The following is a 138,629-nucleotide window of genomic DNA, read 5'->3' as shown; positions in this document are numbered from 1 at the left end:
GGAATGGGAAAGTCAGGGCGTGTCCCAGGCTGCCCTGTGGCAGTGCAGCTGTAGGTTTAAGGACTCTCAACACCTTGGGCATTCCAGGGCTGTGGGAGGACTCTCGAGGGAGGAGTCTACAGGCCAGACCTGCAAGACCAGCCAGTGGGGAAAGGACATTCCAAATGTAGGGAAGGTGGCACCTGTAGGGCAGCCTGTGGAAGATAAGCAGGCCAGCCTGGCTGCTCAGAGAAAGGAAGACAAGTGGGAGAGGAAGACAGACGGCAGGTGACCTAGCCTCAGTCCCATCTGTTGTCCCTTCTGGAATCCCCAGCTTCCTACTTCCCCACCCCCCCGCCACCCCCAACCAGTCCTGGTCATACTCTGGCCTCTAACTACAGGGCTTTCCCTCTTAACAAATGAAGGGCTTGCCATCATGGTAGTGCACTGAAGAGGCTGAGGCAGGAGGATTGCTTTGAGTTTGATAATAGTCTGGGCTTTATACTGTGACCCTGTCTCAAAAAAGAAAAAAGCAAATAAAGGGTTCAAACACTGCAGTGCCCCAGGTTAGAAACAGTTCTGATTTTTTACAGTTCTCTGAAATGACTAATTTTTTTTCTTGTTTTTGTGTTTTGTTTTTTGAGACAGGGTTTCTCTGTGTAGCCTTGGCTGTTCTGGACTCACTTTGTAGACCAGGCTGGCCTTGAACTCACAGCAGTCCACCCGCTTCTACCTCCCGCGTGCTGGGATTAAAGGAGTGTGCCACCACCACCCGCCCTGAAATCACTCTTTGAGGTGGGGGTTCATGTAGACCAGGCTAGCCTTGAACCTCCTTTGTAGTTGGGGATGGCCTGCAAGTTCTGATCTTGCCTCTGCACTTGGTCTATTTGGTCTGAGTACGGAATCTCCAGCTTGTAGCGTGCCAGCCGTGCTCTCCACCCACTGTGCTCCGTCTCCAACCCTTGAAATCACCTCATCTTAGCACACTGTCAAGGCCCCTTGTGAGCCCTCATCCACCCTTCCAACCCTGTCCCATCCAGAGAGAAAACAGTCCAGACCTTTCCTGAACGCAGGTGCCATTTATTGTAGAAAATAATAATTATTACAGCTGTGACTAGACCTTAAATTACAAAACAAGAAACCACAGAGACGGTAGGGGAGATCAGGAGACTGCCTGAATGCAGCGCCATCTCCCCCCATAGCTTTGGCAGACTGGCCAGCGTCCTTGAAATTGACAAGGGTAGGGAATTTAGGGTCCTTCTGAGGAGGGAGTGGGTGCACAAAGAACAGGGCATTTAGCAAGACACTACCGGAAAAGGGTGGGGACAGCCTGGGCTGTGTCTAGGTTCCCAGCCCCAGCACTCCCCAAACCAGTTTAATCCTCCTCCACCCTTCCCTCAAACCTGTCCATCCACTCCACAGAACTCCAGGACGAGGGAGGTGGGTGGGTGAGGCTCCAGTCATTGTCAGTCACTGGGGTTCCGAGGCAGGACCCATCCGCCTCACAGTGGCCCCTTCAGTCACAAGGCATTGGTCACACCAGGTAGGAGGCTCCTGGGTGCGCTCGGAAACATGAGGCATAATGGCAAGAGTAGATGTGTGCAGAGAGCGTGAGGAGAATAGAAAGGGGCAGTGGAGTTGCTAGCAGGTGCAGGACATCCACTCTTGAGCCCAAAGTCACAGCCCAGCTATCCCGGCCAGCAGGACCCAACTCCCCGGTCCACAGCGGTACCCAGCCGCTTCTGCCTTCAGCCCGGTCTCCATGAGCAACTTGGATGTAGGCAGCAAGGAAATATTCTTTTACATCCATCCTTGCCGGAGTAAGGAGCCTTGAGATGTGTCCAAGTGGGGGCAGGTGGCCCTCACTACTTCAAGAGCTACCGGCCAAATAGCACAATCCGGGTTTGCCCGTCCCCAGCAGTCAGTGGCCCATAGGAGGGCAGGTCCTGACGGGAAGTGAGGGGGGGGGCCCCACAGGCTGTTGTGAGCTCAACCCAGGGAAAGTAAACAAAGGCAGTGAGTGGGGACAGAGCAAGAGTGGCCCACCTTACACGTAGTTGCTGGCGGGGGCAGAGCGGGCGGCGGAGTACTTGGCTGAGTAGGGCTTGTCGCTGCTGCGCGGTGGGCAATTGCAGCACAGGAGGCCTCCTCCCAGGAGCAGGAGCCCAGAGGCTGCCCAGCCGACGTAAAGCGAGGCTCCCATCTCCCTTTTCTGCCCGGCCACCACCAGAGGGTTGTAGAAGTCGCGGATCACGTTGTGTGCGGTCCAGGACACAGGCACCAGAAGCAGCAAGCCTGCCACGATGAACACGGCGCCGGCTGTGATCATGATCTTGGCCTTGGCGGTCTCGTCCTCCACGCAGTTGGTGCACTTGCCTCCTACTACGGAGAGCAGCATCCCAAACGCGGTCACGATGATGCTGATGACTATGAGGGCTCGGGCGGCCTGCAGGTCCTGAGGTAGGGCCAGCAGGGAGTCGTACATCTTGCACTGCATCTGCCCGGTGCTCTGGACCACGCAGGTCATCCACAGGCCCTCCCAGCTGGTTTGGGCCGTGACGATGTTACTGCCGATGAAGGCGGTCACCCGCCACATGGGGAGCGAACAACTCAGGATGGCTCCCAGCCAGCCCAGGACCGCCAAGGCGATTCCCAGCATCTGTAGTCCCATGGACGCCATCGTTCAAGCCTCTGCAGGGGTCAAGGTTGGAGACCACTTTTTGTTTGGATGTCGGAGTCGGAAGGGCTGAGAAAGCCTTTTCTGTTTCAGCCTCAGGGACACGAAGGCAGCCGGAGGTGCTGCTGGGTCGGGTACACCAGCTCCGGAGCACAACCACCACAGCTCCTTCCTGCGCGCACCTGTAGCCAGTACCGGAGGCCACAGGTGCTGCAGTTAAAGCACCCTGGAGGAGGGGCGAAGGGAGAGGGAGGGGTTTCAGTCCCCAAGGCCTCCCTCCTGACCAGTTTCTCTGGATTCCTGAGCCTGGGCCAACAAAGGCGTTCTAAGGCCCCAGTCCTGGGCCCCTGAGTCACCCGCCCAGTATCACAGGAAACTACCATCTCCCCCAGCGCCCGCCCCCCCCCCCCCCCCCCCCCCGCACATGCTGAGGTCAGCCGGGAGACAGACACTGAGTCACCAGCCCAGAACACCTGGATGCTCACCAGGTGGGGACACTAGGAGGGACAGGCCGCCAAGCCCAGCCAGGGTTCAGAGCCTAAGGTGAGGAGGGTCCCCAAGACTTATTCTGGGGCTCCAGTGAAACAAGAGAGCCTTCACAGGGGAAACCTAAGGCTAATGCCTCAGGATGTCCAAGAGAGACCCTGCCTTAATGAGTCTTGCTTTTACCCTGTCATTTTTATCACCGCCATCATGGCTATTATTGTCATTAATATGCCAGCATCTGTACTTTGCCTCAGCAGCAACTTTCCTATCATTGGCCAGAGGAAGTTGGTGTGGGGAAGTGAGGGCCTGGGGCTGTGCCGGTTAGGGCCAGATCACCTGCTGTCCATATTTTCTCTCAGGTGATTTCCCCACCCAGCCTTAGAGTGCCTGAGGGGGTTAGAGGTGAGGCACTTTTGGGCCAGAACCAGAGACAGAGAAGGGCTGTTAAGAGAGCTCAGTGGGTAAAGCGGCTTGCTACCAAGCCCCCAAAGACCTGGGTTTGATCCCTGGGGCTTACATGATAGGAGACACACACACATGTCCTCTGATGCACAGATGCAATGCATAAATAAATGTAATTTTACATTGGGAGAGGTAGTGACAGAATCCTGTCCTCTCTTCTTTCCTGAGGCTGAAGGTGAAGTGGATGAAGAAGAATTAAAAACTCAGCCAGGCCCCAGAGATAGGATTTACCCTGTAAATTGGTGTTTACACTTTGCAGACACAGGAGCCATTCCCATAAAGCCATCCCATAAAGTCCCTGGAGACTTCAAAGAGAAAGGGGACTTCCAGCAGTGTGCAGACAGGGAGTTCCGTAGAGGAGGTGTGTTTCCTGGCACAATTTAAGGGGTTTCTATGACCGCTGTATTTTTGAGATTCTGTCAGAGGCACCAGTACGGAGAAACACACACCCTCGGAGGGGAATTGTGCAAGGCAGTGAGGACTGGGTCAAAGAGGACCCGGGAGGTGACTGCTTGGAGGTGACGGTCAGAGAGATGGTTTGTGAGACAAGGAGTCTAGTTTGACCAGAGACTGGCCTGGGGTGGGGGTCGGTTGGGGAGTACAGAGAGAAAAGGTAGTCTTAGACACTCCCTCACCATCCCCCATCCCCACCCCACCTGATACATTGGACAAAGATAAACAAGTCCATCTGAGGGCAGGCTGAGAGAGAATCACGTGGATTGCAAAGGCTTCTGGGAAACGTAGGAAAGGAGAAAGGCAGGGTTCACAGTAGGGACAGAGTGGGCCTAAAGGAAGGGCCATTAAGCCTGGCAGTGGTGGCACATGCCTTTAATCCTAGCACTCAGGAGGCAGAAGAGGCAGATCGCTGTGAGTTTGAGGCCAGCCTGATCTACATAGCGAGTCCAGGACTACACAAAGAAAACCCTGTCTCAAAAAGAAGAGGAGGAAGAGGAAGAGGAGGAGGGCTATAGATGTAGCTTCCTATAACCATAGCTCTACCTCTATCATTGGCCTCCCTCTATCTACCCTGGGCTAGTGTGTGTGTGTGTGTGTGTGTGTGCTTTATTATTTTTTCATTACATATATATTTAAATTTTTTAGGGCTGAGCTGTGGTGGTACACGCCTTTAATCTCAGCACTTGGGAGGCAGAGGCAGGTGGGTCTCTGTGAGTTCGAACACCAGAAAGGGTGTTGGATCTACTGGAACAGAAGGTTGTGAGCCATCATGTGGATGCTGGGAACTGGGTCCTCTGGAAGAGCAGCCAGTGTCCTTAACCACTGAGCCACCTCTCTGAGTCTCAATATGAGTTTGAAATCTGTCCTTAGGTTCTCCTTGCCTCTTCCTTATCCTCCTGGGAGCTGGGACTACAGGTGTGTGCCTTACCGTATACAACTGGTGCATAATCCTTGAGTTTAGGGAGGGTGAGCTTCCATTGTGTCACGTGGTCTATGAGGGCTCAGCACTCAGAGTCTGTTGGAGATTGAGTCTGGGCCACGTCTTGAGCCCAGGGTTAGAAGTATCAATAGAGCATTGGTCCCCTTTGTGCCACAAGAGGGAGGTTAAGGCCTTAAGAGACACACACACTTCCATGTCTCTTTCTGGGCTAGGGGCTCACGGAGCCTGGAGCAATGTTTTATTCAAATTAAGTGCTCAAGCTAGGTGTGTCAACAACTGTAATCTCATCCCTTGGGGGGTGGGGAGGCAGGACTATCATAAGTTCAAGACCAACCTGGACTATCTGGTTAAACTCAGTTCCAAAAAATAAAGTTATCTGGGCATGAGGGTAATTCCAGCACTGGGTGGGCTGAAGCAAGATGAGACCAGCTGTTGGGCATAATGCCACCACCAGTGGGCAACAGACACGGTTCCACAGTCTCCGCACTTTACCTCTGTGTCCACGCCACCTATAAAGCCTGTCATCACGGCTTGGCCCCTTATCAGAGATATACTCTTTAGACACAGAACCCTTTCAGTAGCTACAAGTCTGACGCCAGCTGGGGCTTACATGAAGACTCTGTATCAGGAAAGGGGTGGGGGAATATGCCTCAGTTGGAGGAATCCTGCTTATATGAAGCTGCTGTTCAAACAACAAAAAGGCTATGCAGGATGGCACATCCCTTTAATCCTAGCACTGGGGAAGCGGAGGCAGAAGCAAGAAGAAGGGAGAAAAAAAGAAGGGAGGGAAAGAGAGAGAAGAAAATGAGATGAGAGAAGAGGAAGGAAAAGAAAAAGATGGGTGAGGCAGTGCACACCTGTAATCCCAGCAGTCAGGAGGCAGAGGGCAGGCAGGTAGGTCTCCCATTAGGGAGTCCAGGGCCAGCCAGAGGTAAGACCCTGTCTCAAAAGCAAACATAACAGCCAAGCGGTGGTGGCTTATGCCTTTAATCACAGCACTCAGGAGGCAGAGGCAGGCGGATCACTGTGAGTTCGAGGCCAGCCTGGTCCACAAAGCTAGCCCAGGACAGCCAAGGCTACACAGAGAAACCCTGTCTCGAAAAACAGAAAACAAGCAAAAGCAAGTTCAGCGCGCATGCTTGGGGCACATAGTAGGTGTGTTAGGGTGTGTGAATTCGGTACACACGGGGCATCTTCAGTTTTCTAGCCGCCTTCCGGCACCTCCCCCAGGCGGGAACACCCCAGCAACACAAACAGGGACAGTTTCTGCCTGGACCACGCCTCCTCCGGGTTTTCCATACAAGGCTCTGAAGATTCTCGGGAAGGCTGCGGGCTCAGTAATAACAGAGATAAGCATCTGTCCTAACCAGAAGTGCTTTCCTGGCCATCAATGATGACCTCATGCGGGACTCGCAATCACTCTGCAAGCCTTCAGGGGCTCTGGCACTAATGAGTAAACTGAGGCGCCGGAGAAGCAAGCGCTTGCCTTGTATGGGCAGCCTTAGCTAGTTTTGCCTTCCCTGTTGTCCCTACCCAGGTTACCTTATAGGAAGCAGATGGCCAGATGGCTGAAACCCCTAACCGCTTCCATCCTGCCCTCCCCACTTCCGGCTCTCACCAAACGGCACTGAGAGAAGCAGGGGGTGGAAGAGGGGAAGCACAAAAGCGCTAAAACTTTCCACCTGTGTCCTAAGTGACTAAGAAGTTCAGCCAAGCACACAGGAAGTAGGAAGGGCTGCGGCACAGGGAAGAACAGGTGTTCATGGGTCCCAGAGGCAGAGGTAGTCAGCCTGGGGAGGGTGAGGCTATGGAGCCAGCTGGGTAAGACAAAAGCCGTATCCTGGGAGAACATCTAGATCCGGACGTGGGTGGCTGGGAGAGACTGGAGGACATTTGATGGATAGGAGAGGCAAGTGGATCTGTTTCCTCACCCCCCCACCCCTCCCCCCAGCCATAAAGCAAAATACCTGCAAGCCCAGGAAAGCTCTCTGTGGCCTCCCTAGCTCCCTGAGCAGTAAAGTAGAGAAGACAAGGAAATTCACCTCCAGCCCCATGCCTGGCCCTGGCGTGTGCGATGGTAGAGATGCTTGTTGCAAGCTTCCAGCATGTGTCTACAATTTGCGGCCCATGGGATACAAATAGGTGTGTGTGTGGTGTGTATTGTGGGTGTGTGGTACACATGGTGTATGTGTGTATATGTGCATGTGGTATGTGAGGGGTGTGTGTGTGTGTGTGTTATGGTGTGGTGTATGTGGTATGTATGGTGTGTGTGTGTGTCTGTGAAACTCTTGCTGATCCTTAAACTCACCAGTTGGTCAGAATCCTCCGGTCTCCACCTCCCCAGTCCTGGAATTACAGGTACCCCAAACTCAGCTCCTCTTGTTTGTGCAGCAAGCACTTTACCCACTAAGCCATCTCCTCAGCCCAAGACCAACCCTCTGGATACCAGCCTGGGCACTGGCAGCCCTAACTAGCTAAGCACAGCCCCAAAACACCAAGGAAAGGGACAATAGTGGATCACAGAGAAAGGAGATGCCATTGATGTAGCCATATGTGAAGAGAAACAGAGATCCAGTGACCCTTGACCCCCACACACACACACCAGAAAGTTCCCCCTTAGAGACCAGACAAGAGGTTTAGCTTGGAATATGGGGCAAGAGGTAAGCAGAGCCAAGCAGTCCTAGTCAAGGCATGGTCCCACCCGTCACTGACCCAGCATCATCTCAAATCCACGTGTCTCCTACAAGGTATCAGAATGGTGTGAAGTCTCTTTCCGGGGAAGCCAAACTCCTGCTCTGGCTAGCACCGGGCTTCAGCCTTTCTCTTGCCCCTATGTGAAACTTATGAGGAATTCCATTTTTTTCCCCCTTCTGAGACAGGGTTTCTCTGGGTAGCCTTGGCTGTCCTGGACTCAATTTGTAGACCAGGCTGGCCTCGAATTCACAGCGATCCGCCTGCCTCTGCCTCCCCAGTGCTATGATTAAAGGTGTGCAGCACCAGCACCCGGTGGCATTCCAATTTCTTAGGAGCTATTGTCTCAATAAAGTGATGGGCAAAGGGTAGGACACAGCATCTCTCTAGAAAGCACTCATTCCTTTCAGGTGTGTTACTCAAACCTTTTTCCACATCAGACACTGTAATGTCTGTGCTAGTGGACACATATCACCCAAGCTGGCTTTTCTCAGGGGTGACACCCTCCTCCAGCCCACCAATAAAGCCACCACGGAAGCTCGGTGTGGTGGCGCATGCCTTTAATTCCAGCCCTTGGGAGGCAGAGGCAGGCAGATGTCTGTGAGTTCAAGGCCAGCCTGGTCTACAAAGTGAGCCCAGGACAGTCAAGGGTACACAGAGAAACCCTGTCTCGAAACACCACCCCCCCCCCAAAAAAAAACACCACAGAGCATAGAATGAAGCACCAAGCTATCTCACTAGTCCTGTTGCGCCATCAGAAGCTACCAAAATATAGATGTGAGCCTGGAAAACTTAAAATGAAGAGGAGGAGGAGGGAGGGAGAGAGTGTTAACATCGTCTCAGGCTGGTCTCAGCCACACGCCCAATGAGCCATGTAGCCAGGTGGGTAAGGGTGTAAAAGCAGGAAAAAAGAGCTGGTTGGTTGGTTTTTTGGGACAGGGTTTCTCTGTGTAGCCTTGGCTGTCCTGGACTCCCTTTGTACACCAGGCTGGCTTCGAACTCGCAGCGATCCGCCTGCCTCTGCCTCCTGAGTGCTGGGATTAAAGGCGTGGGCCACCATGCCTGGCCACTACTCCATACTTTATGCAGGATATTGGATCTGTGACCCCCCCAAAGGGACCACTACCCAAAGATTGAGAACTACTATCTACAAGACAGTCCTGAGAAACACTTCTTGCCTGAGGGGCCAAGCTTCTAGATACTCTTGTGTTTATGTATTTGTTTAGTGTGGGAGGGGTGAGTGTGTGTGTGTGTGTGTGTGTGTTTTGTGTGTGTGTGAGAGAGAGAGAGAGAGAAGAGAGAGAGAGAGAGAAAGAGAGAGAGAGAGAGAGTGAGTGAGTAGCAGTCAAAGAACACTGGTTTTGTTTTGTTTTTTTTAGACAGGGTTTCTCTATGTAGCCTTAGTGGGTCTGGACTTGCTCTGTAGACCAGGCTGGCTTTGAACTCACAGAGATCTGCCTGCCTCTGCCTCCTGAGAGCTAGAATTTTAAAGGCCTGTGCCACCACCACCCACCCACTCCACCACAGTACAATTTGTTCCAGTAAGTTCTCTCCTTTCACCATGTGGATTTCAGGGATCAATTGAACTCGAGTCCTCAGGCTGGGCCGCAAGCACCTTTGTCCACCAAGCCTCATGCAAGGCCCACCAGCTGCTTAGGAGTAGATAAAATCACTCTGCTCCAGGGTCTAGTCCCGACCGGTATACACTTGCCTTCACTAGGGGAGGGGACCTGCCCAGACAGGTTCTGTGGTTTTTGAAGTCCAAAATGACTGCAGGTTTGGGACAATGACTGGACACTGTCAGGTGCTCTGGGGGAACCTGGAACCAAATACTGTAAAAGCCTACGGCAGGAGCCTGCTGTTCTTATCTCTGGGCCTTCTGCCTTGGAGGTTGATTAGATAGCTTAGGTGGTATCATTGGACTGCTGAAAGGCGTTCCTTGAATCACTGACATGCCTACAAACAGAGGTAGCAGCTGATCCAAAACCTAGGAGACCCAACCAAAATGGAGGTAGAGATGCCAGGCTTTTCTCTGCCTTCAGTCACCTTGTGGGTCCAGGTGGAGGTTGGGGTATTGGGGGGGTTGGACAAAGAAAAGCCTTTTTTTTGTTGTTGTTGTTTTTTTTTTTTTTTTTTTTTTTTTTTTTTTTTTTTTTTGGTTTTTTCAAGACAGGGTCTCTCTATGTCAGCCTTGGCTGTCCTAGACTCACTTTGTAGACCAGGCTGGCCTCGAACTCACAGTGATCCACCTGCCTCTGCCTCCCAAGTGCTGGGATTGAAGGCGTGCACCACCATGCCCGGCTGAAAAGCCTTTTTTTTTTTTTTCTCTGTTTTTTTGTTTGAGATAGAGTCTCTTTTTTTGTTTTGTTTTGTTTTTGTTTTTGTTTTTTTGAGACAGGGTTTCTCTGTGTAGCCTTGACTGTCCTGGACTCGCTTTGTAGACCAGGCTAGCCTAGCACTCAAAGCAATCCACCTGCCTCTGCCTCCCGAGTGAATGCTGGGATTAAAGGCATGCGCCACCACCGCCCAGCGAAAGAGTCTCTTGTAGCTCAGGTTAGACTCTACTAACCTTCCTGGCCCAGGAACCAACTCCTCTCCTGATTGGTGGAAAATGTAACAATAACTTGGCACGGACATTTGTCATTTGTAAACTTAAATATTCTGTGATATTCTGACTCGGGGTTGCAATTCAGCTCCTGAGTCTGTTCTGCGGCCCTCATCAATCAATAGTGGCATTGATCTGGTGTTTGAGTTATGTTGGATCTCAACAGACCCCATAACACCCTCTCTTCCTCTCTTGGGGGGGGGGTGGAAGGGGCAGCACAGCCAGGAATGGTGGTGCACGCCTGTAATCCCAGCACTCAAGAGGCAGAGGCAGGTGGATCTCTTTGAATTTGAGGCCAGCCTGGTCTACAAAGAGAGTCCAGGGCAGCCAAGGCTACACAGAGAAACCCTGTCTCAAAAAACAAAACAAAGAAAGTTTTATTTATGTGTGTGAATGTTTTGTATGTATGTATGTATGTATGTATGTATGGGCACATACATGCCTGATGCCTGTGGAGACCGTAAGAAGGTATCAGGTTCCCTGGAACTGGAGCTACAAATGGTTGCGAGTGCTCCGTGCTAGGTGAGTACATGTGGGTGTTGTGGGTGCTGTTATCTGAACTGGGGGTTCTCTGCAAAGAGCAGCAAATGCTCTTAACCACTAAGCCATCTCTCCAACCCCCAGTTACTTTTTTTTTTTTTTTTTTCCCCCAGTTACTTTTGTTTTTATTTTTATTTTTTGAGACAGGATCTGCCTATCTCTGCCTCCCAAGTGCTGGGATTAAAGACATGGGCCACCACCTCCCAGTGGCTGTTACACTCTTGAACTAACCAGCACAAGATCAGGCCTTCAAACCCTCCATCATGGGCTTGGAGAAATTTTCTTCAGTGATGTAACCACTTTTCTTCTTCTTCTTCTTCTTCTTCTTCTTCTTCTTCTTCTTCTTCTTCTTCTTCTTCTTCTTCTTCTTCTTCTTCTTCTTCTCCTTCTCCTTCTCCTTCTCTTCCTTCTTCTTAATTAACTAGTCCATTAAAGGTTATATTAAGCCTAAAATGCAGGCTGGAGAGATGGCTCAGAGGTTAAGAGCACTGTCTGTTCTTCCAAAGGTCCTGAGTTCAATTCCCAGCAACTCCATGGTGGCTCACAACCATCTATAATGAATCTGGTGCCCTCTTCTGGCCTGCAGGCCTACATGTGGGCAGAATATTATATAAAAAATAAATAAAACCTAAAATGCATTTCCTCTATAGGTGTAAACCTCGCAGGCTCACCTCGGAGTCATCTGCATGGAATGATCTCGAAGGAGGGTCAGGTGGGTAGTTACAGGAAACAGGTCACTCCTTCCAACCACAGGCCAGTATAGACTGGCCACTTTCTACACTGTGGGCCTGGACTGGGGACTTTCAGAACATGGTGTCTTCCCCGGTGAAAGGATGTTGGGTAACAGAAATTAACTCTCCTCTAATTTCCTCCTAGACAGTTCCTGTCTGTCTCCATGAGTCAAAGCCAGACCTGGGCAGCAGTGGTTCTCAGCCTGGGGGGTCACAACCCCTCTGAGAGGTGGACAACCCTTTCACGGGGTTTGGATATCACATATCCTGCATATCAAATGTTTACATTATGGTTCATAAGAATAGCAGAATTGGCCTGGCTTGTTGGTGCAGGCCTTTAATCTCAGTACTCAGGAGGCAGAGGTAGGCGGATCTCTGTGAGTTCAAGGCCAGCCTGGTCTATAAAGTGAGTCCAGAGAAACCCTGTCTGGGGGGGGATCAGAATTACAGTTGTGAAGTAGCAATGAAACTAGTTTTATGGGGGGCGGTCAACACAACAGGAGGGACTGTATTAAGGGTCACAGCCTTAGGAAGGTTGAAAACAGTTATCTTTTTTGGTTTGTTTCTCTTCCGCCCCACCCCCTGCCGCCCCCAGACAGGGTTTCTCTGTGTAGCCTTGGCTGCCTTGGACTCTTTGTAGAACAGACTGGCCTCGAATTCACAGCGTTCTGCCTGTCTCTGCCTCCTGAGTGCTGGGATTAAAGGCGAGCACCACTTCGCCTGGCTGAGAACAACTATCTTAAATCTTTCTGACTACTGGGCTGGCTCGTTTGGGGCTTGCCAAGCTGCTAGAAAGCCAAGGTCCTGGAATTCAAAAGTAAGAGGCTGAGGCAGGATCATCTCCGGTTCCAGGGCAGCTAGGGCTACAGAGTGAATCCCAAGCCCGTGAAGCCATGTCTCTGAATAAGAAGGATTAATTTGTATGGCCTGTGCCAGAAGCCAGGTTCAGCCATTGGTCTTCAATTAGCCAATTCAAAGAGTCAAATTAATAGTGGGAAGTAGAAGGGGTGGGGGGTGGGGGGCGAACAGGTGCGATTCGATGCAACTACATTGGGAAGAGGGTCAGAGATCCAGGGGAACCCTCCTCCCATGACAAGGCTGTCTTTAGGGTCCTAAAATAAAGTTAAAGTTTAAACAGATGACCAGGATAGACAGACGCCTCTGAGCAGTCATGGACAGGGTGTGGTCCCACCCACAGTGGCCCCATCATTGTCTGGCCTTCATTCTCATCCTGGAAGGCCGTCAGACACGCGGTAGGAGCGGTGTGAAGTGTCTTCCGGGAAGGCAGCTTCCTCCTTTGGCTGGGACCTCTTTGTGCCCTCCCCGACACCACCATGAAATTCCCATTTCTTTGGGGTCCATCACTTCAGTAGTCTAATGGCCAGATTAAGAGACACGGGTGTCTCTTCGTTTTTCTTTCTTTCTTTTTTAAAATTTTTAAAAATTTTTTGGTATTTTCGAGACAGGGTTTCTCTATGTAGCCTTGGCTGTCCTGGACTCGCTTTGTAGACCAGGCTGGCCTCGAACTCACAGCGTGACCCGCCTGCCTCTGCCTCCTGAGTGCTGGGATTAAAGGTGCGCACCACCACGCCGGCCTCATAGGTATCTCTTTGGAACATCTTTATTTCTGCTGAGCCTGTAACAGAAGTTAAAAGGAGAACTTACATTAAAAAGCCAAGCGTGAGCCAGGCATGGTGGTGCACACCTTTAATCCCAGCATTTGAGAAGCAGACGCAGGCGGATCTCTGTGAGTTCAAGGCTAGTCTGGTCTACAAAGTGAGTCCAGGACAGCCAAGGCTACACAGAGAAACCCTGTCTCAAAAATACAAAAAAAAAAAAAAAAAAAAAGTCAAGCATGCAGGCTGGATAGATGGCTCAGAGGTTAAGAGCACTGGCTGCTTTTCCAAAGGTCCAAAAACCACATGGTGGCTCACAACCATCTAGAGTGAGATCTCGTGCCCTCTTCTGGCATGCAGGTGTACATGCAGACAGAACACTGTATACAAAATAAATAAATAAATCTTTTTTTTTTTTTTATAAATAAACCTTAAAAAAAGGGGGGGGGGGCTGGAGAGATGGCTCAGTGGTTAAGAGCACTGTCTGCTCTTCCAGAGGTCCTGAGTTCAATTCCCAACAACCACATGGTGGCTCATAACCATCTATACTGGGATCTGATGACCTCTTCTGGCCTGAAGGTATACATGTAGATAGAGTACTCATATACATAAAATAAATAAATAAATATTTTTTTAAAAAAGTACTACCACACCTGGCTAAAACTGTATTCAAATCAACAACAACTAAAAAAGTCAAGCATGCTCTAATCCCAGCACTCGGGGAGGCCGAGGCAGGCGGATCTCTGTGAGTTCCAGGCCAGCCTGGTCTACAGAGCGAGTTCCAGGACAGCCAGGCCTACGCAGAGAAACCCTGTCTTGGGAAAAAGAAAAAAAAAAGTCACTGGCTTCTGAGGAATGAGGCCAACCAGAGGTTGACTTCTAACCTCTCTACACATGCTTACTCAAGCATACACACACACACACACACACACACACACACACACACACACACACACACACACACACACACACACACACACACACACACACACACACACACACACAGAACCAAGGCTTCAGCTGTACCTAATGATAGAGTACTTACCCAGCTGGGGATCCCCAGCCCTCTCTTGTCCAGGCAGCCTGAATGGGTGGGCCATCCACCCCCTAAGGCCTGAGGTCAGGTAATGACAGGCCTGGCTGCCCTGCCTGGCAAGATTAGCCAGGTGTCTTGCCAGGCAAGTGTTCAGCCCTACCTACATGGGCTGGGATGGAGGTGGCCATGTTTTCAAGGAGTAGAAAAGACACTTTGCTGTGTCCTGGCTGGAATCCCAGGGGGCCAAGGCAGGATGCTACAGAGGAGACTTAGTCACTCAAAGGACAGCTGTTGAGTTACTTTCCCTAATTAGCGTGTGATTTTAGCTTCTAATCTGCCATATTAGGTGCTGGGGGTGTGGCTCAGTGGTAGAGCACCAGCCTGGAATCCCTCCATGGGGAGCTAGGGCATGGGTAAGCAACTGCAAGACTCTTGTCTCCTTCCCTAACTTGGCACTGTATTTGCATGCGACCTTGGCCATTATCCCATTACCACCATTTCTATCACCAGTGGCTGTCAGGCCACTCTCTCGCAGGACACGGAGAGGCCCACCAGGTCAGGTCTCCCCCTCTCATCCACATCTCTCCTTCCGGGACTTCCTTTCATGCGCCTGGTCTCTGAAGGCTGTGCATCTGCTTTGGCTCTGAGAGAGCCTTTCAGCCCCACACAGCCACAGGATGTGAGAAGGGCCTCTAATCTGAAGCACTAGCTCTGTTTGCCTAGCCCTGCAGCCTCCCCAGGGTAAGAAACCTCAGCGTCAGCAAGCCTTCCTAAGAATCAGTGGGTAAAGGCTGGGCACTGGGCTGGTAGCCTTCCTAAAATAGGAGGAGGCCTTGTCTCGCCCCATTCAAGCACCAATCAGAATGCAAACAAACAAACAAAAAACCAAGGTTCTGGGAGCCGATATGGTACCTCTGGCTGCTTCTTCGGTAAAGACCAGACCACGCCACACTCTCAGCCTGCTGGGGATGCTCTCTGGTTTTCTGTTCCCTGTTTGTCTCCCACCTGCTAAAGGTTTCTAGGAAGCTATACCACGAAGCACAGTGCCAGCCCTTTCTTTCTGGCTTCTTCTTCTTTTTTTTTTTTTTTTTTTTTTTTTTTTGGTTTTTGGAGACAGGGTTTCTCTGTGTAGCCTTGGCCATCCTGGACTCACTTTGTAGACCAGGCTGGCCTCGAACTCACAGCGATCCGCCTGCCTCTGCCTCCCGAGTGCTGGGATTAAAGGCATGTGCCACCACGCCCGGCTTCTGGCTTCTTTTTGAGACAGTGTTTCTCTCCTGGTAGCCTTGGCTGCCCTGAAAGTTGATCTGTAGACAGGCTGGCCTCTAACTAAGAAATCCTCCTTTTCTTTCTTTTTCTTTCTTTCTTTTTTTTTTTAAAGATTTCCTTTTGGGATGGAAAAATGATTCAACAGTTAAGAGCACTCGCATCACACAGCTCACAACTCCATGTAACTTTGTGTGTGCAAGTGCAGCACATGAGCGCGTGCGCGCGCGCACACACACACACATATTTAAAAAAAATTAAACTCAGGCCCTCTTAAAGAGCAGTACATTTGCTTACCACTGAGCAATCCTCCAGCCCTGTTTATATTTTGAGACAAGAGTCCCCCCTAAACTACCCAGGCTGACCTTAAATTCACCCTTTACCCTAGGTGAGCCTTGAACTTTCGGTTCTGCCTCAGCTCCCGGTAGCTGGGTTGGCAGGGCCCCCACCACTAGGTCCAGTGTGGGTGCCTTTTGAACAGATGCATGCCTTGACCGGCTGTGATCAGGTTAATTGAAGAGCTGTGGGAGGTTGGCGGTTGTGGCGCACACCTCTAATCCCAGCACTTGGGAGGCAGAGGCAGGTGGATGGCTGTGAGTTCGAGGACAGCCTTGGTCTACAAAGTGAGTCCAGGACAGCTAAGTCTACACAGAGAAACCCTGTCTGGAAAAAAAAAAAAGTGAAGAGCTGTGGGAAGATACTAGGCCATCAAAACAAAAGGAGGTGGCCTTTGCCAGTGAGAGGGAGAGTCTTTGTCCCTCCGAGCCACGACCAGCCCGGACCTCCTGAATCAAGGCGGGCCTGTCTCCAGTGGGTGGGGAGGGCATGTTTGGGGTCCTCCACACTGCTTCCTCCTGCAACGTGGAGGGTGATAGGACTGGCACCCTGTCCAGGTCATACAGCTGATGACGTGAGCTTACACAGAAGCTGTGTGTCTCTGTGACACACCGGCAGGCTGAGAGAAACTAGCAGGCCGACCACGAGACTCCCTGGTAGACAGCCAGTGAGTCAGCTGTGACAAGGACAGAACCCAGGGATCATAAAACTCTCTATGGCCCCTGACCCGAGTGACTCAGACGTCACATTACTCCTCCCTGCTCACAGGTGCAGAGGCCCAGCCTGGCCTCCCTAGTGCTCCGCACTTCAACTCACGGCATTGCCCTCAGCACTGATAACACACTCTCTCTCTCTCTCTTTCCACCCAGATTCTTCCTTAATCCAGGAAGTCCAGCTGCCAGCTTTTGGCCCTTTAGCTTTGTGTGTTTATATTGGCAAATGTGTGGCCCTGTGTGTGTTAGTGTACATGCATGTATTCGTATGTGTGTCAGTGTACATGTATGTGCTTATGTGCCCGTATACATGTATGTGTTCGTGTGTGTGTTAGCATACACGCATGTGCTCAGGTGTTCCAGTATACATGTATGTACTCATATATGTGTGCCAGTGTATAAGTATGTACTCATGTGTGCCAGTGTACATGTGTGTACTCATGGGGGGGACACGCCCGTGCGTGCGTGCGTGCGTGCGTGCGTGCATGTGTGTGTGTGAATCTCAGCTGTCTTCCTCAATTGGCCCCAGGGGCCAAACTCAGGCCTTGAGGCTTACAGGCAAGCTTCTTTACTTGCTAAGACATCTTACTGGCCTCTTTTTTGTTTCCACATGGGTGCTGGATCGGTACGTGGGTCCCCAAGCTTAAGAAGGAAGGCTTCTTACCTAAGGAGACATTTTACCAGCCCGCCTTGGTTTTTGAGGCAGGGTCTCTCCCTTCCACCTGGGACTCCCTGATTCAGCAAGGGTAGATGCTTAGGGAACCCCGTGGATCTGCCTGTCCTGCCTCCCAGCAGAGGATTATAAGCAGGAGATGTCAAGTCTGGGGTTCTGGGGATCCCAGCTCGGGTCCTCACATTTGTGCGACAAGTACGTTCTCAGCTGAGCCATCTCCCCAGCCCATCTTGGTCCTTGTGCCACATGTACCTCACACTGCCCAGCCTAGAAGCCAGATGTTCCAGTTTCCTGCTGGCTCCCAGGTCTGGCTCAAACCAGGACTGAGAAACGGCACAACCCACTGTGATCCGCCGCGTGTCCTGGGGACAGGGGGTGGGGCAGGCAAGCGTGTGGTTAGTTTTGAACTCTTTAATTAGTCAACGTTCTTTTTATAGCAGGGCTTAACCAACAGGGCTGAGGTGCTGGAAGGTTTCCTAAATGCTTCTCCCAGAACTCAGTTCCACCTGCTTGCCTTTCCCCTCATCCTCCCTCTGTTCGCACACGCCCTTGCTTCTTTCAAGTTGGAGAAGCACGCTGAGACCCAGGGAGATGGCTAGCTGCCTCGGTATCTCTGCTTCTCTGGATCCCACTTTATCATTCTCCGCACACCGGGGTGTACAGCACATACATTTGTTTGTTTCTTTCTGTCTTTTTTTCCTTCCTTCCCTTCTTGCCTGCCTTCCTTTCTGCAGTGCCTAGACCCAGAGCTTTCTATATGCATAGCCAGGTGCTCCACCACTGAGCCATACCCTCAGCACCTCACTGGGGGATTCTAGGCAGGTGCTCTACCACTGAGCCACACCCCCAGCCCCTCACTGGGGGATTCTAGGCAGGTGCTCTACCACTGAGCCACACCCCCAGCCCCTCACTGGGAGATTCTAGGCAGGTGCTCTACCACTGAGCCACACCCCCAGCCCCTCACTGGGGGATTCTAGGAAGGTGTTCTACCACTGAAGCACACCCCAGCCCCTCACTGGGGGATTCTCACCATTGAGGCATACCTCCAACTCCTTGTTGTTGGGGTATTGTTGTTGTTGCTGTTGCTAGGGTTTTTGACTGTGTAACTCTGGCTGGTCTTAAAAACACAGAGATCTGCCTGCCTCTGCCTCCCAGTAGCTGGGATGAAAGGCATGTGCCACCATACCTGGCGCTGGGTTTTTGTGTTTGTTTGGTTTGAGTCAAGCTCTCACACTAGCCTGGACCAACATCCCAGTAATTCTGCCTCAAACTCCTTCCTGTTGGTACCGCTCTGACAGGGTTAATTCTGTTCCCAGGACATCAGGAAGCCCTTTTTCAACCCCACCAGCCATTGCCAAGGCCTGGTTGCCATAGAAATCTCCCGAGTGTTCTGGTATGGCAGTGCACAAGCCTTTAATCCCAGCACTTGGGAGGAAGAAGCAGGCATATCTCTGTGAGCTCCAGGCCAGCCTGGTCTACAAAGCGAGTCCAGGACAGCCAGAGCTACACAGAGAAACCCTGTCACAAAAAAAGCAAAATAAATAAATGAAAAGAAAATGAAACAAAAGAGACGGGCAAGCATGGCCCTGAATAGAAGCCACAGGGCATCAATGAAAATGTATCATCAATGTAAAGCCACTCCCTCATTCATTTATTAGTCAGCTGTCTGCCCTGGCCAACGTGTAAGTTCCAGGAGGGTGGAGGCCTGTGTTTAGTTCCTGTAAATAGTGCTCCATAATTGGATCTGATAACGCACACATGGAATTCTACCTACTTTGTAGACTGAGGCACAAGGGCCAACAAATCTAAGCTACCTGGGACAACACAGTGCTTTCAAAGCCAACCTGGGCAACTTAGACCTATCCCAAGATGTAGAGCAGGACAAGAAATGTAGCTCAGTGGTAGAGCACCTGCCTAGAATCCCCCAGTGAGGGGCTGGGGGTGTGGCTCAGTGGTAGAGCACCTGCCTAGAATCTCCCAGTGAGGGGCTGGGGTGTGGCTCAGTGGTAGAGCACCTGCCTAGAATCCCCCAGTAAGGGGCTAGGGGTGTGGCTCAGTGGTAGAGCACCTGCCTAGAATCCCTCAGTGAGGGGCTGGGAGCATGGCTCAATGGTAGAGCACCTGCTTAGTTCTTGCAAAACCCTTTTCTCCTTACTATTGAAAAGGAGAATGAGAAAGGCACCAAAACATAATAGGAGCTTTTCTGATGCCCTATATTCTCAGGTGACCACAGCCTTTTGCTTGTTTCCTTCCTAATTAAAACAAAACAAAACAATTCCCCCTCATCTTTTGTGTTGCTACTCTACCTCTCAAATGCTGGGAGGATTGCTGGGCTGGCCACCATGCTCTAGCTCATTTGGTGTTTTGTTTATTCTGCAATGCTAGGAATTAAACTCAGAGCAACAGGGCCGGGCGTGGGTGCACACCTTTCATCCCAGCACTCAGGAGGCAGAGGCAGGCAGATCACTATGAGTTGGAGGCCAGCCTGGTCTACAAAGTGAGCCCAGGACAGCCAAGGCTACACAGAGAGATTCTGTCTCAAAAAACAAACAAACAACAAAAAAAGAAAGTAAACAACAGTGTTACTAGTGAGCAGTATAAAAGCACCTACAGTGAGAGAGGGAGGGAGAAAGAGAGAGAGAGAGCATGTGCTCAAATTCAGAGAAGGGAAGTCACCCCAGGGTGAAAGCCCAATGGGGAATTCCTGCTGTCTGCCTCAGTCCCCCCCCCCCAACTTCAGTTTCTGCTGGAAGCTGTGAGCTCCTGGTTTGATGACATCACCTCTATGGACTGCTAATTTCTTTTTACTTGGAAGTGTCTGTCCCTCCCCACCCCATCCCATCCACCCAGGGAAATGTTCCGCTCCACCCCATCCCGTCCACGCAGGGAAATGCTCCACTCCACTGGAGCCCCTATCTTCTCAGGAACTTCAGTTGGCTGACTCAGTGTGACCTCCCTGGTGGCTTTCAGCTGGATGTTTGTAAGCCCTAGATTTGATTTTGTTCTGCTGTCATACATCCTGCTAACATACCGAATTCCAATGTTTACAGCGTTCTTTATATATATATGGTTTTGTTTTTTGAGACAGGGTTTCTCTGTGTAGCCTTGGCTGTCCTGGACTTGCTTTGGAGACCAGACTGGCCTCGAACTCACATCAATCCAATTGCCTCTGCCTCCCGAGTGCTGGGATCAAAGGCTTGCGCTACCACGCCTGGCTCTTATTTTGGTTTTTTGAAACAGGATTTCTCTGTGTAGCCTTGGCTGTCCTGGACTCACTTTGTAAACCAGGCTGGCCTTGAACTCACAGGGATCCACCTGCCTCTGCCTTCCGAGGGCCAGGATTAAAGACATGCACCAACCAGGAAAAGATGTATCTATTATGTAAACAGTGTTCTGGCTACACGCACACTAGAGAGCGCCAGATCTCACTACAGATGGTTGTGAGCCACCATGTGGTTGCTGGGAATTGAACTTATGACCTCTGAAAGAACATCTAGTGCTATTAACCTCTTGAGCCATCTCTCCAGCACCAGGTTATGTACTTTCCAATAAAGTAGAAATGCAAGACCCCAAAGAAAGGCTTCAGGGAGCTGAAGATGGGGCTCGGCAGCTAAGAGCACACAGGTCCTCTTGCAGGGGACCTGAGGCTGTTTTCAGCACTCAGATGAGACAGCTCACAACCACTTGTAACTTGAGCTGTAGGGAATCCCAGGCTGGTCTCTGAAGGTACTGCACTCCCATACACAAACCCACACTCCGACACACAAACATAACACAGGTTAAAAATTGAGTGAGGGAGGCTTGGTGGCACATGCCTTTAATCCCCGTGCACGGGAGGCAGAGGCAGGAGAATCTCTGAGTTCGAGGCCAGCCTGGTGTAAAAAGCAAGTGCAGGACAGCCAGGGTTACACAGAGAAACTCTGTCTCATAGGTAGGTAGATAGATAGATAGATAGATAGATAGATAGATAGATAGATAAAGGGGCTGCAGAGAAGGCTTAGTGCTTAAGAGCACTGGATGCTCTTTCAGAAAACTTGGGTCCAAGTGTCAGTACCCACATGGAGGCTCACAACTGTCTGTAACTCCAGTTCCAGGGAATCTGTTGCCTTCTTCTGTCCTCCAAGGGCCCTAGGCACACAATGTCTGGTGCAAGACATAACTGCAAGCAAAACATCCATACCCATAGAATGGAAAAATACAATAAAACTAAATTTAAATTTGGGTTATATCTTTTAAAAATAGGGATGGAGGCAGGGCGGTGGTGGCGCACGCCTTTGATCCCAGCACTGGGCAGGTAGAGGCAGGTGGATCTCTGTTCAAGGCCAGCCAGGTCTACAAAGTGACTTCAGGGACAGCCAGGGCTACACAGAGAAACTTTGTCTCAAAATGGGGGGAGAGGGGTAGTGATATGTCTTAGCCTTAGAATGCCTACCTAGCATTCATGAGGCCCCAGTACCAATAAATAAATAAATAAATTGGAATTGTTTATTTACATTTATTTATTTATTTATTTTTGGTTTTATGAGACAGGGTTTCTTTGTGTAATAGTCTTGGCTGTCCTGGAATTCTCTTTGAAGACCAGGCTGGCCTAGAACTCACAGAGATACTCCGGCCTCTGCCTCCCAAGAGCTGGAATTAAAGGCGTGTGCCACCATGCCCGGCACATACATGAGAATTTTTGAGGCAGGACCCCTCACTATGTAGGCCTAGCTGAGCTGGAACTCACTACATAGACCAAGCTAAACTGGAACTCATAGAGACCAGCTTTCTTCTGCCTCTGGAGTGCTGGGCTCAAAGGTGTGCACCACTACTCTAGGCAAAAATAAAACCTTAAATCAGAAACAAAACAACTCCAGTCGGAGCGTGAATAGCTCCTATCCCAGGCAGCACATTAGCCTCAGCTGTGTCTCCTGCAGGAATCTCTCTCCAAGGACAGATTAGCCCTAGGCCTACGATAGAGCTTGCTAGAGTCGCCCTCTCCTGTTTGTTCGTGGAAACAACAGCCGCAAAAGTGTCGCGCATCATAATGGGTGGATCAGAGCCCATGGGGGGTCTGTTCAAACTATTGCACTAACCAAGGACATTACAAGTAGTAAACATTGAACCCCTACTCATATGTAGGCAATGGACAGGACATTGTCCACAGTTGGGTGGAAAGCAGGGACTAACTCTGACATGAACTCTGGTGCTTCCCTTGGTGGGCGTTCAAAGAAAGAATAAGCAAGCTACCACGATGACACTTGATAGCCTATGACCATATAGTGGGGGAGGAGTGGGTGAAAGTGGGAGGGAGGGAGGAATGGGGGAAAACAAGTGATGGGACAACAATTGAGTTGTAATCTGAACAAATTAATTTTTAAAAAAGTGTCGCACAAAGGTTGCTAGAGATTTTGAAAATCTCACACAACGCGGGAGGAGAGGCAGTTGGAACAGGTGGCTAAGGCACCGCCAAACTGGCAGCGTATATGAAGAACTAGAGGTGAGATTCTTTTTACCTTTGCAAAAAAAAAAAAAAAAAGGTGGCAGTTGTGGAATACTCTGAGGCTGTCCTCCCCAGGGTCGGCTCTGGCTTGGCAGGGTGACTAGGCTAGGTCCAGTGCACCTTAGGTGCCTGCGGAGGGAGTAGCAAGTGTGGCCGAGGTTGTGATACAGTTGAGAAGGCCATTCTGGGACAGGAATGTGAGTTCCCAGAAGACTGAACGGCAAGAGGCCGGTCCATCCCAGGTGGGAGCTGTGGTCCCAGGGAGGCAGAGGCAGGAGGATCGCTGTGAGTTCAAGGCCAGCCTGGTCTACAGAGTGAGTCCTGGACAGCCAGGGCTATCCAAAGAAACCCTATCTTGAAAAATAAAAAGTGTGTGTGTGTGTGTGTGTGTGTGTGTGTGTGCGCGCACGCGCGTGTGTATTTGGTATGTGCATGTTGTGGCACATAGGAGGTCAGGAAAAAAACCTACTGCAATTTTCTTCCTCAACCTTGTGAATTCTGGGTACCAAACTCCGGCTTGGCGGCAAGCACCTTCACCCGCCGAGCCATCTCACTGTTCCTCACCCCCCGACTCACTGCCCCCACTGTGTAGCCCAAGCTGGACCACAGAACTTCTGCTTGCTTTGGTAGAATACTGCCCTCTGAGGAGGTAGCTTGGAAGAGTCCTCCTAGGCCGGTCCTGATGTGGCATGTCGGAGAAGGAGTGTGCCCCTGTGTGAAGGAGAAGAAAGAGGGAGGAGCTGTTCCAGCCACTAGGATGACTGTAAAATGACACGGCTTGCCATCAGCCTCCACCTCTTAAAAGTCGGAGACCTATCTCACATGCTCGAGATGGGTGAAGAGCCTCAGGTATAGATTCACCACCTGAAGCTCCGCCCACACTCTCACCTATGACTCGTCTAGTCACTACAGGGTCCAGCCAACATCCTCCTGATGGATTTGATAGGCCCGCCTGCAATAAGGTCAAAAAAACCCGCCCACATGGTTCACTGATATACTGGGAAACTCCACCCACACGGGTACTATGGAATGGATAGCCCCGCCCACATACTTACCTAGGGAGGAGCCGCTGAGCTCAAACCCGGCCAGCTAACTCTCAGAAACACCCAGAAAGATGGCCAGCCCCCAAAACCATAAGTGACTGGGCGCCCCCGCCCCCCAATGCCCTCTTCTGACCTCCGCCAGCACGTGGTGCACATATATACATACAAAAACATATACAAAGGCAAAACACTCACATAACCTAAACGAAATAAATGTAATTGTAAAAAAAAAAAGAAAGAAAGAAAGGAAACTCTGGCCTGGCACGAAGTCCTTTCACCAAGCCCACCCCCCCACCCTCACCCCTCTTCATACCCAGACACCTTCCCATAACTCCCCAGGGAGAATGAAAGTTCCGACAGGGAAGGGGACTCGGCTTTCAGTAGGGGCAGAGGGGACCTACGGGGGTGAGAAAGAGGGTTCCAGTAAGCCAAGGACTTCAGGGTCTGGTCTGAGACCAGGAAGTGCCCTTGGCCAGGTTACCAGGCAGCCCCAGGCTGGGTTCCTTTGGATCTGGCAGAAAACGGAAGAAAGTGAGCATGGGCGGGGCCTGTTTATGACTTGGTGAAACCTAGCCCTGGGGAAGAGAGAAGTTTCTCCCCAAGGGGGAGGGGTAGGCAGGTGTGACTCACCCCTTCCCCCACCTGCTCTGTGACACCCAGGAGCCTGGGAATTACCCTAGAGCGGCGAGCAGCCAACCAGGTCAGACCGAGAGAAAACAGTTCCACCCTAGCCTAGCCACTCTCTCCTCACACCTTCCCAATGTCACCCCACCCCACCCCTCAGCCCCCAATGGGAGGGATAGGTCGCGCACAAAGAACTACGGACTCTCTGGATGAGAATACAACACGCTGTCACGCAAGAACAAACCAAAACCCATCTGTCCTTAGACTGAGTATGCAGTAGGCGCACGCGGAAGGCAGGCAGTACGCAGTAGGCAGTTCTGTGTGTAGGAGGCCTAGGCGCTCTTGACCCTGCTGCAGAGGACAGACACCAGGAAACCTAAAAAGACCAGATCCTACACGAGGCCCACTCCCACCTGTCTGCCCCAACCAGCTTTACTTCTCAAATGGCCCTTAGGGGGCCCGCGAAGTTAGACCGAGAAGCCAGAGAGGCCTGGGGAGGCAGAGAGACAGAGACACAGAGAGAGAGAGACACGGAGGGGGGGGCCCGCGGGGCTTAAACTACCTCTTCCCTGATCTAGAGTCAAGCAGGCCTTCACCAAAAACCCCAAGAGGAAGGAGATTGAACCCAGAGCTTTGCCACTGTTAGGCAAGAGCTCTACCTCTGAACTGTATCCCAGCACTGTGTCCAACTTTTTTTTTTTTTCCCGAGACAGAGTTTCTCTGTACAGCCTTGGCTGTCCTAGACTCGCTTTGTAGACCAGGCTGGCCTCGAACTCACAGAGATCTACCTGCCTCTGCCTCCCAAGTGCTGGGATTAAAGGTGTGCGCCACCACGGCCGGCTCAACTTTTTTTTTTAAATGTCAATTTAAAAAGTAATAATAAACCGGGCTCAGTGGCACAAGTCTGTAATCCCAGCACTCAGGGAGGCAAAGCCAAGTGGATCCCAGAGTTCGAGCCCAGCCTGGTCTACAGAGTGAGTTCCAGGACACCCAGGGCTACACAGAGAACCCCCGTCCCAAAAAAAATAACAACAAAAAGAAGTTCAAAGTCATCCTCAGCTACATAGCTCGTTTGAGACAGGGTGTGAGTGCTGCCCAGGCTGGCCTCGAACTCACTATATAGCAGAGGATGACCTTGATACCCGCATGTCTGACCCCATCTCCTGAGCGCTGGGATTACAAGCTTGCTTCATGCTACCACAGGTCATTTTCTTTGAGTGTCTGGCCTGCCAGCTGTAAATTAAGTCTGTCTTTGTAGTCTTTATTGGTTTATTCATCTCCGTCTCCTGAAGCCGGCCATCCTTCTCAGAAAGACAATAACAGTGGTTAGTAGCTTTTGATAAAGATATTACACAGGGCCAGGTGTGGTGGCTCACATGTGTAATCACCAGCTCCGAGGAAAGATGAGGCAGGAAGATAAAAAGTTTAAGGCCTGTCTGGGAGACTGACGTGCTGTCTCCAAAGTCAAAAAAAAAAAAAAAGTAAAGGGCTGGAAATACAGCTCAGTGGTAGAGCTCTTGTTTAGCATGCAAGGGACCTAGATTCAGTATGGCAAAAAGCAAAATAGACAAATGAAAAAGGGTTGGAGAGATAAAGCCTTGTTAGGCTGTGTCAGTGTCAGCCCAATGCCCAGACACAAGTGTAGAGGGAGAAAACTGACTCTCCAAAGCTATCCTCTGAGCTGGGCGTGGTGGCGCACGCCTTTAAACCCAGCACATGGAAGGCAGAGGCTGGGGGGGTGATCACTGTGAGTTCCAGGCCAGCCTGGTCTACAAAGCAAGTCCAGGACAACAAGGCTAACACAGAGAGACCCTGTCACACACACACACACACAAAGAGAAAAAGCAAAACAAAAAACAACAAACAAAAAACATCCCACACACTGAACCTATTTCAATTTTGGTTTTGTTTTGTTTTATTTTTGTTTTTGTTTTTTGAGACAGGGTCTCTCTGTGTAGCCCTGGCTGTCCTGGACTCACTTTGTAGACCAGGCTGGCCTCAAACTCACAGTGATCTGCCTGCCTCTGCCTCCCGAGTGCTGGGATTAAAGGCATGTGCCACCACGCCTGGCCTTGGTTTTGATTTTTGTTTGTTTTGATACAGGGTCTCACATAGTTCAGGCTGACCCCAAACCTTGAACTTTATTTAGACGTTTGTTTGTTTGCTTGCTTTTTGAGACAGGGTTTCTCTGTGTAGCCTTGGCTGTCCTGGACTCATTTTGTAGACCAGGCTCTGGCCTCGAACTCTCAGATCCGCCTTGCTCTGCCTCCTGAGTATTGGGATCAAAGGCGTGTGCCTCCACACCTGGCTTCATTCAGATTTTTAAATTTTATTTTATGTGTGTGAATGTTTTTGCCTGCCTTGCATGTTTGTGCACCAAGTGCATGCCTGTTAGGTCACCTGAAACTGGGGTTATAGATGGCTGGAAACAAACCCAGGGCCTCATGCCTGCTACATGAGCACCTGACAAAAGGGAGGCACACGTCCAGCCCCACCCTTGGGTCTCAATAAAGGCATCATTTTAGAGGTGGGGCTGAACCGCTGTGCAAGGCCATAACTAGACAAAGAGTACATTCTGAGGCTTGTGGATGGGACAGGAGGCAGCAGGCAAGGCCAGTCCGCTCACATTCCTCTCAGCCTCTGAGTACTCCTTCTTTCAAGTGGTGAGTGGCACAGGGGCCTGAAAGGAGGGGGTTATGGCGAATTTCCAGACAAGGGAGATAAGAGAACTGCTTTTGCTTTCCAGTATTCCTGTTTCTTGCTTTTGAGACAGGGTCTCTGGTAACTCAACCTAGCCTTGAACTCTTAGCAATTCTCCTGTCTCACCTTCCCTAGTGTGGGGATTACAGGTTTATATCACCACATTTGGCTTACTTTTTTTTTTTTTTTAATCTTGTTTTGGTTTGTTTGAGACAGGGTTTTTCTGTACCTTTCTTGCAGTCCTGGAACGCACACTGTAAACCAGGCTGGCTTCAAACTTGTGATCCTCCTGCCTCAGGTTCCACATTGCTGAAGTTACAGGTATAAGTAACTAAGCATGGCTGTTTCTCTGTCAGTCTGTCCATCCATCTGTCTGTCTGTCTTGGCTTTCATTTCTTGTAGTTTTTTTTTTTTCTGAGACAGGGTTTCTCTGTGTAGCCCTGGCTGTCCTGGACTCACTTTGTAGACCAGGCTGGCCTCGGACTCACAGTGATCTGCCTGCCTCTGCCTCCCAAGCGCTGCTGGGATTAAAGACACATTTCATCTATCTTATTCAGTAGCACTCTTCCCGAGGCAGGCCACATAAACCAGAAGTTCAGTTCTCCAAGGCAAGTGATTGACACTCAGCTTCCTTCTACTTTCAGTCTAGGCACCAATAACAAAATTCTCTAGCTAAGTATGGTGACACAAGCCTGTCCCCACAGCAGTCAGGGGGCTGAGGCAGGAGGATCCTGAGTTTGAGGCCAGCCTGGGCTACATAGTGAGTCTAGGAGAGCCAAGGCTACACAGAGAAACCCTGTCTTGAGAAATAAAAATTTTAAAAAATGTAGGCTTCACAGAGTAAGCTTATCTCAAAATAAGTAAGTAAATAAATGGAAAGCCAAACTCTCTCATGGTGGCTCAGAGGCACATTTGGCACTAAACCTGAGTACATACATTTCATGCCTGGAACTAACATAATGAAAGAATTAACTCCTAAAAGTCGTCCTCCAACCCCTGTCCTCTGACCTACACACACTATGGTGTACATGTGACAAATGCGTGCATACATACTCCCTCACACAAATAAATAAATCAATGTAATAAAATTAGCAAAACCTGACCCAGATATAGTGGCTTAAATCTATAATTCCAGCACTCGGGACTGTGGGAAAATGAGGCAGGAAAGTTGCTTTGGGCTTGAGGTCAGCCTGAATTGAAGATGACCTTTATAAATCAGATCAAATAATAAAATAAACTAGCCTGAGGCAAGGTGGTGCATGTCTTTAATTGTAGCATTTAGGAGGCGGAGCCAGGTAGATGTCTGGGAGTTCTAGGCCAGCCTGATCTACAAACAGAGAGGTTAAAAGGGACTTGGTATGCAGTTAAATGGGAGAACACCTGCCTGGAATACCCCAGTGAGGTGCTGAACAAAACAAAACAGTGTGTGTGTGTGTGTGTGTGTGTGTGTGTGTGTGTGTGTGTGTGTGTGTGTGCGCGCGCGCACGCCCATGGGTGCATGTATGTGTATTCCTCTGTGTGTGTGTGTGTGTGTTTTCATGCATGTGTGTGTGTATGTGTCTCTCTCTCTGTGTGTACACTCATGGGTGCATGTGTGTGTATTCCTCTGTGTGTGTGTGTGTGTGTTTTCATGCACGTGTGTGTGTGTGTCTCTCTCTCTGTGTGTACACTCATGGGTGCATGTGTGTGTATTCCTCTGTGTGTGTGTGTGTTTTCATGCATGTGCGTGTGTATGTGTCTCTCTCTCTGTGTGTACACGCATGGGTGCATGTGTGTGTATTCCTCTGTGTGTGTGTGTGTTTTCATGCATGTGTGTGTGTATGTGTCTCTCTCTCTGTGTGTACACTCATGGGTGCATGTGTGTGTATTCCTCTGTGTGTGTGTGTGTTTTCATGCATGTGCGTGTGTATGTGTCTCTCTCTCTGTGTGTACACGCATGGGTGCATGTGTGTGTATTCCTCTGTGTGTGTGTGTTCATAAGTGTGTGTGTGTATGTGTGTCTCTCTCTTTCTCTATGTGTGTGTGTGTATACGCGCATGGGTGCATGTGTCTGTATTCCTGTGTGTGTGTGTGTGTGTGTGTGTCCCGCATGTGCCACAGGAGGTAAATCCAAGGACAGCTAGCAGGAGTGGCTTTTCGGCCTCAGCCATGAGAGTTCAAGTACTCAAACTCAGGTCATCCGGCTTAACTTCAATCACCTTTACCCAGGGAACCACCTTGCTGGCCCCACCCAACACACTTTAATAGGAGACCTGGTACATCAGTAGCAGTGTTGCCAAATGTATCTCCTCAGCCAGCGAGGCTTGGGTGGATTTGTAGATGGCAGAGTGAGCTGAGGAGACAGACAAGAAGTGAACAATCCACAGGAGTCTAGACATATTATTGTCTGCGCCACCTCCCCCAAGCAAGGAGGATGGTCCACATTTAATTTGGTTTGCTTGGAGACTGGTTGGGTCCTCACTGAAGAATTCTAGAATTTGTGTGTGTTTGTTTTTCTTTTCTTTCCCTTCACGATGTAGCCCAGGCTAGCCTAGAACTCACAGAGATCTACCTTACTCTGTTTTCCAAGAGCTAGCTTGCTGGGTTGAAGGTGTGTGCCACCAAGCCCTGCCTTGTCTTTTTTTTTTTTTTTTTTATGTATGTATGTATGTATGTACAAAAAGGTGGCTTGGAGCCTGACATGGTAGCACACACCTTTAATCCCAACACTTGGGAGGCAGAGACAAGTGGATCACTGCGAGTTTGAGGACAGCCAAACAAAGCAAGTCCAGGACAGCCAAGGCTACACAGAGAAACCCTGTCTCAAAAAACAAAAAACAAAAACAAAACAAAACAAAAACAAAGGTAGGAGGCTTGGAACTCAGATCAGTTGGTAGACTGCTTGTCTAGTATGCAGGAAGCTCTTGGTTTCATCTTCAGAACCATACAAACTGAGCATGGTGGTGCACACCTGTCATCCTAGCACTCGTGGGGGGTGAGGGTGGCGGGAGGATACAGGAGGATTAGGAGTTCCGGGTTTTTCTTGGCAGCATAGTAAGTCTGAGGCCAACATGGCATATATGAGACGTTGTCTCAAAACAAAGGAAGGGGAGGAGACAAAAATGAGAGGGCTAGGTAGTGGTGGCACACGCCTTTAATCCCAGCACTTGGGAGGCAGAAGCAGGTGGATCACTGTGAGGTCGAGGTCAGCCTGGTCTACAAAGTGAGTCCAGGACAGCCAGGGCTACACAGAGAAACCCTGTCTTGAAAAACCGAGAGAGAGAGAGAGAGAGAGAGAGAGAGAGAGAGAGAGAGAGATGTGGAGGTGGGAGGGAGGAGGGAAAAACAAAGAGGGAGAGAGGGAAGAAGAGGTGGAGGTGAAGGAGGAAAAAAGGAGGAGGAGAAGAAGGAAAAAGGAGAGGAAGATGGGGAGGAAGAAGAACAGAAGGAGGAGACGGAGGAGAAAAAAGAGGAAGAAAAAAAGGAAGAAGTGGGGGGAGTCAGAGAGGAAGCCTGTTTGGATATTTGGGTGGAGGCTGGGATGGGCAAGTGGGCAGGAAGGAGGAGGCAGCAGTTGGGAAGGTCTTGAGAGGTACCCTGGCCTCTGCAGGGCCAGCTGAGCTGCAGTCTATAAGCCGCATTCCCAGCAGAGTGCAGAACAGTACACTCTGTTGATTTCTAAGTTTATTTAAACTCGGGGGCCCTTATCATATCTTCATCCAAATAGCATGAAGTTAAACAAAGCAGGTTTCAAGACCTGTGATGAGAAGTTGATTTAAGATACGGCTCTATCGTGGTTACTCAAGTGTCGGTAAGGTCCCACCTTATCACTGGGAAAGGCACGCTCCAGGTCAGGCCAGCACCTCTGCTCTACCAGCTGGCTCTGGGCTAAGGTCTGAAAGGAAGTCTTGCTGCTGACGCTCACAAGCAGTTCTCTGGGTGTCAAAGAATTGCTTCACCAGCACTTGTTCTAGGGGCTTGGAGCCACAGTGATCAAGGAGAAGATCATTAAAGAAAAATTATTCAAGCTGGGCGTGGTGGCACACGCCTTTAATCCCAGCACTCGGAAGGCAAAGGCAGGTGGATCACTGTGAGCCAAGACTACACAGAGAAACCCTGTCTTGAAAAAACAAACAAACAAACCAAAGAAAAATTCTTCAGGCCTGGGCTGTAGCCCAGCAGTAAAGCCCCTGCCTAGAAGCTCCCCCAGTGAGAGGCTGGGGGCGTGGCTCAGTGGTAGAGCATTTGCCTAGCATGCATGATTCCCTAGCCCTACTCTCAGTGCTGCAAAATAAACTCAATGACACGTCAAAGCACAGCTACGGGGCTGGAGAGATGGCTCAGCGGTTAAGAGCACTGGCTGCTCTTCCAGAGGCCCCGAGTTCAATTCCTGGCACCCACGTGGCAGCTCACGACTGTCTGAACTCCAGCTCCAGGAGATCTGACACCCTCTCACTGACATACACGCAGGCATCACACCAACGCAAATAAAACAAATACGTCATTTTTAAAAAGCATGGCAAGGTAAAGCCCATTCACTGCCGTCCGAGTTGGTAACAGACCATTGTGGTAATGTCTCAGAGTAGGAAAGAGATGGGATTCAGTTACAGCACAAACCGCGTGAGGTGGGGCACATCTGTAATCGCATTGCTTAAGAGAAAGAAGCAGGAGGATTGAGAGGTCGTGGCCAGCCCGGGCTAGGCAGTGAGAGCCTCTTTCAAGAGAACAATATCAGGACGGGCTGGATGATTCCGTGGTTAGCACTTACTGCTCTTGCAGATAACTGAGATTCAGTTCCCAGCACTGATATCAGGTGACGCATATTACTCATAACTCCAGTTCTGGGGAACTACTCTCTGGCCTCCAAGGGGAGTTGCATACAAATGATGTGCATAAAACACACCCCAAACAGAGCCTGGTTTTAGTCTGGGCAGCAGGAAAGAAATGGTGACCCAGACAGGAATTGATTCTAACTGCCATAGTTAATTCTCATTGCCATCGTGAGTGGTGTTCAAATCGACTAGGAAATGATCCTGTGGATGGATGTGTTTACAAGGATGTTTCCAGGAGGTTTTGCTGAGAAGGGAAGACCTACCCTGAATGTGGCCAGTACCATCCCACCAGCTAAGAGCTTGCCATAAATCTTGCAAAGTTAAAAGAAGAGGAGGAGGAGGAGGAAAAGAAAGAGGAGAAGGAGGAGGAGGGAGAGGAGGAGGGGGAGGAAGAGGAGGAGGGGGAAAGAGAGGAGGAGGGAGAGGAGGAGGAGGGAGAGGAGGGGGAGGGAGAGGAGGAGGGAGAGGGAGAGGAGGAGGAGGAGGAGGAGAAGAAGAAGAAGAAATGCACTCTAGAGTTATTCTCTCTGCTTCCTGGCTGTGGATGCCATGTGACCAGCTGCCTCACGCTCCTGTCTCCATGTCTTCCTCACCGTGATGGACTGTGTGCCCTCAAACTGTGAGCCAAAATAAACCCTTCCTCCCTTGAGCTGCTTTTGTTACCGCAGTGATAAAAAACAATTGAGACACCTTAGGAAAATCATGGGCAAATCCACACCAGCTCCCCCAAAGGACAAGCAGGGATGTAGATTACTTTCTACTTTCACAAGGTGGAACATAGCATCTCAGCACATCCAACGAGATAGTGTGTTGACCCCTGCCCTCCTACTTATGCCAAGCATGACCAGCAAGTCTTCTCTGCTAAGAAGGTATTGATAAGACACCCCTGCCCTACTAACCACTGGGTCAATATCCCAGGAAGTCACACTTACCCAACTATCAATAGAAACCTCCCAAGGGGGCTGGCACTTCCACCCCTACCCAGCAGTCATGAAAAGCTACTTTCTTCCCCTATCACATCACTACAGGCTGAATAGGGACCTGGACTTCTGCTTCTGAAAGTCAGTGATAAGGAAGTGCCCTGCCCTCCTCTTATTAGCATGAATAAAACTAAGACAGAAGGCTAAAGTAATATCCAGAGTTCCAGGTCATAAAACAAAAAAAAAAAATCATAATTCAGTTGAAAATCATCTCTTGAAGACTGGAATCCTCCACTGAAAGGCTGGTGAAATAGCTCAGTAGTAGAGCACCTGCCTAGAATCCCCCAGTGAGGGGCTGGGGTGTGGCTCAGTGGTAGAGCACCTGCCTAGAATCCCCCAGTGAGGGGCTGGGGTGTGCTCAGTGGTAGAGCACCTGCCTAGAATCCCCCAGTGAGGGGCTGGGGTGTGGCTCAGTGGTAGAGCACCTGCCTAGAATCCCCCAGTGAGGGGCTGGGGCATAGCTCAGTGGTAGAGCTCCTGCCTAGAATCCCCCAGTTGGGGCAGGGTGTAAGGGGCTGGGACCATGGTTCTACAGTAAAGATTAAGTTTCAAAGCATCTTGGCCTACAGATTGAAATCCTGACTTATAAAAACAAAACAGCCTTGGAGGTATAGCTCAGCTGGGAGAGTGCTGACCTCGTGTGCACAAAACCCTGGGTTCAGTTCCCAGGACTGCATAAAACTGGGTGTGATGGTGCACATTCATTCTCCTGGCACTCTGGAGTTGGAGAAGGGAGAATGAGAAGTTCGTAGTCATCCTTAGCTGGTTAGGGAGTTGAGAAGTAGAGGCCAGGCTTGACTACATGAGATGCTATCTTTTAGAGGCGTGGGCTCCAGAAGGGAGGTTGGACAAACTCTCCATCACCTTGCCAGCACTTGTTACTGTAAAGGTATTACATTTCAACCATCCTTGTCGTTGGTGCATGGTGGGACCACTTTGGGTTTTTCCTGTTTCTTTCCCTCATGACTAATGGTAATAAGTATCTTTTCAGGTAATTAATGTTGCCCTCTTCTGAATGGTTGCTCATAGCCTCTCTCTCTCTCTCTTTCTCTCTCTCTGTCTCTGTCTCTCTCTCTGTCTCTCTCTCTCTCTCTCTCTGTCTCTCTGTCTCCCTGTCCCTGTCCCCCTCTCTGTCTCTCTGTGTGTCTCTTTCTCTCTGTCTTTCTCTTCTCTCTCTCTGTCTCTCTCTCTTCTCTCTTCTCTCTCTCTCTCTCTCTCCCTCTCTCTCTCTCTCAGGGGGAGAGGGGAGTGTAGCCTTGGCTGTCCTAAACTCACTTTGTAGACCAGGCTGGCCTCAAACTCACAGCTATCTACGTACCTCTGCCTCCCGAGTGCTGGGATTAAAGGCATGCGCCACCACACCCGGCTTGGTTGTTTTTCCGAGACAGGGTTTCTCTGTGTAGCTCTGGCTGTCCTGGACTCACTTTGTAGACCAGGCTGGCCTCGAACTCACAGCGATCCACCTGCCTCTGCCTCCCGAGTGCCACCACCACCCAGTTCTTTGTCTGAGTGTTTAGGAGGCTTGTACCTCCATGTCTGTTTCCCTGTTTGTTTATTGTTTGAGACGAGGTTTTATGTAGCTTAAGCTGGCCTTAAACTACCGATATAGTAAGGATGACTGCCCTTGGGTTTGATTCTCCTGCTCCATCTTCTGAGTGCTGGGATAACAGGCCCCACCATGGCCAGTTTATGCGTTACTAGAGATAGAACTCTGGGCTTCATGTGTGCTAGGCAAGCTTCCTACCACCACCATCTTCACTCCTGACCACATCCCAGCCCCTCGGGTCCTGCTAACCCATGTCTCCCCATCCTCCCCTCCATCTTTGATATGGACTGTCCTTTTGTTTGCTTTTGTTTTTCTTTTTCAAGACATGGTTTTCTCTGTGCAGCTCTTGGCTGTCCTGGAACTCACTCTGTAGACCAGGTTGGCCTGGAACTCCCAGAGATCCGCTTGCCTCTGCCTCCCGAGTGCTGGGATCAAAGGTGTGCGCCACCATCACCCAGCGTAGCTACTAGTCTAACTTTTATGGCACCAGCATTTTTCGGATTCCAGATGTGAGTGTGATTGCTCATCTTCCACAGAACTGCTGTCCTCCAGGGCCATCAAAGTTGTTGAAATTGACAAGATTTTATCTGACTGACACTCCATGGTATTTTTCCCCTCTTCCTCTTTTTGGCCTGGGGCTCACTGTGTAGCCAAGGCTAGCCTGGCCCTGGTCTCCTGGTCTTCTTCCTGCCTCTACTACTGCCTCCCAGGGCTGTGATCACCTCCATGCCCAGAGAAGCTTTATCTTGTTATAGCCAAATTTCGAGAGACTCTCCTCCCCAAACAGACCACCCAAGAGTCCAAATGCAATGGCAAGGAAGTCTTTTGTTTGTTTGTTTGTTTTTGTTGTTTTTCGAGACAGGGTTTCTCTGTGTAGCCTTGGGTATCCTGGACTCTCTCTATAGACCAAGCTGGCCTTGAACTCACTCACAAAGATCCACCTGCCTCTGCCTCCTGAGTGCTGAGATTGAAGGCGTGCGCCACCACTGCCAGGCCAACAAGGAAGTCTTTATTGCACAGCAGATGCAGGGAAGTTGCCCCAAGTCTCGATTGAGAGGGTGTTTTTTTTTTTATAAGTTTTCGACAAAGAAATGAGTTTTACAGTATATGATTGGATGGCAGTAAGTTACAAGCCTTGGCGTTTCATGGTTGGGTAATAGGTGTAGGGGTTGATCAGCTTGATCAGCAGAAAGTATATTTGGACTTTCCCAAGGTGAGCTGATTGTGTTGCTAGGGACTATTTTTCTGTTTAGACTAGTTTGTGGTTTTCCTGGAATCTGGGTTTAGCCTTTGGCTAGGTTTAACACCAAATGGAGTTTCTTTTTCAAAATGGAGGTTGGTCCTTTCAATCTGTTTGCTTGCAGTCTCTGTAGCCCAGCTGTTATGTACAGCCACAAAGAGCATGAAGCTTAGATGGCTCTTCTATGTACTGACTTTATTTCCTGTGTACATGTACCTGAGGCAGGATGAAAGATGGAAAGGTATCAGGACATAAAAAAGGAAAAGGGAAGCTGTGCGTGATGGCGCAAGACTTCAATCGCAGCACTCGGAAGGCAGAGGCAGGCGGATCGAGGTGAGTTTGAGGCCAGCCTGGCCTACAGAGACACCCTGTCTTGGAAAAACAAAAAACAAAAGACAAAACAAAACAAAAAAGTGAGTCCAGGACAGTCAAGGCTACAGAGAGAAACCCTGTCTCAAAAAAACAAAAAAACAAAAACAAAACAAAAAAAATTATGTATCTTATTCATTTGCTTATTTATTTATTTATTTATTATTGGAGACAGGGTCTCTTTGCCAGTGGTTTTGTTTACCAATTTCTTGGTTTGGTTTGGTCTATTAAGACAAGTCTTATTTTATAGGTCAGGCCGACCTTAAACTCTAAGCAATTCTCTTGCCTCTGTCTCGAAAAAGAAAAAAAAAAAAAAAACCAACCAATTTTTTTCTTTACATTTTTTTATTTATTCGTGTGTGTATGTGTGTGCCACAGCAAGCATGTGGAGGTCAGAGAACAGCTTTCGTGAGTTGATTCTCTCTTTCCACTCTGTGGGTCCAGGAGATTGAACTCAGGTTGTTCCAGGCTTGGAGGCAAGCCCTGTAAACCGCCAAGCCATGTTGCCAGCAATTCTTCTGAATTATTTCCCATGACCAGTGTAAATAATTGCACACATTGCTACAACACACGATTTCTCTCTTCTCCACTTTCTCCACGCACCCAGTATCTCCTGCCTTTTTGATAACAATCCTTCTATCTGGAATGAGGCAATAGCTCATGGTCTCCATTTCCTTCCCCCGTTTTTCAATTGGGCTGTTTGTCTTTCATTTACTGAGTTATAAGACCCGTGGTAGATACTGAGCTCAGGGCTGATTGGAGGTGTTTACTAGGAGCCAAAGTCTTATTTGTGGAGTCCCTGAAGTTTGGCCCCTGGGCACGAAAACTATCCTGCGTGCCTCTGATCAGCCCTGCCCAGCAGGTCCACCTCAAAAACAAGCCAATTCTTCCTGCCCATCCCCCTCCACACCCTGTCCAGAGTCTTGGAGGAAGCCTGGCATCAAGGCGGGCGCAGGACTCACTCAAGGTCTCCAGGGTTGGTTAGCACGGATCAGAATACACATCCTTTCTCTGTGCGATTTTTGTGCCCTGCCCTGGCTGTTTCTATTTTTACGGGAAAGATACGTGGCTGTCCATCTCTCCACAGTCCTAAGCCGTGAGTCATGGGAACATAGTCCCCCCCCCCCCCCTCCTGTTTTACAAGGGTAGAAACTGAGGTTGGAAAAGTCATCGAAAGTTTTCCTCGGCCTCTAAGACAAACAGAAATCAAAGTTCATGGTGTCACACTGCAGTACAGCCAGCCATGGTGGCCCACCCTGTCTCTAAATCAGTGTGCCCTCCAACACACTGCTGGGATGATTGATCCTCATCCATGCTTATTTTCCTCTTCTTTCTTAATTTTTTTTTTAATCTTTTCTTTCTTTCTGTCTTTCTTTTTTTTTTTTTTTTTTTTTTTTTTTGGTTTTTTGAGACAGGGTTTCTCTGTGTATCCTTGGCTGTCCTGAACTCGCTTAGTAGACCAGGTTGGCTTTGAACTCACAGCGATCCATCTGCCTTTGCCTCCTGAGTGCTGGGATTAAAGGCATGCGCCACCACTGCCCGGCCTTTAATTTTTTTTTTTTTTTAATGGGAGAAAGAGTTTATGACAACAGGCATAGATGGTCTTGACAGGAGACAAGAATAAGAAACAGAATTCACATTGGTTTAGTTTGTTTAAGAAAGCGTCTCACGAGCTGGGCGTGGTGGCGCACGCCTTTAATCCCAGCACTCGGGAGGCAGAGGCAGGCGGGAGTTCAAGGCAAGCCTAGTCTACAAAGTGAGTCTAGGACAGCCAAGGCTACACAGAGAAACCCTGCCTCAAAAAAAAAAAAAAAGAAAAAAGAAAGAAAGAAAGAAAGGAAAGAAAAAAAAGAAAGCATCTCACCCTGTAGCACTGACTGGCCTCGAACTCACAAATATCTCCTGTTTCTACCACCCAATTGCAGTGATTAAAGGCAAAACCCACCAATCCAGGTTTACCCCACCCTGATATATTTGTTGTATGTTCGTGTATGCCCATGGGTGTAAGTCTGTGTACACATGTGTGTGTTTGGGACTATATGGAAGCCAGAGGCACTTCAGGTGTCTTCCTCAACCACTTCCCCATCTTTTTGGGGGAGTCGGGGGGGTTCAAGACAGGGTTTCCCTGAGTAGCACTGGCTGCCCTGGACTTTGTACACCAGGCTGGCCTTGAACTCACAGAGATCCACTTGCCTCTGCTCCCAGAGTTCTGGGATTATAGGCGTGAGCCACCGTACCCAGCTCCCTCATTTTATTTTTGGATGCAGGATCTCTCACTAAATCTGGAACTCATCTATTTGACTGGCCACCCAACCCCAAGGATCTTCCTGCCTCTGCCACCTGGGGCTTGGGACAACATGTGGGAGCCATTGTATTCAGTTTTGGTCATTGGTGATGGTGGTTGGTTGGTTTTTTGGTTTTTCGAGACAGTTTCTCTGTGTAGCCCTCACTGTCCAGGAACTCATGCTGTTGAGCAGGCTGACCCGGAACTCACAGAGCTCTGCTTGCCTCTGCCTCTTGAGTGCTGGGCTTCCGCCCATCTGCGCCCCCCTCCCCATCCAAGATGTCACCACACCAACCATCCATTAAAGAGGACCTGGGCTTAAACTCCTTCCAGAACTGCCCTGTCCCAACACCAGCGGGGCCTTCTGGCCTGGCACTCCCAGCCGTGCCCATCAGGACCAGCCCAAGACCTTTGCACCTGGAAGAAACAGAGCCCTGGTTTCCATGTGCCTCTGGGACTGTTTATTTGAATCTTCTGGGCTCTGGGGGAAGAGGTCTGAATGCTTGTAATTTGAGACGTGTGTGGAGGGTTACCAGGAAAACAAAAAAACCTAGAGCCAACTCAATAAACGCTTGCACCTTTATTTTGTTTAATTAGATTTTCAGTGTGTGTGTGAATGTATGAATGTGTATATGTGTGTGTGAGTATATGTGTGAGTGTGTATGAAAGTATGTGTGTGAGAGTGTATGGGTGTATGTATGAGTGTGTATGACAGTATGTGTGTGTGAGTGTGTCAGTATGTGTGTGAGTGTGCGTGCATGTGAGAGTATGTGTGTGAGTATGAGAGTGTGTGTGTGAGTGTGTGTATATATGCGTTATATGAAAATATGTATGTGTGTGTCAGTATGTGTGAGTGTGTGTGTGTGTATATGTATGAGCCTGTGTGGATGTAAGTGAGAGTATTGTGTGAGTATGTATATGTGAGTGAGAGAGAGGGGGGGAGAGAGAGAGACAGAGACAGAGTGTGTGTGTGTGTGTGTGTGTGTGTGTGCGCGAGCGCAAGCATGTGGAGATCAGAGAACAACTTTGGGAAATGGGCTTTTTTCATCTTTGGACAAACTCAGGCTATCAAGTTTGGCAACAAGGACTTTTGTTGTTGTTGTTGTTGTTGTTTTTTGAGACAGGGCTTCTCTGTGTAGCCTTGGCTGTCCTGGACTAGTTTTGTAGACCAGGCTGGCCTTGAACTCACAGAGATCCACTTGCCTCTGCCTCGGGAGTGCTGGGATTAGAGGCCTGTGCCACCACAGCCCAGCTGGCAACAAGGATTTTTATCCTCCCCAAGCTTATCTAGCTGGATGAGTCTTAGGTTCTTAGCTAATTGCAGAGCCCCCGGGCCCTCACAATGCAACAACATCCTCTTCCTGAGCCCCGCCAGGACAGGTTGCAAAAACAAGAGAAAATGCTAAGTCAATGACTTCCCTGACTGCCCAACCCTGTTCTAAGTGGTGGGAGCGCCATACAATAAAACTGACAAAAATGCTTGCCGGTCTTGGAACATTCTGAATGTCCCAGTAGTGGTAACAGACCGGAGCAGAGACAAAGAAACAGAAAATAAATGAGAAACGAAGCGTGGCCTCTCACAAAGCTCACCAATCTTGAGTTTAAGGGCACCCTAGGCTACATAGTGAAGTCCTATGAGGTGGGGGAAGAAGGAGGAGGAAAAAGGAAGAAAACAGAAGGCAGGGAGAAAAGAAGGAAGAAGAGGGTGCTGGAGAGATGGCTCAGTGTTTAAGAGAGCACTGGCTGCTCTACCAGAGGACCCAGGTTCAATTCCCAGCACCCACATGGCAGCTCACAACTATCTGTAACTCCAGTTCCAGGGGATCAGAAACCCTCACGAAGACATACATGCAGACAAAATACCATGGCACGTGAAATTAAAATTTAAATAATTTTTTTTTTTTAAAGAAGGAGGAAGAGAGGGAAACAGAAAGGAAAGAAAGTACCCTTTGGATGGTGTCAAATATGAAAGAAAACACAGATATAAAAGAGGACTGGGCATTGTGGGTAAGAAGCTAAGATGGTTTTGTTGCTTTCTTTTGTTTCTGTTTGAGGACAGGGTTCCAAGCCACCCACGCTGACCTCCAGTTCAGCTGGGGTGGATCTTGCTGTGGTGAATATAAGCAGACATACCGTCTCTGAGGATTTATTCCGTGCCAAGGAAAGCCCAAGGCTTTGTGTATGCTGGCCAAGCACTCTACCCACTAAGCTGTATCCCAAACCCCTGAAACTACAAAAGGCTTGTGGGGAGGGGGGCGCTAGCCATCTGGGCAGCTGCAGGAGTGCCTCACAAAAAAAAGAACCCCAATCACAGGTCCTTGGAGTGACTATGTAGGAACAAAACCCAAAAAAGCTATACCCTAGCAGAGGTGAAGGGAGGCATCAGAGCTTATGCTGTCCCACGGTGACAACAGTTCTTGTTGTGAAGCAGGGGAAGCAGGGTTCAGAAGCAAAAGAAATTGGTGGTTTGGGCTTTTTCTACTCCCTCTTCCCCCCCCCCCCCCCCCCCGCCCCAGGATAGAGTGTTTCTCTGTAGTGCTAGCTGTCTGTCCTAGACTTGCTTTGTAGACCAGGCTGGCCTCGAACTTATAGCCACACAGCTGCCTCTGTCTCCTGAGTGATGGGATTAAAGAAGTGTGCCATCATGCCTGGATTTTTTTTTTTTAATTGTAGTTTTTGTTTGTTTGTTTGAGCCATGTAGCCAAGATGGTCTCAAACACTTTCCTCTCTCCACTTTTCCAGGCGAGGAGATTACAGGCATGACACACTGCATAGGGCTTTTGTATGTGTGTTGTGTTTTATTTTGAGACACAATTTCACTGTAGAGCCCACTCTGGCCTTGAATTCACAGCCACCTTCTTGCCTCAGCCTCAGGCATGAGCCAACACACCTGGCCTTATAGTTTTTTCTTTTCTTTTCTCATCTGTATCAAATCTCTTTCTGACTTTACTCACTCTGTCTCCCACCACCACTCCCGAAAGAAGAGAAAACACGGTTCCATGCAAAGAACTTCAAAGGGAAAGGCAGCTTCGGGGTGGGACAGCAAACGAGTTAAGCCACATAGGCCTGCCACCAGTCCGGGTCACATGAGGGGGCTGGACAAGAATTTGAACTCGGGCTGGGCGTGGTGGCGCACGACTTTAATCCAAGCACTCGGGAAGCAGAGGCAGGTGGATTGCTGTGAGTTCGAGGCCAGCCTGGTTTATAGAGTGAGTCCAGGACAGCCAAGGGTACACAGAGAAACCCTGTCTCAAAAAAAAGAGGAAAAAAAAGAAAAGAAAAGAAAAACCAAAAACAAACAAGCCAAAGAACAAAACAAAAAAATAAAATAAAATAAAAAGAATTTGAACTCAACACCTGTCCCTGGGGTGGGTGGTGGGCTTTTCAGATGGGCAGTATATCTGTATATAGACAACACCACCAGCCTGCATCGGGCTTGCCTCAAAGCTGGAGGGACCCGGAGCAGGTGATAACAATTCCTTCCACCTACAGTGACAAACAGCCTCGGCCTCGCCCACACCTGGGTCCTCCCAGTCCCGGCTGTCCAGAGGAATTAGCCGCGCCCCCATCCTACGCCACCCGCGCTGGAGAGGACGGAGGTTGGGGGCAAGAGAGCCAAGCAGTTTACAATTGGTGATTTGAACTTCAAATCCCCGAAGCGCCCCTCCCACTTTGTACGTCTCCAGAGAATTCGTTAAGGAGCTAGGGGAGGTTGAGAAGGGAGGGATCTCAGAGGATCCCGCCCTCCCTCGGCCCCCACCAGCATTCGGATTCTGGCTAGGTCTGTCCTCTCAGGGTGAAGGGGTTGGAGGAGGACGGACCGGACTGGACGGGACACACGTCACTATCCCTTGGGCCGGGAGAGCGAGCTCCACCCTCCTCCTCTGGGCATCAAGCTAAATCCAACCCACCCCCATTCTAGAGCCAACCCAATCTCAGAAGCCAGCCTCCAAAGCTACAAGCAGGTGCAAGGGCAGCCTCCGTGCGAGCCCCAGCAGAGGAGCCGTTAGCGCGTTCCTTCCTTTGCCATTCACCCGTCGGACTCGGCGACAGTCGTCCGTCCATCTTCTCAGGGCAGTTGGTTCTCAGGTCACCGGCCGCGATCCCTCGTCTCCCAACTCCCGGAGCTGCCAGGCCGAGCCGGTTTAAGTCCAGCAACCATGTCCATGGGCCTGGAGATCACCGGCACGTCGCTGGCCGGGCTGGGCTGCCTGTGCACTATCGTGTGCTGCGCCCTTCCCATGTGGCGCGTTTCTGCATTCATCGGCAGCAGCATCATCACAGCGCAGATCACCTGGGAGGGCCTGTGGATGAACTGTGTGGTGCAGAGCACCGGCCAGATGCAATGCAAGGTGTACGACTCGCTGCTGGCCCTGCCGCAGGACCTGCAGGCCGCCCGAGCCCTCCTCGTGGTGTCCATCCTGCTGGCCGTCTTCGGGCTCCTCGTGGCGCTCGTGGGCGCCCAGTGTACCAACTGCGTACAAGACGAGACGGCCAAGGCCAAGATCACTATCGTGGCGGGAGTGCTTTTCTTGTTGGCGGCTCTGCTCACCTTAGTGCCGGTGTCCTGGTCGGCTAACACCATCATCAGGGATTTCTATAACCCGCTGGTCCCCGAAGCCCAGAAGCGGGAGATGGGAGCTGGGCTGTACGTGGGCTGGGCTGCCTCCGCGCTGCAGCTACTAGGGGGCGCCTTGCTGTGCTGCTCCTGCCCACCGCGCGAGAAGTACGCTGCCACCAAGATCCTCTATTCTGCGCCCCGATCCACCGGGCCTGGCACCGCTACCGGCACCGCCTATGACCGCAAGGACTACGTCTGAGGGGCCGGTTGCATTCAGACAGCACCATCACCACTACCAGCAATCGAAGCACCCCACAAGTCCAGCGTGCTGCCTCGCGTCGGAGACCACCCCACCTTCCAGATGGTTACAGACGCCCCGCAGTCGGCTTGCTAGACTGGAAGAGGACAGACAGCCTGGCGTCCCCCGCCCCCCACTCCCTTCTCTGGCTGCCACCTGACTAACCGGGCCTAGGAACCGTCCAAGCCGTCTGGACAAAGAAACCTCGCCCTTCCCAAGTACAGGGCTTGGGTGGCCATCGCAGCTACTCGCCAGCCCCGCAGCCGGAAGGCTCACAGTGGGCAGAGACAGGCAACCATAAAACGGGCCGTTTCATGTTTTTCAATAAAAAAAACCTTTCGTTTTTGCAGTTGCTGGAGCCTCCTTATCCTGACCGCCCCACAGGCTACCACATTCCCTATTGGGCACCTGCTGGGGAGTGTTCCTAGGATAGCCCTCACCGTGGGCAGTGAGCCTCAAACAGCATACAGGTTCAGTAAGGAGAAAGTGTTGGGTACACAGTGAGTTTGGAGCTCAGTGGGTGGGAAACACTTGGGAGGTATTCCGGGACGGAACTCCAGAGAGCCTATAAGGAGATAGCCAGGCTTATCTAGCAATCCGGCCAGAGGGCTTCCGAGGGACGTGGCTGGAGAAGGCAAGGGGAAGACGACAGGGACTCTTTTCCGGAAATGTCCTATTCGGTTTGCGCTTGGAGCTTGGATTCAGAGACTTGCTCTGGGCATTTTTGGGTGGCTGATGTTCAGGTTAAAGAACTACATTCTGTACCGGGATTTCGTAGTTGGAGACGTCAAACAAAAAGACCTATTGTTTGGATCAAATGTCTCTCTCTCACCAAAAGGACGTCTGAGCGACGGGGGTGTGGTTCACTGGTAGAGCACTTGAGCGGCTTGGGTTCCCTTTCACAGCAGGGGAGGGGGCACGGCTAAAAGGAACGATTAAGGACCTCTTCTGACCCGGAGGGGGAGAGGTGAAGGGGAAAAGGTACGCCACCGCCACCGTCTTCCCGGTGCCCTCAAGGGAGGAAGGGAACTAGTTTTACCGAAGCCGAGAAGCGAGGCACTTGCTCTTGGAATAAAGGAAAAGGAGCTGACGCAGGGCCCTCGATGGGAAAACAGGTTCCCAGGTTCTTATGTTTTAAAAGGGTGGGAGCGCTTGGAAAGAGCACACAGAAATATTACGCGTTCTCTCCACCGCGTATCAATTTCTTTTCTCTCTTTCTTTTCTTTTCTTTCTTTCTTTCTTTTTTTTTTTTTTGTGTGTGTGTGTGTTGTTTTTGTATGTTTGTTTGTTTTTGTTTTGTTCGTTTGAGACAGATTCTCTCTACATAGAGAGCCTGGCTATCCTGGCACTCAGGATGAAGACCAGGCTGACTACAACGCCTGGCTCACATATCAGTTTCAAAGCCAGCCTGGGTTTGTGCATGACTTGTCTAAAGAAAGCCAAAATGGGTGTGTTGGAGCATGTCTTTAATCCCAGCACTCTGAGGCAGGAGGATCCCTGTGAGTTCGAGGCCAGTGTGGTCTATAGAATTCCAGACTAGCCCGGGCTGCGTAAGGAGACTCTGTCTCAAACAAACAAACAAACAAACAAAATGCAAAAAAAAAAAAAAAAAAAAAAAAAAGTGAAAGAAACTTGAGGAACACAGTCAAAAACGCTAAAGGGACCCCATCTAGGGTGAGACAGTGATGTCCAGGAGTGAGTGGATGAGTGATGAGTTAAGGAAGCCAGACTATTTTTTAAATTTTATTTATTTATTTATTTTGTTTTTCGAGACAGGGTTTCTCTGTGTAGCCTTGGCCATTCTGGACTCACTTTGTAGACCAGGCTGGCCTCGAACTCACATCAATCCGCCTGCCTCTGCCTCCCGAGTGCTGGGATTAAAGGCGTGCGCCACCACGCCCGGCTTTATTTTATTTTTTATTTTTTGGTTTTTCAAGACAGGATTTCTCTATGTAGCTCTGGCTGTCCTGGAACTCGCTCTGTAGACCAGGTTGGCCTCGAAATCACAAAGATTCACCTGCCTCTGCCTCCCAAGTGCTGGGATTAAAGGCATGTACCACCATTCCCGGCCCAGGAAGGCCAGATTATTATTATTATTATTTTTTTTTTTTTTTTAAGGAAGCCAGATTCTTAAAACTCCAGAGCCACTAGGGTGTTAGAGTGAGGGGGAGAAGACAGCTTCAACTTGAGCCAGGAGGTGGTGGCGCACACCTTTAACCTCAGAGCAGGCAGAGGTAGGCAGATCTTTGAGTTCAAGGATAGCCTGGTCTACAAGAGGGAGTTCCAGGACATCCAAGATTCCACAGAGAAACTCTTGTCCGGAAAAGACAAAATAAGATAAAACAAAATAGCCTAAACTTTCGGCCTTAGGTTATTGGTAATGGAACAGGTACAAATAGCAGCTCAGGTTCCTGGTGGGGCCTGAGGAGGTTCGCTGAGGACTGTAAGAGTTGATCAGGCTAAGACTGTCCAGGTAAGACGATCCAGGAAACAGGAAGAAGAATGAATGTACCAGAGACATTGTAAACCCAGGAGTCATTAACATACAGATGGCAGCCGAAACCAGAGAATGAAGAGCTCAGCCTAGAAACCAAAAGGAAAAAAAAAGAAAAAGTTTAAGGAACTAGGGATGAACAGCAGTGTTTGCACACGGAAAGGGCCAGGGAAGATGAGGGCTGGGGAAGAGACTGGGTTTTGGACAGCAAGATGCCTGTGAGTGGCCTTTGCAAGAATGTTGAATGCTGGGGACAGAGGTGGAGGGGAAAGTGAGTGGGAGGCTGGGCACTTTGACAATGAGTGCAAGTGACGTGCCTTAAGAAAGGACTTCTGGGGCCGGGTGTGGTGGTGCATGCCTTTAATCCCAGCACTTGGGAGGCAGAGGCTGGTGGATCGCTGTGAGTTCGAGGCCAGCCTGGTCTACAAATTGAGTCTAGGACAGCCAAGGCTAACCAGAAAGACCCTGTCTCCAAAAAAAAAAAAAAAGAAAAAAAAAGAAAAGAAAGAAAGGACGGACTTCTGGGCTAGAGAGATGGCTCAGTGGTTAAGAGCGCTGCCTGCTTCTCCAGAGGTCCTGAGTTCAATTCCCAGCAACCATGTGGTGGCTCACGACCATCTGTAATGTGATCTGATGCCCTCTTCGGCAGATAAAGCACTCATATACAATAAATAAATTAATTAATTAAAAAAAAATTTTTTTTAAAAAGGACTCCTGGAGAGGCTGGAGAAGGCTGCTGAGCTATGGTGACTTGGGAGGGAAAGAGAGTCACAGCAACATTGGATCAAACGAACTTGATATTGGGTTTGGTTTGAGACAAGGTAGCCTGGGGCTCACCTGCTGCTCATTCTTACCTCAGCATCTGGTATTAGAGGCAGGTTCCAGTGTGCCCAGTGCCAAAAGATTGCCTAAAGCCCCTCCTCCTCCCTAAGGAATGCCAGCATGCTGACATCAGGGTGACCTAAGGAAGAGGAAACGGGGGTTGCTATTAATAGTGTTTAGTTCATTCCTCATAAGGTCCTAGGAGAGGAGTGTGCTAATGACCAACCGTGAGCATCATCCCCTAGGAAACTAGTCTTCTATCCCGGAGGGGAGGAAGGCCAGGGAAGAGCAAGGGGCGGATGAGAAGAGCTTCGGAGAGAGGAGTGTTGGGACCAAGTGTGTGCCCTGACTGTAATCTCATCTCAGAGGTGGCTGAAGCAGGATGATCATGAGTTCAAAGCCAGCCTGGACTACACAGTGAGTTGGAGGGCAGCCGAGGCTATACGAGGCTCTGTCTCAAAAAAAAAGAAAAGAAAGAAAGAAAGCAGGTGATGCAGGGTGTGGTGGCCCACGTCTTTAATCCCAGCACGGGAGGCAGAGGCAGGTGGATTGCTGTGAGTTCGAGGCCAGCCTGGTCTACAAAGCGAGTCCAGGACAGCCAAAGCTACACAGAGAAACCTTGTCTCAGGGAGAAAAGAAAGAAAGAAAGAAAGAAAGAAAGATCAACAGAATAGTCAGATGGTGGTGGTGCATGCCTTTAACCCCAGCACTCAGGAGGGAGAGGCAAGCTGATCTCTCAGCTGGAGGCCAGCCTGGTCTAAGTAGTTAGCAGAGCTCATTGTTAGAGGGACTGGGGCTGGGGTTTAGCAGGAGAACACTTGCCTAGCATGACTGAAGCCTTTGGTTCAGTTCCTAACGAGAGAAAGAGAGAGAGAATCAGTCTAACGACACACATCTTGATAGGCAGAGGCAGCAGAAGGATCTTCACAAGTTCTAGACCAGCCTATTCTACAAAGGGACGACCATTCTCAAATTAAAGGGGGGACAAGAAGCACCTTTAATCCTAGGACTCTAGAGAAAGAGGCAGGTGAATCTTAGTGAGTTTAAGGCCTGTCTACTTCTGCAGAGTGAGTTCCAGGCCTGTCTAGGCTACTTAGTGAGACCCTGTCTCAAAACCAACAAAGAAAACACAACAAAAGAGTACCAGGTACCATGCTGGGTTTAGTGGGGATTAATTAATTTGCATCTTTGTTATGCATGTTTTAGTACATCTAGCCACCCAGGAGCTTAGAGATACAAATCTGGTGACTGCCTTTGGGAAAAAAAATCACTGAGTTTCTTTAGAATACCCAGTTCCAAGCCCTGCAGTCAAATTGTTGCCTTGGGCCACCCCGGTCTTGCCACACCAGTTTGAGCTCTTCCTGCTGCAGGGACCCAAAAGCAAAGGCTTCATCAGACTCAATTGCAGTGTTTACTGTGGCTCTCAAGGTCTTCAGTAAGCTTTAAACAGCCGCCTTTTTTTTTTTTTTCCTCCATGCCCTGCCAGCAATCCAGGAAAGGTCACCCAAGCCAACATGCTTGGGTTTTGCCAAGCTGGTAAAGAAGCAAGCCAGAAATGAGGCTCCTGATGCTGGCTGAGAGACCTCTGCAGAACCTGTGTACCTTTAGCTCAGATCTGTAAAACAGATGATGTTGTCCCACTGTCCCAGCTGTACGTTATTTGTTTGCTTGCTTTTTCTTTTCTTTTTTTTTTTTTTGGTGGGTTTTTTGTTGTTGTTGTTGTTGTTTTGTTTTGTTTTGTTTGTTTTTCAAGACAGGGTTTCTCTCTGTAACAGTCCTGGCTGTCCTGGCCTCACTTTTGTAGGCCAGGCTGGCCTCGAACCCATAGCAATCTGCCTGCCTCTGCCTCCCCAGTGCTGGGATTAAAGGCGTGTGCCACCATGCCCGGCTGTTTGCTTTTGTCTTTGGCAGATCTCTGTGAGTTCCAGGCCAGTCTGGTCTACAGACTGAGTTCCACAACAGCCAGGGGTACACAGAGAAATCCTGTCAAAAATTATATGCATATTTTGCCTGCATGTATGTAGGTGCACCACCGCATGCCTAGTGCTCTTAGAGTCCAGAAGAACACTGTGTCTCCTGGAAATAGTGGTGAGCTACCATGTGAGTGTTGCAAAAGGGACCTGGGTCTTGGCAAGAGCAGCAAGTGCTCTTAATTGCTCAGCAGTTAAGCCCTTTTGTTTGTTTGTTCTTGCTCTGTTCAGTTTTTCGAGATAGGGTTTCTCTGTGTAGCCTTGGCAGTCCTGGACTCACTTTGTAGACCAGGCTGGCCTCAAACTCACAGGGATCTGCCTGCTTCTGCCTCCCAAGTGCTGGGATTAAAAGTGTATGCCACCACACCTGGGGGGTATGTTGGAATGTGTACAGATGCCAGCAAAGGCCATACGAGGGTGTCACATCCCTTGAGGCTAAAGTTACAAGTAGTTGTGAGATACCCAGTGAGGTTACAGCAATGAACTCAGACCCCCTGCAAGAGCAGTACAGGCTGTTAACTGCTGAGTCCTGTCCCCAGCCTCATGGAGGGGTTTTTAATCACAGCAAAAGTGATGCTGGAAGGCCCTGAGCTTCATGAAGTGATGATGATGAGAAGGTGCTTCCCACCCTCCCCTAACCTCAGTTTCCCCACAAATCCAACAAAGTAGACCAGATATCATTCCTTCTAGTATAACTTCCCCATTATTTGTCAATTATGAGCCCCTCACCATTTCACCTTCTTGTTTTGAAGTGCCAGGATCCACAATAGGGCCTTGCACATCCAATGGGGGATTCTAGGCAGGTGTTCTACCACTGAGCCACACCCCAGCCCCTCACTGGGGGATTCTAGGGAGATGTTTTACCACTGAGCCACACCTCCAGCCCCTCACTGGGGGATTCTAGGCAGGTGCTCTACCACTGAGCCACACCCCAGCCCCTCACTGGGGGATTCTAGGCAGGTGCTCTACCACTGAGCCACACCTCCAGCCCCTCACTGGGGTATTCTAGGGAGATGTTGTACCACTGAGCCACACCTCCAGCCCCTCACTGGGGGATTCTAGGCAGGTGCTCTACCACTGAGCCACACCCCAGGCCCTCAGTGGGGGATTCTAGGCAGGTGCTCTACCACTGAGCCACACCTCCAGCCCCTTGCTGGGGAATTCTATGCAAAAGCTCTACCACTGAACCAAGTCCCTAAACATTCACTGGGGATTCTAGGCAACTCAAATCATATTTCTTTTTTTTTAAATATATTATTTATTTATTTATTATGTATACAGTGCTCTGCCTGCATGTACACCTTCAGGGCAGACAAGGGCATCAGGTCACATTATAGATGGTTGTGAGCCACCATGTGGTTGCTGGGAATTGAACTCAGGACCTCTGGAGGAGCAGTCGGTGCCCTTAACCTCTGAGCCATCTCTCCAGCCTCAAATCATATTTCTTTAATGATTTCCTCATGACCACCATGGCTATTGTCTTCCAAGGCCTTTTGTTTGTTTTTCTTTCTTTCTTTCTTTCTTTCTTTCTTTCTTTCTTTTTTTTTTTTTTTTCGAGACAGGGTTTTTCTGTGTAGCCTTGGCCATCCTGGACTCACTTTGTAGACCAGTCTGGCCTTGAACTCACATCGATCCGCCTGCCTCTGCCTCCCGAGTGCTGGGATTAAAGGTGTGCGCCACCACGCCCGGCTGTTTGTTTGCTTTTCAAAACAGGGTTTCTCTGTGTAACCTTGGCTGCCCTGGACTCGCTTTGTAGACCAGGCTGGCCTCGAACTCATAGAGATCCATCTGCCTCTGCCTCCGGAATGCTGGGATTAAAGGCTTATATCACCACACCTGGCTCCTGGACTCTCTTTGTAGACCAGGCTGGCCTGGAACTCACAGAGATCAACCTGCCTCTGACTCCCTGAGTGCTGGGATCACAGGTGTGCGCCACCGTGCCCAGCTGGTCCCAAGTCTTTAGAACAAATGCTGGTGAATTAAGGAAGTAGTGACTGCCTGAAACCCAGAGGGTCATAGCAGTCAGAGGACAACTTAGCAAGACAGTTCTCTCCTTTCACCATGTGGGTCCTTGGAATCAAACTCAGGTCCTCAGGCTTGGCAGCAAGCACTTTTATTATCCAGATATCTATCTATCTATCTATCTATCTATCTATCTATCTATCTATCTATCCATCCAGATATCTATCTATCCAGATATCTAGATATATTTATTTTTATGTATATGATGAGTTTGCCTACACATATGCCTGTACACCACATGAGTACCTAGTGCCATCAGAAGGTCAGAAGTCCCCGTTGAACTGGAGTTGCATACAGATGGTTGTGAGCTGCCATCTAGGTACTGGGAATCGAACTCAAGTCCTCTGGGAGAGCAGCCAGTGCTCTTGTTTTGTTTTTGTTTTTTTCGAGACAAGGTTTCTCTGTGTAGCAGCCCTGGCTGTCCTGGACTCACTTTGTAGACCAGGCTGTCCTCAGACTCAGAGAGATCCACCTGCCTCTGCCTCCCAAGTGCTGGGATTAAAGATGTGTGCGACCACACCTGGCCATAGCCAATGCTCTTAACCACTGATCCATCTCCTGTTAGTTTTTGTACTAAGCCATCTTAAAAGTCCTCATAAATAAGATCTTTTTTTTTCGAGACAGGGTCTCTCTGTGTAGCCTTGGCTGGCCTCGAACTCACAGAGATTCACCTGCTGGGATTAAAGGCGTACGCCACCACACCTGGCCATTTTGGGTTTTGAAGACAGGCTTTCTCTGTTCTGGAACTCGCTCTGTAGACCAGGCTGGCTTCAACTCAGAGATCCACCTGCCTCTGCCTCTCGAGTGCTGGGATTAAAAGCACCTGAGAGGCAGAGGTAGGCAGATTGCTGTGAGTTTGAGGCCAGTCTGGTTTACAAAGCGAGTCCAGGACAGCCAAGATAACATAGGGAAAAACCTTGTCTCGAAAAACCAAAACAAAAAAACACAAAACACAAAATGATGATGATGATGATGATGTCACCATTCAGTGGTATAGCAGGCTGGTTTATAATTCCCCAGTGAGGGACCAGGATTGGGGCTCAGCAGCTAGAGTGTTTACCTGGCATGCTTGAGCCCCAAATTCAATCCCCAGTCCTGCAAAACCTAATGATATAAAAATGAAGGTCATCCTTGTCCTTAGCAGGCACTTAGTAAATATTTGTCCAGCAAAGGAACAGTGGCTTGTTGATTTAAAAGAAGTCAGCGAATGGGACAATATGTGCTTAGGGCATTGCAGCATTTACAAATGACTGTCACCAGACTTAGATGGGTAGTGACATTTTCTGTAATTCTTTGTGCGGTGACCCTTGATGCTTCATCTTGCAGAGACAGCTACAAACAGTATAACTTCAGACCTCCCAAGTGGACCTAAAATCCAACAAAGTTGAGAGGACTCAACAACATTATTCCAACGCTCCTAGCACATAGGAAACAGAGGCAGGAGGAGCCCTGAAAGTACAAGGCTAGCCTGATGTGTCATCCATCTACCATTCTCTCTCTCTCTCTCTCTCTCTCTCCATACACACACACACACACACACACACACACACACACACACACACACAATCTTATCTGTCATCTATTTACCTATCTATACATATACACACGTATGTATGTATGTATGCGTATATGTATCACTATATATAGTGAGTCTCAGGCTAGCCAGGGTTGTGTAGCAAGACACTGTCTCCAAAAACTAAAAACAAAACAACACAACAAAAAATAGCAGTTAGGCATGGTGCTGCAAGCCATAACCCCAGCACTTAGGAAGCAGAACAAGAGGATCTGGGGTTTAAGGTCATCCTTGGCTACATAGTAAGTTCGAAGGCAGCTTAGGCTCCGTGAGATCTCATCTCAAAACCCAACAGCAGAAGACAGGTGCGATGTCTCAGTGGCTAAGGGCATTTACCATACAAGCCTGAACACACACACACACACACACACACACACACACACACACACACACACACACACGTACCCACTCACGAAGGCAGGGCAGGGGGAGAAACATTAATAAAAACTTTTTTATTAAATAAACCCTTTCCAGCCGGGCGTGGTGGCGCACGCCTTTAATCCCAGCACTCGGGAGGCAGAGGCAGGCGGATCGCTGTGAGTTCGAGGCCAGCCTGGTCTACAAAGGGAGTCCAGGATGGCCAAGGCTACACAGAGAAACCCTGCCTCGAAAAAACCAAAAAAAAAAAAAAAAAAAAAAAAAAAAAAAAAAAAAAAAAAAACCCTTTCCTTCTTTTTTTTTAAAAATAAGATTAATCTATTTATTTATTATGTATACAGTGTTCTGCCTGCATGTACACCTGTAGGCCAGATTAGGACATCAGATCACATTATAGATGGTTGTGAGCCACCATGTGGTTGCTGGGAATTGAACTCAGGACCTCTGGAAGAACAGTCAGTGCTCTTAACCTTTGAGCCATCTCTCCAGCCCCCCCAATAATAAAAACTTAAAAAACAGCATCAGAAAGGAAAAGGGGGGCGGGGGAGAGGCTAGTTTGGGAGCAGCTAAGGGTTGGGAAAGTTTAACAAATCTCAGAGGTCCCTTGAGTTTTCTCTGTCTGTCTGTCTTTCCCCAAAGGGCTTCAGCTTTGGAAACACAAGGCCAATTTTCTGCTCCTGTAACAGCCACATGTGCTCTGAGGCCATGAGCACAGACTCAATGGGGGGGGGGGGGTACAGTTGAATGTGGGAAGGAGCAAAAGAGATCAACAGGGTAATGTGTTCTGGGTTTGGGACAGATGGTGCGGATTTCTGCAGAGAAGTGACTCCAGATGGGGGGGGGGGGTGCGGGGGGGCGGGTGACACGACAGGACAACCAGAGCCATCGAGAAATAAAAACCAACAGAGCTAGGAAGGAGTAGGCTGGAGAAGGAGACTTAGGGAGGAAATGGCTGTAATGGCCTCTGTGTGCGTGTGTCTGTGCATGTGTATCTGTGTGCATGTGTCTGTGTGATTGTGTCTGTGGATGTGTGTGCATCTCTGTATATGAGACTGAGGATCTGTAAATGCTGTGTGTGTGGAGGCCAGAGGTCACCTTATGTTTAGTTTTTAGTTTTTTAGTTTTTTTGGGTTTTCCAGTCAGGGTTTCTCTGTGTATCCTTGGCTATCCTGGACTTGTGTGGAGGCCAGAGGTCACCTTATGTTTAGCTTCTTGGTGTTTTTGTTTTGTTTTGTTTTTGTTTTTGTTTTTGTTTTCTGAGACAGAGTTTCTCTGTGTATCCTTGGCTGTCGCTGGCCTCGAACTCACAGCGATCCACCTGCCTCTGCCTCCAGAGTACTGGGATTAAAGGCATGTGCCACCATGCACGGCCTTATTTTTAGTTTTTAATTTCTCTCTCTCTCTCTCTCTCTCTCTCTCCCCCCGTGTGTGTGTGCACGTGCACGCGCTTATGTGTGTGTGTGTGTGTGTGTGTGTGTGTGTGTGTGTGTGCGTGCAAGGAATCCAGGGAGTGTCAGATCCCCCGGAGCTGGAGTTACAGGCCACTGTGAGACACTTGTTAGAGGTGCTGTGCTGGGAGACAAACTTAGGTCCTCTAGAAAAGCAACATGTACCCTGAGTCACATTTTTGTTGTTGTTGTTTGTTTGTTTTTTGAGCCAGGGTTTCAGCCTGGCAGTGGTGGCACAGGCCTTTAATCCCAGCACTCGAGAGGCAGAGATAGGTGGATTGCTGTAAGTTCAAGGCCAGCCTGGTCTACAAAGCGAGTCCAGGACAGCCAAGGCTAACACAGAGAGGCCCTGTCTTGGAAAAAAAAAAAAGTTCCAGATCACATACCTGTAATCCCAGCATTAGAGAGGTTGAGGATCCAGAGTCTAAAACCATCCTAGGCTGCATATTGAGTTCAACATCAACCTTGGCTATTTGAGAGCCTGTCTTTTTTTGTTGTTTGTTTTTTGTTTTTTGTTTTTCGAGACAGGTTTTCTCTGTGTAGCTCTGGCTGTCCTGGAACTTGTTCTGTATGTTGACTAGGCTGCCCTCAAATTCAGAGATCTGCCTGACTTTGCTTCCCGAGTGCTGGGGATTACGTCTTAAACAAAAAGAGTCTGAGGTCAGAGGGGAGTTAAACATGTTTTATAGAGGGAGGAGGAAGGTATAAACTATTAAGGGCCAAGGGCTGAAATGTTACTGATTAATCTGATGCGTTGGGGGTTGTCAAGTAGAATCATCTTGGTGACACACCTCTGTAAATACGTTCCCAGAGAGATTTAACCCAGTTGGCCATATCCACCCTGAACATGGGTGTTAGTATCCCAAGGGCTCAGATGCTGGACTGAATCAGTGGAGGAAGCAAGCAGTACCCATTACTCTTTGCTTCCTGTGTTTTCAGCATGAGCAGCTCCTGGAGCCCGGTCTTTCCTCTCAAGATGGGCTCCATGCCCTCAAACCATGCATCCAAACACACTGTACCTGCCTAAGGCGCATATGGAGACCCCCATCTCAAAAGCTAGTAAGGGTTGGATGTTCTGCCTGAGAGAGATAGTTACATGGCGTTCTGACTTCTAGAACATTCTCTTCCACTGTAGCCCCATTCACCTAGTTCACACCGCCTCAGCCTCCGGGGCTTTTACTCAACAGTCTCTTTCGATGTAGCTTAGGTGATCCAGGGTCAGGGCCAGATTTCTTGGGTTTGTTGTTGTTCTTGTTGTTGTTTTGGGGGTTTGTTTTTGTTTTTTTCAAGACAGGGTTTCTCTGTGTGACTTTGGCTGTCCTGGACTCACTTTGTAGACCAGGCTGGCCTCAAACTCACATCTATCTGCCTGGCTCTGCCTCCTGAGTGCTGGCAGCTTTCTTGTTTTTGAAGTTCTGTTTTAAAAAAATTTTTTTATTGTGAGTCTAGCCTTTAAGGGCTGAGCCATCTCTCCAGCCCTAAATATGTGTGTGTGTGTGTGTGTGTGTGTGTGTAGATGTATTAGCATCTGTTTCATCTAAGCTGATCTGGGCTCCTTCTTACATCCCAGATCTCTGCATATAGCAGATCTTCAATAAACAAAGGCTCCGGCAGGCAGAGAAGATTTTTTTTGTTTTTTTGTTTTTTTCTTTTTCCCGAGACAAGGTCTCTCTGTGTAGCCTTGCTTGTCCTGGACTTGCTTTGTAGACCAGGCTGGCCTCGAACTCACAGTGATCCACCTGCCTCTGTCTCCCGAGTGCTGGGATTAAAGGTGTACGACCACTATACCCAGTTAAAATGGGATTATAACCTTTAGGAAGGCATTTCTCAAGAGGAACAGGCTGCTAGATTTGTGAGCATGCTTGTGCCTAGTGTGGTTACCCCCATGATTCTTCTAGTGTGTAGTTGTACATGCAGACACAACATTGTATACATAATAAATAAATAAATAAATAAATGTTTTTTAAAAAAAGGATTTGCTCAGGCCAGGCGTGGTGGTGCATGCCTTTAATCCCAGCACTCAAGAGGCAGAGGCAGGCAGATCGCTGTGAGTTCAAGGCCAGCCTGGTCTACAAAGGGAGTCCAGGACAACCAAGGCTACCCAGAGAGACCCTGTCTCGAAAAACCAAAAATAAATAAATAAATAATTTTAAAAGATTTATTATGTACCTGCATACCAGAAGAGGGCACTAGATCTCATTATGGATGGTGTTAAGTCACCATGTGGTTGCTGGGAATTAAACTCAGGACCTTTGGAAGAATAGCCAGGGCTCTTAACCTCTGAGCCATCTCTCCAGCCCTATCATCCTATCATTAATTTTTAACCTGCCAGGATCTACAATCATCTAGCAGACAAATCTCTAGTCTTTGTTTGTTTGTTTGTTTGTTTTGTTTTCTTTTTTTGAGACAGGGTTTCTCTGTGTAGCCTTGACTGTCCTGGATTCCCCACCTGCCTCTGGCCCCCAAGTGCTAGGATTAAAGGTGTCTGCCACCACTGTCCAGCTAAATCTTTGCGAATCTTTGGACTGAGATCCTGGACGGGATAAAAAGGAGAAAGCGAGCTAAGCACCAGGTTTCACCTTTCTCTGCTTCCTGTCTGTGGATACACTGTGACCAGAGCCTCAAGCCCCTACTGCTGTGACGTCCCCACTGTGACCAACTGAACACTAGACTTGTGACCTGCAACAAACCCTGCCTTCCTTGAATTGCCCTGGCCACAGCAACAGGAAGAGAAACATCGGGACAGCTCACTTTAAAAAAAAAAAAAAAAAAAAAAAAAGCCTGCCTCTGGAGTAGAGTCCTTATCTATTCAAAGCCAGCCTTCTTTCCCAGAACCACAAAATGAATAAGGAGGTGGAGAGACAGCTCAGCAGTTTAAGAGTGCTGGCTGCCCTTCCCTAGCACTGGAGCTATTTTGTTTGTTCACTCGTTTGTTTGGTTTTTCAAAACAGGGTTTCTCTCTGGAGCTTTGGCTGTCCTGAACTCACTTTGTAGACCAGGCTGGATTCGAACTCTAACTCATAGAGATCCACCAGTTTCTGCCTCCCAAGTGCTGGGATTACAGCTACTATCTGTAACTCTTGCTTCAGAGGATCTGATGCCCTTTTCTAGCCTCCGAGGACACTTGCACGTTGTGGCACACAGTCACACAGGCACATATACATAAATAGAAACAAACACTTAAAAATAAATAAATAGGGCTAGAGAGATGGCTCAGGGCGTTAAGAGTACTGACTGCTCTTCCATTCTGACCTGGGTTCAGTTCTCAGCGTCCTAAACTACACGAGGCCCTGCCTCAACATAAATAAATATTCAATTTAATTATAATTGTGTTCAGGAGCTGAAGGGATGACTCAGTGGTTAAGAGCATTTTTTTTTTTTTTTTTTTTTTTTTTTTTTGCTCTTGCAGAGGACCCCTGCCACCACACACAAGGTGGTTCACAACTGTCCATAACTCCTGTTCCACGGGGAAGCTGCCACCTTCATCTGACCTCTCCTGCCATTAGGCGTGCATATGGTATGCAGGCATACATGCAGGCAAAAACAGAAAACAAACCAACCACCACCATACACACTGAATAAAATAAACTAGCCGGGCGTAGTAGCGCACGCCTTTAATCCCAGCACTCGGGAGGCAGAGGCAAGGGGATCTCTGTGAATTCGAAGGCAGCCTGGTCTACAAAGCGAGTCGACGACAAAACAAAAATTCCAAATAAATAAACAAGCAAAAACCGTTGTGGGTCATGCAACGTTCCTAACTCTTGGGCGGTTTAACCTAGAGAACGTACAGGAAAACATCAACAGATTTCTCAATCTCGTTTCAAACGCTGGGGAGAAGCCAGGTTGATGGAGAAACAAGACCTCAGGTGGCGAGGTGGGAAAACAGACGGGGTGGGGGGTGGGGCCCGGGGCCCTTGGGGGGGGGATGAGCCCAACCTGTAACCTCCAGGGGCCCTTAGGGAACCCCTAAACAAGCTGCAATACAGCTGACATCCCTGCCACGCCCCGGCCAGCAGGCAGGAATTTGCCCCCAGTGACCTCCCCAGGCACACTCCTGTCACCATGGCGACAGGCTTAGGGAACAAGCAGCCTGATTGTCCCTGCCCAGCAGGGCAGGTGAAACCCTGGCCACGTGACCGATACTGAGCCAGGTGCGGTTAACAGGACGCTTGCGGGCCTCCAGCTTTAACCCGTTCGTCGCCCGCTCGCCGCCGGTTTGCCGCTGGTTCGCCGCCAGGGTGCAGTGTCTCGGCCTTCCAGCCAGCCACATACATATATCTCTTAGGTCCTGGTTTTGCAGCCTGAAGGGCAATGACGAAATTATGAGGGCCCTAGACTAGGTGGAAGATGGAGGCTGGGAAGGAATCCAGTTTGAACCACGTTAGTGACTCGAGCTGGGTAACTATGTTCTTTCTTTCCTTCGGGATAAAATAAGGATGGACTGAGCGAGATGGCTCAGTGGTGATGACTTGACTTCAGTCCTTGGGAGCTACATGGAAGGAGAGAACTGATCACCACTTGTCCTCTGACTCCACATGTTGGCAACACTTAGAGACACACGATAAATGTTATAAAAGGGGGTGGGGGGCGGGGCCGGGCGGTGGTGGCTCACGCCTTTAATCCCAGCACTCGGGAGGCAGAGGCAGGTGGATCGCTGTGAGTTCGAGGACAGCCTGGTCTACAAAGCAAGTCCAGGACAGGCAAGGCGACATAGAGAAACCCTGTCTCGAAAAACCACAAAAAAGAGCCGGGCGTGGTGGCGCATGCCTTTAATCCCAGCACTTGGGAGGCAGAGGCAGGAGGATCGCTGTGAGTTCGAGGCCAGCCTGGTCTACAAGGCGAGTCCAGGACAGCCAAGGCTACACAGAAAAACCTTGTCTCGAAAAACCAAAAAAAAAAAAAAAAAAAAAAAAAGTATAATATCGGGGTGGGGGCCAGGAGCTATGGCCCAGGAGTACACAGCCCTTGTCCAACACGCACAAGACCCTGTGCTTAACCCCTCACAGGGTGGGAGAACGTACTCTAAGCATTCTTAGAGTTGCTGGAAGCCAACCAACGGATATTCCCAGGCTTGGCCAACAAGCTGGAAAAGGTTGGGCAGCTCTGGGATGACCCTCCCCCAACAGGCCATCCCCAGACTGTGCCCAGAGAGTTTTTACCAGATTCTCCAATTCTCCGTCCCTCCCACTACTATTCTCTCTGGAATGTTCACCTGGGACCTTCACTCCAACTGGTTTTTCTGCTTGCCAGGTTCGGCCTTGAGCAAGCCAGGTGACCACAAGGCTGTAGGAGGGAAGCACTCCATCACAGAAATATATTCTTTGTTTGTCTTATTTTGTTTTGTTTGAGACAGAGTCTCTCTATGTAGCCCTGGCTATCATGAAATTCACTGTGCAAACCAGGCCATGCACCACATGCTTGAAGTGCCCATGGAGGCCAGAAGATAGCACTGGATCCCCTGGAACTGGAGTTACAGTTGTCAGCTGCTATGTGGGTGCTTAGAAACAAAGCCAGGGGCTGGAGAGATGGCTCACAGGTTAAGAGCACTGGCTGCTCTTCCAAAGGTCATGAGTTCAGTTCCCAGCAACCACATGGTGGCTCACAACCATCTATAATGAGATCTGGCCTGCAGGCAGAATACTGTATACATAATGAATAAATAAATCTTAAAAAAAAAAAAAAAAAGTAAAAGAAAGAAATGAAGCCAGTTCCTCTGGAAGAACAGTCATAGCTCTTAACTGCTGGGCCATCTCTCTAGTCACTTGGTAATCCAAAGGCATGCTGGGCTGCACTTGGGAGGCAGAGGCAAGCAGATCTCTGTGAGTTCGAGGCCAGCCCTATCTAAAAAGCCAGTCTAGGACAGCCAAGGCTACATGGAGAAACCCTGCGTCAAAAAAACAAAACAAAACAAAAGATCCAAAGATATGGTGCTTGGCTGTGGACTCTGGGGTGGATTTGACTGAGGCCTTTAAGTGCTACTGGAATCTCAGTCGAATGCCACAGGTATAGTGGCAAGGAGTCCTGAAGGCTCTCCAGCAGGTGTGTTTGCTATGACAAAAACAGCTCCGAACTGTGAAAGGGTACACCGCAGCAGAAGGGGCCTGGAACCAAAAATGGACTCTCACTAGACTTCCTGTAGGAAGTGATTTCCCTGCTGGTAAATGGCATGTTGCTAGTCTTGGCTTGTGCGCGCTCTCTTCCTTTTTTTTTTTTTTTTTTTTTTCCCCCTTTCTTTTTCAAGGTAAGGTTTCTTTGTGTAGTCCTGGCTGTCCTGGAACTCACTGTATAGACCAGGCTGGCCTTAAATTCAGAGATCCGCCTGCCTTGGTGTCCTGGCATTACAAGTGTGTGCCACCACATCTGGGGCCATATCTATTCAAGGCTTTTGTAACTACACACAAATCCCTGGCCCGGGGTTGATCCTGGGTCTTCCATAATGACCTACATCAAGGTGAAGATGACCTCGAAAGCCTCTTCCTCTTAGTTTTAACGTGCATTGGGTTTTTGCTGTATTTCTATGTTAGGGTGTCAGATCTTGAAGTTACACACAGTTGAGATCTGACATGAGGGTTATAGGAACTGAACTCTGGTGCTCTGGAAGACCATTCAGGTCTCTTAACTGTTGGGCCATTTCTCCAGCTCCCTCCTAGCTGTTTCTTGAGAGGACTTCGAGAAACAAAGCATTCATGCTCTAGGGAGCCTGACGTTGCCCCCAGCTGCGGAGCATGGCGCCACTGAGCTGGCAGGCTCTGGAACAAGAGCCACTCCTGGCGCCTCCTGTCCTTGCTGGCGGCACAGAGAGCATGGCATCCACCCAGGGCTGTGCCTGAGGACAGAAGAGCCGGCCAGGTAGGGTCTGCTCGCCAGCCAAGAAAGGATGCCTTCAGCTTGCCAGGGACGCGCCCCATGCTCTTTGGCCTGAGGACCTCTGGTCAAAGCGGGGGAACTCTAGAAGGCTACCGTCTACCTAAAGACAGGGGCTTGGCCTAAGGCATTACCAAAGCGCTCTGGGAGGTGCGCACGGAATCAGAAAGGATTACGTAATGACGCAAGGGGTAGGGCCAGAATCTTAGGTGGCTTCGTCCAGGGCGGGGCCAAGGGGTGAAGTTCCGGAGCTGCAGCCTCTTGAGGGATTGCGAAATGACGCAAGGGACCACCCAAGTTCTCTTGTGGCTCCGCCCATAGTAGGGCGTGGCCAAGGAGTTTGAAAGTGAAAATTAAGGAATGATGCAAGGGGCGGTCCTCAAGTCTCCGATGGTTCCGCCCAGAGCGTGGCCAAGAAGCCCATATCCAATTGTCCTTCAGTGGCTATGGCGATTGATGGTGCAAAGAACATAGTAGTGGAGTGAGGGGCGTGGCACGCCCAGGGCGTGACAGGGGTTCACAGGCCTGAAGGTGATAGTGTAATGCCCAAGAGGCGGGGCCAGTTCCATATGGCACCTCCCTGGTCCTGGTCAGGAGCTAGGCTCTAAGCGGTTCGCAGTGTCTGCAGGAATTGCGTAATGGTGTAAGGGGCAGGGCCAGCGTTGTATGGCTACGCCCAGCGCGTAACCAAGACAGTTAGTCCTACAGACTAGACTCTAAGTGGCTGCAGGAAAAACGTAATGTGCGAGGGTTGGAGCCAGCATTGACAGCTCCGCCCAAGAAGCGTCTGCATTGGGTAATGGTGCAAAGAGTGGGCTGAACTGAGCTCCTAGTTTATGTTAGGCCACGTGACCTGGATTGGTGACTCGATGGGGGCAGGGAGGTAGGCGGAGCCCTAGTTAGAAACCTACAGGGTTCTGGGAGGCGGAGCGTGCGCAGGACATCTCTAGGAAGTACACTTTGTGGGCTGTTTGGGCATGCTCCGCTGGGCCCGAGCATGGGGAGTCCCCCGTGGGACACTTGGTGCCTCCTCTCCCAGGTGCTCAGCGGTGTCTGTCGCGTTCAGTAGTGGCCAAGGAAACGCCGATCCCAGGTCAGTCAAGGACACCGGGAGGGTAGCACACCACTGGTCCTCTTCCCACGCGGCCAGGCTGGCCCCGCCCCTCCTTTGGCCTCGCCCCTTCTCTCCTTCACTCTCCCTTCCTCCATGGTGGACCCCACTTTCCAGGCCGCTGCCGCTGTCCTATACGCTTCTAGATGGAGAGACAACACTCCCAGCCATCGTCTTTTTGCATGGACTCTTCGGCAGCAAAACCAATTTCAACTCCATTGCCAAGGCGATGGTTCAGAGGACCGGCAGGAGGGTGAGCTTCCGGGTGGGGCGGTGCATGGGTGGGCGGTGGCTAAAGGGGAAGTAGGAGGGCAGTGGACTCTTGCTGGTAAATGGAAAGTTGCAGTGCACAGTAACCCAGAAAACACCTAAGAGGAAGCCTGGTCCTGCAAGGTGCCTTCCAGTTAGTTCATTTATGGTAACGACCTCCACCGTTCCCTCCGTCAGATCCTAATCCTTTATGGTGCCTGTTAGCATACCAAACACACGCTGTTCTCTTGACTTACTCTACCAGGCACGCCTCTCTGCTCTTGTCACCCCCACTCCTTACCATAAGCCTTTACAGCCCAGCGGCTTCGCTGCCTTCCCACAGCTTCTCTTTCCTATATAACCCAGCCATTTTGGCCATGTGCTCTCTTGGTACTTGGCTCCTCTTTTGGTCTGTATGTCCTCTCTCCTTGGCACCTCAAATTGTCATTTGACCTCCATGTGTACACCATGGCATGTGTGTCCACACACATACTTGCACACACACACACACACATAATAAAATCAAGGAATAAGTGGATATCTACTAAAGAAGACACTCAAGACTGACCTCTGGGAGCTGGGCATGGTGGCGCAGACCTTTAATCCCAGCACTTGGGAGGCAGAGGCAGGCGGATCGCTGTGAGTTTGAGGCCAGCCTGGTCTACAAAGAGGGTTCCACAACACCCAGGACTATATATACATGGACACCCTGTCTCAAAAAAAAAATTTTTTTTTTAAATGTGACCTTTGGCCCGCACATAATCCCCCATAGCTTCTACAAGACTTTCTATTCTCCAGAATCAGAGTAACACCACTCCTCCTATTTCACCCCACTCCTCAGGTGCTGACAGTGGATGCCCGGAACCATGGCAGCAGCCCCCACAGTACAGACGCAAGCTATGAGGCCATGAGTCAGGACCTCCAGGGCCTCTTGCCACAGCTGGGCCTGATGCCCTGCGTCCTCATTGGCCACAGCATGGGAGGAAAGACAGCCATGCTCCTGGCACTGCAGAAGGTGAGCTGCACTCCCCCCGGGGCCCCCTCTTAATGCACTGTGAACCTTAAGTGCCCAGCTAATAATGTGAGACCCAGCCCCACCTTTGGCAGTCAGCTTCCAGAATCTACTCTGGAGTGAGGTACAGTGAGTTTGTTTGGGACCTGTTGTGCTCTGATTCTCAACAGCCAGATGTTGTGGAGCGACTGGTCGTCGTAGACATTAGCCCAGTAGGAACCACACCTGGATCCTACCTGGGAGACTTCATAACAGCCATGAAGGCCGTTGATATCCCAGAGAAGGTGCCCCATTCCCAGGCCCGAAAACTGGTGGATAAACAGCTCAGCTCCGTTGTCAAGGTGATAACACACTCCCCTTGCCCCCCCTCTCCCCCCCCACCGTGGTGTTGTAGACTAAGACATGTCAGAGGAAAAAATGGTGCGTGGGCCTCACAGAGAGCCCTTCATGGCTGCCGGATCCCCCCTTCCTCCCTGCAACAGGACCCGAGTGTTCGGCAGTTCCTCCTCACTAACCTGGTGGAGGTAGACGGACGCTTCTCCTGGAGAGTGAACCTGGATATTTTAGCGCAGCACTTGGACAAGATTTTGACCTTCCCACAGCAGCTTGGATCCTACCCGGGGCCTACTCTCTTTCTGTGTGGTGGAAATTCTAAATATGTACAGTAAGCCAGTGTGGGACCACAGGGAGGGGCATGTTTTACTGGCTCCCAACTGTGGGAGCCTGTGTGGATCAGGGGCGGTCTTGGGTATGGCCATGGGGTATCTGGGAGCCTGGAAAGGCCACTGGGCATGTAGGCTCATGTAACTCTAATTCTCACCTGTGTTCTCTCTCTCTCTCTCTCTCTCTCTCTCTCTCTCTCTCTCTCTCTCTCTCTCTCACTTATCACCATCTGGATTGGCTTCACTATGGCGGCCAGACCCAGCCACCACTCGGAGATTAGGCGGCTCTTTCCTCAAGCCCAGATCCAGACCGTGTCTAATGCTGGCCACTGGGTCCACAGCGACAAACCCCAAGACTTCATGGATGCTGTCAACAGCTTCTTGGCTTAAGAAGTAGCTCTTTAGCCGGGTGTGGTGGCGCATGCCTTTAATCCCCAGCACTTGGGAGGCAGAGGCAGGAGGATCTCTGTGAGTTCGAGGTCAGCCTGGTTTACAGAGTGAGTCCCAGGACAGCCAGGACTACAAGAGAAACCATGTCTTGAAAAACCAAAAAGAGAAAAAAACAAAAAAACAAACAAAAGCAGTGGTTCTTTAAAAGAGCAGGCAACTTGTTCCTTTGCTTCCCCACAGAAAAGCTCAGGTGGGCACAGAGAGGGCTAAGGGGCACAGAGGGGGTCCAACACTTTAATGATTAAAGACAGTCCCCTTAGAGTTGTGGGATCCGTTTTTACCACCATCGTCCCCTCTGGCTCTGTGAGAGCTGGATCCAGGAGCTCCTGCCAGCACTTGCGTTCCCTTGTGGGCCCGGAGCAGCCCTGGACTCTCGCTGCAGTTGACTCTGCACCCGTTCTCGAACCATCTGCTGCATGTCCTCCTGGGCCCAGGAGAAGACAGCAGGTTCAAGGCGATCCCAGGGGACTGAGGGGTGCCTTCCGAGCCTCCCGAGCCAGAGGCCCCACCCTACCTCCCAGGACTCCACCTCCTGCTTCAGCCTCAGTTTCTCCTGCAGGACCTCCAGCAGCTGAGCCTCCACTGTGCGCAACCTGGCTCTACAGGAGTCCAGCTCAGCTTCCACAGCTTGTTTCCTGCAGGCAGCAGGCGGGGATGGGATGGGATGGGGTGGTGTGTGGTGTGTGTGTGTGTGTGTGTGTGTGTGTGTGTGTGTGTGTGTGTGTGTGTGTGTGTGTTCTAGTGCCTATCTTCCAGAGATGTCTGGAGTCCCCTTCCTCTCCTCTAGGAGGAGAGGTTCTTCCCCCACCCACCTCCGACCCTCTCCTGCAGTTTCTCTCACTTAGCAATGGCTTCATCCCGCTCCTGCAGGACTTGCTCCAGGGAGGGCTCTGGCCTGATGTCCCCCAGTGCTTCAGCCGCTCGGGATTCTGGGTTCTGTTGGAGGGTGATGGGTAAGAAGGCAGTGATTTGGGCTTTATATGAATGAGAAGGCAACACCCCTCCCCTCCCCCACCAGTCTTCTGCCTTGGCCTTAACCCTGGCCCCTACCTACCTTATGCTATTTCCTTCCTGTCTTACCACCCTATGCCTCCAGGGGGCGCTCCACCCTCATCTTGTAAAGCCCCACGAGAAACTTAGCCTGGCTAGCTGGGAAGTAGACCATAGGACTTTGGGCCTTATTCAGGAGTGACCTGGTTCAGCAGAGTGGACAGTGTCTGGAACTCCCAAAGAGAAAAGGGTTCCCACATAGTCCCCAGGAAACAATGAGTGGGCTCGGGACGCTTACCTTTCAATAGTCCTAGAGAGTGACTCCCTGGTGACAGGAGACTCAGTTGGTTGAGGCAAGCAGAAGACAGAGCCCTTTGCCCTTCTAGGCAAGACACTCCCTAGCCGACTCCACCTACTGACGGAAAGATGAGGGCAAGGAGCAAGCACACCTCCCTCTTACACCTTGGAAGGCTCCAGCCCTTTTCCCCAAGTCTTGTCTCCCTTCGCCCCCAGGGGGCGCTCCACCTATGTCTTGCAACAGCAAAGAAAGGACAAAAATCGGAAGGCGGCGTTAAAGCGGCGTTACCAATATGGTTTTGTTGTTGTTGGGTTTATTTTTGGTTTTTCAAACAGGGCTTCTCTGTGTAGCCCTGGCTATCCTTCATAGACCAGGCTGGCCTTGAACTCAGCCATCTGCTTTCTGAGATTAAAGACATGACTCGCCACCACCCAGCTCCGTACCAATAAATACCTTGAACATCCACCTTCCCTCTATACTGTTGCTACTATATCCCAAACATGCGGTGCCAGGCAAGCTCTCTAACTGAACTACATTTCCAAGTCGAGGGCCTTTGTTTTGAGACAGGGTTTCTCTGTGTAGCCCTTGGCTGTCCTGGAACTCACTATGTAAACGAAGCTGGCCTCAAGCTTAGAGAGAGACCTGTCTCTGCCTCCTGGGTTCTGGGATTAAAGGCATGTGCCACCCCACTAGGCACAAGTTTTTTCATACCAATTTCCACATCGCTCTGTAGTGTCTTCAAGACATCCCTTTAAAATAGAAATCTATTATAAGATGCCGGAGAGATGTCTCAGGGGTTGAGAACACTGGCTGCTCTTCCAGAGGACCTGGGTTTGATTCCAAGCACCCACAAGGCAGCTCACAACTATCATCTGTAACTCCAGTTCCAGGAGACCCAACATCTTCACACAGACATGCATGCGGTCAGAACACCAATCACATGAAATTAAGTAAAAATATGGTACCATGTATCATACCTACCTGTCACAGTTCTAGTCTCAACCCAGAATGATGTGTAGCCTGGGCTGTTTTCATGACCTTGACATCTGAACCACTCTTTCATTTGGGTTACTCTGACATTTCCTCTTGATTGGGCCATCCTTTTGCACTTCCAACAGAAACATCCTAGAAATGAGGCTGTTTGCTGTTACTGTCAAATGTGGATTCAAAGCATGACATTAATGTCAGTCACCTAAGACTTCTTTTTTTCCAAGACAGGGTTTCTCTGTGTAGCCCTGAAGGCCACAAAATCAGAGATCCTCCTGCCTCTGCCACTCTGAGTGCTGAGATTAAAAACATGTGCCACCAACCGCCTTGCGATGACTAAAATGTTTAGTCCATGTTGGAAGAAGGAAGATTCTTTTGAGACTTTTTGTTTTGTTTTGTTTTCAAGACAGGGTTTTTCTGTGGTCCTGGCTGCCCTGGAACTGGCTTTGTAGACCAGGCTGGCTCCAAACTCACAGAGATCCGCCTTCCTGCCTCTGCCTCCCAAGTGCTGGGATTGCAGGTGTGCGCCATGCCCCCACCCCCTTGATACTTTAGAGACTTTGAGAATCTCTTTTTTTTTCTTCTTTTAGTTCTTTGTTCATTGTTCCCTAATGAATGAACATAGGTACTTGCACATGCTAGGCAAGTGTTCTGCTGCCTAACCACATTCTATTAACTAACAGGGGAGTTCTGGGCAGGTGTATTACCACTGAGACACTCCAATCCCTCACTGGGGCATTCTAGGCAGGTGTTCTACCACTGAGCCACGCCCCCAGCCCATAGAATAACATTTTTTTTCTTTTGTTGGTGTTTGCTTTTCAAGACAGGGCTTCTCTGTGTAATAGCCTTGGCTGTCCTAGAACTCACTCTGTAAACCAGGCTGGCCTCAAATGCACAGAGATCCCCTGCCTCTGCCTCCCCAGTGCTGGGGTTAGAGGTGTGCGCCACCACGCCCAGCTACAATAACATTTTATGTGATGGGCTTGAACATCTCAGCATCCTTGGATTAGGTGGTGGTAGGGTTTTTTGGTTTTTGTTTTACTTTGGAGGGGGAGTTTTGAGACAAGGTCTCTCTGTATAGCCCTGGCTGTCCTGGAACACACTCTGTAGACCAAGCTGGCCTCAAACTCAGAGATCTGTCTGCCTCTGCCTGGGAGTCCTGGGATTAAAGCCATGCACCCCCACTCCCCACCCCACCCCACCCCCCAGCATAGTGGTAGAGATTCTTGAACCAGCATCTCCAAGGACAACCGTACTTAGAGATCATGATGAGGTGGCTATTAGATGGGCTCATTGCCCTTTGATGGGTGCATTTGTACAAGCAAGCAGCCATCTTCACATCTGTGTGGCTGTCTTCATAGATTGCACATTTGCTTATACCTTGCAGTGGTGTTCAGAAAAGCCTTACCTTTGTCCTTTCTTATTTCCTTTCTTCAAAAAGAAAGAAACACAGGACCAGCAAAGTGGCTAAGTAGGTAAGTACCCTCCTGCCAAGCCTAAAGACCCTGGAATCTGCAGGGTTGATTATGAAAGTGACTGTACGAGGGACAAATGCAAATGAAGGGTCTGAATAAACTTTCATAAGCCAAGTAAATGGAACAGCACTGTTCTTGAATGTCCACACGCACACCTTGTGGCTCAGGCATGACTACACGCATAGGTACACGATAATAATAAAGTTAAAAGTTACAAAGAAAGAGAAGCCAGGCTCTCCTTATATCTCACTAATTTGCTCACTTCCTTAGTATGCCCTAATCTTTCCATTGGGTCACCTTTTATTTATTTTTAGACCAGACTGACCTTGAATTCACAGAAATCCACCGGCCTCAGGATGCTGGGATTAAGTGTGTGAGGCACCAAGGCCAGATCAACTTTTTTGTTTGTTTGTTTTTTCGAAAGAGGGCTTCTCTGTGTAGCCCTGGCTGTCCTGGATTTGTAGATCAGGTTAGCCTTGAACTCACAGAGACCCACCTGCCTCTGCCTCCAGAGTGCTGGGGTTAAAAGCGTACACCATTACTGCCCGGCCGCCAGATCAACTTTTATTTATTTGTTGGCTTTGTTCTTAGATTTTTTTTTTGGTTTTTTGAGACAGGGTTTCTCTGTATAGCCTTGACTGGACGTCCTGGACTTGCTTTTGTAGACCAGGCTGGCCTTGAACTCACAGCAATCCACCTGCCTCTGCCTCCCAAGTGCCCCTGGGATTAAAGAAGACGTGTGTTCTTAGATTTTATTCCATTTTTAATTATGTATCTGTGTGGGGATATGTACACACATGAGTGCAGATCCCTGTGAATGCCAGAAGAGGGTGTTGGATTCCCTGGAACTGGTTTTGAGTGGCTAATACGGGTGCTAGGAACAAAACTAGGGTGTCACATGAGAGCAGCAACCGCCCTCTCCAGGCCCTGTTAGTTTTGTTTGTTTGTTTGTTTTCTTTTTTCAAGACAGGAGTTCTCTGTGTAGCTCTGACTGTCCTTTAACTCTTTCTGTAGACCAGGCTGGCCTCCAACTCAGATCCTCCTGCCTTTGCCTCCCAAGTGCTGGGATATGTTTTTGAGACAGGGCTATTAAGAGAGAGAGAGAGAGAGTGTGTGTGTTCAGTGTTACAGTGGTTCATGTCTTTAATCAGGAAAGGAGAGAGTAGGAGATGTTTTTGGTGTTGCCTTCTTCTGAGTTCTGTGGGTATCAAGGTCGCAACTGATGTGCTCTGGCAAAACAGCCATACACATTAAAAAGAAAGGAAATCACTTCTCTGGTTTGTTTTCTCTTCATTTGTATTTCCTTGTGCCATATCGAGACCATTCTTTTCCAGCACAGAGATAGTTCAGCGGCTAAGGGCCCATTTGCCGAGGACAAGGTTCAGTTCTCAGCACCCATGTCAGGTGGCTCACAACTGCTTGTGATTCCAGCTCCAGGGGATCCGATGCCCTCCTCTGGGCTCCAAAGGCACCCACGCACAAATGAACTAAAATAAACGCTATACACTCTGGTCTACAAAGTGAGGCTAGGACAGCCAGGGCTACACAGAGAAACCCTAGCTCAGAAACAAACAAACAAACAAACAAAAACAGAAAAAACAAAAAACAAACAAACAAAAAAAACCCTATGCAATACCTTGGGAATGTAGCTCAGCAATCTGCCTATAATTACCCCAGTGAGGGGCCATGGGTGTGGCTCAGTGGTAGGGGCCATGGGTGTGGCTCAGTGGTAGGGGGCATTGTGTGGCTCTGTATTTTATCCCCAACGCTAAACAACACATTGGGGGGGGCTGGAGAGATGGCTCAGAGGTTAAGAGCACTTGGCTGCTCTTCCAGAGGTCCTGAGTTCAATTACCAGCAACCACATGGTGGCTCACAACCATCTATAATGTGACCTGATGCCCTCTTCTGGTGTGCAGGCACACATGTGGGCAGAATTCTGTATAAATAATAAATAAATCTTAAAGAAAAGCCGGGCATGGTGGTGCATGCCTTTAATCCCAGCACTCGGGAGACAGAGGCAGGCAGATCACTGTGAGTTCGAGGCCATCCTGGTCTACAAAGCAAGTCCAGAGAGACTCTGTCTCGAAAAACAAAAAAGCCAAAACAAAGCACAGACACACACAGACACACACAGGCACACACACACACACACGGGGGGGGGGGGGGGGACACGACGACTTCCTTCTCTAATGCCTTTTCTTTCTTTCTTTCTTTCTTTCTTTCTTTCTTTCTTTCTTTCTTTTCGAGACAGGGTTTCCCTGTGTAGCCTTGGCTCTCCTGGACTCTCTTTGTAGACCAGGCTGGCCTTGAATCTACTGAGACCCGCCTGCCTCTGCTGGGGTTCAAGGCATGTGCCACCAGGCCCAACCGGCTCCATTACCCTCTTGTCTCTGTCTGGGTGTCCGCACCACCAGCTGGACAAAGCTGGAAGAGACTGCAGCTGGACAAGCGAGGTAGTACCACCCTTGACCTAAAGGCGGCAGAAGCTCCCAACAGCAGAAATTGCATGAGCGGCTCCTTCTCCCCTAGGTAAGAGATGGAACCAGCCCTGCTCAGGGCACTTGGCAGTTCCCAAGGTTTCTTTGTGAAATATCTGCTCCTCATCTGATCCTGCACATGTTTTCTACCCACTCTATCGACACTTCTAAAACCAAGGGACATGACCCAGTTAGGTGGCGGCTCAGTTCAAGGCTGTAATCCCAGCACTGGTGAGGTGGAGGCCAAAGGAAAAGGCCTTGGTTACATATGAAGCAAATAACCGAAGTAGAGGCCATGCCGGGCATGGTGGCGCACGTCTTTAACCCCAGCACTCAAGAGGCAGAGGCAGATAGAGGTCTGAGTTCGAGGCCAACCTGGTCTACCGGGCAAGTTCCAGGGCAGTCAAGGCTACACAGAGAAACCCTGCCTCAGAAACCACAAAAATAGAGAGGGAGGGAGGGAGGGAGGGAAGGAGAGAGGGAGGGAGGGGAAGGAAGGGAAGGGAAGGGAAAAGAAACGAGGTAGAGGCTAGCCTGGAGTAAATGTCTTCTAGCCTGGCCTTTATCTGAATTCCAGGACACACCTGTCTGCTAGCTTTCCCATGAAGCTGTGATTGAGAGCTCAAATTTAAGAGTCCGAACCTCAGTCCAACTATCCTTTACCCTGTCCAATCCTACTCTCTCTCCCACCCCTCTCTCTCCCTGTCTTCCTGACCCTGTGAGATTGTCGCTCTAAGTAGCCTTGGCTGTTCTGGAAGTTACCATGTAAACAAAGCTGACCATAACCTTGTTTCTATTCACCTGCATTTGCCTCCCGAGTGTTGGGGTTACAAATGTGAGCCGCACGCAGCTTTATTTATTTATTTATTTTTAGTTTTTTGGAGACAGGGTTTCTCTGTGTAGCCTTGGCTATCCTGGACTCACTTTGTAGACCAGGCTGGCCTCGAACTCTGAGATCCACCTGCCTCTGCCTCCCAAGTGCTGGGATTAAAGCTGTGCACCTCCACCACCTGGCTTTACGCAGCTTTGTTTTTTTTTTGGGTTTTTTTTTTTTTTTTCGCAGCTTTGTTTTTAATTTTAAGTATATGGGTATTTTGCCTGATGCCCATGGAGGCCATGGAGCTCAATAAAATGTCGGATCCTTTGAGCTACCCTTGAGAGAGCTGAGAACCAAACCCAGGTCTTCTGAAAGAACAGCAGGTCTGGCCAGGCTAGCCTCGAACTCAGAGATTGGCCTGCTGAGTCCTGGGGTTAACTGTGTGTGCCACCACTGCTTGGCTTTATTTCATTTTAATTGTGTGCATGTGTGTCTGTGCACATCAGTGTGGGTGCTGATGGGAGCCAGAGATATTGGATCCCCTGGAGCTTGAGTTTACAGGTGCTTGTGAGGAACCCTGTGTTGCACTAAGACTGAACCCAGCTCTTCTGCAAGAGCTCTCAGCTAACCACTGAGCCATCTGTCCAGGTCCTGGACCACTTCAAAAAGTTTTTGAGATAGGCTTTAACTATGTAGCTCAGGCTGCATCTTTCACTATCTACTATGATGTCATAGCTCTTTTTCATCTTTGGAAAAGTAGTGCCAAGCAGCTGGAGAGAGGGCTCAGCAGGCAAAGGAGCTTGTGGCTAAGCCCGATGCCCTGAGCTCAGTCTCCAGGACCCACATGGTGGAAGGAGAGAACTGACTCCTACAAGTTGTCCTCTGAGCTCTGTCCACCACACCCGGCTTGCCCCACTTTTAATAGATACCCACAATAGTGCTCTTTCATTCACCATGGTCACGGTTGTCTGTCACCTGCATTCAGGACACATCTTTGTTTGTTTGTTTATGAGACAGGGTTCCTCTGTGTAGCCTTGGCTGCCCTGGACTTGCTTTGTAGACCAGGCTGGCCCCAAACTCACAGCGATCTGCCTCCTGGAGTGCTGGGATTACAGGCGAGGCGTGGACCACCACGCCAGGCTTCAGGACACATTGTATGTATGTCCTTGCACCTGCCCTCAGCCCCTGCCAATCTGTTTTAGCCTGGACCAATCCTGTTAAAGTTATGGTGGAGGTGGGCATGGTGGGTACTCCTTTAATCCCAACACTCAGGGAGGCAGAGGCAGGTGAATCTCTGTGAGTTCCAGGCCAGCCTGCTCTACAAAGGGAGTCTAGGACAACCAAGGCTACACAGAGAAACCCTGTCTCAAAAAATAATAACAACAAACAAAGCTTCTGGTGAATAGCATGCTTGACTCTTCGGCTCCCACACACTCCAGTGATAGGCTAAGGTCAAGGGTCATCACTTAAAGCTCTCCAGCCCAGCCCCACCCTGGACCCTGGCTTCATCTCTTCTGGGCTCTTCCTCACCCACAATGCTCCAGGCCGTCTTGCCTCCCGACTGTTCCCACACACATGCTAGAGATGCTCCCTAGCCATTGCTGTTGTATATACTGTTTCCTCCACCCCAATGGCTTAATCTTTCCCTCCTGAAAGTTCCTCAAAATCTGCCTTCTCAGGAGAGACCTCTAATTTAAAGTGGAAGGAAGGATGGGCATGGCATCACACACCTGCAATCCCAGTGCTGGGAGGCAGAGGCAGGGGTTCTCTACGAGTTCGAGGCTGTCCTGCTCTACATAGCTAGTTCTAGACCAGCCAAGGCTACATAGTGAGGCTCTGTGTCAAAAATAAAATAAAATAAAAAGTTGGAGGAGGGTATAGTGGTACACACTTGCAATCCTGGATTTGGGGGGGGGGGGGCAGGTAGAAGCAGAGGACCAGAAGGTCCCTGGGCTACATGGACCAAAATTTATATATTTACTTTTGTTTGTTAATGCCCAGCTAATGCTCTGGAGAGGGTCCAGGATAGAGTCTCTGGAGCTGGACGCGGATGCCCTTCTAGTTTACTTTATCTCTTGGGTGACCAGAGCTGATGGCTCCGGCAACCAATCAGAACTGAAAGAAGAAAAAGTAAGGAAGGGGAAAAAGAGCCCAAGGTTTCTTCTCTAGGGACTGGCTGTACTGCGGCTGAGGAGAACTTAAACTGACCACCTTTTTTCCTATGGCTGAGGCTGTAAAAGTGGCTTCTGGCTAGAAACTGCATGGGGGTCGTAAAAGGAGGCTCTTTGATCTGTAGATAGGCCTCTTTGCGGAGATCTCCAGTAAGTTGGTGTAAGCTTAGGCTTATCAGCCGTAGAAGGCTGATGCCCCTGAGTCGGCTAACTTATTTGCTAATCTATAGAGAAATAAGAAGTAAGAGAGAGAGAGAGATAGAAAATAAATCACTCACACACATACGTTCAAGAGAAGAGGACCAGGAGAAAAGGTGGATGAAGTCAGGTGTCTTAACTTCAACTGAAGTTAAGCTGCTCAATCTTTTCTCCTCTGTTCTCTCTCATTTTCTCCTCTGTTCTCCCTCATTTTCTCCTCTGTTCTCCCTCATTTTTTTCTCTGTTCTGCTCACGTTTATTGTAGCCCTTATATATACTTTTGAGAAAAGGGAATTACCTCATAGTCAGAAGAGTACAATTAATCACAAAAGCAGATGCATTCTAAAATACAACAGGTTACATGCTTTAAAGCTAAACATTTCTTATTCTATGTATCCATTATGTAAGTTCATGGTGAGTTCAGAATGACAAAGATTGGCAGGGTCTAAGGTTAGTAGAGTCTGAAACTCACAAGAGTATACAACTTATCAGTTAGGACGGACCTGACTATACATTATCCAGCTATTTCTTAGTTTGTTATGAGCTCAGGACAATAATTTTGTCTGTCTTTCATTCTAAGAAATAGAGTAAATTCAGACATCTCCAGGTAACGTCATTCCATATAGGTTCACATGGAGTTTAAACAAATTTGGCTATATTTATGGCGAAATACCAGGATTCGTGGTGCCATCTGCGGTGGAGGCTTAGCTGAAGCCACAAATCTGCTGGTAAGCTATCCTGGTGAGGCATCTGGAGGTCCACAAAGGTATTTATTGCAGCCATAAACTAACTTTAACTTTTAAAACTATTTGAGCCAAATCAGGAATTCCATAAACAGGGATTAATTCATCTGGATAACAAAAAGTACATCTTCAATAAGATCCTCTGGGAAGTTTGCTCAATCAGAGCTGGTCAGTACCCATAAGCTAACAATTCACACCAATGCCAGATGTAATTACTTTTGGTTTTTCGAGACAGGGTTTCTCTGTGGAATCTTGGCTATCCTGGACTCGCTTTGTAGACCAGGCTGGCCATGAATGTAGTCCTGGCTGTTCTGGACTCACTTTGTAGACCAAGCTGGCCTTAGACTCACAGTGATTCACCTGCCTCTGCCTCCCTGGGTGCTGGGATTAAAGGCGTGTGCCACCATGCCCGCTCTAATGCCGGATTTTAGAGAGATGCAGCAAAGCACAATTGACAGGGTAGTCAGAGGTTGGAAGCAGTTCTGGGGTCCATCACAATACAGACCTTGCAAATACCAGATCACCTCCAGAGACCTCTCATGCCTCCTGGACTTTCCCAAATCAATGGCTCCTGACAGCATGTCAGACCTGGAAGCAGTTTTGGGATACATCGTGGTATAAGACCTTGCAAACACCAGATCACCTCCCAGACAGCCCACATGCCTAGCGAGCTCCCTTAACAGGGTGGCTCTTGGCAGTTGTTGTTGGTTTTTTGAGACAGGGTTTCCCTGTGTAGCCTTGGTTGTCCTGGACTCACTTTGTAGACCAGGCTGGCCTCGAACTCACAGAGATCCACCAGCCTCTGCCTCCCAAGTGCTGGGATTAAAGGCATTTGCCAACACACCCAGCTACTTATTTTATTTTATTTTATTTTATTTTATTTTCAAGGCAATTCCTGTGTGTAGCCCTGGCTGTCTTGGAACTCGATCTGTCTGTAGACCAGGCTGACCTCAAACTCAGTGATCCCTCTGTCTCTGCCTCTGAAGTGCTGGGATAAAAAGCAAGTACCACCACGCCTCCTGGCTGAGACTCTGATTTAAAGAAAATAAACATCAAAAGGAACCGGAGGTTGGTTCAGTCACTGAAACGCTTGCTTTACAAGCATGAAGATCTGAGTTTGACCGACAAAACTCCCAAGAGAAAACTAGGCTTGGTGGCTGGTGCTTTCCCTGAAGGATGCTCGGAAGGTGGCCACAGGAGGATTCCTAGCCAGCCACTAATACCTGCTTAGCTCCAGATCAGTGAGAGACTCTATCTTAAAAGCAGGTGGGGGAGAGGCGGGGGGGGGGGGCAGGGGGGGGGGGAAGGGAAGGGGAGGAAGTGGCTGGAGAGTTGGCTCAGCAGCTAAGAGCACGGGCTGCTCTTGCAGAACACCAGGGTTCAACTCCCAGCAACTACATGGCAGCTTAGATCTGTCTATAACTCCAGTCCCGGGGGATCCGATGCTCTCTTATGGGCATGCATGCGGTGCCCATATATACCTGCAGACAAAACACCATACACACATCCCCGCCCCCAGACAGGGTTTCCCTGTGCAGCCCTGCCTGTCCTGGACCTTGCTCTGTAAACCAGGTTGGTCTTGAACTGAGAGATTTGCCTCCCTCTGCCTCCCAAGTGCTGGGATTAAAGGCGAGCACCACCACCACTGCTTGCTTCATAAAATAAATATCTTTAAAAAGACGTTTAATTTATTTATCATGTATATGAGTATGCTGTCTATACGCACACCAGAAGAGGGCATTGGATCATAATACAGATGGTTGTGAGCCACCATGTGGGTACTGGGAGTTGAACTCAGGTCCTCTGAAAGAGCAGCCAGTGCTCTTAACAACTGAGCCATCTCTCCAAATAAATAAATATATTTAAAAGATAAATAAATTTTTTAAACAACAAAAGCAGGGGCTGGAGAGATGGCTCAGAGGTTAAGAGCACTGACTGCTCTTCCAGAGGTCCTCAGTTCAATTCCCAGAAACCACATGGTGGCTCGCAGCTATCCATAATGTGATCTGGTGCCCTCTTCTGGCCTGTCTCTTCTGGCACTGTATACATAACAATAAATAAATTAAAACAACAACAACAACAAAAGCAAGTTGGCATAGAAGTAGAAACTATATAATAGAGAATGCTATAAAAAAAAAAGTGGGAGAGGAGGCAGGTGTGGTAGCACATGCCTTTAATCCCAGCACTCGGAAAGGAGAGAGAGAGAGAGAGAGAGAGGTGGATCTTTGTGAGTTCGAAACTAGCATGGTCTACAAAGTGAGTCCAGGACAACACAGAGAAACCCTGTCTCAAAAAACAAAAACAAGGGCCAGGCGGTGGTGGCGCATATCTTTAATCCCAGCACTCGGGAGGCAGAGGCAGGCAGATCGCTGTGAGTTCGAGGCCAGCCTGGTCTACAGAGTGAGTCCAGGATGGCCAAGGGTAACACAGAGAAACCCTGTCTCAAAAAACAAACAAACAAACAAAAAAACAAAACAAAACAAAACAAAAACAATAAAATAAATAAATAAAACAAAAACAAAACCCAACCAGAACAAAACAAAAGAAAACAAAAGCCTGAATGGTGGCCAAAACCTTTAATCCCAGAACTGGGGAAGCAGAGTCAGGCGGATCTAGGTGAGTTTGAGGCCAGCCTGGTCTACAAAGATAGTTCCAGGGCTACATAGAGAAACCCTGTGTCTTAGATAGGGCTTATGCTGTGAAGAGACACCATGCCCACAGCAACTGTCATAAGGGAAAATATTTAATTAGGGCTGGCTTACAGTTCAGAGGCTTAGTCCGTTATCAACATGGCGGGAAGCATGGCAGTGTGTAGGTAGACATGGTGCTGGAGTGGCTGAGAGTTCTCTGTGTGGACCCACAGTCAGCAGGAAAGGACTATGTGTCACACTGGGCAAGCTTGAGCATATATGAGACCTGAAAGCCCGCCTCCACAGTGACACACTTCCTCCAACAAGGCCACCCCTCCTATAGTGCCGCTCCCTATGGGCCAAGCATTTAAACACATGAGTCTATGGGGCCAGACCTATTCAACCCACCACATCCTCTCTCAGAAAACAACAAAAACAAAAAATAAATACCTGGAGAACAATAGAACAATAGCATAGGTTGATATGAAGCCTTTAGAGAAACCAATCTACACACACACACACACACACACACACACACACACACACACACACACAGGGAGGGGTGGAAGGGGAAGCGAGGGCTAAGTTGTAATTCTCAAGCCATAGTCTCCATCCCTTGGGAGGCTGAGACAGGGTGATTACATCGTTTGAAGGTCAGTCTGACTGGACTACATAGTGACTTCTATGTCAGCCTTGATTACATAAAGAGGGTTACACAATGCAATTCCATGGTAGAGCTCCTTAGGATGCTGTAGGGGGCATGGCCCAGTGGTAGAGCACCTGCCTAGAATCCCCCAGTGAGGGGCTGGGGGTTTGGCTCAGTGGTAGATCACCTGCCTAGAATCCCCCAGTGAGGGGCTAGGGTGTGGTTCAGTGGTAGAGCACCTGCCTAGAATCCCCGAGTGAGGGGCTAGAATGTGGCTCAGTGGCAGAGTCCCTGCCTAGAGTCCCCCAGTGAGGGGCTAGGGTGTGGCTCAGTGGTAGAACACCTGCCTAGAATCCCCCAGTGAGGGGCTGGGGGCGTGGCTCAGTGGTAGAGCACCTGCCTAGAATTCCCCAGTGAGGGGCTGGGGTGTGGCTCAGTGGTAGAGCACCTGCCTAGAATCCCCCAGTGAGGGCCTGGGGTGTGGCTCAGTGGTAGAGCACCTGCCTAGAATCCCCCAGTGAGGGGCTAGGATGTGGCTCAGTGGCAGAGTCCCTGCCTAGAATCCCCAATGAAGGGCTGGGGTGTGGCTCAGTGGTAGAGCACCTGCCTAGAATTCCCCAGTGAGGGGCTGGGGTGTGGCTCAGTGGTAGAGCACCTGCCTAGAATCCCCCAGTGAAGGGCTGGGGTGTGGCTCAGTGGTAGAGCACCTGCCTAGAATCCCCCAGTGAATGGCTAGGGTCATGGCTCTATGGCTCTGCAGTAAAGCATTCACCAATCAAAAAACAAACAAAAAAACAAAAACAAAAACAAAAAACCCCACCAGTTTAAAGTACACACTTTCATTTCTTCATTCATTTTTTTCATGCTAATATTTAACCTGTTTACATGAGTAATGTCGACAAGATACCCAAGATGCCGTGCTTCTGGAAGCAGCTGCTTCTCATCTTCCTGAGGTCTCTCCCCACAGCCAGACACTGAATTCTGAGGACATGGCTGTGACCCACTCCGCTGGCTTTCCCTAAACATAGGAAACCCACTAGTTCAGGGGCTAGGCAGCTCCCCCTGTCAGTCCAATGGGCCCTGTGGAGTACATAGCTTGGAGATGTGCAAACTGCAGTAGCACACTGTATGGTACCTGTACTCCCAGCACTCAGGAGCCTGAGGCAGGAGGGTCTTAAATCTGAAGCTAGCCTGGACTACGTAATTATAGTGTTTTCTAGTCTAGCCTGAGCAGTGCTAGGTACTATCTCAAAACACAAAGGCAAAAGATAAAAAATAAAATAAAAAGAAGAAGAAAAAAAAAAAAAAGGCTGGGCATGTAATTCAGTTGGTAGAGTGCTTGCCTAACACACATGAAACCCTAGGTCCCATCCATAGCACTACATAAAAGGGAAATGGTGGCCCAAGTCTGTAATCGCAGTGCTTGGGGGGTGGGGTGTTATACAAGACTGTCTTCTGAGCCCAACAGCCACTACCATCGTGGGCTGGGCTGGGCCTGCTCATAGAAGATCATCCCAGACGGGCTTGTTGAGTGTTGACCTTTCCTCAGAGAAGGAGGGAGCAGGGAGGTTCATGGGACTCTCACCTGAGCATCCAGGCATCCCTCCCAACCTGTAGTGTACAATTCTGTCTTAGCGTGTCTATTGCTGTGAAGAGGCACCATGCGCATGGCAACTCTTAGAAAGGAAAACATTACATTGGGGCTGGCTTACAGATTCAGAGGTTTAGTCCATTATCATCACGGTGGGAAGCGTGGGGCCTGCAGACAGACATGGTGCTGGAGGAGGAGCTGAGAGCTCTACATCTTGATCCACAGGCAGCAGAGGTGACTGTGTGCCACACTGGGCGGAGCCTGAGCAATGGAGACCTCAAAGCCCACCCCCACAGTGACACACTTCCTCCAAGTAGGCCACACCCACTCCTACAAGGCCACACCTCCCAATAGTGCTACTGCCTATGGACCTATGGAGGCCGTTTTTTTATTCAAATGACCACGGGGTGAGGCGGAGCAACCATCCACCTGTGAGAGATCCCTCACCTATGCTCTGTAAGTAAGGCCAATAGATTCCCTGGTGTCTCAGGGTGAGCTTTGATTGCGTTATACCTTGGTTTGTTTTGGGGTCCTTAGAGTAGGGGAAGGAATTTTAGCAATGCAGAGGCAAGAAGATCAGAAATTCAAGGCCACCCTCAGCTACATAGCAAGTTGGAGGCCAACCTGAGATATAAGAGACCCTTTATTTAAACACACAGGTGGCCGGGTGTGGCGGTGCATGCCTTTGATCCCAGCACTGGGGAGGCAGAGGCAGGCGGATCACTGTGAGTTCGAGGTCAACCTGGTCTACAGAGTGTCCAGGACAACCAAGGCTACACAGAGAAACCCTGTCGCGAAACACCAAAAGCCAAACCAAACCAACCAAACAAAAAACTCCTACACTATGATGGTCCACTGAGTAAAGGCACATGTGCCAAATCTGATGACCTGGATTTGATCCCTGCGACCCACACAGCGGAAGCAGAGAACTAACTCCTGCCAGTTGTGGCATTATCGTGCACACAAGTAAATGATGTAATAAATATTAAAAATAAAACATAGCATAACGTTGATGTCTAGACGACTGAAAAGGATGTGGCTGTCTCCCACGCCAGGCCACATTCATCTCCTGTCAGATTTTCTAGGGATGAAGGGAAGAGTGAGCCACTGTCCCAGCTTGCCTTCTAGCCAGCCATCTAGCCTGCACTGAAAGACTGGGAGAGGCGCCAGGGCCAGACACACCGGGCAGCAGGCTGCTGGACCGGATCCAGAACCCTGCCTTAGTAACCTTAATGCCCAAGGAGGCGTAGGTGTGCTTGGCTTGGGGTCAAGAAGGCCTGAGAACACTTACACAGAAGTCGGGGTGGGGATGTTGGCAGATGAGGAGGGGTGTATGTGGTATGTGTGTGTGTGTGTGTGTGTTTTCTCTGTAACAAGATGCCAGTAGGGAACTAAAAGGTAGGAGTCTACCAACTGGCACATCATTCACCTTGCTCCACAGGTACTGCAAGATCTTTCCGCTGGGCTTCGGCATGGGAAATAAGACAGCAGGCCTGGCATTTGAACCCTGGGGTGGAGGCATGCTTTGTTGTTGCTGTTGTTTTGAGACAGGGTTTCCCTGTTTAGCCTTGGCTGTCCTGGACTCACTTTTTATTTTTTTATTTTTATTTATTTATTTTTTTTTTTGGTTTTTCGAGACAGGGTTTCTCTGTGTAGCCTTGGATGTCCTGGACTCGCTTTGTAGACCAGGCTGGCCTCGAACTCACAGCGATCCGCCTGCCTCTGCCTCCCAAGTGCTGGGATTAAAGGCATGCGCCACCACGCCCGGTGGTCACTTTAAAAAAAAATATTTTTTAATTAATTTATTCATATTACATCTAAATTGTTATCCCATCCCTTGTATCTTCCCATTCCTCCCTCCTTCCCTCCCATTTTCCCCTTACTCCCCTCCCTTATGACTGTGACTGAGGGGGACCTCCTCCTCCCCCTGTATATGCTCATAGGGTATCAAGTCTCTTCTTGGTCCTGGACTCACTTTTGTAGAATGAGGCTGGCCTCAAATTTACAGAGATCTGTCTGCCTCTGCCTCCTGAGTGCTGGGATTTAAAGGCATGTGCCACCATGCCCAGTGGAGGCATGCTTTTTAAAAAGAAAGGATCTTAAACATTTTTATTTATTTAATGTGTGTAAAGAGAAAGTCAGTCATTCTCAATATAACAGGTGAGCTGAGAAACGCAGGGGAAATAAGAAGGCAATGTGCAGCCTGGAGACGGGATTCTAGAGAAATGGGAAGGTTTTAAGATTGACCACTATGGAGAGGTTTTTGTTTGTTTGTTTTTGTTTTTTGTTTTTTTTTTTATACAGGGTTTCTCTGTGTAGCCTTGGCTGTCCTGGACTCCCTTTGTAGACCAGGCTGGCCTCGAACTCAGAGATCTGCCAGCCTTGGCTTCCCAAGTGATGAGATTACAGGCGTGCACCACCACCGCCCCGCTGAACTCAGGTCTTTGGGCTTGGTGGCAAGCATCTTTCCATCTCAGGACAGGATGAAGGGGGATTTTGATCTGGGGAAGAAGGTGTAGTGGTGGGGATGCTGGAGATCTTGAGGCAATCGTTTCAAGAAAGGACTTTCAAACCTGGCATGACGGTTCACGCCTGTAAACTTCTGAGGCTGAGGCAGGAGCAGGAGTTCAAGGCTAGCCTGGGCTACACAGTGAGACACCGTCTTTACAACAAAGTGGGGAGGATTCCACTCCAGCAAATCCAGGGAATAGGAAGGGCTCTGAGGGTCAGGATATGGATTAGGCATAGTGGGTGGGCTGAGCAGAGGTGGGCTTGTGGCAGGGGAGGGCGAGGGTGTTGGAGCCACGTCGAGGTAGGGATCAATAGTGGAAGCGTGGAGGAGGTACAGGGTCCAGACTGCTGGGTTTGTACCCTCTTTGAGCTCCGCGTGGGCGGAGCCCTGGGCGGGATCTATCCCGGCGCGGAAGGATGATGGGCGTGGCCTTCTGGGGTTGGGCTTGGGGGTCCCAGGGACTGGGGCGGGGCGCGGGTTGGCGCTGCGCAGCCGCGGGGCGGCATCCGCGCATGCGGGGCTCACTCTTCTGCAGCCGGCGCCTATTGCCACTCCCGGGAGCATGAAGGACCGAACCCAGGAGCTCCGCACGGTGAGTCCGATACCGGCGTGCCGCTCACTCTGAGCCCCTCAATTCTCTACTGGGCTCCCTCCCGCAGGCCACCGGGGCGCCCACAAGGGGACGAGGGGGAGCCTTGCAAGCCTGGGGGACCTCCGAACCCCCATGGGAGTCCCACCCCTCCGATCCACTTCGGGTCACGGACTCGAGCTTTTCAGCATCGGGACTGATGGCTGGAGCCTGGGGTCTTGAGGAACTTTTCGAGGCGGTCCTGTTTGGGGGCGATTGGAGGGCTGTTACGGGCTTTCGGTGGCGGGATGCAAAATCGTGACCTGTTCTCCGCCCGCCTGTCGCCGTCCTTGCACTGTCCCCTGGAGGCTGAGCCTCTCGTCTCCCCCACCCCTGCCCAGTGTTCCCCTCCCAAACCCCCATCCTTGGGCGCGCTGCGGAAACGAGGCCGCCGGGTGGGGGTGGTTTCTGCTGGAGCCGTCTCTTGGGGCGCCCCATCACCTGTGGCTCCCATCACCTGTGGCTCCCGATCCACCCCGGTCGCTTTAGGGATCCCTAGCTTGCTCTGGATTAAAGGACTCAACCATATCTACCCTTGGACCCCCTTTTGGGCTTCTAGGCAAAGCCACGCTGCCGTTGCCTAGACCCTTCCCGGATTTGCAGGTCTAACTGCGACCTGGATCTATTTTCCTACCTGTGTGACGGAGGCCTCTGGGGTGTGGCTCTAGGGGCGGGGTTTGGAGGTGAGTAGACGACATTAGAAAGGTTCTATCTTAAGTCAAGAGAGGCTGTGAGCCCCCAAGTCGCCCAGTCTTAACACACAGGGGAGTGTCCTTTCTCTGGCCTCAGATCGTAGAGGGACAGAAATCAAGCTTGCTCGTGGGAGGGTTGAATAAGGGTGCTTTATCACGTTGCCTTACCTGATACCCCAGCTGACCAATCTCCTGGAGAGACCCACCCGGAGGCCACCCCCAAAGCTTCCAAGCTGGGTGGCTTCCTAGATCCCTCCTCTCGTGCCCCACTTACAGCCTGTCATTGAAAGTTTTGTTTTGGGTCTTTTGATCTAATGGCTGTGATTTCTGTGTATCTTCCCCATTTATGCCCGGATCCTCCTCCCATAATACCAGCCGTATCTGAGCTCTTCCGTTTGCCTTCCTCTTGTTCCACATGCCACGACCCTCACATACCTTCAGACCCGTATTCCTGGCTGGGTGCCCAGTGCCTCATCCCTTTCAAAGGAAACAGACAGTCTCTCATGTCATATATAGTCTTTAAACACTTCCCCAACCAGCCCCTTGTCACTGCCCTCAAGTTTCCTGTGGTTTTATGTTTTTTTTTTTTAATATGTTAAAAAAAAAAAAATCTTTCTCTGTAGCCCAAAGTGGCTTGGAACTATGTAGCCCAGTTGAGTTTTAAACTCAAAGCAATCCTCCTGCCTCAGCTTCATGAGTGCTGAGATGACAGCATGCACCACTGTGTCAGACTGATGCCAAATCAAACCACATAGCATAGCCAGGCGGTGCACATGGTTGTGCCCGTCTTGGGGGCACGCGGTGCATTGTGGGTATGTGAGGGAACCAAGTACCTAGGAACATAGGCCTTTCCGTCGGGCGGCCTTTGGCCTTATCAGCCTTCAGCCACCCTGCTGAAGGTGAAACTGAGGCACAGCAAAAGTGGCCTGCTTGTTTGTTGGAGGAATGGTCCATCGGGGTCAGACAGCTTGGGTGGTTAAAAAACTTGAGCCTAGAACTATGCCCTCAACACTAGCCTGGAGGGCCCCACACAGGGATGACTGATTTGGCTTCACACTAACTCTACCTGTGTGCTACCTCATCCATGCATCAAAGCCCCTGGAGATAGTCCTCTCAGCCAGCTGGCCTTGTCCATAGGGGGTGGGGGAGGGGCAGACTCTAGCTGCTCCAACCATGGTTGGGGTGAAATAGTCTTGGGGGGCTGCTGCTGTCTTAGAGATTCCTTGTTCTCCTGTCCTGGGGTTCCAGTTTGTGAGATGCAAAGAGGGACAATTGGCACTAGAAATGTAGCTCAGACGGTAGAGCACTTGCCTAGGGTGAACCCGGCGAGGTGGGGCACACCTGTCAATCATCTCAGCACTTGGGAGGTCGAGGCAGAAGGATCTGCAGTTCACCACCGTTCTTAGCCCTACCTGGCTAGCATGGGATACATACGGGAAGAAAAGCAGGAAAACCCAGAGCTCAGCTGTTGGAGCTTGAGGGGAGGTTCTTAAGTCTTCTGACTGTGACTGCATTTGCAGGAGGCCCCGAAACCCAAAGAGTCAGGGTTTGAAAAGCACAGAGTCACCAGGGATGGAGGTGCTGGTGCGAATGCTGCCCGGGAGACACACACACACACACACACACACACACACACACACACACACACACACACACACACGGCATCTGTGTGCCTGCTCTAGCCTTCCCTCCCTTTTTCGTCCTCCTCTGCCTCCTCCTCCTCCTCTCTCTCCCCCACCCAGTGCCGCCACCACATTTGGAAGGAAGGAGAAGAAGGGAGCTTATTTATAAAAGTCACACTTGGGGAAGGAGCTGGCGTCCTTCCTCGCTTGCCGCTCTGTAGGCTGGGCGCAGCCCTCTAGCCTTCCTCAGCCCCACCTCTCCCAGATCTGCAGATTGCAAGGCAAGACCAACCTGGAAGGGGCCAGCAGGGCCCCTCGCACCTGAGCCTTGTAGGTAAACCCACAGAGATCAGAGTTTAACCCCTCGGAGGCTAAGACTGGTCCAGGACCACACAGCTGGGGAGACAGTTGAGGAGTAAGGTTTTCCACCCCCACCCAGCCCCACATGTGACACGAAGAGGCCTCGTCCCTGTAACCATATTCCCTTCTTTCCCATCATTTCTTAGAGAGGAGCTGATCTTAAACTTGGAATGTTGCCAAGGGTGGCCTTGAACTCCTGATCTTGCAGCCTCTGCCTCCCAAAAGCTAGGTTGCAGGCATGCATGTACCATTATATTGATTCTCTCGCCCTTCCCCCCTCCTCCCGACATAGGGTTTCTATGTATCACAGGCTAGCCTGGAATTCCTTCTGAAGCCAAGGGTGGCCGCAAACCATAATCAATCCTCCTGCATCAGCTTCCTAAGTGTTGAATAAAAGCCATACCTGGTTTTTACTATTTCTTCTTCTTCTTCTTCTTCTTCTTCTTCTTCTTCTTCTTCTTCTTCTTCTTCTTCTTCTTCTTCTATAATCATATCTTTTTACATTGATTGATTGATCGATTGATTGATTGTGGGATGGGTGCCTGTGCATGGAGGTCAGAGGACAAGCCTCAATCCTATCACGTGGGTCCCAGGGACGGAACTCAAGATGTCATGCTTAGTGGCAAGTGCCCTTACCTGCTGAGCAATCTTGTTGGTCCTTAATCTTTTATGTTTCAGACAGAGTTTTCCCGCACTGGCCCTGTGAGCCTGCACTGGACCTTGGTGTTCCAGGCGTGCACGAGCAGGCCTGCACCCTGATTTTCTGCGGGGGTTGTGTTTTGTTTCCTTGTTTTTCTGTTCAAGGTTTCCTGTAGTCATGGTGCAGCTGAGGACGACCTTGAGTTTCTGAGGTTCCTGCCTTCACCTTCCTGGTGTTGGGATTTCAGGCATGCAGTGTTGCAGACTGGGTTTGCGCGGTGATCGGGGCGGGGTGAAGGGCTCCCTGCATGCGAATCACACGCCTCTAGCAACTGAGCCATAGTCCCAGCCCCGGATCTTCATTTTCTTCTGGGGAATTCTGGAACTGGCCTTCCCCAGGCTAACCCAGACTATCCTCAGATTGTTGGTCGCGTCTGTGTGGGGCCAGCATGGCACAGGGGACTTGAGACAAGAAATAGAGGGAAGTGGAGAGAGGCAGTCGGGGGCAGGCCAGCCTGAAAGTAGATGAGAAATCGGAGTGTGGACCAGAGGCAGCCTAAAGTAGAGACCATGAGCCAAAAGGAGGGGCCAAATGACAGGAGAGTAGAATTTAGATCTTCCTCAAATGAAAGATTCCAGTGCCAGGCCTGCTGTGTCTCACAGTGTATGCCTGACATCCTGGTTGCTCAGGAGGCTGAGGCAGGGAGAAACTCAAATTCAAAGTCACCCTGAACTACACTGTGAGGTCAACATCAGCCTTAATATCTTTTTTTTGCCCCCGTTTTTCGAGACAGGGTTTCTCTGTGTAGCCTTGACTGTCCTGGACTTGCTGTGTAGACCAGTCTGGCCTTGAACTCACAGCGATCTGCCTGCCTCTGCCTCCCAAGTGCTGGGATTAAAGATGTGCGCCACCACTGCATGACCTAGCTTCAGCATCTTAATGAGACCTTGTCTCAAATAAAAATATAAAGGGAGAGCTGCAGCCATGGCTCCGTGGTGAAGAACACTTGCTGTTCTTGGATAGGACCAGTTCTATTCCCAGCACCCACATGGCGGATCACAACTGACCATAACTCTGGTTCTTGGTGTGTTTGTGTGTGTATGTGTGACATGCTCCCCTTATCTCCTCAGGCACCAGGCACATGTGTGGTGCACAGATAACCATGTGAGTGGAACACTCGCACACATAAAGTAAATCTAAAAAAATAAAAAACAAGAGCTGGGGCATGGCTCAGTGGTAGAGCCCCTGCCTAGAATCCCCCAGTGAGGGGCTGGGGTGTGGCTCAGTGGTAGAGCCCCTGCCTAGAATCCCCCAGTGAGGGGATGGGGGTGTGGCTCAGTGGTAGAGCACTTGCCTAGAATCCCCCAGTGAGGGGCTGGGGTGTGGCTCACTGGTAGAGCACCTGCCTGAAATCCCCCAGTGAGGGGCTGGGGTGTGGCTCAGTGGTAGAGCCCCTGCCTGAAATCCCCCAGTGAGGGGCTGGGGTGTGGCTCACTGGTAGAGCCCCTGCCTAGAATCCCCCAGTGAGGGGCTGGGGTGTGGCTCAGTGGTAGAACACTTAATAAGCACTCCCCAGTGAGGGGTTCGGGGCATGCCTCAGTGGTAGAGTGCTTGCCTAGCATGTATGAGGCTCTGGGTTCAACTCTAATATCTAAAAAAAATGTAGGGGGGAGATGTTAGAGGCCCTGGCACATTGCACCTGTGTTCCCATGAGATCTAGGACAGGCAGAACTTTCTGGAAAAGGACGCCCAGCATTCTCTCTTTCCTTTCCCACTAGTTCCTTACTCCACCACTTGTCTCACTTGTCTTCTCTCATTTGCAAGGTGGAGCTGATGCTAGCTGGGTCATCCTAGAACTTAGGAGGTAGAGACAAAATAGCAAGAGGTCAGCCAGGCAGTGTTGGCCCACGCCTTTAATCCCAGCACTCAGGGAGGCAGAGGCAGGTGGATCTCTGTGAGTTCAAGGCCAGCCTGGTCCACAAAGTGAGTCTAGGACAGCTAGGGCTGTTACACGGAGAAACCCTGTTTCAAAACAAAACAAAAACCAAAAAACCCCAGGAAGATCAAGAGCTCAAGGCCATCTTTGGCTCATAGCAGTTAAAGCCAACCTGGGCTACATGATACCCTGTCTCAAAAAAAAAAAAAAAAAGTAAAACAGAATAAAATAGAGCTAATGGTATCTGTCTCCCTCTCCCAGAGGAGGTGACAGTCGGCCTAGTGTGTGCATTTTCCTTACTACTCTCCACCCTCTGGGAGTGAGTCCAGAATACACTCTGGACTTGGGCACATAAATGTACATCCGGGATGCAGATGCAATGGCTTACAGGACCAAATAGTCCAGTGGTTCTCAACCTTCCTGATGCTGTGGCCCTTTAATAAAGTTCCTCATGTTGGAGTGACACCCACCCCCCCAGCCACAAAATTATTTTAGTTGCTACTTCAGAACTCTAATTTCGATGCTGTTTTGAGCCATACTGTAAATATCTGATATGTGACCCCTGTGAAAGGGTCATTTGACACCCTGGGGTCACGATCCATAGGTCGAGAACTACTGATCTAGTCAAAACACCTACAAGCACAAGGTTGAGAGAGGACCAGGGGTTTGTTTAAGGGTGCACAGCCCCTTTCTGCAGTCTGTGGAGGCCACTGAGCCTGAGCAGGGGACCCGAAGTAGGAAGTGGAATTGTAGGGATCACCCAGCTCCAGGGGTAGAGGAGACAGGATGGTAGGCAGGAGTTAGACACTTGTTTTTCTGGAGACCCAGCCTGGCTTTTCTCTGTATACCTCTGTCTGGATCGGGGCCTCTCTGCGCTAGTGATATTGGCTTTGATTAGTCACTAAAAAGAGGAAGGAGGAGGGAAAAAAAAAAAGCCAGTCCTGGAGGCAGACAGCAGGGCTGGCTGGGCTCAACAGATGAATCAACCCCGCTGGCTGGAGTGCTGCCATCCCGCAGCCTCTGTGCCTCCCGGAGCAATCACACTGGCTTCCTGGAGAAAAAGTGTCTTGGAATACCCGAGTCTCTGGCCAGGAAGATCACGTGGACTGTCCTCAGCACTGCTAGGGGCAGTTTCCGGCTTTCTGCCCACAGTGTCTCTGGTGAGGTCTTCCTCGGTATCTTTGCACTTGTTCCCAGCCCTGCTATTTCCTGGAGGTCATGAGGTCAGAGGGTCAGAGGTCAACTCTGGAGAGTCCCTTCTCTCCTTCCACCTCTGCGTGGGTCCCAGGGATCAAGCTGTGGTTGCCAGTTTATTATGTAAACAACGTTCGGGCATACCTGCATGTGCGCTTGCAGGCCAGCAGAGGGCGCCAGAGATCATTATAGATGGTTGTGAGCCACCATGTGGTTGCTGGGAACTGAACTCAGGACCTCTGGAAGAGCAGACAGTGCTCTTAATTTCTGCGCCATCTCTCCAGCCCAAGTCAGTTCTTTTTTTTATCCACTATGTGGGTTGAACTTAGGTCATTGAATTTAGTAGCAAGGCACTGAGACATTTCACTTGCCCAAGAAGGATCTGTGAAGCTTTTTTGGGGGGAGGGGTGTGGTTTTTTTCGAGACAGGGTTTCTCTGTGAACCCTTGGTTGTCCTGGACTCACTTTGTAGACCAGGCTGGCCTTGAACTCAAAGTGCTGGCCTGCCCGAGTGCTGGGATTATAGGCATGCACCACCATGCCTGGGCTTTTTTTTTTTTTTTTTTTTTTAATTGGTGACTTTGCTGTTGTTTGGGGGAATATTTTGCTGTGTGGCACAGGTTATCTTTAAACTTGTATTGATCATTCTGCTTCAGCATCCTGCATGCTAGGATTAGAGTTACCATGACCTCAGTAGAGATTGTCATGTTTGTTTGCAGTGTTGGAGATTAAACTCAGGACATTATGCATTCATTCTAGGCAGGGGCTCTACCACTGAACTACACCCCCAGCCCCTCACTGGGGGATTCTAGGCAGGGGCTCTACCACTGAACTACACCCCCAGCCCCTCACTGGGGGATTCTAGGCAGGGGCTCTACCACTGAGCCACACCCCAGCCCCTCACTGGGGGATTCTAGGCAGGTGCTGTACCACTGAGCCACACCCCCAGCCCCTCACTGGAGGATTCTAGGCAGGGGCTCTACCACTGAGCCACACCCCAGCCCCTCACTGGGGGATTCTAGGCAGGTGCTCTACCACTGAGCCACACCCCAGCCCCTCACTGGGGGATTCTAGGCAGGTGCTCTACCACTGAGCCACACCCCAGCCCCTCACTGGGGGATTCTAGGCAGGGGCTCTACCACTGAGCCACACACCCAGCCCCTCATTGGAGGATTTTATTTTAATTATTTGTATATGTATATGTCTATATGTGGGTATATGCATGTGTGCAGAGGTGCCCTATGTTTGCAGAAGACCATGTCGGATCCCCTGGAGCTGGATGGCCCTTGTGAGCTACCCAATGTGGGTGCTGAGAACTGAACTTAATCATCCTGAAAAAGCAATATTGAGTTCTTAACTGCTGAGCCGTCTCCCCAGTCCCCTGGAAAAAGGATTTTTAACTCCTTTCCTAAAGGGTTCTGGATATGAAGCAAGGTTTAAACAAACGAACAAACAAAAACAGTAACGACAACAACAAAACAAAACAAAAACCACGGATAAGCAACAAAACAAACTCCACCAGGAAGAATCAAATTGTTAGGGTATGTGAAAGACAGGAAGAGCATGAGGGGGTGTGGGGGGGGGGTGTCACGCAGCTGCGCAGGTGTAATCCCAGCATTTGAGAGGTAGAGGCAAGAGAGGATTTCTGTGCATTCAAGGCTAGCCTGGGCTGCATAGCTAGACCCTGTCTCAAAGAACAAAACAAGAAGGAAGGAAGGAAGGAGAGAAGGAGAGGGTGAAAAATATCCCACATTTCTGGTTTGGGGGATCTTGGGCATGGAAGGGTTCCGAGCTGGGAGTTTGAGGAGAGGGCGCTGGTATCTGCGCGTGTCAGTCCATAGATGTTTGGGCCTTGATCTGTTCTTCCTTCCCCGATCTAGCTGCTGCCTCCACGCCAACGCTCACCAAGACCTTATCCTTACCTTGCCCTTTCTCTGCCACTTTCACTACCGCCTGCCTGGGTCTCCGATCACCCAGCAAACATCTGGATGCTCACTGGGGCTCATCTGTTTGTCTGAGACATGGTCTTGTGTAGGCCAGGCTGGCCTCAAACTTGCTACATCTTGAACTATTTTTTTTTCTTTTTTAAAGATTTATTTATTGAATATATATATAGTTTTCTTGCCTGCATGTACACCTGCACACCAGAAGAGGGCACCAGATCTCATTATAGATGGTTGTGAACCACCATGTGGTTGCTGGGAATTGAACTCAGAACCTTTGTTTTATTTTGGTTTGGTTTGGTTTGGTTTTTTGAGACAGGGTTTCTCTGTGTAGCCTTGGCTGTCCTGGACTCGCTTTGTAGACCAGGCTGGCCTCGAACTCACAGCGATCCGCCTGCCTCTGCCTCCCAATGCTGGGATTGATCTTGAACTCTTGATCCTCCTGTTTCTGCAACTCCAAGTGCTAAGGTCACAGACATGCACCGCCACCTTTGCTTTATTCGGTGCTGGCGATCAAACCAGGGCTTCATTCATGGTGGGTAACCGCTCCGCTCATGTGTCATGTCCATGTGCCATATCTATTCTGGTCAAGACCCCAGGAAGAAGGCATGCCGGGATAACTAGGATAGCCTCGCTACCAGATTTTGTTTTGTTTTGGAATGTGTCCAGGGGAGGGGGACATTATGGGCCATATCTGTAATCCTAGTACTAGGGAAACTGAGTCAGAAAGATGGGAGTTCGAGGCTAGCCTGAACTACAAAATGAGTTCCAGGACAGCCAAAACGCTGTCTAGAAAAACAAAAACAAAACCACAAACAACAACAACAAAAAGTTTCAGTTCTTTTCTGTATGCATCATGTCTGTCTGTCTGTCTGTCTGTCTGTCTCTGTCTCTCTCTGTCTCTTTCTGTCTGTGTGTGTGTGATGATGTATCATGGAGGTGTATGCTTGTTATAGCTCTTGTGTTGAGGTCAGAGAATAATGTTACATAGTTGGTTCTGTCTGTCCACCTGTCTGTGGGTTCTAGGGATCCAACACCAGGCTTTGCAGCAAGCACTTTTCCCTGCTGAGCCATCTCACCAGCTCCCACATTGTTTTTGAGGCAGGGCCTCCTCTGTGATTTTTGCAGCTTGGCTGCTTGTTTAGGCTTCCAGTGGGTTCTTCTGGCTCCGCCTCCCTTCCGCCTGTAAGCTTGCTGAGATCTCAAACAATTGCCACTGCATCCAGCTAGCTTTCTTCTTGTTTTTGTTTTTGTTTGGGACAGGGCTTCTCTGTGTAGCCCTGGCTGACCTGGACTCACTCTGTAGACCAGGCTGGCCTCGAACTCACAGCGATCCGCCTGCCTCTGCCTCCCGAATGCTGGGATTAAAGGTGTGTGCCACCATGCCCGGCTTCTTTTTATTTTTAAATGTGGATCCCAGGAATTGAATCCAGGTCACCAAACTCAGGTCATCAGGCTTGCAAGGCAAGCTCTTTGACCTGCTGAGCCATTTTTACTAGCCATGCATTGATTATCTGTTCTCTGGCTCTATTAATAGAGTCAGACCATCCATCTTGGCCAGCATTTGTTCCTTTGTTCCTTTGGTGTTGGTTTTGCGAGGCAGGGTTTCTCTGTGTAGCCTTGGCTGTCCTAGACCTCACTCTGTAGACCAGGCTAGCCTCGAACTCAGAGAGCCACCTCTCTCTGCCTCCCTTGAGTGGTGGGATTAGAGGTGTACACCAACACTGTCCGGCTTGGTGAGCCTTTTTGACACTATTCAGTCAGTTTGTGACTGTACTACAGAGGACAGAGGCAGAACGGAACGAGCCTTGGGCCTCGGGAGAAAGAAAGGAGTACATACTCCAGGTGAGAAGAGAAGAGCAGAGCAGGGAGGGTGCTGCGGAGACCGTTAGATCTCTGATCGGGCCGCCCCAGGGAGAAGGCATGAATGGGTTCTTTAAAGCGGAGAGCTAAACCACAGGAAAAGAACAGAGACTGCCAACTGTGGGGCTCCTCAGAGATGAGCAGCGCTGTCTGGAAGAGGGAGCGAGCAGTGGAGCCCTCTGTCCCTGGAAGCTGAGGCAAAGGAGAATGACTCCTCAGGTCCCTGGGTGCGTGGGTTTCTGGAAGTATGGATGTGGCTCCAATCAGGGCATAAATGGTGTATGGGAAACCGGAGGAGTGAGAGACTCATAGAGCGGGGGGGCAGGGGGGGTTCCTGATATAGGGAGCGTGTGAGGGTGGGGGAGGGGAGGTTTCAGTGAATGGGAAACAGCAGATTGCAGAGGCAGGAGGATGCTCTTAGAGGTGGTGTAGACTCTGGGACTGGGGGAGGAGAAGGCAACAGAGGTACCAGGGAGAAGTCCTGAAGGAAGGAGGCGGTGATGACTAGCCTTATTTTGTTTTAGTTTTAGTTTTTCGAGACAGGGTTTCTCTATGTTATCTTGGCTGTCTTGGACTCCCTTTGTAGACCAGGCTGGCCTCGAACCCACAGGGATCCGCCTGCCTCCGCCTCCCCGAGTGCTGGGATTAAAGGCCTCGCACCACCTCCGCCTGGCTGATGGCTAGTTTTAATTGTCAACCTGAAACCACCCAGGGAAAGACTCAGTCTTTGAGATTGTTTATATTGGCTTGGCCCTGCGGACATGTCTGTGTTAAGTTCATGTGGGAAAACCGAGCCCACTGTGGGCGGCACCATCCCTTAGGCCCTGAACCGAATAAGGCCGGATGGTTGTGGGCCACCGTGTGTGTGCTGGGAACCGAACTCAGGCCCTCAGCAAAGAGCATCAAGTGCTTTTAGCCACTGAGCCATCTCTCCAGCCCTTCGCTCTGCTCTTCCCTGGGCGTGACGTGACTGGCTCTCTCCAGCTCTTGCTACTGTTGGTTCTCCCGCAGTAATAGGTTGTAACCTGGAAATGTGAGCTAAAGTAAACCCTTTCCCCGCTGAGGTGCTTTTCCTCAGAATATTCATCACAGTAACCTGAGAGGAAATTAAGACAGAGGCAGAGGGACTTGGGAAGGATGAATCCTGTGGGTTTCCCCCCTCAGGGTACTTGAGAGCCAGGACAAGTTTCACCATAACTTGGAGGTCTGACCCACACCTTCCGATTGGCTTCTAAACGGCATCTTTGGAGTCTCCCGCCCCCCCCCCCCCCCCCATGATTCCCTCCCAGCGTTGTCCTCATGGACAAGGTCTAGCCATTTCCCTGTCAGTCTCCAGTTTAGTCCAGCTGTTGGCAGGTGGTGGGAATAGTAGGACAGACCCTAGAGAGGTCAAGTGTGTCTGTGAGGGATGGCAAAGCGGAGTGGAAAGAGGTACTAGCCCAACCCCAGGGGTCCCAAGGGTGGAACAGGAAGCTCAGCAAGGCTGGCACTTGGGTTCTGAGGTGTTGGGAATAGAACCAAGGGCTTCATGCATTCTAGGCCCTCTAACAACTGAACTTTTTTTTTAAAAAACGTGTTATTTTTCTTAAATTTTTAGTATATATGTGTATCATTGAGTGGGTATGTGCACTTGAGTGCAGGTGCCTGCAAAGTCCAGCAGAGGGCGCCAGATCCCCTGGAGCTGGGGTTACAATGGTTGTGAGCTTGCCTGTTGTGGGTTCCAGTAACCAAGACTCTGATCGTCTATAAGAGTCATATGAAGGCTGGGCGTGGTGGCGCACGCCTTTAATCTCAGCACTCAGGAGGCGGAGGCAGGTGGATTGCTGTGAGTTCGAGGCCAGCCGGGTCTACAAAGCCAGTCTAGGACAGCTAGGATAACACAGAGAGACCCTGTCTCGAAAAACAAACAAACAAACAAAAAGTCATATGAGCTCTTAACTGATGTGCCGTGTCTCTCTAGCACCATTTTAGGGTTTTGTTGTTGTTGGGTTTGTTTGTTTGTTTGCTTGTTTTGGACACAGCACCTCATGTAGCCAAGCTAGTCTTGAACTCCCCAAATAGCCGGGGATGACCTTGACTCCTTATCTTCTTGCTTCAGTGTTGCCTGGAATACAGGCACAGGCTAGCCTGCCCAGCTTTGGACATTCCCAGACAAGGGGACAGGAAACTGGCTTTAGTGACATATGGCTGTTATTCTGGCACCCAGGAGCTGGAAGCAGAAGGATCAGGAATTCAAGGCCACCCTCAGCTTTAAATTGAATTGGTGGCTACCTTGGGCTATATGAGACCCTGTCCCAAAAAAAAAATAAAAATAAAGGAGCAGACAAAGTGGCTCAGCAGGTAAAGGCTTGCTGCTAAACATGCCGTAACCTGAGTCCAGCCGCCAGGACTCACATGGTGGAAGGAGAGAAGCAACCCCTACAATGTGCCCTCTGATCTACAAGTACAGGGGTGTACGCACACATGCCTATACACACCACAATATTTTTTTAATTAAAAAAAATTTTTTTTTTGTTTTTTTGAGACAGGGTTTCTCTGTGCAGCCCTGGCTTGAAACTCTGTAGACCAGGCTGGCCTCTTGCCTCCAAGTGTTGGGATTAAAGGCGTGCACCACCACACCCAGCTTAATTAAGAAATTTAAGTAAATAAGGAGGAAAAATAAAAAAAAGGAAATGGTCCATTCTCCTACCTTAACTAGTACGCCCCCCCCCCCCCGTCCTTTTCTGGGTCTCAGAATTTGTAGGAGGCTGACTGCCATGAACCCCAATTCTACTGCTCAGAACCAGACTGCCTAGTGATAGGGGACAGAGCTCTGGCTGGCTCTGTGCCGTGCCTCAGTTTCCCTAGGGAGCGCCCTGTGTGACTCAACTCCAGGTCCAGGAACGGGCCCCTGGCCCCTACGTGTGACAGTAGTCCCCAGTGGCTCCTTGTGTATACCTTGGGGGAGGGACGGCCACCTGGTGGAGCCCACAGGCACTCTGAGGAGAAGGAGCAGAGCAGGGGGCTTATTTTAGCTGCCCGGGGGAGGAGGTGCCATCTCTCCATGGGAGGAGGCCCGGCTGAGCTGCCTGCAGACAAGCTTCTAGCCGCCTCCTCTCGCGTTCTGTGGGTCCTGCTTTGACTAGGTGATGGGGCCCAAGGAAAACGCCTGCATCTCATTCGTCTCAGTCTCTTGCCCCTACAGTCAATTGTCACTCTATACCCATGTCACAGAAGGGCATCAGTCTTGGAGGGCAAGCTTTGGCCCCAAGCCAGGTTTTCTCAGCCCTCCTCGACCTGAGTTGTGTTAAGAGAGCAAGACAGATCCTCTGCCATGCGATACTGAGCAGTGAGTCACGGCTAAGCCCTGAGCTCCTGCCCCCTTAGGTGACAGTGCTTGTCCTAGGGTCACAGTGGTGTACCTTGGCTATGGGAAGGACATGGGACTGGCAGGCACAAGCAATAGAACTTTAGTCCAGATCCCCAGAACCTATACCATGTGAGTGTGGCAGCCTGCCTGCAATTCCAGCCTTGCAGGGAAGAGACAGGGCATTCCTAGGGCAAGCTGGCTAGCAGGACTAGCCATGTGTAATCAGCAAGCTCTGGGTTTGATTGAGAGACTCTGCCTCATTAAACAAGGTGGATGAGCAACGGAAGACATCAGCTTTAGGCCTCCACAGGCATGTGCACCCACACATGTGCAAATATGCATACACACATGTGCATCAACACACACGCGCATGCACATGTAAATGGAAAGGGAAAAAAATGACCATGGCCGGAAGATAGAAATCTAGTCTAATTGCTCCCTAGCTGGTGATTGGTGGTTTTTATATGGCAGCTTTTGGGACATTGGGACCTACAGGTCTTGGAAACACCGTTCTCCATTTTAATTGAGAACCTGGCATGGTAGCACACACCCATAATGCCAGCACCCGAGAGGCTGAGGTGAGGTCAGGAGTTTAACTGTAGCCTGGGCTACAAAGTGAGACTGTGTCTAAAAACAGAAGAAAACAAGGACCGTTGGGTCTGGAGCATAGGATTCCCTGGCTTGCAGGGAGCCAGGCAGAATCTAGAGACCCCAGAGAGGCTCAAGGCTCAGTTAACTCAGGCAGCAACCTATTGGTTAGCTTCAGTCTTAGGGACCACTGGCATGGTAACCAGGTTTCATAGCTACTGGAATGGGACATGACTCGGTCATCCACTTGACTGGCAGATCCTCTTTAGTGTGCTGGGCACTTTGGGATCCTCCAGGTGGCGCTGTGACTGGAAGCTTGTGCGGGCGCAGCTTGTCTGTCCTTGTCCCTGCCCAAGAGACTCCCCAAGAGGGAGACAAGTGGCCAAGGAGCCTCTCCTGGTGCTGTGTGTGAAGAGGATTCATGGTCTGAGATCCCAGGGGACCGACACGTGCCCACTCACATGTCTATAACTCTGTCCAGGCCAAGGACAGCGATGACGACGACGATGTCACTGTCACGGTGGACCGAGACCGCTTCATGGATGAGTTCTTCGAACAGGTGGGAGCCAACCAGCCTGCTCTGTGTCCCATCTCGTACCCACCATTCCTCACCCCGTGAGCTGGGGAGGACTCTTACGGACCTACGCAGCGCCGCCGTGCGCCCCACCCCACCCCACCCTACCCCCAGCAGGGGGCGCCAGTGTTGAGCCAGTGTGAGGGCTTGGCAAAGCCATGTCCATCCATGCTTGGGACTCTGGGAGCTGTCCACCTTCCCTCTGATTCCCTACTCTGTTTTCCTCTAACCCCCTCCCTCTACCCCCACCCCCACACCCCATACCCCCTGACCTGGATCCCCAGGTGGAAGAGATTCGGAGTTTTATCGACAAGATTGCCGAAAACGTGGAGGAGGTGAAGCGGAAACACAGTGCTATCCTGGCCTCCCCCAACCCAGACGAGAGTGAGTGAGAATGGCGGGTACCCCTGCAAGGCGGGGTTCCTGAGCCCCAGCTACCCCACACCAGGGTGTCATGGGCAGTGGGGTGTTTGATCTGCATGTGTGGAAGACAGGGGTCCTTGCACTGACCAAGGCCTGGAGTTAAGCAAGTCAGTGCTCACTGTTGCCGGTAGACCTTGACCTGCTGCTGGCAAGATTTGCCACGGCCAGGGATGGCAGTACATATCTGCGGTGCCAGCAGGTGGTGGCTGGAGGATCAAAAGTTCAAAGTCATCCTCAGCTACAAAGAGAGTTCGGGGGGGGGGCAGCCCCACCTTCCCCAGCTAAGGGGAAACTGGAAAGGCAGGCAGCTCTCCTGGGATGCTGGGAAGGAGGGCCCGCCCATGAATGGATGAGTAGGTGGGTGGGTGGGTGGATGGATGGATGAAGGGAGGGAAAGAGTAAGTTGCCTAATGAATTGGAGGCTGCCCAGCTCAGCCGCACCCTTCTAGAGTCTCAGGGGAGCAGATAACATCTCTGAGGTAGCTCTCTGACCAAGCAGACTGAGAGTTTCCTGTGAGAGCTGGCACCCTGCGTGTGGCATGGAGGTCCAGAGCCCTGCATTCTCATGGCTCCAGGAAGTCAGTCGCCTGTGTCCCTTTACACAGGTGGCCTGTGTGTATTTAGATCTTACTTGGTCCTAGACAGTGCCCCTTGACCTGGCCTTCACACTCATGTTGAGATTGTGTGTGTGTGTGTCTGTCTGTCTGTCTGTCTGACTGTCTGTCTGTCTGTCTGTCTGTCTGTCATGGAAGTGAGTGTTCAGGTATGTGTGCCCATATGTGTATTTATAGGGCCTGAGCGAGCTGTCAGGTTCTTCTTCCTCTTCATCCTGTCTGCCTTTTATTTTGTTTGTTTCTGTTCTTTAAGATAGTGTCTCAGCTGGGCAGTGGTGGTACATGCCTTTAACCAGCACTCCTGGGTAGGCAGAGGCAGGTGGATCTCTGAGTCAGCCTGTTCTATAGAGCTAGGACAGTCAGGGCTAAACAGAGAAAAAGCGTGTCTCAAAACAGAGAGTGGGGAGCTCTTGCAGACCAAGCTGGCCTCTCTTTATTATTTTATTATTTTTCAGATTTATTTTATATGCACAAGTGTTTTGCCAGCATGTATGCAAGTGTACCACATGTGCTCCTCCTGGTACCCGTGGAAGTTAGAAAAGGGCATTGTGTGGGTCATGGTGGCGCACGCCTTTAATCCCAGCACTTGAGAGAGACAGAAGCAGGTGGATTGCTGTGAGTTCAAGGCCAGCCTGGTCTACAAAGCGAGTCCAGGATGTTGGCGGCATATGTCCGTAGACATTCTAGCACTCAAGGAGGAGATTAGGAGTTCAAGGTCATCTTTGGCTACAAAGCAAGTTTCAGGATAGCCTGGGCTATATGAGACTCTATGTGAAGGAAAAGGGGGGCCTGGCAAGGGGACCCCTGAGCTGCTGGAGGTGGGGTGGGTACACCACTCAGCATCCTTTCTCAGCATCTCTGTGCTGCTATCCACACATATCCCTCCCTGTGTGGCCTATAGCGTGGGTATGGTATCCAGGAACTGAGCAGTAGAGCCAGGCTGAGGTGCAGCCACACATCAGGGGGAGAGGGTATCCCATCAGGGCTGTGGGGCAGGGCAGAGCTAAGAAGGAATATGGAAATTGGCAGTGTGTGGAGGGGGTGGGCTTTCCTAGATCAATGCTGGCTCTCTCTCCTGGGAGTGGGGGGGCTGCCATCCGGCTGGGCTATTTTAAGTCTGAGCAAAAAAGGCTGAGACGGGCAGGCGGGCGAGAGCAGCTGGTGACCAAGTTTCCTTTTGTTCGTGGGAGGAAGGCTCCCTCCTCCGCTCTGCAGAGAGCCCCCCACCCCCCCCATCCCCGCTCTGCCCCTACTCACATTCCACTCAGTAGGTGGACTGTCCTGTCCTGATATACCACTGCTGTCACGCCTAAGCCCTGTCCCCAGTGTGTATGGTAGGAAGGGTGGGAGTTTAGAACCTGATCTTCGTCTTTCCTGAAGAGAAGCTGGTGGCTTCCTGACTGGTGGCTTCCTGGGAGAGCAGCCAGCCGAACACCCTGAGGCCTTGGCCAGCCTAAAGTCATAGCTACGGCTAGGATGAGGGTCACTGCCCTCCCTTCCCTTTATATTCACCTCTCGTGACCCCCAGTTTCCTGTCACTGCCAAGGTTACAAGCCTCCTTTGGGGGGAGGACTATTACCTCTTCGAAATTATTCTGTTACTAACCTCCTCCCCCCGAAAAACCAGGGTGTTCCCCCCTCCCCCTGTCTCAGTCACTCAGGGCAGCTAAGCTTTATGAGAAGTTCAAGGTCAGCTGTTGCTTTGACTGGGTAGACAAGGTGGCCCACCATGCTTCTGCCTGGTACTGAGGCACCAGGTAATGCCAGGTGAACTGAGCCCCATACGCGCAGCCCTCAGCGGGCGCCTACTGCAGCCTGACCAGCCTTAAATTTAGCCCCATCTGTTATCTAAAGGGAATGGGGGAGGCAGCGCGAGAGGAGGGCAGCTTCTTGGAAGGCAGCAGGAGAGGGGGTGAGACTGTAGCTGGGGTGGCCCTGGCCTAGAATTGCAGCTGTAGACAAAAGCATAGCCAAGGGAAGAGAGGAGACCATAGTGCTGGGGTTTGCCCAGAGCGCCCCCCCCCCCCCCCCCGTCCCATTCCTGGTGCTAGAGGCTGCGCCCCCTAGAGGCTGAATCTGAACAAAAAGGAAATCACGGTATCTACACCTCATGTCATTCCCCACCCCCCCCCCCCCCCCCCCCCGCTTCCTGCCCATAGAGACCAAGGAGGAATTGGAGGAGCTCATGTCCGACATTAAGAAGACAGCAAACAAAGTTCGCTCCAAGTTAAAGAGTAAGTCACTCTGGTGTCTGGGGACATGGCTTATTTGGTACAAGGCTTGTGTAACCTACTCGAAGCCCCGAATTCGATTCCCAGAACCTGGTAGGTTAGGTATCATCTCAGAATGTGGAAGTATAAAGATCAGGACAGCCTAGGCTACATAGTTTGAGGTGGTTGGTGTCCTAGGTTCATGCACAGACCATACTTTGCCTGTGTTCACATACATGCATACATGTCCCCGTGGCCACGGCCTTAAGATTAAGGGACATGTCCTGCAGGTGGCAGACGCCTGGTCCTATCTACTTTCCTGAGCAATTATCACAAAGTGGCCTGGGACAGACCAACACAGCAAGTCCTTCTGAGTGCACCACACACCTATAGGCATGCTTGCAGGTGTGCATGCTCACCCACCCCACTCCTTTGGGTACTCACAGGTGTGTGTGTACTCACACAGGAATGTACACAGCTGCACACACCTCCCAGATGGGAGGACCAATTTTTTTTGTTTTGTTTTGTTTGCTGGCTTTGTTTTGTTTTTGTTTTTTGAGACAGGGTTTCTCTGTGTAGCCTTGACTGTCCTGGACTCACTTTGTAGACCAGGCTGGCCTCGAACTCACAGCGATCCGCCTGCCTTTGACTCTCGAGTGCTGGGGGGAAGGACCGTTTTTTGGACCCACCTCCATTATTTACAGTTTGCCTTCCATGTGGCCCCCATCTCTAGTGTCACAGGCAGAGGCTTCACCCCTGAGGGTGGGGGAAGGGAGCCAAATCCTCCACTTAGGGCTGGGACGGGTGCCTAGAAGCAAGGTACTGCTCAGCGACCCCCTACCCTCCCACCCACCCCAGGCATCGAGCAGAGCATCGAGCAGGAGGAAGGTCTGAACCGGTCATCAGCCGACCTGAGGATCCGGAAGACTCAGGTGCCTCAGGACAGCGAGGGTGGGCGGGGGCCCCTGAGTCTCTGGGTCCCCCGTGGAGCTTGATACTTAACAGTGTCCCTGTCTCCCCACCCCCAACTCCCAGCACTCCACGCTGTCCCGAAAGTTTGTGGAGGTCATGTCTGAGTACAATGCCACGCAGTCCGACTACCGAGAACGCTGCAAAGGGCGCATCCAGAGGCAGCTGGAGATCAGTGAGCTGGGGCCAGCGTCCGGGCTGGAAGGGAGGGGCCTGTGACTGAAGGAGTGGTAGACGGGGCTCTTGGCTACAGATGTCATACAGGGTTGGAGCCACCAGCTGGGTCCTGGGTTTGTGTTTTGAGCTGAAGTGATGCTGCCTGTGGCCTGTGGCTTAGGGGTGTGGCTTGGGTTAGAGCGACGGGGGCCATCCATAAGGGCGTGGGAGTGGGGCTTGGAGCTAGAGGTGTGGTTGAGGGCGGGCTTCGGCTGGAGCGCCTGAGCTCCCAGGAGAGGGCAGGACTTAGTGTGATCCCTCCCACCCACAGCTGGCCGGACCACGACTAGTGAGGAGTTAGAAGACATGCTGGAGAGCGGGAATCCTGCCATCTTCGCCTCTGGGGTGAGTGTGAACCCCACCCCCCCAACCCCTGTTACCAGAACCCATTAACCACATCCCGCAACAGTGTCTGTGCCAAGCCCAGGGTCAGGGTAGTGTGTTTGGATACGGCACCCAAAGGAAGCAGATTTTAGGAAAGCCTGAGTCTCAAGAGAGGGGAGGGGCCCAGATTCAGGGTCATATGTCAGTGGCAAAGGCGCGAAACAAGATGCGTGTTCAGGTTAAGATGGCTCCTCGGGTAAAGGAGTTTGCTTCCTGGCCTGACCATCCAAGGTGGATCCCTGGGACTCAGGTGGTGGAAGCACAGAACTGCAAGTTGTGTGTACACACATACATGTGCATACACATATACGCGTGCACAAACATACACACCATACATACCACATTCATACACACCACAAGCACATACACATGTACACACACATGCACACACATACATGTATTACCATATACACTCACATCACATATACACATATGCATGCGCACACATACACATGCACACACGCACATAAACACACACACATATATATCATACACACCACACTCACAAACTCCACATGTACATAAACACATACACATACACACACACACGAAATGTAATAAGGAAAACTAAGACTGGTCTCCAAGCCAGGCATAGCGTCTCACAGCTGTAAGCCCAGCACATGGGAGGCTGAAGAAAGAGTATCGCCTCCAGTTCGAGGTCAGCCAGGGTACGATTGTAGCCAGGCAGGTGGAGGGAGGGCGGGGGATGAAGTGGCTGTCATCCTTGGCTACACAGCATACTAGAGGCTGGGCTGGATGAGGTCCTGCCTGAAGACAAACCGTGAGTTTCTGTAACTCCAGCTGTGAGGGGGTCGTCCCAGGCTAGAGTTGAGAGCTCGCTGGCTGGCCAGCCTCACCAAAAAGGTGCATTTCTAGTTTAGTGAGAAAGACTGGCTCACAGAGGCAGGGCTGACAAGATGGCTGAGAGGGGGAAAGGAGCCTGCTGCTAACTAAGCCTTACAACCTGAGTTTGAGCCCCATGAACCGCACAGTGGAAGGAGAAAGCTGACCCCCTCAAGTTGTCCTCTGATTACAAGCAGATGATGTGAGCATCAACTCCCACATATGTGAATAAATTAAAACAGGTGTAAAAACGTTTATAAAAAACCAGTGAGGCAGGGGCTGGAGAGATGGCTCAGAGGTTAAGGGCACTGTCTGCTCCTCCAGAGGTTCTGAGTTCAATTCCCAGCAGCCACATGGTGGCTCACAACCATCTATAATGTGATCTGACGCCCTCTTCTGGCATGCATGTGTATATACAGCCAGATCACTGTATACATAATAAGACAAACAAACAAAAAACAGTGAGGTAAGTAAGCCGGGTATGGTGGTGCACGCCTTTAATCCCAGCACACAGGAGGCAGAAGCAGGTGGATCTCTGTTGAGTTCAAGGCCAGCCTGGTCAACAGAGCAAGTTCTATGACAGCCAGAGCTACACAGAGAAACCCTGCCTTGAAAAAAAAAAGCTTTTTTTTTTTCAACAGGGTCTCACTGTGTAACCCTGGCTACCCTGGAACTCTTTGTGGAGGCCTGGCTGGTTTGGAACTTACAGAGATTTGCCTGCTTATGCCTCTGAATTCTGGGACTAAAGGTGTGCGCCACCACGCCTGCCATAATAAAACAGTCACTTGGTGAGCACTAACTGTGTGGGGGAGTGTCATCAGCTCCTTATTTCAGGCAGGAATTGAATCACACAGAAACTAATTAGCAGCAGAGCCAAACAGGAGGTTGGAAAGGCTGTGGCTGCTGCCTCTGGGAAACCTCTACTCATCCCAGCTGCTTCCTCCTCGGCCCTATTCTAGTTTCGTTTCTGTTTCTGTGATAAGAAGCCCCGACAAAAAGCAACTCAGTGGAGAGGGGTCGTGTTTTAGCTCACAGAAGCTTGAAGCAGCTAAGAGTCAGAGCAGAGAGAGAATGAACATTTGCATGCTCAGTGCCCGGGTAGCTTTCTCTTAACATGGTCCAGGATCTTCTGTGTAGGGGATGGTGCTACCCACAGTGGGCTGGATCTTCTCACGTCAGTTGCCATTGATAATTAGACAGTCCTTCCTAGGCGTGTCCCTAGCTAAGCTGATTTAGACAATCCTCTCTTCCCAGGTGATTCTAGGTTATGTCAAAAGGACATAAGGAGGTTAAGAGTCCTTGGCAGCTCAGCTGGGCGTGGCGGCGCACGCCTTTAATCCCAGCACTCGGGAGGCAGAGGCAGGTGGATCGCTGTGAGTTCGAGGCCAGCCTGGTCTACAAAGCCAGTCCAGGACAGCCAAGGCTACACAAAGAAACGCTGTCTTGAAAAACAAAAACAAACAAACAAAACAACAACAACAAAAAGTCCTTGCAGCTCTTCTGGAAAATATGAGTTTGGGTCCCAACGCCTATGCCTGACAGCTCATAACCACCTGTAACTCCAGCTCCAGTGACTCCAACACCCTCTTCTGGCCTTCTCAGGCACCACACCCACGTGCATATATATGTATATATATACACACACACACACACATATATATATATACCCAGACAAACACATGCATACAAATTTTAAAAACAAACAAATGACATCCTCCCTCGCCCTCCCAGTCCAAACTCCCACCCTTGTCAGCGTTGGGGGTCGCACTGCTCTCTCCTCCAGATCATCATGGACTCCAGCATCTCGAAGCAGGCCCTCAGTGAGATCGAGACCAGACACAGTGAGATCATCAAGCTGGAGAACAGCATCCGGGAGCTGCATGATATGTTCATGGACATGGCTATGCTGGTGGAGAGCCAGGTGAGTGAGTGACCTCTTCCTCACTCCCGTCTTGTGTCCTCTGGCCCCTTCGCCCCCAGCAGCACCCAGGGCCACACTAACCCCTTCACTTTCCATCCAACACGCTGCCCTGCCCGGGAGGGACAGAGTGTTTTTAAGGTAACCACAGACTGTTGTCAGGGCCTCGGGGAATCCTGTTTGCATGGCTCTGCTTGGTGCCCCCCAGGTCCTGCATGGCCCCGCCCCTCACCCCAGCCCTCTCCTAGCTTCATGAACTATGTCAGGGTGATCCCCTTCCCCCACCCTTCACGGACTGGCTGTCTTGCTAGAAGCAGAAGGCATAGCAATGAACAGGACAGTTGAGCAGTGCCAGTAAGAGTGAATGACTATCGGGTGAGATAGGGTAGCACAGCGGCTGTATAGAATAAATGGAGTATTCGCCACTGGTGCTGGGAGAGTTTTAGGTAGGCGTGCTTAGCCTGTAGCCTGTGAGCCACAGGCAACGTAACACAAAATCATAAAATTAGAACTTGAGATTGTGAGCCGGGTGAGGTGGTGCACTCCTGTAATCCCAGCACTCAGGGAGGTGGAGGCAGGCGGATCACTGTGAGTTCGAGGCCAGCCTGGTCTACAAAGTGAGTCCAGGATAGCCAAGGCTACACAGAGAAGCCCTGTCTCAAAAAAAGAAGCAAACAAAACAAAACAAAAAAACCCAAAATCTTGAGATTGTGTGTGTGTGCGTATGCATGTATATGGACCGTATTTCTTTAAGGCAGGGCCACTCTCTGAATCTGGAAGTCACCAAATCAGATAGACCAGGCATTTGAGGCCAGGGAGCCTCAAATCCTCTTGTTTCTAGCTCCCAGAAGTGAGGTTACAAGCACCTGCCACTAAGCCTGACTTTTTACGTGGGCATTAGGGGATCCAAACTGAGGTGTCTGAATTTCAGCCCCAATACCTGACACTTCCATTGCAAGTTTTGTGTTTCTGTTTTTATTTTTATTTTCAAGACAACAACTGGCTGGCTATATAGATCAAGTTAGCCTTGAATGCATAAGATCTGATTGCTTCTGCTTCCTGAGTGCTGGCATTAAAGACCGTTGTCACGTCATGACGCATATTCAGTCAGGACTTCATCTGCTCAAGCCTTCCTCTGCCCCTCACAGACACACACGTGGGGTAGAAAGGGACCAGCTAGAGCGTCTCCCAGGAGCAGTGAGAAGCAGCACCCAGCTCAGGGACCAGCAGTGCCAAGGGCTCGGCAAGATGCTACACTTGGGGAGAAAGGACATGTGTAGGACACAGGGAGTGGCCAAGGCCAATCCAAAGGTGGAGACAGATGAAGTAACTGCTCTTGCTGAATATGAGTGAGGCTGTGCATTTATTTGCTTGGGCTTTGTTTTTGTTTTTTATTTTGTTGTTGTTGTTTTTTTTCCCCCAAGACAGGGTTTCTCTATGTAGCCTTGGCTGGGCTGGACTCACTTTGTAGACCAGGCTGGCCTCGAACTTACAGTAATCCACCAGCCTCTGCCTCCTGAGTGCTGGGATTAAAGGCGTGTGCCACCACCTCCTGGCTTTGTTTTTGGTTTTTGAGACACGGTTTCTCTATGTTAGCCTTGGCTATCCTGGACTTGCTTTGTAGACCAGGCCGGCCTTGAACTCATAATGATCCGCCTGCCTCTGCCTCCCGAGTGCTGGGACTAAAGGCGTGGGCCACCACTCTCGGCCTGCCTGAGTACAGGTTTGCCCATGCTCACCTGGTAAGCCTTGGCCAGGCCAGGCTCAGACTGCAGTTCACCCATTCCTGCCCTCCCTCCCTTTGCCTGGCATAGCCCACTTTCCAGGGTCACAGCTGACCGCCCTCTGCATGGTCCTCATCCTTGCCTGAGACTGCATGGCCAGTTCCACTCCAGAATGGCTGCTGTTTGGGAAAGGCGGGAGCTGCTCTTGGCATGTCTTGTACTCAAGATGCCCTGGCCGGGTGCCGGGCCTGGTGGCACAGGTGAGGAGCTACGTGCCCTCCTCACACTTCTCTTCCATCTCTCTTATTTCAGGGCGCTTTCCTGAATCCCTACCTTGAGCTCCCTTCTGGTTGTGAGGAGGGAGGCCTGGACCTTGGGTACCCCTGGTCCTGCAGGGGGAAATGATTGACAGAATCGAGTACAACGTGGAGCACGCCGTGGACTACGTGGAGAGGGCTGTGTCTGACACCAAGAAGGCTGTCAAGTACCAGAGCAAGGCGCGCAGGGTCAGTAGCCAGTTCTGCCCATGCCTGTGCCCCAGAGAGCACCCAAACTGTGGGACACAACTCCCCCACCTGCCTCTGTCCCGTTTTCAGAAACTCCAACCATAGCCTACCCTTATTCATCAATAGTACAATTAGGTCATCACTCCCCCTCCCCATATGTCAGATGGAACCCAGAATCCAGCATGTGCTAGACAAAAGCTATATCGGTGAGCCACGCCCCAGCCCCTCACTGGGGGATTCTAGGCAGGTGCTCTACCACTGAGCCACAGCCCAGCCCCTCACTGGGGGATTCTAGGCAGGTGCTCTACCACTGAGCCACACCCCAGCCCCTCACTGGGGGATTCTAGGCAGGTGCTCTATCACTGAGCCACACCCCAGCCCCTCACTGGGGGATTCTAGGCAGGTGCTCTACCACTGAGCACACCCCAGCCCCTCACTGGGGGATTCTAGGCAGGGGCTCTACCACTGAGCCACACCCCCAGCCCTTCACTGGGGGATTCTAGGCAGGTGCTCTACCACTGAGCCACACCCCAGCCCCTCACTGGGGGATTCTAGGCAGGTGCTCTATCACTGAGCCACACCCCAGCCCCTCACTGGGGGATTCTAGGCAGGTGCTCTACCACTGAGCACACCCCAGCCCCTCACTGGGGGATTCTAGGCAGGGGCTCTACCACTGAGCACACCCCAGCCCCTCACTGGGGGATTCTAGGCAGGTGCTCTATCACTGAGCCACACCCCAGCCCCTCACTGGGGGATTCTAGGCAGGTGCTCTATCACTGAGCCACACCCCAGCACACACTATACTATTCAGTGCCAGCATGAGGCCTCATTCTAGTTTTCCCCTTGCTGTACCCCAACTGCTCTTCTGAGGCCCTGCCCTTTGTCTCCCTGCAGAAGAAGATTATGATCATCATTTGCTGTGTGATTCTGGGCATCGTCATCGCCTCCACCATCGGAGGCATCTTTGGATAGAAACCAACCCGCCCACCGCTCTATTCTGGATGGGTCTCCCTGAGGAGGCCCCTGGCTGCTGCGCCTAGCTGGGTTGCCCTCCCCACTCCTGCCTTTTGGCTGGGAGCCCTTTCCCTCCCATCCCACACTGCTCCTTCTCTGCCATGAGGCTCCCGTTCCCACCACCCTGCCCCAAGCCCTGTCGTGTGCATGATCTTGTGACAGTGTGTGTCTGTACAGGAGGCAGAGGGGAACAGGATTGGGACTAGCCGGAGGGGCTGGGAACAGGTCAGTGTGGGCAAGACTCGGGCCCTGGCCAGGTCCGCCTTTCTTCAGGCCTGGGCTCCACTCCTCCCTGGGACTCAGGCTCCTTTCTGGACCCCAACCTTGCCCTCACCTGCCCTGCCCTCTGGCTTCTCCAGCTCTCCCTGCCATGCCAAGGCACCTGGAGGGTGGGGACCAGTTGGTCACATGGTGCTGCTTTTCAGGTTAGGGGAGGGGTGTCCCAAGGGATAGCTCAGCACTGAGTCTTAGCTGCCCACTGCCAGGAGGCTCAGGGTGCCATGGCTGCTGGTGTGTTAGGAGCACCCAGTACTCCCACTTTGGGCAAAGCCTGACAGTGTCTCTGGCCTCAGCTGCCCTTACCATAGCCCTGGGAGTCATGTCCCTGGGCTGGGCCTGAGCCTAGTGACCCGTTCGTTGCAAGAAGCTTGGTGGTGCCATCTCTAGCCTTGCTTTGGGCTGGAGGGATGGAACAGGCCGTAGGCCTCTGCCCAGTCTCTAACAGGCATGTTAAGTCGTGGCCAGAGTTGCATGTTGGGGACAGTGGTTCCCTACTTTCCTTATGCTCTGAGAAGCCAGGTGTCACTTTGGGCCTGCAGTCTCACCCTGCCCTGTCTCCCATTGATGTGCCACATGGTATCAGGTGTACTGGATGCAGTATTCAGTAGCCAGCTGGGGAGGGAGCTCCCCACTTCTCTCCCCTGCCATCTTGGGGTTTCTCAGAGTCAAAAAATGTACCCCCTGCCCCAGGACCTCTTTCTTGTCCACAGGCAAGGAGTGTGCATGCAAGTGCATGCAGCGGGAGTTGGGGCCGTGTCTGTGTGCCCCCTTTTCCTCAGCTTTGCTCCTGCCCAGTGACTGTGACCACCGTCCGTGCTGCCTTCTCTCACGGCCACTTCCCTTCACCCCTTCACCAAAGGTCTTGGTACAACCAGCTGCCCATTTTGTGAGATTTTTATGTAGAATAAACATTTGTATCTGTAGTGAGCTTCTGGAACTTTCTTTCCATCTGCAGTGTAGGGGATATGGGATCAACCATGTAGGTACCAAAGGGGGAAGAGGCTCAGATTTGGAGGATCCCACCCTCCCCCAAACACAGGCCTTCAGTTGCCTCTGGGTGGTCAGCGGGTAACATTGGATTTTTCTGAGACAAGCCCAGAACCCTACTCTTACCTAGGGGACAGCAGAGCCTTATCTTTCATCTATATGAATATTTTACATGTGTACCTGGGGCCCTCAGAGGTTGGGAAGAGTGGGTCGGATCCCCTGCAACTGGATTTATGGATGGTTTTTAGCCCCAGCGTGGGTGCCAGAAACCAGCTCCACTTTCTCCTCTGCACAAGCAACAAATGCTTTTAACCACTGCGTCATCTCTCCAGCTCCCAGATCTTGTTTTTAAGTTTTAAGACAGGATCTTGCCCACCTTTAATGCCAGCACTTGGGAGGCAGAGGCAGGTGGATCACTGTGAGTTCGAGGCCAGCCTGGTCTACACAGTGAGTCTAGGACAGCCAAGGCTACACAGAGAAACCCTGTCTCAAAAGCAAAAAAACAAAAAACGGAAAGAAAAAAAGACAGGGTCTTATTAGGTAACCATGGCTGTTTTGGAACTTACAGGGTAGACCAGGCTGACTTCAAATTCACAAGAGATCTGCCTGCTCTGCTTCTCGGGTGCTTGGATTAAACGGGAGCACCACATGCCTGGCTGTTTCTGTCTGTCTGTCATGTGGGTACAGTTGTCCGCGGAGGCCAGAAGAGGGTGTAGATCCTCTGGACCTGGAATTATAGGTGGTTCCGCGCTCCCAGTGTGGGTTATAGAAATCAAGCTCAAGGGGGCTGGAGAGATGGCTCAGTGGTTAAGAGTCCTGAGTCTAATTCCCAGTAACCTCATGGTGGTTCATAGCCCTCTATAATGTGATCTGATGCCCTCTTCTGTTGTGCACGTGTACATGCAGGCAGAATACTGTATATATTTAATAAAAAATCTAATACAAAGAAACCAAGCTCAGGCCCTCTGGAAGAGCAGTACATGCTCTTGACCACTGAGCCATCTCTCCAGCCCCTTAAACAAGGGAGGGGGGCACTTGTGTGCCTGAGCGTGTGTACATGTGTGGGGAGAGCCAAGGACAAGGCTTTGGGCCTCACAGTCTGCCTTGTTCAAGGCAGTCAAGGTCTTTTGTTCACTGTGTACAGCTGACCCATGAGTTCCAGAGAATTCTGACCATATCTGGCTTCACATGGGCTCTGGGAATCTTCAGGCCTCATTTGCATGGCAGGAATTGTCCTGCCAGGGAGCCAAGGTCTCAGATCTGGTCCTCGGGAGGTGCCACTCCAGGGCCTTACACCCCTTGCCCTCCCTGTTGTGCCATGTTGAGGTGCAGTCTCCCTTTTAGGGTTCACAGAATGTAACCATCAAATAGCCTGGTGGACACCACACACCCCAGAGCCTAAGGCCCCCAAGTGCTAAGCTGTTGAACAGTTCCCACCTGAGGCAAGGGGCCAAGGCCTGAGGCAGTAGATACCTCAAACTCTCATTCCCAACCCTGCAGGAAGACATGACATGTAAGATGAGTCCCCATTCAAGGACCCATCTGTGCCCTTAGCAAGTCACCAGAATGCTTTTTGTCCATTCCAGTTCCTTCTTGGGAGCCGTGCAGTGGTCCCCAACAGAGGAACCCTAGAGCCACAACCAATTACTTAGAAAGTAATTTAATGAATTTAGGACAAAATAAAACATCCTTAGAAAATTTTTTCTTTTTGGCTTTTTAACAGATTTTTGCTGTGTAGCCCAGACTGGCCTGGAACTTTCCATCTTATCTCAGCCTCTGGGGAGGGTGTTGGGAATACAGGATCTGGGCTGCCAAACCCAGATTCCCCAGAACTCTTTTAGTGAAAAAATATTTTGAGAGCTTTCGAGCTTTTTAAAAGTACTATGTTGCTTGCTGCTGAGGTAAACAGTTCAATCTAGAAAATTCCTCAGAGGCAAGTCCTGGGTTGGACAGCTTCCAACCTCCGAACAGAGTGGGTAGCCAGGGCCGTCTGCAGGACTGGATGCAGGTGCGGGTGGCCAGGGCCGTCTGCAGGACTGGATGCAGGTTCAGTCGGCCGGGCTCTCCACTTGATTAGATGCAGCACCCTCAGAAGCGGGGCTTGCGCTTGCGGCCGGTGTACTGGGTGTCAGGTCTGACCTCCCTGCAGACGAAGAACAGACCCAGGAGAGTGAAGAGCTCTGGCACCTCAGGTGCAGATGACTTCCTGGCGGCCACAGCATCACCCTCCCTGCCTGCCGTCCACACCCAGCTGGTACTCACTTGCCCTGGCGCCTGCGCCTCTCCTTCTTCTCTAGGACCCACTCCCGGCTCTTCTTCACCAGGTCCCGCCGCGCCTTCTTGTGTGGAGCCCTGGCCAGAGACAGAAGAGGATGACTAAGGTGTGCACGGAGCAGCCCTGGGGCCCCTTCTCCCATTTTGTAATCTCCACTCTGGACACCTCCACAACAGGACTTCTGGGTGTAGTCCCTGCCTCTGTAAGGTATCACTGGGTAGATGGCCTTGCGTCTGGCACACACCTTACGCAGGGTGACGCCAGGAAGGAGAAACTCAAGAGCCTGGTAGTGCCTAAGGACAGCCATGGTACCTGCACAGTCCAATGCTGCCACTTAAGGTCCCCATCGGGACTGGGATTCAGTGAGCCTAGCAGAAGCCGGTGTCGCCCATCCCCACCCCCGCCCCCACTCCAGCTTCTGTCAATGTCTGAGGCCGGAAAACAAGGCTGCCCGCTTATGGCAGTCCTGACGAAGATGCCCCTCACAGGCTGATCTTGGCCTCCAGCCCTGGCTAAGGAGGAACGTGATCCCCACAGCCCAATGGACGAGAGGCCAGGGAAGAGAGGGAGCTTGCTCTCCCACCCACAGCCTCATTTCCTTTGGCTGCCGGGATGAAGTGATCGAGACTAGCTTGAAGGAGAGCTGCCAGCGGTACAGACTGAGGCCCCTGGGTGCAGGCAAGAGCCATGACCTAGCCTTGCTGGACCCTGAACTTGGAGGGCCAGAGCAGAGGCCCAAAAGTTACCCAGCGTCTGGGATGTGTGCAGCCACTCAGGCCACTAGGCAAGAAGGCAGGCCATGTGAGGCTGGAAGGGAGCCATGGGAGGAAGGGAAGGATACCCATGTTGGTCTGGAAGCCAGGGAGGAGCCTGGCCTCCTATGTGGGCAGGTGAATAACAGAGATCAGTGAGGTCAGTTTCAGCAGCACAGTGACACACCGCCATGCACACTGCAGGGGGTGGAAAGATGCCTTGTGACAAGGATCTGGCAGGCCCCAGCTGCCAGGAAGAAGACAAGGAGGAAAGGAAGGGAGTGAGTGGAGTGAGGAAAAAAGGGAAGAGGGCTGGAATAGCCCAGAAGAGCAGGGATGGGGCTGACAAGCATTCCCTCATATGAGACTTGTGTGATGCTGAGCGACCCTAAGATGCATGGACAGGGCTGGATGCCTTGTCCTTCCTTTGCAGAGCTGAAAAGAAGCATCTAGAAGAATCCCAAAGCTCAGTGGAGAGTGAGCTAAGAAAGGACTGTGAGTGGACAAGGGTCAGAGGCCAGGTGCAGTCAGAGGTTACTGCAGACATGGAAATCCTTCCAAAGATTACAAGCAACACTGTAGGGACAGAGTGTAAAAGGACACAAAATGCGAGCTACTAAATGTTGGGGTAGATTGTATAAAGTGTGTCTGTATATTTGTTGGTTGCTAAACTGGCAGAGAGCTCAGTACTAGCTGGATCCTGGCACTGCTATTTCTTTTTTTTTTTTTTTTTTTTTTTTTTTTTTTTTTCCGAGACAGGGTTTCTCTGTGTAGCCTTGGCCATCCTGGACTCACTTTGTAGACCAGGCTGGCCTCGAACTCACAGCGATCCGCCTGCCTCTGCCTCCCGAGTGCTGGGATTAAAGGCGTGCGCCACCACGCCCGGCTCGGCACTGCTATTTCTATGGGCCGTCACTGGTCTCATATTCTGTAAACATTCGTCCTCCCACATTTCCCTATTGGATGGAATTAAGAGCTGATGGCCGATAGCTAAGCAGGAAGTGGAGGGTGGAACTTCCAGGAGAGAGGTCTCTGGGAGGAAGAAAGCAAAGGCAAGAGATTGGCAGGGGCACAGGAATGACTGTGCAGAGAGAAAGAACTAGTCACGTGGTGGCCATGGGCTTGAACAGTCAGGATAAAGTTAGATGACGTGGCTGGGAGTCAGCCCAGCAAAAGGCCTAAGGTTTGTTTTTGTTTTTGGCTTTTCGGGACAGAGTTGTTTCTCCGTGTAGCCTTGGCTGTCCTGGACTCACTTTGTAGACCAGGCTGGCCTCGAACTCACAGCGATCTGCCTGCCTTTGCCTCCTGAGTGCTGGGATTAAAGGCGTGCGCCACCACTGCCTGGGGCAAAAGGCCTAAGCTTTAAATATTAATAAATCTCGTGTCTTATTTAAAGCACTGGTGGGTCCGAGAAGTCCCACTACACAAAGTCATGGAGGTGGAAAGGGATGGGGAAGTGCCCACAGGCACCGGGAGCGACGGGGAAATGCCATGTGGAACCTGCTTCTTCTCACAGTGAAACAGAAACCAGGGCAGGTGAGATGGCTCAGAGGGTAGAGGAGCTTACTGTGTCGTGGGAGTCTGGGCCCTGACCCTTGCCCACTCATGTCCTCTCAGCTCCCCTGCTCGTTCTCCACTGAGCTTTGGGACTCTTCTAGATGTCTCTACTCGGCTTCGCAGAGGAAGGACAAGGCATCCCACGTCTCTTAGGGCCCCTTGTCCTCACACTGGGTCTGTAAGCTGGGCTGTATTGAATGGCTTGAGTGGCCGTTCTCATCTGTGAGGAGCTGTGTGGAGATGAGGATACAGGAGCCAGGGAAGGCTGAGGCCCAGGCCCTAGGTGAAAGTGGCTGAGGGGTGGTGGTACGGTGGACAGGAGGACCCTGCCAACCTCCTGTCAAGAAGGAGCTATGGCACTGTGGCTGCCCCAGTGCCTGGCCTGGGGAGGAGGCAGACACAGCCCAAGAGGCATATCTGGTCCTTACCTCTCACTGGTGAAAGTGGATTCAGTGGCCTGGTCTGCATCCTGACTTTCAGTCAGCCCCTGTAGGGGACAAAACTCTTCAGTTACCCTGGAGCTCACTGCCCCAACATAGAAACACCCACATCCAGGCCAGAGTAAGCCCAGCAGGCCTGAAAGCTAGGACTTGCAAAATTCTCAGACAGCGGGGTTCTGTGTGCAGGGGACTGGGGAACCCTGACCACCACAGCCCTCCCAGCACGCTCTTGGGAAAACAAGGCCCGGCCTGGAAGCCCAAGGCTCTTACCTTTGGCAGGGAGGTGGAAGGCCCAGAAAACAGACAGAGGTAGAACCTGAAATGAGAGAGAGCAACCCGAAGCCTGCCTCACAAGGCCCAGCAGGGAGAGGAGTCTCTGCCCTGATCTTTTTTTTTTTTTAAATAATTTTTTAAAGCTTTATTTATTATGTACACAATACTCTGCCTGCATGTACACCTGAAGAGGGCATCAGATCACATTGTAGGTAGTTGTGAGCCACCATGTGGTTGCTGGGAATTGAACCCAGGACTTCTGGAAGAGCAGTCAGTGCTCTTAACCTCTGAGCCATCTCTCCATCCGCCCCTGTTCTGCATCTTTGGTGACCCTGCCCACCTACCCAACATTCCTCTGTCTACTGTAGCCTGAAAGGGCCCCTTCGTTGTGTACAGCCCTTGGTCCCAGCCCTGTGTATGTACACACACATGGAAGTCAGAGGTCAACCTCTACGGTCACTCCTCAAGACACTGCCCAGCTCATTCTTTTGACAGGGTCTCTTACTAGCCTAGTAGGTTAGGCTGCCTAGCCAATGACTCTACAGAGATCTGCCTATCTCCATCTACCCAGCGCCAGGGTTACAAGAAAGCACCACCATGCCTGGCTTCTTGTTGTTGTTTGTTTGTTTGTTTTAATTTTATTTCATGTATATGGATGTTCTGTCTGCATTTACACCTGAACACCAGAACAGGGCACTGGATCCTATAGGACTACAGTGATAGACAGTTGTGAGCTGCCATGTGGGTGCTGGGAATTGAACTCAAGAGCACTGGAAGGCAGCCAGTGCTCTTAACCACTGAGCCATCTCTCCAGCCATTGTTTTTGCTTTTTGAGACAGGGTTTCTCTGTGTAGCCCTGGCTATGCTGGAACTCACTCTGTAGACTAGACTGGCCTCGAACTCACAGCGATCTGCCTGCCTCTGCCTCCCGAGTGCTGGGATTAAGGACATGCACCATCACCCAGCACGCCTGGCCCCACATAGGTTCTGGAAACGGGAATCCAGGCCCTCATGCTTGCCATCAGCCCAGCGCCCGGCACTTACTTCTTTGCCTTGGCGCTGTTGGGGAAGTCCACTACCACGCCGCCAGTGAAGCCTGCCCTCGTGGCCTGGACTGTGATCAGCTCCAGCTGAAGAGAGGGGCCAGGGGAATGGGTGGGGTGATGGGGCAGGAGAGACAGAAGTGAGAGATGTCCTCAGCCCTCAGTGGTCAGAATCTGAAGCATATTCTAGCCAGACAGTTCCAACTCAGAAGCTGGGAAAGCCATGGAGGCAGCATGAGAGCAGCACCTGGTCGCAGCGGCCCCACCCTGAGGGAGGATCAGAGCAAAGCAGTTCTGCTCCAGGCACCCATCTCTAGGCCCTCAGGAAACGAGTGCCGCCAACAAGACCAGACTCCCTTCTCTTGCTGCGGAACAGTCACCATCACCGTCATAGGCCTAACAGGGCAGAACTGCTGAGGCCGTCCTCTCGCCTGTCCCCCTCTACCTGCTGCATTCTGGAACTGAGTAACATCGCAGTATTTCCTGACACCATGCTATCTGTTTTCACTTTTCTCACTCAGTGCTGGGGATGGGGGCCAGGTCCTCATGAACGCTAGATGAGCACATGGCTACTGAGCCACACCTCCAGCGTCCCCGCCACCTCATCTATCAGCAGAAGATCAGCCTCCCCTACAGAGACAGTCCCTCTCAGGGAGCCATCTGGGATCACAGAGCTACCACTAGGATGCCCATTCCCTTTTTTCCCCACCAGGCAGCATGAGTTCCTTGCTCCCTCATGGTGCCCTGTGGCAAGAAGACAGCTGGACAGAGAGAACTGTTCTACACTGTCCCCTCCCTGCGGCTCTATCCACCTGCTCACCTGCTCCGAGTTCTCAGGGTATAGCTGCAGGACGGCACGTGCCCCACGGACCTGTAAGCAACAGAGATGCCACGAATGTGTAAGTGCCCTGTGGAATTCATGACCATGGCACTCCCTCCCTCACTAAACCTTTGTGGAGCTCCCGTCACAGGCAAGGCACCACTCTTACGGCTCAAAGTACTAATATGAACGAAAAGACTCCTTAGTTTGTGGGGCACACGCTGGTAAAGCTGGCATCTAACTTATAGTTGTGGTTTGGTGGTAGAAAGAAAAAAATTGGGGCCAGGTGGTGCGTGCCTGTAACCTAAGCCTTTGGGAGGCAGAGGCAGGAGGATTGCCACATGCTCAAGCCCAGCCTGGTCTAAACAGTAAGTCCCTGTCTCAAAACGAGACAGGCACAAAAATAACCGGGTAAGTGCTGGGATTAAAGGCGTTGGCTCAGGGGTGGAGCGCACTGGCTGCTCCGTTGAAGGACCTGGCGCCCATTCCCAGCACTCATGTGGCAGCTCACAGCTGTCTGTGACCCCAGATCCAGGACATGATGTGCCTTCTCTGACCCCTGCAAGCGTGGATGTGGTACACACACATACACGCAGACAAAACATTCATACATGTATATAACAAAGTAAGACAAAAAAGGAAAAAGGTCTATGTCACAATGCCTGGCAATGAACTTTGTTTTGTTTTTTCACTTTTTTTTTTTGAGACAGGGTTTCCCTGTGTAGCCCTAGCTGTCTTGACCTCAGTCTGTAGCCCAGGCTGGCCTCGAACTCAGAGATTCACCTGCTTCTGCCTCCCAAGTGCTAGGATTAAAGGCGTGCGCCACCACCGCCTGACTCTGATTTTTTAAATTAGAAAAGAAGGCAGTGAAGGGAGCTGCAGAGGACACGGGCACTCTGGCAGGTGGTCCCCGTGTGTGAGACATGATGTCTCCGTCGTCACTCAACTAAGTGTCTCAGATGTTGACTGTGGCGCCCCTGTGCTTGACCACGTGTCAGCGTTTTGCACCTGGGCTTTTTTCTTTCGCATTTTTAAGGCATCTCTGGTTGACTCTGAACTTCCTGTGTAGTCAAAGCTGGCCTTGAACTCCCAACTCTCCAGTCCCTGCCTCCAAGTGTTAGGATTCCAGGTCTATACCACCACATCCTATCTGAGTCTCAACAGATTATGTGTTCCTTTCTTAGCAGCCTTCCTCTCATGGGACCCCGTCAACTTCATCCTCCAACTTGCAACGCATGAAGGAGAAATGACAGACAGACAGACATGCATAAGAGGAGAGCTTATACTCACAAGGACAGAGTACAGGGAAGAGAAGAAGTGGTAGAGGCGCCTGGCAGGGACATCCGACTTCTTGTTTGCATTGCAGAGCCACTGCACGGCAGAGATGCTGGAAAGAAAGGGACCCAGTCAGAGGCAACGATGTCCTCCCCAAAGGCCTCCGCCATTAGCTACCATAATCTGCTGCCTATAGCTCCCACCCTGCAGAGGACAGTCCACTCTTGGTCACGTCTTTGCAACACACAACCAGTCAGGGCAACTTTCACTTCCTTCATTGATTCCAGGAAAATGTTCTCAACCAATGACTGTGCCTGTCTCCTGGTGCCAAGACTGTTATTGCCCCTTCATTCTCTTCCACCTATCAAAGGAAATCTACCAAACAGCACTTACACCAGCCACTCATCGCCCCTCTTACATCCTTCTGCTGTTTCTATTCAGGCACTTAAAATCCCCCAGATCCCAAACCTTCTGCAGCTGCATTTTTCACTTCTGGCCCACCCCTACTCACTGCTTTGCACACCCAGCCACAGAATGCCGTACTACTGGCCTGGCATGAGCAAGGCCTTCAGTATGCTCTCCAACACCACAAAACAAAACCAACACTTCAGCCAGGAGGTGGACACCTTTAGTTCCAGCACTCAGGAGGGAGATGCAGGTGGATCGCTGTGAGTCCACATAGGGAGTTCAGGACAGACAGGGCTACATAGTGAGATCCTGTATTTATTTATTTATTTATTTATTTATTTATTTATTTATTTATTTATTTATTTATTTATTTTAACGGATCAGACTTTATTGGTTCAACAAGAGGCAAAAGGAAACGTTAACCATCATTTGGGGAGCGTCATCCACAGACGAGAAAGCCAGCTTTCCGAGATCCTGTCTTTAAAAACAAAGCCTCTATCTCTCTCTGACATACAACTCCACATGCCAGAAGCTTCATATGTCTTTCTTCCTTCCCCTCCCCCCACATCTGGCTGCTTCATATTTATTAAACATTATTAACTTTGAGCCAGGCTCTGCCTCAACTCATGGTGCAGAGGATGAGCTTGCTCTTCTCCTTTTTCTGGGCTTTTTTGAGACAGGGTTTCTTTGTGTAGCTTTGGCTGTTCTGGACTCGTTTTGTAGACCAGGCTGGCCTCAAACACAGAGATCTGCCTATCTTTGCCTTCCGAGTGCTGGGATTACAGGAGTACACAGCAACAGTTGATATTTCTCTTTTTAAAAAAGATTTATTTATTATAAACACAGTGTTCTGCCTGCATGTACACCAGAAAGAGAGCACCAGATCTCATTATAGATGGTTGTGAGCCACTGTGTGGTTGCTGGGAATTGAACTCAGGACCTCTGGAAGAATAGCCAGTGCTCTTCGCCTCTGAGCCATGTCTCCAGCCTCCCATATTTCATATTTCTAACAGTAATTCCAATACTCCAAAGCCGGTTATTAAAGTTCAGGGGCTGGAGAGATGGTTCTGTGATTAGGAACACTTGCTACTCCCGCAGGACACAGGTTCAGTTCCCAGCACCCACACAATAGCTGGCGAGCATCTCCAGTTTCAGGGGATTGGCCACTGTCCTCGAGCCACCACAGGGACCGGGACACACATACTCAGGCCAACACTCACATAAAATGAGAGCTTGTATGAAACAGAAGGTGGACAGTGTCTGAGGACTGAACTCGAGGGGCTCTCTTGCCTCGGCTGTCTGTGCCAACACACACAACAATGTGCACACACAACCATCCTTTTGTTTGGTAGCTTTTGTTTTTGTTTTCGTCAAGACAGGGTTTCTCTGTGTAGCCTTGGCTGTCCTGGATTCACTTTGTAGACCAGGCTGGCCTCGAACTGACATTGATCCGCCTGCCTCTGCCTCCCGAGTGCTGGGATTAAAGGCGTGTGCTGCCACGCCCGGCACAACTGTTCTTTTTAGCAGACTTTGTCCTTATAGATCTCAAAGTCTCAGAATGGGTCCGTTTGTTTAATTACACTTATTTACTATGTGCGCGTACTGGTTCGCGTATGGAAGACAGATAAAGATTTTCAAGAATCTTCTTTCTCACCACCATGTGTGTTCAGGATGTCAAACTCTGGTTCGTCAGGCTTGGTACCGAGCATCTGTAATCACCGGGCCAGCTCACAGGCCCAAAACACGTAACTTTTACAATACCATATAATGACTGCTATCCAGCTGGGTTGAGGAAACACTGGTCTATGAAATTAAAAGTAGGAGAGCCCAGCCAGGCGTGGTGACATACGCCTTTAATCCCAGCACTGGGGAGGCAGTGGAGGGTGGATTGCTGGGAATTCAAGGCCAGCCTGATCTACAAAGTGAGTCCAGGACAGCCAAGGCTACACAGAGAAACCCTGTCTTGAAAAACAAACAAACAAACAAAAGTGAAGACCCTTACCTGATGCAGCCATCGAAAGAGCCTGGTCTGAAAGGGATTCCCTGGCCCATGTCCCCTAGCAGCAGGTCTCCTTCTGTGTCTCGGTCCAAGGCGGCATCTACATTGGAGGAAAAGAAAGTGTGGGCACAGCTGGTGTGGTGGGCCGGCCAGCCCGTGACCTCGGCAACAGGGAGGCCGAGGCAGGAGTATCCCAAACTGGGGACTGGCCTGGGCAATACAGAAAGACCTTACCTCAAACAACCAAAAATCCAACTTAGCCACATCATATTCAAGAGAGGACAGTCACCTTGGTACAGGACAGGGCACGCTTACCTAACATGGCAGAGCTGATGTCGATGCCCACCCAATAGTGTCCCTCATCTGAGATGTAATCCCCACTCAATCCAGAACCACAGCTGGAAGAAACAAAAAAACAGGGGCTCACAAACTGAACAGCAGGGGCACTCCATCCTAACCCAGATAACTGGACCTAGGGCCCCAGAACCTCACCCTATGTCCAGCAGGTAAGAGGGCTGACCCTCCGGCAAACTGAGGAGCTCCAACGCTCGCTCGGTCATCTTGGTCTGGATGTCAATCATCCGTGAGCTAGGAAGTAGGGAAACACCAGAATGGTTATAGAATTCTAGGTTGTATTTCTCTTAAACCAAACGAGTCAGGAGAGTAAGAAAAGGAATCATCAGGTAGGGGTACTTTTTCTAACACTTTTAAAAATTTATTTCATTTACTGTGTGTGTGTGTGTGTGTGTGTGTGTGTGTGTGTCAGAGGCCAACTTGATCAATTTGGTTCACTTCTTCCAACACAAGTTCTAGGTATTAAACTCAGTCAAGAAGCTTGGGGATTATGTCCTGAGCTATCTCCCCAGCCCTTGATCAACATTTTAAACTTACAATTCTAACCAGAAATCAACAAACTAAAATGCACTTATTAATCTTAGTCCTGTGATGGGCATAGATGCTCCCACAAAATTCCACTCAAAAGGCTGAGACAAGGTTAAGAATTTAGGGCCAACCTGGGCAAGACCCTGCCTCCAAACAACACCAATAAAGTAGTCCCAAAAGTAGTATATCATTTTATTGTACAAATATTTTATTAAACTATATATATAAATTAAAATTTATCTTATATGCTTTTTGTGTTTTGCATGCATATCTGTGTGAGAGGGTCAGATCTTGGAGTTGGAGATAGGTATGAACTGCCAACTGGGTGCTGGGAATTGAACCCGGGTCCTCTGGAAGAGCATTCAGTGCTCTTAACCACTGCGCCATCTCTCCAGCCCTTGTGCACCAATTTTAAGTGCACTAGCTGACAAGCCGATAAAGAGAGCAAACCACTCAACAAAGGACCAGTCAGTGAGTATTTACAACTCCACTGGACTTTCGTGTCTTATTCCTTAGGAATGTGTGCTCTCCAAGAGTCACCTGCCATTGGGCTGGAGAGATGGCTCACTGGTTAAGAGCACTGACTGCTCTTCCAGAGGACCTTCAATTCCCAGCACCCACATGGCAGCTCACAACTGTTTGTAATTCCAGGATCTAATACCCTCACATAGACATACAGACAAAACAGCAATAAAAATAAAATTAAAAAAAAAAATCACCTGCCAAACTCCCATATACAAAGATCATCCACCAATGCACAAGGGTTAGAGCTGTGGCTCAGTGGTAGAGTACTTGCCTAACATACAAGAGGCCCTAAATTCAATCTACAGCACCTCCAAAAAACCCAGAAAGATTCACCTCGGTGGTAAATGTGTGTTCTAGGCCATACATTCCATCCCCAGCAACCAGAAAACGAAAGCCTTATAGCATCGGTGGCCCTGAGAAATATAATATAAGGCAGGCCCCAGGTGTGGTCCAGACCTCCACAGAACCAGAACCCGGGAAGCAGAGGCAAGTGTATCTCTGTGAGTTTGAGTCCAGCCAGGGCTATATAGTGAGACTGTATCAAAAAGGAGATGGCGATGTGGGGGTGGGGGGGTGGGGGGGGGGTAAATAGAAGAGCACAGCAGTGCATGCCTGTAATCTCAGTGTGCAGAGGGAGTCACTACAAGTGAGACCAGACTGGGCTACATAACATGACCTTATCTTAAAAAAAAAAAAAAAAAAAAAGAAAGAAAGAAAGAAAGAAAGAAAGAAAGAAGCTGGGCAGGTGGTAGCATCACACGCCTTAATCCTAGCACTTGGGAGGCAAGAGTTCGGAGGATCTCTATGAGTTCAAGGCCAACCTGGTCTACAAATAAAGTCCAGGACAGCCAAGGCTACAAAGAGAAACCCTGTCTTGAAAAACAAAACAAAACAAAAGGAAAAACCATAATCAATTTATTTAACCACGTATAGTAAATAATTATTTTTACGCCAATATACTCAAAGTATCATTTCAAAATGTAATCAACATAAAATTGTGAGATGTGGTTTGTGTGTGTGTGTGTGTTTCAATTTCTTCACATTAGGTCATTCAAACTCATAAAATCTTAATAGCTAGCTACTGGCTGCCATATTGGACATAAGAGCCACACCTGATGTTTCCAAAATCCATAGTAAATCATCACACATAATAGTTTCCATAGAGTTGTACATGCTGGACTGTGCCTGTAATTTTACCCCTTGTAAGGTGGAGATAGGTGGGTCAGAAATTCAGTCACCTCCGATATATGAAAAAATGAAGAACATCCGAGGTTATATAAGGCCATGTTTCAAGCCAACAAAACCAAATAAATTATCATGTAGAGGATTTAGACATTATTTATGCTAATGGTTGCCATGACAATTCAATGCAACCATGTATTTAAAAAGGATCACAATAAGCCTATAATGAGTACATCCTCCTTCCTAATAATACTGATTCCTTTCTGGGGGTGTAGCTTAATGGTAGAGTGCTTTTCAGAATCTTTCAGTGAACTGCTAGGGGTGGGGCCCAAAGCTAAAACGTCTGCCCAGAATCCCCAAGTGAGGGCCTGGAGGTGTGGCTCACTGACAAAGCACCTACACAATATGACAGTACCCTACTTGTATCCTCTAACCACTATCTACTTCACATATTTAAAACACATTGTCAAGCGACCTAGTGTAAACTGGAGATGAATTAATGTGTGTACCACACTGGTACTGGAGTACCAAGATCTCTCCAGGAATTCAATGGTTTAAAGTTCACTTTACCGGTGACAGAACGGCATTTACTCAGGTCCCTCCTTTCCCCCAACTCCTAAATTCTACATGTTTTCCAAGCGACGCCCAGAATCGGGGCGACTTGCCAATCCCGACCCACCAATACCGCTCAACAGCCATGCCCTCCTCACTTGCGAACGTATTTCCGGGCTTCATTCTGATCATAAAACTGTTGGGAAGAAAAAAATACGTGGGATAAGAAGGGAAGAATCCAAAAGTAGTCATTCTAGAAAAAGACCAAAACACGACGGCGCTCTCACCAGCTCTGGCGGTCCGCTGTGTTCGGGTCTCCGGCTACGAGACGCCATCTCTAGGGTACCGCAGCACGCTGGTGCCGGCTAGTCCAAGCGCGATATTTTGACGTCAGCACCAACCTGCGACCGCATCCTAGCGGTGGCTCTAAATTTTCCCCGCTTTTCCTTTTATTTGATTGGCTATAAGGCGGGGGGCGGGGCGCCGCCCAGGATTCTCGGCTTTCATTGGCCGGCTTGGCGCCGCCCGGCACCCGCCGCAACATGGCGGCCGCGCGCTGTCTTGGGTGGCCGCTGTCACCTCTATTGAGATTGTGGCAGGTCCCGGGATTGCCTCAAAATTCAGCCGCGGGCTTGTGCCCTGGGGTGAGGACTTACTCCCGCACCGCCCTCTATGAGCTGCTGGGAGTCCCCTCCACGGCCACACAGGCACAGATCAAAGCGGCGTACTACCGGCAGAGCTTCCTCTACCATCCTGATCGCAATCCTGGGAGCACCGAGGCCGCCGAACGCTTCACACGCATCTCCGAAGCTTATCTGGTCCTGGGCAGCTCCATCCTCCGTCGCAAGTATGACCGAGGTTTGCTCAGCGACCAGGACCTGCGGGGACCCGGTGTCAAGCCCTCTAGGAAGCCCGTGGCGGATCCCACTCCTCCCCGCCCCCGTCCCTATACCCCTCGTACTCACGATGGCTTTCGGTCCTCTCCCGGTGACGGCCGCACTATGTTCGACTTTGACGCCTTCTACCAGGCGCACTACGGAGAACAGCTAGCGAGAGAGCGGCGTCTGCGCGCTCGGAAGGAAGCCCTTCGCAAAAAGCAAGAGGGCAGAACCAACAAGGGTCTCCGCTGGGACGATACCCGAGATGCCACTTTCTTTGTCGTCCTTTTCCTTATCTTCGTCTACGTCGGCTTTCGTATTTAATCGGAGAAAAGGAGGGAAGGGAAATCAGCCCAAGAAACGTGCCTTTCTTGACCCTTGAACTTACTGGTCTTGGATTGAATTGGCTACCTCTAGTGGCATTCTCCTGACCCTCCTAGCACCCTCCAGCCTGTCCGGTGATCAGCACACCCGTCTCCTATGGTCCAGAAAAAGGGGCCTCTTCAGTGGCCAAGAAAGAGGCCCCAGGATAAAGATTGCCGAAAACCAGAAATTGAAGTGCTTTCCAGAGTCCCCTGGATGCCTGCTTGTTTCTAGAAGTTGCCTTCCAGGTGTCAATCCCCGTAACTTGCTCTGGTTTTATCCAGTGAGCAAGATTTGCCCTGTCCCCTGCCACATGTTTGTACCATGGTGCCAAGCTTCCACTGTAACCTTTGAACCGTTCAATACCACTGGTTGATTGTCTGATGCCAAAAAGATTTAATTCTTATGGGCCCTGCATGAAATTTATTTTTCTGTGTTAACGGAAGAGACATGTAGCTCGGTGAGAGAATGCTCGAATGCAACAGCACTGCATTTAGTCCCAGGCTTTGCTGTCTTCTTGCGTCCCCGCTTCTCCACCATGAAAAAAATTGGTGAAAGGTTGCCATTTTTCCTCAGATCTGTTCCACACCACCTAACATCGTTCAGGATGGAGAGAACAAAGCCTTTATGTGTGAGGAATGTATTCGTGTGCCCATATTGATCTGGGGTGTGACCTTGGGGGAAGGTGCTGAGTGTGGGCATAATAGCAGGAAACAAAATGATTTTGTCTTCTGAGGTCTGTCACTATTACTCATATATTCTAGTACACAGTGGTGATGTGGGGTGGCAATGCTCAGGCAGTGTGCCTGTCCTTGGTCTTCCTTTTATTAGCCACTTGCTAAATGTGCAGCTTGTTAACTGACCCGAATGTGGCCCTTGCATCTGCAGGGTTGATCATGGGTGCCACCAAGTCAAATCCTTCTAATGAGCCGTTTGGATTGTGTGAAGATTTTGGGCTTTGGAGTAGCCAGGAATAGAAGAAGGCTCATTGGTCAAGGTAAAGATGAAGTCCAAAGTGTAGTGTAGGCCAGTAATCCAGGGAGGCTGAGGCTGGAGGATTGTGACCAATTACATAGGAAAGCCTGTCTTTAAAAAGACACAAACTAAAGCCGGGCATGGTAAAAACACACCTTTAATCCCAGCACTCCAGAGGCAGAGGCAGGGGGATCTCTGAGTCTGAGGCCAGCTTGGTCTACAGAGTGAGTTCCAGGACAGCCAGAGCTACATAGCGAGATCCTGTCTCAGCAAAAATAAAACAAAACAGAAAAAAGATAAAACAACAACAACAAAAAAGTTAAAAGACTAGGTTCCTTATATGCTGCTGACCAAGTGTTATAATGGTTTTAGTTTTGGGTTTTTTGAGACAGCTCACTGTAGACTACATTGGTCTTGGACTCAGAGATCCACCTGCCTCTGCCTCGCTAAGTGCTGGGATTATAGGCGTGCACCACCTCACCTGGCACTGATTGCTGTTTTGATACAACTGGGTTTCTTCTCATATTTCTGGCAGGTCATTCGCACAGTGTAACTTTGGTCTCTCTCATGGTTCCAGTATTAGTTAGGACAGGACGTGGTAGCATATATATAATCTCAGCATGTAGCAGGCTGAGGCAGGAAGGCCTCCAGCTTAGGGCCGGTCTAGACCATAGTGAGACCCTGTCTCAAGAAAGGTGGAACCTGGGTATGGTGGTGGATACATGTAATTCCAGTGCTGGGGAAACAGAAGCAAAAGGCTCGTTCCCAAGTTTGTGGGCCAACTGGTCTACCTCGTGAGTTTCAGGCTAGCTAGAGCTACTTAGTGAGGCCCTGTTTCAAAAAGAAAAAAGGGGCTAGGCATGGTGGTGCACGCCTGTAATCCCAGCACTCAGGGAAGCAGAGGCAGATGGATTGCTGTGAGTTCAAGGCCAGCCTGGTCTACAAAGTGAGTCCAGGACAGCCAAGGCTGCACAGAGAAACCCTGTCTCAAAAAGCCAGGGGGCGGGGAGTCGGGGTGGAACTATGAAGTGACTCAGTGAGCTAAAGAGTTTGTCTTGTCCCTAAGCCTAACAACCCTGGCGCCTACATAGTAGAAGGAGTGAACTTACTCCTAAAGTTTTCTTTTAACTTCTACATAAGCATAGTAGCATATACATGTTTGCCCATGTGCACCCCGATCCCTCCCACAAGACAAAATAAATAAATATAAATAAATGTGAAAAAAAAAAGTCATGATTGACTCAGGAGATCCCCACAGCACCTCATGAATGACTACCAGTCCTCATTTTGGGAAACAAGTCCTGTATCTTGAACATAGAAGGTCAGCAGGTCCCATGAAGAGAGAGCTGGCCAGTCGAAGACCTCCCTCAGCCTTTGTCTTGAGTGAATGAGGGTGGAAAAGAGCAGGAACATGGCTCAGTGGGTAGACTGTATACCCAGCATGCACAAGCCCTGGGTTCCAGCTGTAGCACTACACACACAGTGCAATGGTGCATTCCTGTAACTACAGTGCCCAGTGAAGGCAAGAGGATCCAAAGTTCAATGCCATCCTAAGACACAAGAGAGTTTAAGGCCAGCCTAGGCTATATAAGACCCTGCCTATAGACAGACAGACAGACATAAAGATGATTTAATCCCAGACTTGACCTGCTTGCAGTTCAGCTTCCCTGGGATGAAGTCACACTTGCATCTGTCTGTGGGTAGCATCATGGGAGCACCTGTCTGGGCAACCCCCCATGCACATTAGCTCAGATCCAACTTGGAACCTAGGTAATGCACTATACAGCCTCCGCGTTCGCGAGTAGAGCCCCCCTCTATGTTAAAGTCACACCACAGTGATCACTGGGAATGAAGAATGCACAAAGCCCTAGGTTCCGTCTATCATGGCAACAGCGGAAATAATGGTGGTGCCAGCTGCAAGGCCAGTCCACAGGAAGTGGAGGCAGGAGGATCAGAAGTTTCAAGGCCTTCTCTGGATGCAATTGAATGTAAGCCTTTAATGCCAGCATTCAGGAGACAGAAGCAGGTAGATCTCTGTGAATTGGAGGCCAGCCTGGCTACACATGAGTTCTAGGAAAGCAAAAGCTATATAATGAGACCCAGTCTCAAATCATAACAACCACAAAAAAGGAAGGCAAGATAGAGTTTGGGGCTTGGAGAGAGTTTTGTGGTTAAGAGCATGTACTGCTCTTGTAAAAGATGCATGTTTGGATCCTAGCACTCACATCAAGTGGCTCACAGTGGCCTGCTCCAAAATCTAGCACCCTCTTCTGGTCTCTGTGGGTACTACACTCACATGCGCGCGCGTGTGCACACACACACACACACACATTAAATTATATATAATAAATCTTAAATAAATAAAAAAAAAAAAGGATGGCCAGGCAGTAGTGGTACAAACCTTTAATCCCAGAACTCAGAAGACAGGCAGGTAGATCTCTATGAATTCAAGGCCAGTCTGATCTACAGAGCAAGTTCTAGGACAGCCAGAGCTACATAGAGAAATCTGGTCTCAAAGAAAAACAAAAAACAAAAAAGATGGCCTGGAGAGATGGCTCAGAGGTCCTGAGTTCAATTCCCAACAAGCACGTGGTGACACACAACCATCTATGATGAGGTCTAGTGCCCTCTTCTGGCGTGCAGGCCTACATGCAGGCAGAACACTATATGTAATAAATATATATTTTTCTAAGCCAAAAGGGGGGAAAAAGAAAGGAAGGAAGGAAGAAAGAAAGAGAAAAGAGGGGATGGGAACATTCTTCATAGAAATTGACTGCTTTGTGTCAGATGTAGTAGTACACACTTGTAATCCCAGCACTTGGGAGGCAGAGGAAGGTGGATCACTGTGAGTTCAAGGCCAGCCTGGTATACAAAGTGAATCCAGAACAGCCAGGGCTCCACAGAAAAACCCTGTCTTGAAAAGCCAAAACCAAACAAACAAATTGAGTGCTTGGCATCACTGTGCTGACCCCTGCAGGGATTTGAATTTGATACAATAACCCATGCCTTGGCTAATGAAACAAGGCAACAGATCACGGTGCTTAGCCTAACAACCTGAGTTCATCCTCATCTCAGGGACCCAGGGTAGAATGAGAACCAACTCCTAGAAACTGTCCTGTGGCTCCATGCATGTGCATACGCCCACTCTCACATGCAGATAAATGTGTTTTTTCTTCTAAAGAAACTTTCTTTTATACAGAGACAGATGAGTATACATCTTTTTTTTTGTTTTTGTTTTGTTTTTTGGTTTTTTGGTTTTTCAAGACAGGGTTTCTCTGTGTAGCTTTGGCTGTCCTAGAGCTAGCTCTGTAGAACAGGCTAGCCTCAAACACATAGTGATCTGCCTGTCTCTGCCTTCTGATTGCTTGGGTTAAAGGCATGCTCCATCACTGCCCAGATTTAAATCTTCACTTTTTTTCAGTGCTGGGAATTGAACCCAGAACTTGTACATGGTAGACAAGTGCTCTACCACTGAGCCACACCCTAGCCCCTCCCTGGGGGATTCTAGGCAGGTGCTCTACCACTGAGCCACGCCCCCAGCCCCTCACTGGGAGATTCTAGGCAGGGGCTCTACCACTGAGCCACACCCCAGCCCCTCACTGGGGGATTCTAGGCAGGTGCTCTACCACTGAGCCACGCCCCCAACCCCTCACTGGGGGATTCTAGGCAGGAGCTCTACCACTGAGCCACACCCCAGCTCCTCACTGGGGGATTCTAGGCAGGGGCTCTACCACTGAGCCACACCCCCAGCCCCTCACTGGGGGATTCTAGGCAGGTGCTCTACCACTGAACTACGCCCCCAGCCCCTCACTGGGGGATTCTAGGCAGATACTCTACCACTGAGCCACACCCCCAGCCCCTCACTGGGGGATTCTAGGCAGGTGCTTTACCACTGAGCCACACCCCCAGCCCCTCACTGGGGGATTCTGGGCAATGTCTCTCCCTACTTCGGAGCTACAGAGAGTATAAGTCACTTTAGTTATGAGTCATGGGTTGACTTGTTATCATTTGGGGAACAGAATATCTCAATGTAGCCCAGGCTGGCCTTGAGTTGTCTGTATTCCTTATAGGTACACTAAGGACAATGACAAAGGCTTAGCCAAATGCAAAAGTTCGTGGTACAGTCACACCAACTCTTCCACTCAACCCTGAGGGTAAAACTGGAGAGTAAAGTGGAATAAGCCCACGGCCAGCCCAGATACTGGAAACCATTTATTTTTCTGTCCCTGGGTGACTGGGGGTGAGCGCTTAGGCAGAGCTTTGCATAGACCATAGGCTGGTTGGCAACTGCTTGACTTGGCGAGCCTAGGTTGGCACATTGTCCATTTAGCGGGGTAGGATGGCACACACCTTTTAATCTGAGCGCTTAGAAGGCTGAGGCAAGTAGAACTCTATGAATTCAAAGTTTTTTGAGGCTGGGTTTCACTGTGTAGCCTTGGCTGGCCTGGAATTTACAGAGATGTGCCTGCCTCTGCCTCCTGAGTGCTGGGATTAAAGGTGTGCACCGCTGCCACCACCACCACCAGGCGGGGCTTTTTGCTTTGTTTTGAACTTTAAAACAGGGTTTCATCTAGCCCAGTCTGGCTTTAGACTTCCTATGTAGTCATGGGTGACCTTGAACTTCTGCCCCTCCTGCATCCTGTTCCCAAATACTGGGATTACAGACCTGCACCACCACAGCTGATTTATGCTGTGCTGAGGATGGCACTCAGGCCTTGGTCTTGCTAGGCAGGCCCTCCACCAGCTGAGCCCCACTCCAACCCGCTGGCTCTCTCCCTCCTTCTTACTGCCCTAAGCAAGGAAGGCTGAAGCCAGTCCTAGATATTAACCTTCTGGAAACTACTCCTCAAAAGTAATGATAATGCAAAACGAGGTAGTCATGCCCAGCCTTGGCCCTCCCCAACTCAACATTTCTTGAAACAAAGTCTCCCTGTGTAGCATTGGCAGGCCTGGAACTCACTGACCTACTAAGTGCCGAGCCTGCTCAAAGGCTTGCACCTCCATCCCTGCCTCTTTCTCTGCTTGGTTATATTCTAACCATGCTGGTGAGGATGGGGCATCCCAAAGGATGTGAGCACCAAGACTGCTCCCAGGCTGAGCAGGGGTATTGGGAGGTCTTGCCAAGCCATTCACCAGGCACGCTGTAGTTCATGTGTCAACAGTCCAAAGACCAGCACTTGAGGAGACTAGGAGGATGAAGAAAGACAAAGGCCAGGTGGAGTTTCTCCAGTGGGAGCTCTTCCCTGTACACTTCTGGGGATGACTGGTTGAACCTAAAGGCTTTTAAAGGTCCAGCCGGAGTTCACCTTTAATCCCATCCCTAGGGAGGCAGAGGCAGGTACATCTCTGAGTCCAAGGCCAGCCTGGTCTACAGAGAGATTCCAGGACAGTCAAGGCTACACAGAGAAATCCCATCTTGCGGGGTTCATGGTGGAGAAACCTGAAGATCAAGCAAATCTTTAAGCTGTTCTCATTTAACAGCAGGAATCCCCACCTCCAGGAACAGCCAGTAGGAACCCCACATGAAGCCCACATCTGGTTCCAGAGTTCTATCATTGTTCCCAACTGGGGTCACACTTGAAGCAATCCTTGGGAAACCCTGGGCTGAACACCCCCACACACCTGTATTTGCACACTTTTCTGTTCTGGGGGAACATTGTTTCAAGTCTCCCTCTCACCCTTTGTACTCCAAAGACACCAACGTAGAATCGGCCCCACACCCACACTCTAGATCAAGGATTCTCAACCTGTGGGTCACACCCCCCTTGGCAAACCTCTTATCTTCAAAAAGATTTACGTCATGTTTCATAACAGTAGCAAAATTACAGTTGTGAAGCAGCCTTGAAAATAATATTCTAGTTGAGGGGGCAGGTGTCACCACAATTATGAATTGTATTACAGGGTCACAGTATTAGGAAGGCTCAGAATCACTGTTCTAGCCGGTTCTTTCTCTAGTAACAAGGACAAAGACCCCCACTAGCTTTGTGACCCTCAGTAGCACTCTTGTTACTTTGAGACCCAGTCTCACTCTGTAGCTTAAGGTGGCCTGGAACTCACTACCCTAGGCTAGCCTCAAACTCAAGGCAATCCTGCCTCTGTCACGTAAATGCTGGGATTATTGGAACAAGCCCACCGTACTTGGTTTCTATGGTGCTTTCGGCAGCCTACTCTTATTTGTAGAAGGTTCTATGCCTACCTCTCGGCCAAATTTTCTCTACTTAAGACTTGACTTTGGCTGACCCAGGAAAGCTACTACTGCACTGTGTTAAGGATGGGGTCTCACCAAGTATTCAGTTTGCACTTAAACGTTTTTTTGTTTGTTTTTTTCAAGACATGGTTTCTCTGTGTAGCTCTGGCCGTCCTAGACTCATTTGGTAGACCAAGCTGGCCTCGAACTCACAGCGATCAGCCTGCCTCTGCCTCCTGAGTGTTGGGATTAAAGGCGTGCACCACCATACCCAGCTTGCACTTAAACTCTTATATAGTCTAGGCTGGCGTTGAATGTGTTTCTCCTGGGTTTTGTTTGTTCCTTGAGACAGTGCAGGCAGCCTAGGCAGCCTGAGACTCACAACATAGACCTTGAACTCCTGATCTTTTAGCCTCCACCTCTTAGGTGCTAGATTACAGGTGTGACTCAACATGCCCGGTTTAGAGAGTGCTAGGGATCGAACTCAGGGCTTCCTGCACGCTATACAAGCACTCGTCCGACTGTGCCGTTCCCCAGCCCTGGGTCTTTGAACTTTCCATCTTCCCGCTTCAGCCTCCCACGTTCTGGGGGGTCACAGGACAGGCCCCTATCCCCGACGTTCTGTGTGACCATCTTCTTGTCCCACATCAGCCAAGTTTATCACTTGATGTCTCTCTAGTGAAGATCAGTTGCCTGCATTCCTAACAGAATCCCTCCATCACCCATTGAAGGTATCCGTCAGCGGAGGCTGTGGTTTGGCAGGCCAGAGAGGGTGGTGGTACCTTCCCGATGCAGCCCACAGGCAATCCTGGAAAAGAAGGCGCAGCCATTTGAGGCAACAAGAGACGTGGAGCAGTCAGTGTCACTTTCGGTCAGCCTGGGAAGTAAGGCTTAGGAAAGGCTCTCGGGAGCTGGAAACCAGGCAACTTCTTGGAGGAAGCTATGGTTGGCCTTGCAGGTCAGTTGAGCTTTGGACCGTCTGGGAAAAGGGCATCTCCACAGGAGGAAGCGGCGCCAGAGCAGAAGAAGGCATGGAGGCTGGCCCGGGGAGCAAGAGAGGAGGCGGGGCATCATCACCGTCATCCATCAGCACATTTATTGACAGCCCGTAGGAGGTGGGGCTGGGGACAGAACATACAAAGACAAGGACCTGCCCTCGAAAAGGTTCCATTCTAAGGAGACAGGGACAGAAAAAATACCGAATGGACTTTCCTGGGGATGGCAGGCTCTCACCTCTGTCCTACCTTGCCCCAGGGCCAGCTGCAAGGCCGTTGGGGGGGTATCCCTGGGCCCCCGCAAGCTGGGGCTTGACCACCTGGCTCCTAGGCGGAGGCCCCCCAAACTGCAGGAAGGGTTAGCTTAGGATATGAGGAGAACAATCCAGTAAGCCTTGGAGGTTGTTCGAACCCAGTAGTGTGGCAGGGTGCGACAGGTCCCCAAGCAAGCTCCACCCCCTTGGAGGAAAGCAGGATCCCATAACGTTCTTTTTCATTTGAGGACCTGTCTTGGCATCCTGGAGGCCAACAGCCGGGGAGACGAAAAAAATAAAATAAAATGAAAAGGCAGAGTTTCCTTGGTGACCGAGGTCCAGCACCCTGCCCACCCCACCCCCCAAGCCCTTTACGGGCCTCTTCGGGGAGCCCCTCTTCCCCAGCTCAGCCTCCAGGGCCCCGGGCCTTCTTGAGGCTAGGGGGAGGGGCCTGCCCCTCCCCCCACCCAGACAGTGGGGGAGGAGGAGGAGCCACGAATCAAGTTTGTCTGGACCCCCGCTGGGAGGCCGCCCTCTGGCTCCTACCGATGAGGGGGTTCAGGCTGAGAGGGTCGAGGGCTCAGCAGAGGGGCTGGGCCAAAAGGGCACCCCGGGGAGCCCTTCAATGGGGGCACTGGGCGGGAGTCCAAGGGGGGCAGGCTCCGGGGTACTGCAGGAGGAGGTGGTCCCCGGGCGGCCCCAGTGGGCAGGACGGCAGCAGCTGGGAAGGGTTTGGGGGGATCCGTGGCGGTGGCAGCGGCGGCAGCAGCAGCAGCAGCAGCAGTAGTAGTGGGGGCCGGCTGGACGGAGCGCTCCCGACGTCTCAGCACTTCCTGTAGTTTCTCGGCCTGGGTCCGCCTCAGGTGGGCCAGGGCACGGCCCCTCTGGAAGGCTGGCAGGAAGGCTTCCAGGCTCTGTTCCCCCAGCAGCAGCTGCTCCATCTGGATCTGGGTAGTGTCCAGGAAGGAAATAGAAAGTTGGGGAGGCACTCGGATCAGACACCGACTCCTTCTATCCCCACGGTGACCAGCCAGCAGAGGCCCTGAGCTTCTAACCTGGCCCAGCCTTCTGGCCTTGACCCAGACTGGACAGACGTCCACCATGTTTCCACACACCGAGGGGCTGTCCCATGCCCTTCAGCTCACCAAGTGTCCGCTTCCAACCCAACCCAGAGAAATGGGCCTTACTACTCAACGGACCCTGCCCTCCAATGTCCGTTGACATCCCTAAGGACATCAAACTCTGCGGCACCACCACCACCCCCGGGATGGGGTGGAGGGGAGAGTCCAGAAAGTTCTGTAGGCAATCAAGGCAGGTTTCTCAGGGAAGACACTCTCAGGTCTTTGATGCAGTGACAACCCCAACGAGACAAGATGAGCTTCCCTCCCTGTTTGCCTGGACCCAGCCACCTCTACCCCTCACCTCAGCCTCCTGCTCAGCCTCTTCCAGCTCAGCCTGCAGCCAGCCCAGCGCACATTGGGGGCTCCAGCGACGCATGCTCTCTTCTGAGGACCACAGGGGGGGACAGACAGGGACTGACTCTCCCATTGACTGCAGGTGACTCTACAGTCCTTCCCACCTCTGTGGCCTCCAACTCAACTGGCTTTGATGTTTTCTTTTCTTTCCTTCGAGGCAGATTCTCATACAGCCTAACTTCAATTCACTGTGTAGCCCAGGCTAGCCTTGAACTTCTGACCTTATAGTCTCTGGACCGACCTCAAAGTGCTGAGATTATAGGCATATGCGAACAAGTTCAGTTTATTTTTGTTTGTTAAGAATATTGTTACTTCTTTTTTTATTTTTATTTTTATTTTTTAAATTATATGTAGGTGTCTGTGTATGGGCATGCGCACTTGAATGAAGGTTCTTGAAGAGGCCAGAGGTTGTCAGAGCCCCATGGAATTAGAGCCTGTGAGTTGCCCAACATGGGAGCTGGAAGCCAAACTCCAGTCCTTTCCAACTGCTGAGCCATCTCTCCAGCCATCATTGTTATTATTATTATATTTGCTATATATTATAATATAAAATATACATATCATATTTATTATTATATAATTATTATTAATTTGAGACTGGTCTTATTGGGTTGCCCAGGCTAGCCTATCAAATATGGTACCCTTACCTCAGCCTCTGGAGTGCTGGGATTACAAGCATGTATCACCATGCCGGGCTCAGTTTCTTCAATAACATGGACACTACTGAGTGTCTATAGACAGATGTCCTCCTCCATCCACATGGAGGCTACCACCACCCAACCTATTAATTAGGTCAGACACGAGGCAACCCTATATCCTCGAATAAAAAAACAAATAAAGCGCCGTGGCTTTAACCACTCTTTGAGTTTCCTTTCCTGTTTTCTTTTGTTCTTCTTTTTAAATTTTTATTTTATACCATGGATATGTGTGCCTGCATGTATGTATGTGTGTACCACGTGAGTGTCTGGTGCCCATGGAGATCAGAAATATCATTGGATCCCCGGGAACTGGAATCCTCCTAGGCAGTTTGTGAGCCGCCAGGCGGGTGCTGGGAATCGAACCCAGGTCCTCTGGAAGAGCAGACAGTGCTCTTAAGCACTGAGCCATCTCTCCGGTCTCCTTTCTTGTTTTCTGTTTTGATGTCGGGTTCTTAAAAACTTGCTTTACATTTTTATGTTGTGTTCTTGCGTGTATATGTGTAGATACATTCATGCCACTGAAAACTTGGAGAGTTCAGAGGACAGTTTATAGAAGCAATTTCTCTCCTTCTACCATGTAGGTCCCAGGGCTCAAACTCAAACTTGGCACCAAGTGTCTTTACTCAACGAGCCATCTCACCAGTCTTGATGATTTTTTTGGGGGGAAAGGAGAGATGGGGGTGGGGGAGATAGAGTCTTAGGTAGCCCATGCTGGCTGAAAACTCACTCTGTAGCTGGGTTTGGCCTTGAACTATGGATTCTCTTGTGTCTGCTTGCCCAAGTGGTAGGATTATAGGCATATGCCACCATGCCTGGCTTGGGCCCCCTTTCTTCTACTGCCCAGGGTCTCCATCAGGCCTCTTTAATACAATGTTTTTGAGGTAGGGTCTCCCCTCAAGAGAGAGAGAGAGAGAAAGCGCGTCGCAAGGAGTCTGGTCCAGAACTCACTACACAGTTTAGGGCTGGTGTTGAGGTTTTGTGATTTTCCTGCCTCGGCCTCCCAAGTACTGGGATTCCACACACGGGGGGACCGAGCCCAGTTTTCCAAGCCTGTTCCTCCACAGCTCACAACCTCAGTCTCCAGAAGGCCCAAACCAACTCCTTTCCGATTTTGTCCAGGAGTAGGTGTGCCTCAGTCCCACCCATAAGAACCTTGCCCCGCCCCCAGCAGTTCTCCTGGGCCGCCCCTCACCCAGTCTCTGCAGTTTGTCTGCGCAGTTCTCAGCCACTTCTCGAAGTTCTTGGTACTTGATGGCCAGGGCTGTCCGGCCCATCTCCAGGCGGGGCCGCAAGGCCAGGTTCTCCTTGGCCAGCGCGTAGTTAGAGGCCAAGCAGGCATCTCGCTCCAGCTGCAGACCCTGGAACTGCCGGTGGAGGAGAGCTAAGAGGCCTGGGCTCCCTTGCACCCACCCACCACAGGCCTAGCCAACTGCACCCCCGGGAGTCCCCAGCCCAAGCGGTGGTGACTGCACCAACAGGTGGAGAGCCCTGGCTTGGCTTTGCATCCTTTCTTTGGGCTCCAGTTTCTTCTACAATTAAAAAGCAAAACAAAAACAAAACAAAAAAACCCGGCCTATCTTACTTGAGTTGTTGTGAGACTTAAGTGAACCAAACTATGAAGGCCTCTACAAATGTTAGTTAATTTTTAATTTTTCAATTAATATGTCTCCTCAGGTCCCGGGGGACTACCCCCTCCCTTCTCTGTCCCATTTTCCATGCTTGGACAGCTTGCTTCTCATTCCAGGTCTTTGTCTCGCTTCCTCCTCAGGTGTTTGTGTGGAAAACACTCCCACCCCGTGTTCCGACTCTTGGGGGAGTGATGTTTTCACCCTGCATCTTCCCAGCACCCCCCCCCCCGACTCAGGCCGCCCTCTCATCTCTTATAACCCCTCATCGGCCCTCTACTGGAACCCCACACGCCCCCCAAACACACACCCCGCAAGAATACAATACATACACACCCCCTTTGCTTTGCCCGTCCCCTGCACCTGCTAGCTGCTCACCTAGCAGAAGGCAGCACTGGGGCCCTGAAGAAGGCTTTTTGAGCCTGTTTCTAGGAGGGCCAAGCCTAGCTCCCCGCCCCTGGAGAACGCACTCCCCTCCATCTGTCCCCTGATCCAAGAACATGCCCCTCCTCGTCTGGCTCTTTCTAGCACACACTTTCTGTACCCCCCCTCCCAACAGACAACCAGCCCGGGCCTATGTCTCCTGTGAAATATACAACTTTCTCTTATGGTGGCCTAGAGAATACAAGGCTCTGTATTCAAAGACCCATCCCCAATGGCAGACACAAAGCCCCCTCCCCATCTAATGCCTAACCCACCCTTCCCAGCTATCCTCCCCACCCGAGGTGTCAAGCAGGTCTTCAATTCTCCCCCTAGCAAGGCGCCTCCCCTTTCTGGCCCTACAGAACGTGGGTGTGCTCAACCAGGGCCCCCCACAACACAGCTCACCCTCCACCTCCCGCCCCCCAGAACACACCTCCCGGGAGCATCCTCCGGAGGGCACGCCTCGCGGCCATCCCGGGGTGCACGGGTGCATCCCCGGACGCCCCCCACCCCGCACCACTCGCCCCAGGCCGGATCGGGGCGTCCCCCATCCCCCGGGGGCGGCTCCGCGGGGCCCACTCGGACGTGCCAGGCTCCCATGATCCCGAGGCCTGGCAGCTCCAGGGGGGTGGCCTCCGCTGGCTGGGTCTCCGGGTCCCCGCAGGCCGCGGCCCGTCCTTTCCATCCCTCCCCCCACAACACCCTCCTCCTGCCCGCGCCCCCCGCGTTACCTTCCTGCTGAGCCGCACGATCCGGTCCAGCTTAGGCTCATCTTGAAGCAGATCCCGGAGCTGCCCGGTGCTGAGGATCCCAAAGCGCCCCGGGCTGCCGGGCTCCGGCCCCGCCCGCGCCGCCCGGGCCCGGTACATACCGCCCGCCCGCGCCCCCAGCTCGGCTGCTGGCTCGGCCCGATCGGCCCCGCTCCGCCCCGGCTCCGCTCCGGCTCCGCTCCGGGCTCCGGGCTCCGGCTCCAGCTCCAGCTCCGGCCGCGCGCTGCGCTGTCCGCGTCCCGCCGCCAGGGGGCGCCTCGACCGCTCTTAAAGGGGCCGCGGCCTCGGCTGGCAGGACTGGGGGTAGGGCAGGTAGGGGGCGGGCCGCACCCGGAGATCTCCCGCCTGGGTGCTCGGGAGCCACGGCAAACCTGTCGCTCAAAGCAGTCTCTCTCCAGAAGTCCATCCTCCCTCTCGAAACTCAAATCTTCCTCTCATTTCACCCCTTCATCCCGCCACGCTTCAGCGCGGACCCTCCCACCCCAGGCGCCTACAATTTGCAGGGCTCTTTCAAATTTCCCCTTTGGATTCCTACAGCTTTCTGAGTTGGGCTGGGCGTCAAAACCCCTCTCTGGCTGCTAATTTGGACACGTCATTCCTCGCCGCCGCGCCTCAGTTTTTTTCGTCTGTGAAATGGGGAGTTTAAGGCTGTGAGCTTTGAGAAAGTGAAGGCCGAGTGCCTTGAGGCAGGGCAGGTGAATATGTAACTAATTTTGGAGTTTCTGTTACTTTAGAGATAACGGAGGCATCGCTGAGTGCTGGTGCAGTGGCTTGGCCACAGAGCAAAGCCC

At 50.6% G+C, this 138,629-nt stretch overlaps 8 protein-coding genes and 1 non-coding gene across 10 annotated transcripts; 4 read left to right on the top strand and 5 right to left on the bottom strand.

Moving 5' to 3' along the window:
• Positions 1-1,991: 1,991 nt before the first annotated feature.
• Positions 1,992-2,873, bottom strand: Cldn4 (claudin 4). Its single transcript, XM_051161348.1, has one exon. The coding sequence runs from the start codon at positions 2,657-2,659 to the stop codon at positions 2,027-2,029; it is 633 nt and encodes a 210-aa protein (XP_051017305.1). The 5' UTR covers positions 2,660-2,873; the 3' UTR covers positions 1,992-2,026.
• Positions 2,874-42,292: 39,419 nt separating this feature from the next.
• Positions 42,293-43,264, top strand: Cldn3 (claudin 3). The gene has a single exon (XM_051161347.1). The coding sequence runs from the start codon at positions 42,447-42,449 to the stop codon at positions 43,104-43,106; it is 660 nt and encodes a 219-aa protein (XP_051017304.1). The 5' UTR covers positions 42,293-42,446; the 3' UTR covers positions 43,107-43,264.
• An 18,341-nt stretch (positions 43,265-61,605) lies between these two features.
• Positions 61,606-64,461, top strand: Abhd11 (abhydrolase domain containing 11). The gene is made up of 6 exons (XM_051161339.1): positions 61,606-61,809; positions 61,945-62,080; positions 62,918-63,091; positions 63,259-63,429; positions 63,571-63,752; positions 64,008-64,461. The coding sequence occupies exons 1-6, from the start codon at positions 61,694-61,696 to the stop codon at positions 64,138-64,140; spliced, it is 912 nt and encodes a 303-aa protein (XP_051017296.1). The 5' UTR covers positions 61,606-61,693; the 3' UTR covers positions 64,141-64,461.
• Positions 64,462-64,477: 16 nt separating this feature from the next.
• LOC127203365 (BICD family-like cargo adapter 1) lies at positions 64,478-82,302 on the bottom strand. Its single transcript, XM_051162136.1, has 4 exons — positions 82,098-82,302; positions 65,042-65,174; positions 64,715-64,835; positions 64,478-64,624 (listed from the first exon to the last, which is right to left on the bottom strand). Exons 1-4 carry the CDS (start codon positions 82,300-82,302, stop codon positions 64,478-64,480), a joined length of 606 nt encoding a protein of 201 aa, XP_051018093.1.
• Stx1a (syntaxin 1A) lies at positions 82,187-109,148 on the top strand. 2 transcript variants are annotated; one of them, XR_007832351.1, is made up of 10 exons: positions 82,187-82,330; positions 97,034-97,111; positions 97,411-97,510; positions 100,322-100,396; positions 101,231-101,304; positions 101,408-101,516; positions 101,829-101,902; positions 104,568-104,705; positions 106,739-106,932; positions 107,827-107,864. XR_007832351.1 is itself a non-coding variant. In XM_051161340.1 (10 exons), exons 1-10 carry the CDS (start codon positions 82,301-82,303, stop codon positions 107,902-107,904), a joined length of 867 nt encoding a protein of 288 aa, XP_051017297.1. In that variant the 5' UTR covers positions 82,189-82,300; the 3' UTR covers positions 107,905-109,148. The 2 variants fall into 2 exon arrangements, 1 of the variants encoding a protein (XP_051017297.1); XM_051161340.1 differs by having other exon boundaries at positions 82,189-82,330; positions 106,822-106,932; positions 107,827-109,148.
• Positions 109,149-111,285: 2,137 nt separating this feature from the next.
• Positions 111,286-123,735, bottom strand: Bud23 (BUD23 rRNA methyltransferase and ribosome maturation factor). Its single transcript, XM_051161334.1, has 12 exons — positions 123,483-123,735; positions 123,354-123,391; positions 120,547-120,642; positions 120,370-120,452; positions 120,058-120,154; positions 117,663-117,759; positions 116,373-116,423; positions 115,554-115,639; positions 114,507-114,552; positions 114,225-114,283; positions 111,475-111,564; positions 111,286-111,355 (listed from the first exon to the last, which is right to left on the bottom strand). Exons 1-12 carry the CDS (start codon positions 123,528-123,530, stop codon positions 111,301-111,303), a joined length of 846 nt encoding a protein of 281 aa, XP_051017291.1. The 5' UTR covers positions 123,531-123,735; the 3' UTR covers positions 111,286-111,300.
• On the bottom strand, positions 111,910-112,042 carry LOC127204048 (small Cajal body-specific RNA 20). The gene has a single exon (XR_007832404.1). It is a non-coding gene; the product is annotated as a small Cajal body-specific RNA 20 (non-coding RNA).
• Positions 123,714-125,057, top strand: Dnajc30 (DnaJ heat shock protein family (Hsp40) member C30). Its single transcript, XM_051161333.1, has one exon. The coding sequence runs from the start codon at positions 123,738-123,740 to the stop codon at positions 124,395-124,397; it is 660 nt and encodes a 219-aa protein (XP_051017290.1). The 5' UTR covers positions 123,714-123,737; the 3' UTR covers positions 124,398-125,057.
• Positions 125,058-133,188: 8,131 nt separating this feature from the next.
• Vps37d (VPS37D subunit of ESCRT-I) lies at positions 133,189-137,946 on the bottom strand. Its single transcript, XM_051161332.1, has 4 exons — positions 137,800-137,946; positions 136,213-136,384; positions 134,270-134,352; positions 133,189-133,794 (listed from the first exon to the last, which is right to left on the bottom strand). Exons 1-4 carry the CDS (start codon positions 137,935-137,937, stop codon positions 133,390-133,392), a joined length of 798 nt encoding a protein of 265 aa, XP_051017289.1. The 5' UTR covers positions 137,938-137,946; the 3' UTR covers positions 133,189-133,389.
• Between the last annotated feature and the right edge of the window lie 683 nt (positions 137,947-138,629).

This window comes from Acomys russatus, chromosome 19, assembly GCF_903995435.1.
Source record: "Acomys russatus chromosome 19, mAcoRus1.1, whole genome shotgun sequence".
NCBI lineage: Eukaryota > Metazoa > Chordata > Mammalia > Rodentia > Muridae > Acomys > Acomys russatus.
Note: the sequence above shows the minus strand (reverse complement) of the source record. Positions and strands in the feature narration are given on the sequence as shown.

Bases quoted from the DNA above. Each gene is read 5' to 3' on its own strand.
- Cldn4 (XM_051161348.1), bottom strand. From the start codon at position 2,659: ATGGCGTCCATGGGACTACAGATGCTGGGAATCGCCTTGGCGGTCCTG.
- Cldn3 (XM_051161347.1), top strand. From the start codon at position 42,447: ATGTCCATGGGCCTGGAGATCACCGGCACGTCGCTGGCCGGGCTGGGC.
- Abhd11 (XM_051161339.1), top strand. From the start codon at position 61,694: ATGCTCCGCTGGGCCCGAGCATGGGGAGTCCCCCGTGGGACACTTGGT. The intron at 62,081-62,917 runs GTGAGCTTCCGG...CCCACTCCTCAG, and splicing joins TTCAGAGGACCGGCAGGAGG to GTGCTGACAGTGGATGCCCG. The intron at 63,430-63,570 runs GTGATAACACAC...TCCCTGCAACAG, and splicing joins AGCTCAGCTCCGTTGTCAAG to GACCCGAGTGTTCGGCAGTT.
- Stx1a (XM_051161340.1), top strand. From the start codon at position 82,301: ATGAAGGACCGAACCCAGGAGCTCCGCACG. The intron at 100,397-101,230 runs GTAAGTCACTCT...CACCCACCCCAG, and splicing joins AGTTCGCTCCAAGTTAAAGA to GCATCGAGCAGAGCATCGAG. The intron at 101,517-101,828 runs GTGAGCTGGGGC...TCCCACCCACAG, and splicing joins CCAGAGGCAGCTGGAGATCA to CTGGCCGGACCACGACTAGT.
- LOC127203365 (XM_051162136.1), bottom strand. From the start codon at position 82,302: ATGCTCCCGGGAGTGGCAATAGGCGCCGGCTGCAGAAGAGTGAGCCCC. The intron at 65,175-82,097 runs GTACAAACCCAG...ATTCATATAAAG, and splicing joins CCACGCGGAGCTCAAAGAGG to CCCAAATCACTGCCTTCTTA. The intron at 64,625-64,714 runs GTAGGGTGGGGC...TCCTGGGCCCAG, and splicing joins AGGAGGTGGAGTCCTGGGAG to GAGGACATGCAGCAGATGGT.
- Bud23 (XM_051161334.1), bottom strand. From the start codon at position 123,530: ATGGCGTCTCGTAGCCGGAGACCCGAACACAGCGGACCGCCAGAGCTG. The intron at 120,453-120,546 runs GTGAGGTTCTGG...TGTTTCTTCCAG, and splicing joins TCTTACCTGCTGGACATAGG to CTGTGGTTCTGGATTGAGTG. The intron at 111,565-114,224 runs GTAAGGACCAGA...GTCTCTGGCCAG, and splicing joins TCCACTTTCACCAGTGAGAG to GGCTCCACACAAGAAGGCGC.
- Dnajc30 (XM_051161333.1), top strand. From the start codon at position 123,738: ATGGCGGCCGCGCGCTGTCTTGGGTGGCCGCTGTCACCTCTATTGAGA.
- Vps37d (XM_051161332.1), bottom strand. From the start codon at position 137,937: ATGTACCGGGCCCGGGCGGCGCGGGCGGGGCCGGAGCCCGGCAGCCCG. The intron at 136,385-137,799 runs GTAACGCGGGGG...CTCCACCGGCAG, and splicing joins TCGTGCGGCTCAGCAGGAAG to TTCCAGGGTCTGCAGCTGGA. The intron at 133,795-134,269 runs GTGAGGGGTAGA...GACACTACCCAG, and splicing joins AGGCTGAGCAGGAGGCTGAG to ATCCAGATGGAGCAGCTGCT.